The sequence below is a fragment of the Gopherus flavomarginatus genome, chromosome 1 (genome assembly GCF_025201925.1).
Source record: "Gopherus flavomarginatus isolate rGopFla2 chromosome 1, rGopFla2.mat.asm, whole genome shotgun sequence".
In the NCBI taxonomy this organism is placed as follows: domain Eukaryota; kingdom Metazoa; phylum Chordata; order Testudines; family Testudinidae; genus Gopherus; species Gopherus flavomarginatus.
Window position 1 is genome coordinate 144,072,959 of NC_066617.1, and position 133,067 is coordinate 144,206,025.

At 48.1% G+C, this 133,067-nt stretch overlaps 1 protein-coding gene across 1 annotated transcript; it reads left to right on the forward strand.

The window, feature by feature from the left end:
• The first annotated feature begins 33,640 nt into the window (after positions 1–33,640).
• Positions 33,641–88,852, forward strand: LOC127046277 (alpha-2-macroglobulin-like protein 1). The gene is made up of 37 exons (XM_050943117.1): positions 33,641–33,708; positions 36,406–36,589; positions 37,905–37,946; positions 38,403–38,547; positions 39,259–39,311; positions 41,114–41,134; positions 41,729–41,897; positions 49,739–49,823; positions 50,864–50,987; positions 52,120–52,234; positions 53,613–53,722; positions 54,737–54,901; positions 56,661–56,894; positions 57,412–57,475; positions 59,342–59,487; positions 59,719–59,865; positions 60,944–61,132; positions 65,180–65,294; positions 69,124–69,244; positions 69,866–70,091; positions 70,781–70,907; positions 71,045–71,166; positions 71,478–71,529; positions 71,919–72,002; positions 73,267–73,443; positions 74,235–74,316; positions 74,440–74,596; positions 78,124–78,198; positions 80,029–80,191; positions 82,466–82,668; positions 83,070–83,285; positions 85,066–85,190; positions 86,148–86,238; positions 87,072–87,140; positions 87,346–87,448; positions 88,105–88,146; positions 88,818–88,852. Exons 1-37 carry the CDS (start codon positions 33,641–33,643, stop codon positions 88,841–88,843), a joined length of 4,437 nt encoding a protein of 1,478 aa, XP_050799074.1. The 3' UTR covers positions 88,844–88,852.
• Positions 88,853–133,067: the final 44,215 nt, after the last annotated feature.

The window sequence follows — 133,067 nt, forward strand, 5'->3', positions numbered from 1 at the left end:
CAAAGGACCCCAGACTCCCACCAAATGCTGATCTTTCCTTATACTGTTTTCTAGACAGAGGATCCTGACCATTCCCACCTCCCAGTCGTTTAACCAAACCCTTCCCTTTTCTGCCACTTCTCTCAGACTCTCCTCCCTTGGTCATGCACTCACCAGGTGATCCTCCTCCTTGCTGCTGGAGCCCTGCCCTGGTTCCCCAGGCATATGTATCCCAGACCATCCACTTCCACACCACCAGAAGCTTACCCTGCCCCTCCTCAGCTGCATGCATCCCATGAAACCCACCTGTCCATTTCTGGAAGCCCTCTCCAATACTCTGGACATGGTCCCATGTGACCAACATCTTAAGCCTCTTTCATACTCTCCCTTTCCTTGGGCTATCCAGCAGCTCATTATTATCAAAGACAATAGTGATAAAACAAGACGTACTCATGAGGACTCCATGGTAAGTGGTCCCAGTGCGGCACTCAGTGGGAGACTTGATTTTAAGGTTGGTTAAGAGTTTCAGCCCTGTGTTCTGGGTGTAAAGGAGGAGAAGGGAAATGCCAGGGGGTGGGAGGGGTGGACGGCCAGTTTTCCTGGGGCACAAACCTGCTTGGTTTGTCTTGTAACAGAGCCACATCTGTCTGGAAGCAGGGCCTACACCAGTGCCAGTGCCTAGGGAACCAAACAAGCACAGCTGGCTCATAGCAGGCTGCCTGATGGGTGGGAAGGGTCAGCTTTCAGCAGACCAGCTCTTGAGTCTAGCAGCAACAGCTGCTCAGGAGTAGCTCAAGCCAATTGCCCATGGTTGTGATGGTGCCTGCTTGTTTCTAGCCTTTTCCCCAACCTTGCTCCTACTCTTTCTCACTTCCAGTAACCCAGGTCTGACCCTTGGCTCTGATTCTTGATCTCTGATTTTGACCCTGACCTTGACTGGGCTCTGATTCCTGCCTACTGACTCCTGCTGTAACCACTAGATGTGACTGCCCACATCCCAGTCAGTGATAATGACTTCTTAGGATGTCATGGCTGTCCCTCTGCTGCACTCCAGGGCCACTCAGAGCTTTACAGCAACATATAGGCAAGAACTCAGAGCCTTCTGCACCAAAAGCCCAGGCCTTGACCTCTCAAAATGGAGAATCCCCATCAGTTGACAGCTGTATAGTGCCTATGATACACATATGAATAGTTCTCATTGCAGTCAACAGAGTGCAGTGGCTCACACATAAACCCATATATGTTCATCACAGTAGCCTGACCTTTGTAATCTGTTTCCCATATGACCTCTCAGACTTGTGCTCTCTCACTTGATTCATCCTTCAATTATTACTCTCCTTTATCTGTTTCATTTACCTCCATCCCATCTTCCTATTACTCCCTCTCACCTCTCTTCTTCCCCTCTCTTTCCTCTTCTTCTCACCCTCCTTTCCCCAACCTTCTTTCTTTCTTTCTTTCTTTCTTTCTTATTCTTCCACATCCCAGCCTTCCCTGCTTCCCTCCCTCCTGTCCAGAAGTCTGAAGGTCTGGCACTTTGAGTTCTGGTGGCCTAGGAAATTGAGATAAAGGGGAACTGAGAGCAGGGAAATATAAGGTTCAAGAGGTCTGTAGGACAATAGGTCTGGAGTTCTGGGGTATTAGGGAGCTGAGAGCTTGGGGCTCCAGTGATCTTAGTCCAGGACCTTGGGATCCAGGGTACTGGGAATTTGGGAATTTGAAGTTCTAAATACTTGGGAGGCAAGTGATCAGAGAATTTAAAACTGGATATCTGGGGGATGGGAAGGGCCACAATCCGGGAGTCTGGAGTTTGAGATTCTGGGGTCCTAGGACACCAGTTGAGGGTTGGGAAGAGACTTTACCTTCAAAAGTTCATACAGATCAGGTAGGGATACAGCATAAGAATAGGTGTGGTAATATTCATGCATGAAGGCTGGAGTAATAGTTGTAGGAGTCTCAGTCATCCCATAAGGAGAACTAGAGGTCCCTGGAGAAGCAGAAGCCTCAGGACTCCTCCTGCAATGCCTGTGGCCATCACAAGGGTCATTGTAAGTGTCTCTGATGATGTAGGGGTATTCCTTGGTATAGCTGAACATATTGTATACCTGGAGACAGGGATGGACACACACAGAGGAAGGTGGAAACAGACAATATTAGGGTGAAGAGGCACTCTCTAAGGATAGGATAGGAGAGTCCGTCTGGGACTAGGCTATGGTAATAATGACCACACCAAGTTCATAGGTCAAAGCTGAGACCTTAATGCAAACCGAGAGAAGCTGATCTTTCCTATGGCCATAGCATGAACTCGGACTCCATAGAAGGCATTCAAATTTAACTGACAACTCATCCAGAATCCCTAAAGCCAAGACCAGGGGATGGCCTGGCTCTGGGAGATCAGAGAATAGGATACATAGCTGTCACCACTAGATCTGACCCAGTCTTGTGTCAAAGGGAGAATATACAAACCCTTTCACTGGGAGGGCCCCAATTCTAATCCAGGCTCAGGGTGAAGGGAGATTGAATGGCTCAGGAGAGCTGGAGACTGGTGTTTGAGACCTTTCCTGTTTAAGGTATTGTTTCCAATCCAGCCCAGGCTGGGGGCACCTGAATGGAACAGGATACAGAGTTTTCCACCTTTAGGGTCCCACTCTGGCTGTGCTCTAATGACCAGGTCCTACAGCATTTAATAAGAATGAAACAAAATAGGGATCAGTCTCTCTGCTAAAGACCTACAGAACATAACAGAGGATGACAGCCTCTCTGTAGAATGCTGGATTAAATCCCATAGAATGGTTCTTTTGTAAGATCTCTCCATAGGAGTAGGCTGGGGTGTTGGATTTGGATTGAAGGTTGATCTTAGCTTTTTTTTCAGTCAGATCAGGCTGTACCATGTCCCTAGTCACATGCCTAGTGACGTATATGGCCCCAGAATCCTCAGCGCCTACAGCCAGAGTTGTCACTGAAATATTTCTAACTTTGGTGCGGTTCAGCTTTCCCAGCATTGGAGTGACTCACACTGGCCCTGGACAACGCTGCCACTGCCCCCATTAGAAAGACACTCTGGTCCACGGCACGGACGCTGCACAGGGAGTCCGGGGTGGCCTTCACTTGGAGGCGGACAGCTGATCCCGGGAGAACCATCTTCTCTGAAAAGCATAGCTTCACCTAGAATGGCACAAGGGGCAGGCACTCAGCAAATGGAGAGAGAAAGACCAGGGAAGAGAGAGGCTGTTTGGATCGTCCCAGTGGTGACCGTCTTTCCTAGGCAGGTGACAGGCAATGAATTGTCCATTCCATGTGCTTCCATTCCCCATGTTGCACTCCCAACTTACCTTGTTCCCGAAGCACTTGGAGATCTTCACATTGGTGCTGTCGGCAGCCACCCGGCCTTAGTGGAAAACAGAGTAAACAAGTATGGTAGCTGAGGACCAGATGGCATTGACAGGAAGGCTGATGGTGAAGGTCCCTTTATTTTGAGCTGCATGGAGGAGGAGATCCAAAAGAGAGAGGAAAGTTTAAAGAAACCATTATCAAGCTGGGAAGTCAGTTATGGCTCCGACATTGGTTGTAGCTCAGCCCTCAGCACATAGCTAGTGCAAATGGTCAGAACACCCCTGGACTTGGTCCATGGAATCTTCAGCCTTATATGCTGCTAACTTGAATGCCTAAATATACACAGGCAGAAAACTGTGTTGCGGGACCATTAAGTTTACACGAGTGTGCAAAAGTCAGGAACCACCAGCACTACAGTTGTATGCAGAGTTCAAGTTCAGAAGGGACCATGAGATCATCCAGTCTGCCCTCCTGTATGCCACAGGCCACTACACACCAGCCAGCACCCACACACCAAGCCCAACAATTGCAATTAAACCAAAGTGCCACAGCCCTCAGGAGACTTACTATTGTGTCACAGTCAAAGAATACAAGGGGCTTAGGCACACTAGTGCCCAAGGCACCTGCAGTGGTTGGGGAAAGGATTTAATGAGACATATGCAGATGAGCCTGGCGAGTGACCTGTGCCCACATGCTGCAGAGGAAGGTGAAAACAACCCCCATAGTCACTGCCAAGCTGAGCTGGGGGACAATTCCTTCCGAACCCCACGCATGGCCGTCAGTATGGCCCTCAGCATGTGGGCAAGAACCAGCCAAGCACCTGTGAGTGAGAGAATGCTCAGTGCCACTCCGAGCACCAGCCCACCTATCCAGTGTCCCACCTCCAGTTGTGAGCATTTTTGATTCTTCAGAGGAAGGAGAAGGACCCTCCCCCAGAACACATGGAGAAGAAAAGTTCAAAATCAGAGCTATTTTGATTGGACACATAAGTTACATGGTACATTTCTGTTGCTTGACTGTGTGAGCGTAACTCTGCTGGGGCACAAATGCCTCTCCCAACCCCCCTCCCCATACACTAGTTCCATTCACTGGTTGCCGAGTCACCCAGTTCTGAGAGATCCTTTTGTAGCTCTTTGCACTCTGCTGGGGCGCAAATGACTGAAATGATAAATTTTGTTGCATTTGTTTAAAATTTGCTTTTGAAACTCATTTGCTGGGTCATTCATGGGAACTGAACACAAACCGTGGCACTTGAACAGCTGAAACTAATTCATTAAAAACCCCTAGTGAATACTCCTAGAACATTTTTGTAATAGTCATCACAGTCCTGTATAACTTTAGTGCCCTATGCTTTTTAATGGCAAATTCTTTCCTCTCTAAGGTTTACTATTAATAATTTTCTTATAATCATGTAGACTACATAGAACAGGGTATATTCCCTTTGCTCACGCTGGCCAATGCTTTTTTATTGTAGTATCTCACAAGATGTTTCCTCAAAGAATACATGGAGAGAGTTGGACTAGCAGTATATACACAGAGCCGGCTTTAGCCAGTGTGGGCCCGATTCGTGGGGCATGTACTCTCCGGGCGGCACTTCGAATTTCTGCACTCTGGAGGTGGTAGCGGGGCCGTGTGGCCGCGGGGTTGCGGGGCTCTGGCCGCAGGAACTGGGCAGCTGCACTTGCCACTCTTGGGCCAGGGGACCGGAGTCACAGGGTTGCGGGGCTCTGGCCAGGGGAGCAGGACAGCGGGGTTGCGGGGTTCTGGCCGGGGTAGCGGGGCCGCAGGGCTTGCTGCGCTTGGCAGGGAGAGTGGGACTACGGGGTTGCGGTGCTCTGACCAGGGTAGCGGAACTGCAGGGTTGCAGGGATCCAGCCAGGAGAGTGGGGCTGTGGGTTTGCGGGGCTCTAGATGGGATAAGGGGACTGCGGGATTGCAGGGATCCGGCCAGGTGAGCGAGACCACAGGGTTGCGGGGCTCCAGCCGGGGCAGCGGGACCGTGGGGTTTTGGGGCTCTGGTCAGGGTAGCAGGGCTGTAGGATTTGCCGCGCTCAGCCAGGGGAGCCCGACCGCGGGGATGCTGGGCTCTGGCCGGGTGAGTGGCGCTGCGGAGTTGCGGAGCTCTGATGACCTGGGTAGCGGGGCCATGGGACTTGCCACGTGTGACCTGGGGAGCGGGACCGCGGGGCTGCGGGGCTCCGGCTGGGAGAGCGGGGCTCTGGGGTTGCAGAGCTCCAGCAGGGGGAGCGGGACTGCGGGGTTGCGGGTCTCTGGCTGGGGTAGCGGGGCAGCGGGAGTTGCTGCTCTTGGCCGAGGGAGTGCGACCGTGGGCTTGCGGGGCTTTGGCCGGGAGAGCGGGGCTATGGGGTTGATGGGCTCTGGCCGGGGTAGTGGGACTGCGGGGTTGCGGGGCTCCGGCCCTGATAGCGGGGCTCCGGGGCTCCGGCCAGGGTAGCAGATCCACAGGAGTTGCCACGCTCGGCCAGGGGAGCCCAACCGCAGGGATCTGGCCAGGGTAGCGGGGCCGTGGGGCTCCTGCAGGGACAGCGGGGCTGTGGGGTTCTGGCCGTGGTAGCAGGGCCCTGGGACTTGCCGCACTCAGGCAGCGGAGCGTGACCGCGGGGTTGCAGGGCTCCGGCCGGCGGAGCGGGATTGAGGGGTTGCGAAGATCCGGCCGGGAGAGCGGGGCTACGGGGTTGCAGGGCTCTGGCTGGGGCAGCGGGACCACGGGGTTTCAGGGCTCCAGCCAGGAGAGTGGGACTGCTGGGTTGCAAGTCTCTGGCCGGGGGAGCTGGATCACGGGGTTGCAGGGGTCTGGCTGGGAGAGCTGCGCTGCGGGGTTGTGGAGCTCTGGCCTGTGTAGTGGGGCCGCGGGACTTGCCGCGCTCGACCTGGGGAGTGGGACCTCGGGGTTGCGGGGCTCTGGCTGGGGTACTGGGGCGGCAGGGTTGCGGGGCTCCGGCGAGGAAAGTGAGGCTGCGGGGCTCTGGCTGGGGTAGCTGGGCCAGGGGCTCTGGCTGGGAGAGTGGGGCCGCGGGGCTTTCCAGGCTGCGACCGGGGCAGCGGGACCATGGGGTTCCGGGGCTCTGGCCAGGAGATCGGGGCTACGAGGTTGCGGAGTTTCGGGTTTCCATCTGGGAGAGCGGGGCTGCGGGGTTGCGGGGTTCCGGCCGGGAGAGCGGGGCTGCTGGGGTTGCAGGGCTCTGGCTGGGGCAGCGGGGCCGCGGGACTTTCCGGGCTGCGACTGAGGCAGCTGGCCGCGGGGGTTGCGGGGATCCAGCCGGGGGAACAGGGCCAAAAGGCAAAAGCTGACATTAACATTGTTTCAGTCGGTGTGTTACTTGACATCTGTGCATTCATTGTTACCATAGATGGGAAGGGCTCTGCATAGACTGAAATTTGCCTGGGCATCAGTAGAAAATGTTAAGTAACATTTGCTTTAAAAATTTAACCTGGCTCGTTGTCATCTTGTGCCATCATTTTTATTTCTTAGCTTTCAGCGATTTAAGTGAACTCTAAAACTTTCATACTGACTGTTCACTATCTGCCATTGTATCTCTCTAATCTCATTCATAACCATCATTGACTTTTTTCCATTTTAATACTATCCCATAGTATCAGAGACAGTGAGAATAATAGAAAGATAGTCATGTACCTTTATTTGCTATCTCTATAGAGAATGATAGTTATATATGCATCTGTCTCACATAGAGAGATGTGATGTATTCCCATACACGTTAGGACCAATTTCATGACTTTGGAGGGACTGACTCATGATTGTTTAACTTTTGAGAGTGGCAACAATGAAGGCTGTTGGGAAAATTGTAGGTTACTCTATATTTGTAACTTGAAAAATAGTACATGATGTATTTGTGTACAACATGATGAAGACTGTATCGTAATGCAGATGAATAGGGGGCAGATTTAAATATATGTGAACAATGTTAACTTCCATCCCTGCTGACTTTTGAGTGCTACCCTTTGCGATCTTAGTGTTTCTTAACATTAGTTTTTGCATGTAATTTCCTATGTATTTTAAAAAGAAAAAGAATAAGCAGGTGAAGAAACTTCAGTAATCATAGAGGTAGTTTGGAAGCTCTGCTGGCTTGCAATAAATGGCAAACAACATACAAATTTATTAATCTCAGCAGTAGTGGCACCCCATGGAAGTGATGTTGCCAATCAGGGCACAAGAGAACATCTGCCTGCTCTGTGAAGGGAATCATAGGATATCAGGGTTGGAAGGGACCTCAGGAGGTCATCTAGTCCCAGCCCCTGCTCAAAGCAGGACTAATCCCCAGAGAGATTTTTACCCCAGTTCCCTAACTGGCCCCCTCAAGCATTAAACTCACAACCCTGGGTTTAGCAGGCCAATGCTCAAATCACTGAGTTATCCCTCCCCCTACTCATATAGAGTTCCTATGATCTGCAGTAGTGAAGCTCCTCAGCTGTTCTGCTCTTGGTTGGTTTAGTATGTGGACAGCCGCTTGCTTGCATAATAGAGTCCTGTAGTAGTAGAGGGAAGCTGTCCTCCCATTTGCAGCAGTTTGCCTGCAAACTTGAGTTCCGCAAAGTGTCCTAGTTCCACAGGATGGGTGTTATGCCCCCCACCCTGCTTTGGAACAGCCTTCAGTATGCCAGACCCCCTAGGGGAATCCACTGCCTCCTTATGCGGGATCTCTGGTCCCTCAGCACTCCTGATCTCTGTTCAGCGAGTCCAGCTGAGACAGATCCCTCAAGGAGACTTGTACAATCTTAGGGAGCAATGCACCTCTTCTGTCAGCAATGTGAGTGGCCCTCAGCCAGTGTTGTAAAACAGATGAGTTTATTAGTAGCTGGCCCTTCTAGCTACCAGCTATAGGAACATTTCCCCAAGCAAAGGGAGTGTTTTTAGGTGAAGAAAATTGCAGGAGGAGGATCCCTGTTGTCCTGCCAGGTTGGGGCAATTCAGGGAGTAAGTTGTTCACTATACAGCTCCGATATCTGAATGCAAATGCACACTGGAGTCTTCCTTAAGTGTGAACCTAACTAGGTTAGCAAAAACATCTGCTGTGCATATATGATATGCAATTTTCAAATGCTAATGACTCAGCCAAACCTAATTCAATTTCTTCCTGTACAAGACTGTGCAGAGCTATTGTGATGCCAAACAACAAACCATGTTTAGGCATTGGAGTCAATACTGACTCAGAGGGAAGAGCTTCCCCCACCCTGCAGCACAGCATCCCCTAATGCCACATTGAGGCATTGGGGTCAGCACAGACTTGATAGGAGAGTGGTCCCTAATGAGTCAGCCCACGAGTTTCTACAGAACCCTGGTGTTCCCCTTCGAGGGCTCTCAGACAAGAACTGACCCAGGCCACGGCTGCTTTGAATGTGAGATCTAACAGGATCAGAGTCCCCCAAGCTGGTCAGAGGGGAAGGGGGGAGAAGAAGAGAATAAAAGGAAACAAGACAAACAGGATATTTCTGCTGCAATATGGCACTGCAGGCACCTGTAACTCGCTGTTCACTCCTGTATGTCTATGCCCTCCCTGCTCTCTTTTGTTGCCTCAGGCTCTCTGATCTCTGCCCTCTCCTTCCAAATAACTAAGAGGGCACAGATGGAGGGTTATTTTCTATAAGCTCCCTATTCTGTCACCCAGAAAGTAGCTGGGAGCTTACCTAGCTGGGCATCAAGAGGAACTGTACTCTGGCTGTGAAGAACAAGGGATCCTCTGGCCAAGACCTGAGAAGAAACATACACAGACGTGGGCTGAGGGTTTCTCGTCTCTATGGTTTGCTGAGGCAGTAGCTGGGCAACCTCAGGGGAGGGATGTGCACCCACCAGGTGGTAGAACTGCACCTAGGCAGCCCCCTCTTCCAGCTTCTTTGCCAGGATTTGATAGAAAATTGCAACCTGTTGCATGCCCTGTGTGGGGTGAATCTTCACTGAGCTGTTGCTGGAGAAATAGGAGGGCCTCAGTGAGCAGAAGGCCATGCCGTAAGATGGGACCACTTTCGTAAAGCTGTGCTGTGGGATCTTGTCACAGACTCACAGATCGTGCCCACTCTTGGCCCTGTGTGGTCCGTGGGGGGTGCCCCTTTCAGTGTGACAGCCCTTCTCGGGAGTCCTCTCTCTTGGGGTCAGGCCCCTCCACCTCCTGGAGCTGCACATCAGCCTTAGCATGTCTGTCTCTTGCCATGGGCCCCCTCAGGGAGTCCATGAGCTCTGGAGCCCCTGGGCCATCTCACCCCTGAAGGGGTTGATGCAGCCCTGCTCTCTAGACCAGAGTGACTCTCAGCCAGCATGAAACAGGAGGTTTTATTGAGAGTTGAACACAGCACAGGAAACTTAGGGCCTCAGGCCTGGCCTCTCTCAGCACAGCATATCCCAGTCCCCCTACATCCAGGTGGGCTCTGTCTGCTTCCTGTCTCCAGCCCCAAGCCACCCTGCTTCCCAGCTGGGACTCTGATATTCCCGGCGTCAAGCCCTACCTCTGTCCATTGTCTTCTCTCCAGGTAAAGAGGGTCATAAACAGGAAGGCCTGGGTCTCCTCTCCTCTCAGCCCTCCTCTGGCTGGAACCAGCTGGTCAGGTCACCGGGGTCGTCTATCTCCAGCCCATTGTCCTCCTACTGGCCAGAACTGGCTGTGTCTCCTGAGCTGGGTCTCTGGGTCACCAGGTCAACAGTCACTGGGGTCTCCATCCTCCAGGCTATTGGCCAGGGTCCTGAGTCCCTCTCTGGTCCTTTGTAACAAACTCCCTCTCCCTTCACCTCATTAAACCAGTAACACCTGGGGACACTGAGTCCCACTCCCTGTGCATGCAAACAACTGGAAAAACACAGAACTCCTCAAGAAAACCCCCCCACTTCATCACAGATCTCCAGCATGGACTTCGCCTGGGACAGAGAAAGGGCAGTGGTGTGCTTTGAAGGTACCTCCCAGTTCTTACCCAGCCTGGACTGATGCTGTCCATAGGGTGGACTCTGCACTGTCTCAAATATCAGGGCTAGATGTCCGCCTGACAAGGCTGGAAGAAGAGCTGTGGGTCTATTGTCACCCTTCTGCATAGGGCTGGCATTTCCCACACAACCCTGTTCAACAAGACATGAGCTGATGCACATCTGGCTGGTATCTAGCCTACTGTCACAATGGGCTGTACCATGGCAGTGTCCCTCCTCCCACTGGAACAGATCAGACCACCGGACTCTGGTATCCTGCCTCCTGAGTTACTGGATGAGACCTCTGGTCCTTCTATGCCTGTCTTGTATATAGAGGCCAAGGCTGGATGCTTATGGGGAAGGTATAAGCCACCTGTAATGCATGTTTTCGTGCAATGCTCTCTCACCCGGAGAAATGCTGACCTCAGCAATCCTGCAGCATCAGCTGGTGATCACTTCACAAACTAAAGCATGAGGAGTGACAGCCCCGGTAGCCTTTGTCCTGGTGTCAGCTCTTCAGATGTTCTTACTTGCTGGAGACTTTATTAATGTTTGTATTACACTAACACCTAGCAGAGCCCCAACCCAAGAGCTAGGCACCATTGTGCTGGGCACTGGGCATACATAGAATAAGACAGCCTCTGCCTTTGACAGCCTATTGTCAAAACAGCCAATAGATGGGAGAAAGGAAGTATTATTACCACCTTTTTACAGCTGGGGAAGCAAGGCACAGAGCAGTTAAGGACCAGATCCACTGAAGATCCTTAGGTGCTTAACTCCCATGGCAATCAGTGGGAGTTAGGCTCAGATTCTTGAAAGCATTTAGATGCCTTAGTGCCTTCCCCAAGGCCACAGAGGAAGTCTGCAACAGAGTCAGAACTGCAGCCTCCTCTCCTGAGTCCTGAAATAGAACTTACCCCCGAGGCCACCTTTCCTCTCCTTCACTGATGGCTTCAGAGCTCTTTATCTCAGGTCTACTGTGCAGCAGCAGGTTCCACAGTCTGACCAGACTTTCCAAGAAAAGCTTTGCCTCTGATGTGTTCTACACCTTCTGCTTCTTACATCGTAAGTGCCTCCTTGTTCTGCGGTTACAAGGATGGCATAGACTGTACCACCGGTGGGCATCCTCTACCCTGTTCATCATTTCACACACTTCTTCCTAGTTCAGCTCCCTCTAATCTCTCCAGCTGGCCAAACCTACAGAGTCCTTCCATGCTAGCCCCGGAGGAGTCAGCACCTGGATGCCCTCAAATCACTGACTTGCAGGAGCAGATGTGGTGTGTCCCCCCAAACCCCCCCATGGCACATTACCCCAAACCCTAGTTTTAGCAATGCCTTCCCATTTAGAGACAGCTTGGCGTATGGCACTGCACATGGAACTAGGGGCCAGGAATTGCTCAGTGCTAATGCTGGCTCTGCCATGGACTTCCTCTATAGCCTCCAGCAAGTCACTTTACAGCTCTGCCCCTCAGTTTTGTCCTCTGTATAATGGACCTAATGACACTGGCCTGCCTCACTGTGGGGATCACCAATTAATGCTTGTACAGCCCCATATAAATGCAAAACATTCTTCAGAAGTTGGGCTTCACCTATGAAGGAACCTTGTCACTGTCCCTCCACAGTGAAGTGTCCAAGGTGAAAGAGGCCACCCCAGTGTGGTCCATGAGGTAGGTCTCAGTCTGCATTTTGCCCCTGTAGTATACAGCAAGAAAAAACCTGTGTGTTCAAGGGCATCCCACTGGCACAGTTGAGCTTCAGCTGCAAGAAGAGAGAAAGGAGGCAGGGCATATAAAGGTGTAGACTTGACCAGCCACCCCCTCCCAGCTCACAAATCACCCTGCAACAAGCCTCATAACCCTCCCCAACAGCTGATCTCTCCCTCTCCCCCCAATCCCCCACCCAGGCTGACAAGCCCATGAACAAATCCCTAACCCACCCCCACCAGTTCTGAATAATGTGACCAGTCTTAACATCCTCACTGAGGGAGAGAGTAAGAGATAAAGAGAGAGGCTACACACAAGGGGGCTGTGGCAGCTCAGAGCAAAAGGTGACTCACTTTAAGGACTTCATGACAATGGCATTCCCTTAGCCCCTGAGGTTGGACTTTCCTCTTCCTTTCCTAGTATCTTTCTAGCTCACTTACCCTCCCATGGTATGGTTCTCCTGGCTGGTAGTAGATATTATCCAAAAACTGGAACATAGTGACAGGTGAAGTTACCCTGCAGGTCTGAGTGGCATTGAACTCCAACCCTATGAGAACAGAGAATGTGACTGAGAGAAGGCAGTCAGATTAGATGCAGCCGGTATCATGGTTTATGAGATTGTCTGGGGGCTTCTCCATTCACACCTGAGAATCTTTTTCACAAGGCAGCAGAGATAGAGCCTGCTCTATGTAGAGCAGGGACAGTGACATGGATCTGTAGAGAATAAGGCTTGAGAAGAAAGGGAAGTTCATTATTAGGGCTCAAAGCAGGGGAGTTAGATGGAATGGGATGAAACTGAGCAAGTAGGGAAGATTCTAGGCTGGCTAATCAGGAAACATTTTCGACCAGGGAGGGAGTTTATGAGATGGAGAAAGAGCCTCCCCAAGGGAAGGGGTGGGTGCCCCATTGCTAGGGACATTTAGAATTAGCACAAAGTCCCAGAGAACACCTGTAGGCAACAATCCTGCATTATTTGTGTTTGGGTAGGGGAGGGAGGGATAGGCAAAATGCAAGCTCCCAAATAACACACGTCCAATGTCTGAGGAGTTTGTGGGACTGCTGAAAATATCATGGGTCTCCTGACCCATTCCCTCCCCATCCCATGCAGAAACACCTTTCCCAGATTAAAATAAAGAACAAGTATCAGAGGGGTAGCCGTATTAGTCTGGATCTGTAAAAGCAGCAAAGATGCATCCGACAAAGTGGATATTCACCCATGAAAGATCATGCTCCAATACGGTTGTTAGTCTACAATGTGCCATACGACTCTTTGCTGCTAATAAAGGACAAAAGAATCCAGCTGGGTCTGACCTAGCTTCCTGCACATTTATAATGCATCCAAAGTAAAAGAACCAACACCTCTGTATGAGCAGAAACATCCTCTCCATTTTGCAGGCTTTGATCCAGTCCCACTCCCCAGGGAGTCAATGGCGAAACTCCCATTGGCTTTAACGGGAACAAGCTTGATTCCCTCGGGAGCCTTGTGGGAGAATATGCAGGGTGAGGAAAAACATCAGTGGAGAATCAGAGCCCTTCCTCCAAGTCTGGAATCCTCGTACCTGTTCCACTTTCTTCCAGGGAAGCCACAGCATCTAGACTGAGCTGGTAACTGTTCTGAAGAGTCAGGTTATAGACCTTAGAGTCTGCTACCGCAGCGAGGCAGCCCTCCCCATTCGTCTGGGAGATGGGAGAGTGCCCTAATGAACCAACTATGAGTGCAACAATCCCAGCACAACTCACCAGCGGGGATTGAATCTAGGGGCGAGAAAACCAAAAGCCCAAGCCCTAGGCCCAGGCACTTCAGTGATTGCAGAGACACCTTCATTTTGTGAAAACAAGCAGCTCTTATAAGAACGGCCATACTGGGTCATACCATACCCAGTGTCCTGTAAGACAGTGGCCAGTGCCAAGTGTTTCAGAAGGAATGAACAGAACAGGCACTCATCAAGTGAGCCATTCCCTGTCGCTCATTCCCAGCTTCTTGCAAACAGAGGCTAGGGACACCCTCCCTGCCCATCCTGGCTAATAGCCACTAATGGACCTGTTCTCCATGAATTGATCTAGTTCTGTTTTTAACCCTGTTATAGTCTTGGCCAGGGGTGGCCAACCTGTGGCTCCGGAGCTGCATGAGGCTCTTCAGAGGTTAATATGTGGCTCCTTACCTAGGCACTGATTCTGGGGCTGGAGCGATAGATGCTAACTTTCCAATGTGCTGAGGGGTGCTCACTGTTCAACTCCCTGTTCTGCACCAATTCCTGCCCCACTCCACACCTTCCAAGGCCCCTGCCCCTTCCCCTGAGCCTGCCATGCCCTCGCTCCTCCCCCCATCGCCTTCTGCACATGTGAAACAGCAGATTGCAGGGGGAGAGGGAAGTAGGTGCTGATTAGTGGGGGCTGCTGGCAGGCAGGAGGCACTGGGGCTGGGGAGTGGGTGGGGGCTAGTGACGTATTACTGTGGCTCTTCGGCAAAGTACATTGGGAAATTCTGGCTCCTTCTCAGGCTCAGGTTGGCCACCCCTGGTCTTGGCCTTCACAACATCCTCTGGCAAGGAGTTCCACAGGTTGACTGTGTGTTGTGTGAAAATATACTTCCTTTGGTTTATTTTAAAACTGCTGCCTATTAATTTCATTTGGAAACCCCTAGTTACTGTGTTATGAGATGGAGTAAGTAACGCTTCCTTATTTACTTTCTCCACACCACTCATGATTTTATAGACCTCTATCATATCACCCCTTAGTTGTCTTTTTCAGGCTGAAAAGTCCCAGTCTTGTTAACCTCTCCTCATATGGCAGCCATTCCATAGCCTTAATTTTGTTGCCCTTTTCTGAACCTTTCCCAATTCCAATATATTTTTAAGATGGGACGACCACATCTTGACGCAATATTGAAGATGTGGGAATACCACAGATTTATATAGCGGTAAATATGATATTTTCTGTCTTATTATCTATCCCTTTCTTAAGGATTCCCAACAGTCTGTTTGCTTTTTTGACTGCCACTAAACATTGTGTCCAGTTCTCTGAAAACATCCACTCAATGACACCAAGATCTTTCTTGAGTGGTAACAGCTAAATTAGACCCCATCATTTTATACGTATAGTTGGGATTATGCTTTCCAATGTGCATTACTTTGCATTTATCAACATTGAATTTCATCTACCATTTTGTTGCCTAGTCACTCAGTTTTGTGAGATCCTTTTGTAGCTCTTTGCACTCTGCCTGGGACTTATCTTGAGTAGTTTTGTATCATCTGCAAATTTTGCCACCTTATTATTTACCCCTTTTTCCAGATCATTTATGAATGTTAAATAGGACTGGGCCCAGTACAGACCCCTGGGGGAAACCACTATTTATCTCTCTCCATTCTGAGAATGGACCATTTATTCCTACCCTTTGTTTCCTATCTTTTAGCCAGTTACCAGTCCATGAGAGGACCTTCCCTCTTATCTCATGACAGCTTACTTTGCTTAATAGCCTTTGGTGAGTGACCTTGTCAAAGGCTTTCTGAAAATCTAAATACACTATCTCCACTGGATCCCCCTTGTCCACATGCTCTGTCTGGTCCAGTCACTAGCAGGAGACAATCCCATATGCTTAGCTCATGTCTTACATGTTCACTGAGATGCCATTAGCCAGACATTGGGCACCATCCCTCTGAGTGCATCATTCCTTTCCCTGGGTCAGGACTGGTCTTTAAGATGTTTGCTGGATATGTTTAAAAATGTATAAATCAATCATTTTGCTCACCCTAGAAGGCAAAGTTTGTGATGAGTCACAGCTGGCAGCGGTTGAGGCCCTCAGGAGTGAGAAGTAAATGAGTAATAGAGACTGAAGATTAAGCTCCCCTCAGGACATGTGGTCAGGTCCTCTGCTGATGTGAATCAGCATATATCAATTGACACCAGCTGGGGCCTGACCCATGGATTCTCCAGGTCAAGGTGGAGGCATGGATGTGGGCAGTGGGTGGGTGGGTAGAGCTTGCATTGGCACAGGCCACTCTTGTCTGTTTTGTTAACTCTCTCAGATGAACTCTGCTGGTCCTGGATGATCAGCAGTGACGGCTCCAGGCACCAGCGCTCCAAGCACATGCATGGGGTGGCAAGCCATGGGGGGCACCTTACTGGTCCTTATGAGAGCGGCGGTCAGGCAGCCTTCGATGGTGCACCTGTGGGAGGTCCACTGGTCCCATGGATTCGGTGGCGTGCCGCCAAATCTGCAGGACTGAGGACCTCCAGCAGGCATGCCACTGAAGACCGCCTGCCCACCGTGGTTGGGGTGGCAAAAAAGCTAGAGACTCCCCTGATGATCAAGTCCCTCTTCTGGGCTATAAACAATGGTCAGTGGGGCTACTCATGAGTTCAGGGATTTCTCTTGAAATCCCACCAGGTTGAGAGTGTCACAGATTAATAGATTTTGTTCCATCACCGCATTAACTAGTTCTCTCCCTCCCCAATGACACATCCCCCTTCTCTGTTCCTCTCTTTCTTTGAGAAAGGCACAGTGTTTGCACCACTACTACCTGTGCTCACCTGGCCAGAATGTTCCTGACAAATATCCTGGTTTGTTTTGAAGACACTCCAACTATAGCGTATTGGCTTGTGCACACCTTGGCCCGCACTTTGCCCTGGACTGGCTTCCCATATGTGTACCTGGTTTAGAAGAGAGAGAACAGCAAGACTTATTGACACAGATAATCTCAAATCAACAGCCCTGCTGGGCAAATAAGCATCAGTCAATGGCCCTGGCCAACAGCCATGCACTCATCATATCTCAAAGGTAAGCAAGGTCAGAGGAAGGCAATGAGGCAACAGCTGCATGAAAAAAAGCTAGCAGATGGTGGCCAAGGTCACTCAATAGCAGGTGCTCTCCCCTCTCAGTCAGCACTGACCCTGATGCCCCAGCGTGGTGCTACGCTGCAGGGAGTGAGCTGGGTGACTGGGTGGGAGATGCTCTTCCACCTGCATCAGTACTGACTCCAGGGGGTACAATGCTGCAAGGAATGTCCCTCAGTGGGGGATGCACCTCTGTATTTTAAGGCTTACATGGATTTAGGAACCACAGACAAAGAACTGCATGGCAGAATGGCTGGATGCTGCAGTGGGAGGGTGCTGCAGGGACTATTCTAGCCTTCAGTTTTGATGGGTGCTGGTGTTCCAAGCCTTTCATTGGACAGCTTTAGCCAAAGGAAAAATGTTAACTTCAGCTCACCTGCCACTGACTTGCAAATGGAATTTCTCCTCCAAGATGCTGATTGCAGGAGGCATCTGAATCACCACACTGAATTTGGGCAGCACTGCAAGAAGTAAGAGGAGCAGAGTGAAATGGCCAGTGGGTTTGACTCAGAGAGCTTCCCCTCCCACTCCAGCCTCAAGGATCCTGGAGAACAAGTTCCTTTTTCACCTCTCTACCCAGCAAGGCCCAACAAGATCCCACAGCAATACGTGCCCAAGCAGGAAAGAGATGGGCAGACGTGATGGGAAAGACGTCCCATCTTTTCTCAGGCCCAGCATGCAGGTCTCAGGAGGGGAAGCAGAGCAAGTGCCTGTCTGTGTGAGAAAGGGCAGGAGGAGGGAGTGAATGGATCAGTGAATGAGCCAGATCTTCCTTCTCACTCCCAGGAGAGATAGGTCTTCTCCAGGATACAACTGCAGACCCCAGTAGTGGGAGAATGAAGACACAGGATTGACTGAAGGGTGAGAACTAATGCTGGGTTCAGCGTGGCTGCTTGTACATTGCTAGCCACTAGTGCACCCAAATAGCTACCTGCCCACATCTGGAAGGTCTCACCCCTCTGACATGGGGTGGAGCGGTCTGTAAGAAACACTCATTCCCTACTCCCTTCAAATCCCTGCCACAATGGCCGTTACCATATTCCTCTACACTGAAGGTGTTCTTGAGGCCAGGCATATTGATGGTGTATTTTCCTAAAGGTGCTTCTGCAGCCAATGGGAAGAATAGATCCACAATGCCTTGATATGGGGTCATGTTTAACCATTGACCATGCAATTCCCTTTGGAGTCCTGCAGAGATGGGAATAAGGGATGGTTATTGCCAATAACAGTCATTGTTATAATGTACACCAGGGCCCTTGGAACTTCACAGGAGCATCAGGGATAGAAATCATATCCTCCTGCTCCAATCTGAGCTAAAGGAAAATCTCCATTAGCTGCTAGCAGTGCAGAGCCTATACCACAAATGAGTTCTGGTTCCATCCAACAGAGGGTAGGATTCTCTCTCTCCAGCTCCCTCCCACACACATACATAGAGCCAGTCTATTACACCATTGTTCTCTTCACTATATGCTTTGTGCAATACTGTAGTCCAGGAACTAAGGGGGAACCAGGTTCTGATTTGGAAGCACATGGACTAAACTGGAATAAACAGAAGCAGCTGTGTTCCTGTTGCTGGGACTTTCCCACAGTTACTGAAAGGGCAAAGTTAGTTACAACTCCATGTCTGCAGACATTGCTCTAAAATGTTCAAACAGGTTTCAGAAGCAACTGTTTCTGTAGCGTAATAAACTGTAGTGGGTGCCGGAATGGGTGTAATATGCAAAGTGTGTACACTCTACGACCCTTAACTGGCTGGAGTTAGAACTGCTCTAAATTGGCATCATGAGCCTTTTGTTGCTAACAGCAATTCTCCTTTAGCTCAAGTGACCAGGTGCCATACTTTGTCCATACTATGAAAAAAACAGATAAGGAGAAGAGCTGGGAGCTTCTATTGTTTGTCTTATTGAAGTATTAATCTCAAACTCTTTAACTGTTTCTAGGTTAAATAAAGTTCACCATTTTCTTAAGGAAACTCAAGTGGGGGAGGGGTTCCTGAGTCTCCACAACATTCAAGGATAAAAATGTACATGGTACTCTTGAAATGTTTGCCAACCAATTGGCTGTCATGCAGTGACATTCACGAGTCATTGATGTGGTTCAAGAAGAGATGCCTGAATGCAGGGAGGGTCTGATATTCAGACATCTGTCAAAGTTGTGGGTGATGAGGGGAGGAACTGAAAGAAATCAGGGGCTGTTACTGTGCATCTTGGCATAAGTGGCTGCCCCATATAACTCCTTCTGTTCTGATCATTAAAATCTTTCAGAATGGCATCACTTACCTGCAGCTCCACCAGGTGGTGCTATTGAAAGGAAAGAATGAAGCAATTGATCAGTTGCTTCTGAAATAAAATTTGGAGATGGGAATTTTAGATCTACTGAACATCCATAAGTCTCCCTTGAAATCTTTCTGGTTCTGAGTGACTCAGCTTCATGGCTGAGTTGGACATGCCTGATGAGGGGTTGGAATCACTGAACTATGAGCAAGGGACTGGAGCTACAAATTAGCTCAGCTCTCCTAGAAGCGCAGAACACTAACCCCTGGGGTCCTGGACCTGGCCTCCAGTCAGTTTCATGCTTAAAGATTCTTTCCTCCTTCATTGCTGGCAATAAAGTTCTGATCCAAGGTTACAATTTGTGCCTTGACTGCAAATCAAAAGAAAGAGGGACTGGGTGAAATTTAATCAAGCAAATTAATAGTCTTTAAGGACTAATAAAGCAGGATCCTGATCATCAAAAGGCATGCATGGCTTATCGAGGAGGGAGTGGCAGAGCTAAGACCCATCTCACTTGCTCTCTGGCCTGCATGCAGCTAACCTGACAGGTGATAGAGCCAGTGCTCTGAACTGTCCAAGCTGCTCTGGCAGGAGTATTTGCATCTGCTAGGCCACCACTTGCTGTTCATGCTGGCACTGCAATAGTGTAGTGTAACACAATAGTTAGTTTGCTCAGAGTAAAGGCAATCCCAATATTGGGGTGACCAACTTTGCCCCATTGACAGCAGTTGTGGGTGGGACTGTGGGATGGGCTGAGATTGTGGGATAAAAGTGTGCTAAGAGCTGTGATGATGGGGGTTGCAATGCCATAATTCTCTGATGCAGAGAGTCATTTGGATCTTGCCACCACTGAGGGCCTTAGGGAAATCTTGTGCTGTGGCTTGAGCCCTGTTGCAGCTCTGCCAGTGCTAGCAATTATGCAGCTCTAGTATAGATAGACCACTAACATTGCTATCACCCTGTCATCTTTCCTGAGACATTCAGTAGAGACACCCAAGCCCTGTCCACAGTAGCACTCATCATTGCTAGCAGTGATGGAGCTGAACAAGTGCTACAGCCACAGCGGGGGTGGGGAGCAGAGAGGGTTCCCAGAGATCCTCAGAGCAGATATGACATTGGAGGACCTGAGGGAGACATCTCTATTGTGGCCTGTGCTGACAGCACATCAGCCTCACCTGTGACCCAGGCCCTGCTTAGCTGCATGTCAAGGGAGATGGTGGATATGCCATGATGGTAGGGTGAATTTCCTGCTTTCTTGCCCAGGCTCCTGGCCACACCTGTCCTTGCCTATGTGTTCATGTTTGTACCCAGGTTTGTCTATCTGTACGAAGGCCATCTTCATCACAGGCTTGATCAGGATTTTGTCTCTCCTGAAACCCTGAGCCAGCCCCAAAGCCTGTGACCTCAACAAAGGCCACTTCCTTCTCCTGTGGGTAGTTCAGAGGGACTCGCAAACAGAGTCAAACCAACCATAGCTAATAGGCAGAACTCTAGAGGTTTCGATAATACAAATAATGAGGAGGACTTTTTTGCTCCAGCTGGTCTCATCCTGGAGCTCACTCTTTATAAAGTCTTTAATTAAGAAGTGAAGAAAATAAGGAAGTGCGTGTAGGGAGACAGTGTAGCATCCCTCTGACCCAGAGGAGGAGGGGCTACCCCTTGTGCCCAGGTGGCCAGACTCGTCCCTTCTACCGGAAGTGGGAATGCAGGACAGACAGTATAAAAGGCAAAGCCTCCACCTCTGTTGCGTCGAGACAGTGAGAGAGACAGACGCATCCTGCTCACTGCAGGCTGCTTACTTCACTGCTGAGCCAAGGGACACCCTGCTCCTAGAGGAGCCTGCATTCCCAAGTGAGCTGTTGGGACTGTTGTTTCCTACCTACTCAGAGGACATCCACAGAGCTGAGGTACCGAATGCAGGGGTAGTAGGAAGTAGCCCAGGGACAGCTGGCTAGTCTGGCTGCATTGCTGCCTGAATCCAAGTTAGCACATTGTGGCTAGATTCCCTGCTGACCCAGTGGCAGAACACTCCACCACTGTCAGGTGGAGTTAGAGGGGCAGGTCCCCCTACACTGCTGCTGCCGCCAACCCCACCCCTAGGGGAGCAGCCACCCCACAATAGGCCAAAGGCCTGCATTTCTCTGCTGTGCACCAGAGCTAGAATGACAAACTATGTGGTCCTCTGCCCTGCTTGAGAGCCTGAGCCCATAGACCACTTACTAGCTCTGCCTGAGGGCCTGATCTTATAGACTGTTTGAGGTTCTATCCCATTAGAATGGTTGGGATGTTAACATCTGGTCTTCTAATTTCCCTTATACTAGGCAGTGATCCCAGTATCACGTTAGGTGGCATGGCCTCCCTCCTACCCAGAGCAGGACCACAACAGTGCTTCAGAGCAGAATCAAGGGGTGTTGGAAATGGTGTGTCAGGAGCTCAGGACTTCAATAGCAGGGGACTGCAGTGCAGGACTGATGTGCATTGGTACAGCTGTCAGGAGGAGCAGAGAGGCTCAGTACTTGAAAAGCAGGAGTGCATGGGGAAGGCTGAGATATCCACATACACAATCCTTGCCTACCTCCTCCAGGAATAGAAGGACCTAGCTGGTGTTCTCCCAACCCCATGTTACTGTGGTTGTAGCTTCAGTGCATGGTCTCTGTTGCTCACCTGGAAGCTGGTGCAGTCAAAGAAGCTGGACTGGTAGACAGATCATGTGATCAGTGTCTGATTCCTGGTTTTGATTTGTAGAGTTACAGTCACCTGGACTGGGACCCCTTGACCTCTGCTGACCTCTGCTGTCTCTGTGGAGGGGTAGAAGAGTTGACCTGGTATTGCCACTGCATAGTTTCTATAAGAGAGAAAGGCCCTAGCTGTGATTAGCTTTCATAAGAACAGCCATAATGGGTCAGATCAAAGGTCCAACTAACCTAGCATCCTGTCTTCTGACAGTGATCAATGCCAGGTGTCCCAGAAGGAATGAACAGAACAGGCAATCATTAAGCGATCCATCCCCTGTTGCCCATTCCCAGCTTTTGGCAAAGAGGCTAGAGACACCATCCCTGCCCATCCTGGCTAAAAGCAATTGATGGACCTATCCTCCATGAACTTATCTAGTTATTTATTGAATCATGTTATAGTTTTGGCCTTCACAACATCCTCTGGCAAGGAGGTCCACCAGTTGACTGTACGTTGTGCGAAAAGAATACTTCCTTTTGTTTGTTTTGAACCTGCTGCCCATTAATTTCATTTGGGGACCTCTAGTTATTGTGTTATGAGATGGAGTAAATAACACTTCCTTATTTACTTTCTCCACACCACTCATGATTTTATAGACCTCTATCACATCCCCCCTTATTCATCTCTTTTACAAGCTGAAAAGTCCCAGTCTTATTAATGTCTCCTCATATGGCAGCCATTCCATAGCCCTAATAATTTTTGTTGTCCTTTGCTGAACCTTTTCCAACTGCAATATAACTTTGAGATAGGATTACCACATATGCATGAAGTATTCAAGATGTGGGCCTACCATGGATTTATACAGAGGCAACCTGATATTTTCTGTCTTATCTATCACTTTCTTAATGACAGGTTTCAGAGTAGCAGCCATGTTAGTCTATCAGCAAAAAGAACAGGAGTACTTGTGGCACCTTAGAGACTAACAAATGTATTTGAGCATAAGCTTTTTGGGGCATTCTGTTTGCTTTTTTGACTGCTGCTGCACATTGAGTGGATGTTTTCAGAAAACTATCCACAATGACACCAAGATCTTTCTTGAGTGGTAACAGCTAATTTAGACCCCATCATTTTACATGTATAGTTGGGATTATGCTTTCCACTGTGCATTACTTTGCATTTATCAACATTGAATTTCATCTACCATTTTGCTGCCCAGTCACCCAGTTTTGAGAGAGATCCTTTTGCAGCTCTTTGCACTCTGCCTGGGACTTAACTATCTTAAATAGTTTTGTATCATCTGCAAATTTTGCCACCTCACTGTTTAATTCTTTTTCCATATCATTTATGAACATATTGAATAAGACTCGGCCCAGTTCAGACCCGTGGGAGAAACCACTATTTACCTCTTCATTCTGAGAACTGACCATTTATTCCTACCTTTGTGTCAGTTACCAATCCATGAGAGGACCTTCCCTCTTATCCCATGATAGTTTACTTTGCTTAATAACCCTTGGCAAGGTCCTCACCAAAGGCTTCTGAAAATCTAAGTACACTATTTCCATTGGATTTCCCTTGTCCACATGCTTGTTGACCCCCTCAGAGAATTCTAGTAGACTAGTGATGCATGATTTCCCTTTACAAAAAACATGTTGACTCTTCCAACAAATTATATTCATCTATATGTCTGGCAATTTTGTTTCCTACTGTCTGTTTCAACCAGTTAGCCTGGTACTGAAGGCACGCTTACCAGCTTATAAGTGGTGGGATCATTTCTGGAGCCCTTTTTAAAAATTGGCATCACATTAGCTATCCTCCAGTCATTAGGTACAGAAGCTGATTTAAATGATGGGTTACAAACTACAGAAAAGGATAAATGGACACAAATCAGATATTAGGAATGGCAATATACAAAAACTTGTAGGAGAACACTTCAGTCTCCCTGGTCACACTATAGCAGATCTTAAGGTGGCCATCCTGCAGCAAAAAAACTTCAGGACCAGACTTCAAAGAGAAACTTTTGAGCTTCAGTTCATCTGCAAATTTGACACCATCAGCTCAGGATTAAACAAAGACTGTGAATGGCTTGCCAACTACAAAACCAGTTTCTCCTCCCTTGGTTTTCACACTTCAACTGCTAGAACAGGGTCTCATCTTCTCTGACTGAACTAACCTCGTTATCTCTAGCTTGCTTGCATATATACCTGCCCCTGGAAATTTCCACTACATGCATCCGACGAAGTGGGTATTCACCCATGAAAGCTCATGCTCCAAAACGTCTGTTAGTCTATAAGGTGCCACAGGATTCTTTGCTGCTTTTACAGATCCAGACTAACACAGCTACCCCTCTGATACATAAACTACAGTTAGTAGCTCTGTAATTTCACAGTTGAGTTCTTTCAGAACTCTTGAGTGAATACCATCTGGACCTGGTGACTTATTACTGTTTAGTTTATCAATTTGTTCCAAAACCTCCTCTAATGACACCTCAGTCTGGGAAAGTTCCTCAGATTTGTCACCGCAAAAGAATGGTTCAGGTTTGGGAATCTCCCTCACATCCTCTGCCATGAAGACTGATGCAAAGACTTAGTTTAGTTTCTCTGCAATGGCCTTATTGTCCTTGACTGCTCCTTTAGCATCTCAATCATCCAGTGGCCCCACTGGTTGCTTAGCAGGCTTCCTGCTTCTGATAAATTTTAAAACAAAATTACTTTGAGTCTTTTTTGTTCTTCAAATTCTTTTTTTGGCCTTCCTAATTATATTTTTACACTTCATTTACCAGTGTTTATGCTCCTTTCTATTTTCCTCACTAGGATTTAATTTCCACTTTAAATGATGCCTTTTTGCTTCTCACTGCTTCTTTTACTTTGTTTAGCCAGGGTGGCACTATGATTCTCTTACAATTTTTTTTTAATTTGGGGGTACATATTTAAGTTGAGCCTCTATTATGGTGTCTTTAAAAAGTTTCCACGCAGCTTGCAGGGATTTCACTTTTAGCACTGTACCTTTTAATTTCTAATTAACTAATTTCCTCATTTGTGTACTTCCCTTTCTGAAATTAAATGCTACAGCATTGGGCTGCTGTGGTGTTTTTCCTGCCACAGGGATGTTAAATTTAATTATAGTATGGTCACTATTACCAAGCAGTCCAGCTATAATCACTTCTTGGATCAGATCCTGTGCTCCACTTAGGACTAAATCAAGAATTGCCTCTCCTCTGGTGGGTTCCAGGACTAGCTGCTCCAAGAAGCAGTCATTTAAGGTGTCAAGAAATTTTATCTCTGCATCCTGTCCTGAGGTGAGATGTACCCAGTCAATATGGGGATCGTTGAAATCCCCCATTATTTTTGAGTTTTTGTATAGCCTCTTTAATTCGAGAATTTCACAGTCACTATCACCATCCTGGTCAGGTGATCGGTAACATATCCCTACTGTTATATTCTTATTATTAGAGCATGGAATTATTAGCCACAGAGATTCTATGGTACTGTTTGGTTCATTTAATATTTTTACTTAATTTGATTCTATGCTTTTTCATATATAGTGCCATTCCCCTACCAGCATGACCTGTTCTGTCCTTCTGATATATTTTGTACCTTGGTATTACTGTGCCCCATTGACTATCCTCATTCCAACAAGTTTCTGTGATGCCTATTATAACAATATCCTCATTTAATATGAGGCACTCTAGTTCACCCATCTTATTATTTACACTTCCAGCATTTGTATATAAGCACTTTAAAAATTTGTCACTTTTTAGCTTTCTGCCATTACATGATGTAATTAAATGGGACTTTTCCTTTGACTATTTCTCATCAGATCCTATCTGTATTTTATCATCTTCCATCTTCTTCTCCTTACTAGGGCAGAGAATCTCCATTAATAGATCCTCCCCTAAGGGATGTCTCTATCCAAACTACATGCTTCTCTGCACCTGTCAGCTTTCGCCCCAGCCCTTAGTTTAAAAACTGCTCTACGATCTTTTTAATTTTAAGTGCCAGCAATCTGGTTCCATTTTGGTTTAGTGGAGCCCATCCTTCCTGTATAGGCTCCCACTTTCCCAAAAGTTTCCCCTAGCATCTAATAAATCTAAACCGCTCCTCCTAATTATGTATAGTACAGTAGCGCCTAGAAGCCCCCAGTTCGTGGGGGGCATTGTGCTAGGTACTGCACAAACTTATAGTAAGAGACAATCCCTACCCCATAGAACTTACCATCTGAACAGACAAGACAGCCATAGGGTGGGAGGGCAAACAGAAGCTGACTGAGGATAAGGGACTTGCCCAAGGTCACACAGCAAGTCGGCTGCAAAGCTTGGAATACAACACAGGTCTACAGAGTCCCAGTCCAGTGCCTTATCCTCTGGACCACTCTTACCAAACCAAACAAGCCAGTGATGAAAGGCATCTGGCTTCCTGTCATACTGGATCTTACTGTTGTTCTATGTAGCCCAAAATCCTGCCACTTGATGTATGGGAACCTCTGTCACAGTGTCAGGGTAATTGTACCTGTATTCCCACTCCAGGGTACCATAAGGGCACACACTCAAGGTTTTCAACTCCCAACCATTACCCCTCTTGGGTGGAGACCCACATCTGCCTCCTTTCTCACTGGGGGAGTTAAGGCTGCCCAGCTCCCTAATCTGCCCTGTGATATCCCCAGAAGCCAGTGTGCCTACAGGCTAGTGCCAGCTCTATGTTTTCTCCCCAAGGGCTATGACTAATGTATTGCCAGCAGTTACAAGTTACCACCTTGCTCTTTCTAAGCAAGCACCTTTATTCTTAAGGACAAAGCATTTTAGAGAAAACATAAAAACAATCAAAGTCCCTATAGACATTCTAACAGCTCATCAGAGGTCACCTATCAGCCATATGGGGCTATAGTAGACTGCAGTCTTTCCAACCCTTCCTCGTGGACAGAAGGCCCTGTTTGCTGGACCAGAAAGAAGGTTCTGAGTCAGTTCAAGCTCATTCTCTTATACCAAAAGGTCCTTCTTTGTCTCCTAGTCTCTGGAAAACACAGCCTGAACCAGTCAAAGCAAGCCACTCCAGGGAGTGGCAACTCTCTTGCAGTGAATTGCCTTAATCACTCCCACTGTTTTTAATTCCTGGAGGAGCTGTGGTAACCCTTCCCACAGAGTAGGACACAATCATACATAAATCATTCACAGGTTTAATACAACTGATATTGCATGCCATTGTTACATGTCATACCTAAAACTGGGCCACATCTCACAGAAAGAATCTCACAGACACCTAATCTCCATTTCACCAATGGATGGGAACCAGCTGGCCTCTCCTTCACCGTCATGCCAGCCACCTCCTCCTCAAGTCAGACCCCAGAACACCTCAGTTGCAACTACAGCCATTGTGTACCTGGGTAGCACTAGAGAAGTATTCAGTGTGTTTACACTGTGGCAGAGCTCTGACCATGCCCCCATGGGTCCTGCACTTCTCAGTGGTTTATGCTAGCCTCAGTGGCTCACTGTGACCCTCCACATAGCCCTTCTCTCTCTAGGGCCAGGGTTACAGTCTACTGAGCCCTTTTAATCATAGACCAGTAAGGAGGTTGGTGAGAGAACTCCCATAGTCTCTGTTGTCCCTGGGGGCTTATTTCAAAACAGTTTAGCCTCCTGTCCTGACAGGGGCCTGACTTCCCCTCCCAGGAGATGTTCCTGTAGTGGTGGGTTTGAGGGGGAACCCAGGTCCACCCTCTACTCCAGGTTCCAGCCCAGGGACCCTAATGGTAGCAGCTGTTGGCAGCCAACCTTGCACTGCCAGAGTTGCTACATTTCTCTGGGCCACTTCCCTGCAGCTCTCCTGTTTCTCCCTTCTTCCCCTTACCTTAGGGCACCCTTAACAATGGTTTGAGAGTATCTTCATTAACCAGCCCTTCAGCCACACTTGCTCCCCACTGGCTCTCCTCTGCCTGACTGGAGTGAGCCCTTTTTATTAGTATCAGCTGGGCCTTAATTAGAGTCAGGTGGTCACATTAACTTAATGGCCTCACCTGACTCTTTGAGGCTAATCAGTCAGGTGTTCTCATTAGCCTGGAGCAACCCCTGCTCTGGTCACTCAGGGAACAGAAAACTGTTAATCCAGTAGCCAGTATATCTGCCTTCTGCTATACCCAACTGGCCTGGGTCTATCACAACACTAAGACTTTTAATGCAATTTAGCAGCAGGGAAGAAGGAGGAGCCAGCACTGTTTGAGCAGTCAGCTCTCCACATATTGCCAAAAAGTGCTTGATGGACCATAATTTGGGAACTTCTGAACTATCTACCCCAGTATCCTGCCAACTATTGTACCGGCTGTGGCCACAGGTACATCTGCTCATGTCACCTGTCTCTGACAATTGCTGGTACTTGATGTTTCAAGAGAAGACATGTAACACTTGGGCAGAACACACATGATTAATTGAGCACTGCTATATAATGGATTAGTTTTATTTCTGACACACAGGCTTACATCGAAGCATCAGATTTGATGACACTTCTCTTAGCCTTAATACCTCCCAGTTACATCTACCAGACTAGATGGGCCAATAGATAGATCTGGGGTAGTAGGAGGGATACTGGCCTAAGCTAGTACTATAGGAGGCCAGGTATATAAGCAGCTGGACCATTGGTCAGTTTGAGTATGACAGCTTTTACATTGTGGCTTAATACCCAGGCAGGAGTGAGCTGGTACCCTGTGTGGCATCAGCCTCAGGAACTGGCATCCAGTTGTTGCCAGTATCTACAGAGCTGAACTGAGAATGGCTTTCTCTGTTTGTGCCAGGTTTTTTTGTTCTGCTACACTGGTGGCATTCATGGCCCTCTTCTCTCTGGGCTGTGAGAAGCAAATGTGCAAACAGGAGCTGTTGCATTGATTTGCTGGCTCACATAATTCCTTTGTGACTTCCATTTATTTGGAATCTCTCTTCCCTTCCTCCATCATTATTGAGTCAGTTCTTAGCATGAGATATAAAACCAAGGTCCTACTCTTGGCTACCTATGCCATTCAAAGATCTCATGGCATTTTTCCCAAGAGAATTATAAATCCATGGTACACTCACATCTTGACTACTGCATGCAGAAGTGGTTGCCCCATCTCAAAAAAGATATGCTGGAATTGGAAAAGTTTCAGAAAAGGGCAACAAAAATTATTAGGACTATGGAATGGCTGCCATATGAGGAGAGATTAATAAGACTGAGACTTTTCAGCTTGGAAAAGAGACGAATGAGGGGCAATGTGATAGAGGTCTATAAAATCATGAGTGGTGTGGAGAAAGTAAATAAGGAAGTGTTATTTACCTCTTCATATAACACATGAACTAAGGGTTACCAAATGAAATTAATAAGCAGCAGGTTTTAAACAAATAAAAGGAAGTATTTCTTCACACAATGCAGAGTTAACCTGTGGAACTCTTTGCCAGAGGATGTTGCCAAGACTATAACAGGGTTCAAAAAAAACTAGATAAGTTCACAGAGGATAGGTCTATCAATGGCCATTAGCCAGGATGGGCAGGAATGATGTCTCTAGCCTCTATTTGCCAGAAGCTGGGAATGGGCGACAGGGGATGGTCCACTTGATGATTACTGTTCATTCCTTCTGGAGCACCTGGTATTGGCCACTGTCAGAAGACAGGATAGTGGGCTAAATCAACCCTTGGTCTGACCCAGTGTGGCCATTCTTATGTTCTTAATAAGCATGTTTCATCTGTCAGTCTGAATCTTGCTTTGATGAAGCGAGCATTAGCACTCATAAGGGACAGCTGGCAACTTGTCAAAGCTAGGAGTATTATAACATGCAAGACTCTATTAAAGTAGCTTTTAGACTGAACATCAGCAGAATCTTATCGAACAGTGAGATACAGCAGGTTGTGTCATAGTCTCCCAGGGGAAAGGGTAGCAGCGCTTGGAACATTTAATATTAGACTGGCCAATATGCCAGATGACACACAGTAGAAAATGATCCTGCACTGGCTGAGACCCAGTGTAGGTTTTTCTTCTATAATGCAAGCAGAGCTGTATTTCTGTTCAGAATTACACAAAAGTCTGCCTCTAAGGGCTCTCCAGAGGGCACCCACAACTACACAAAGCCAATAAATTATAGCAGGACCATGAAAAGTAGGCGGAACTAAAATTTGTGTTTCCACTAAAGTTGGCTAAGAGTCTTGCTGAGCTGCAGCATCTAAGTGTCCTGGTTGAAGATTTAAACGGTGACTTGTGGCTCTCGGAGGAAAGGAATAGCCCAAAATAGAATGTTTCCTGGACAATAATAAAGTATGTGGAACATTGGCAGGTACAAGTGAAACACACAGACACACTTAGCAGGATATGTGAGGTTCCTAGGACGCAGGAAGCCAAAGGAACTCCAGTGAGCCAGAGCAATGCAGCAAACGGAGACCCAGGACTGAATGAAATGGTAGATCAAACACCCTATGGAAATATCCCTTTGGTCCCAGGAATCCCATAACAGGCATCTGCCACTATAGAATTCCCCCGCTCTGACACATTCCCCACTAATCAGCGTATAGACATGAAATAACCAGGGCTCTTACGTCATTGCGGCAGTTCCAGCTGTGAGAGGCAGAAGGAGGACGCAGCTCCACAGGAAAGCCGTGCTCTTCATAGCTGCGTTCCAGCGGGCTCAGACTACCGGGATGTGTTCCTGCTCTACACCTCTCCTTCTCTGGCTCTTCTACTTCCCTTGCTCTCAGTTTATGCTGAAGCACCACCTATGTCCCTCACTGTTATGGTATCTGTATCTGGCTCTTTGCTTTTAATCCAAAGGGTAGAAATCAGGCAGCATATGACTGCCACTGGGAAGTGGGCAGGTGGACACTGCTAGAACAGAATTTACAAACCAACTTCCTAGGCTCACTCGCTTCAAGATTTCTGTTGGGTTTGCTAGTGCTTCTGTGGGAAGATGTCTGCTCTGTTCTTTACTTCCTTGCATCACCACTCAAGGCCACAGGAGACACAGTGGGAGCTGCATTAGTGTTATGAAAGGGTGTATTTATTAAAAGAACAGTGGGGAAAATTCATCCTTCATGAATTTTATGGACTGTACTCCAGAGCTGAATTTGTTCAGTCCTACTTTTCTTTCTAAAGAAAATTAACACCAGTGAAAATTCAGACAAATGGAAATAAACGGGTAAAGTTTTTATGTCTTAATGAAACACCAATCTTTTCTCTTTCCTCCTCCCACTCAGGTCAGAGGCTCATAGCAGAGTGACTAACCAGAGAAAGAGAGCCAGGGGGAAGGTTTCTGCAGCAGGTCAAGTGCTGATGGCTGTCCACCCTATCCCACCAGTTCAGCCACTCATTGAGTGAAGTCTAGAATTATCTGAGTCTGCATAAAATGATGCCAGAATATTGATGTGCCTCAGGGTCACGGACGTACAGAGTTGTGAGCCCATATATTGATCTGCCCTTCTGAACTAGTTTAAATGTCCGTTTGGGTCTGCTATATCAGGCTATGGGTACAGAGAGTGATTTCACTCACTCACTCTCTCTCTCTCTCTCACTCACTCACTCACTCACACACACACACACACACACACACACACACACACACACACACACACACACACACACACACACACACACACAAGTAACCCCACTCCCAGCCTCACTGGTCTTTGGCACCCCTATCCCCTTCTTAGCAAGTGAGGTTTAATGTAAGATGACCCCCTCCCATCCATGCATGCTAAGTATAGTTCTGCTGTCCTTTACTCATACAATAAGGATAACAACATTTAATTACCCCTGCATTCAAAGCTACTGTGATTTATAACCCACAACCAGCCAAAATTGATCACATTGGCAAAGCAGCTCCATCTGCTGCACATCTAGACCGAGTAAGTGTGTATATGCAAATACAGTCTGCTCTTGAAGTCTTTTCCCTTAGCTCATCATGAGATGTCAGGGGAGAGCTCACCTAGACTCTGGTTACATGTTTGACACTAGGGGCCATTTGTATCTGTGACAGATGGCAGAACTCCATTTTGGATGTGTGGTTCTTTACCCTCTCTGTTGCCTCTTCATCTCCACGTTGGACTGATGTCCCAACAGGGCAGTGGCACAGGGCTGAGAAAAGAGGATCATTAAGTCCGTTGAAATAAAACATGCCAGATAATGGACTCACTCTCTTCATGGGGAGAGGTCACCTAGTAACAAAACTACTGGTAGGACACCTGTTGAGGCTGATCAGGAAGTGACCTGACAGAGGAGACTGGAAGGTTATAAAGGCCTGCAGCAGCTTGTGCATGGGGCATGGAGACAATCTGGCCATTTCCCACTAGTTTAAGTTGAGGGTAGCTGGTGCAGGAACCAGATGAGGCCAGGGGATACCCCGCCTACTTGACTACAGAGAGTTCTCTAAGGACTCCCCAGGGAAGGGTGAGATAAAGAGGGACATTGTCTTCAATGTGTATGTGTTGTTTTCTAAATGATCTCTACTCTCGTGCTTTATTGCAGAAGTGAAGAACAATGGTGTTAGAACCCGATGCAGTGTCTGTGCGCTATGTGCCACACCTGTGCCATGCTCCCTGAAGAGGTAACACACAAGGCTCACACCTTTGGGCAAGATACTGAATGAGGATATGTTTAGCTATGGGGAGTCTGAGGAGGCAGCACTGAACTCAGGGACAGCAGCTGGGCCATATGTTCCTAGCTCTCAGGATGGGTTGCCAGACAGAGGGCTACTGAGTCACAGAGCTTAAGGCCAGAAGAGACCATTAGATCACCGAGTCTGACCTCCTGTACCACACAGGCTGCCGACATCCCCCAGCTCCCACACACTAAGCCCAAAAACTGAAATGAGACCCACAGGAGACTAGACTATTATGTGCCACAGGCAGAGAACAGGAGGGATTAAGGCAGTGGCAGGGAAATGATTCAGTGAGATATACCCAAATAATCCTGGCAAGTGACCTGCACCCACATCCTGCAAAGGAAGGCAAACCCCCTTCCCTCCAAGGTCCCCACTAATCTGGCCTGGGGGGAAATTCCTTCCCAACTGAACACGTGGTGAGTGGTTAGACCCTGAGCATGTGAGCAAGACCCAGCCAGCCCAGCCCCTGAGAGAGAGAATGCTCGGTGCCGCCTCAGAGACTCTGGCCCACCCTGACCAGTGTCCCATCTCCAGCCATGGCTAGATGTTTCAGAGGCAGGAGATAAAAAACCTTCCAGAATACATTGCAGGAAGGGGAATCCCTTGCTGAGAGTGTGCCTAGAGACCCAAAACTGCAATAGTGCCTGGGCTTCTGTTATGCCTCTGGGAGATTAAAACACCCAGGGATGCAGCCACTGTCTCCTCACAGCAATCTGGTGGGCCGCCAGCAGGGGCAGCCTGACCAGATCTATGACAGAGGGGAGTGGTGAGATAGATGACACCCTGCAGCGGATCTAAAGGTGCCATATCCCTGAGGTGAGCATGAGGTGGGTGAAGGGTGGATCGCTGTGAAGGTGAATGGACAGTGGTAGCGTTCAAGATGCCTTCCCCCTGCTGAGGAGCTGAGAACAGGGGATAAAGACTGGTGCATGACCTTAACTTTCATTGCATGCTATAGTCACATACCATGCCAGACACATGTGAAGATTCTCACTCTCATGATACCTACTCAGTCTGTATTACAGCTCACCAGATCCATAACTCACTATCAAAGTCTTTTTACACACTTGGTCACAGACACATTCCAGAATGGGGTGGGAGGAGGTCTGGGACTATGTGGCTTTTGCCAAGTTCCTAGTGGAGGTGGGTAAATATTGTCAATGTCATTAGCCCAGGGGAGATGAGATACTTACACCGCATGGGTCAAGCACCCCTTGGACTTAGGAGTCTCTGGGGGGATATTTAGGACTCAACTCCTGGAGCTGATAGCCAGCTGCTCTAGACTTCAGTGTGGATCTCACCAGCGGGCCGTCCCAGCCCAAGCAATGCAGGGAGTATTGCTCCTCTGGGCCCTGGCTCTGCTCCCAGTTGCAGCTCCAGCAACTCTGAATCCGTAAGGTTTTCCACTTTTGTTTGCTGGGGCTCAGTAGACAGGAATGTCTTTGCAGGGAGAGGAGGGGAGGTGGCTGAATTGGCTAGAATCCCAGTGCTGAGCTTTTGGGAGCCTTATCTTCAGGGGTGCCAAGCACCTGCAGCTCCCAGTGACTTTAATGGGAGTTATGGCACCTATGAAAATGAGCACAGCTGTAACTAGGCATTTTAGCATCCGGGACAAGCAAGCATATTTGTGCCACCTATTGGGGTGGGACTCATTTTTCTGCCCCCACAGCTTTATACTCTGGGCGGATGCCCCACTTGCCTAACCTTGGTCACAGCCCTGAAAATTAGATCTTTGGTGTTGGTCTTGTTCTCTTTTTTCACACCATTCATGATTTTATAGACCTTTATCATATCCTCCTTTAGCTGTCTCTTTTCTAAACTGAAGAGTCCCAGTCTTATTAATACTTCCTCACATTGAATCAGTTCCATTCCCTTTATCATTTTCATTGTCCTTCTTTGCACCTTTCCAATTCTAGTATATCTTTATTGAGATGGGGCAACCAGATCTGCATGCAGTATTCAAGATGTGGGTGTACCATGGATTTATATAAAGGCATTATGATATTTTCTGTTTTATTATCTATCCCTTTCCTAATGGTTCTTAACATACTGTTAGCTTTTTTTGAGTGCTGCTGCACACTGAGCAGATGTTTTCAGGGAGCTAACCACAACGATACCAATATCTCTTTCTTGACTGGTAACAGCTAATTTAGACTCCATCATTTTGGATGTATAGTTGGGATTATTTTTCCAATGTGCATTACTTTACATTTATCAATATTGAATTTCATCTGCCATTTTGTCACTTTATCACCCAGTTTACAGTCAGCTTTGAACTTAACAATCTTGAGTAATTTATTATTGTCTGAAAATGTTGCCACCTCACGGTTCACCCCCTTTTCCAGATCATTTATAAATATGTTGAACAGCACATGTCCCAGTACAGATCTCTGGAGGACCCAGCTCCATTCCTCTCTCCCTTCTGAAAACTGAACAGTTATTCCTACCTTTTGTTTCCTATCTTTTAACCAGTTACTGATCCATGAAAGGACCTTCTGGTTTATCCCATGACAACTTACTTTGCTTAAGAACCTTTGGTGAGGGACCTTGTCAAAGGCTTTCTGAAAATCTAAGTACACAATATCCACTGGATCTCCCTTGTCCACATGCTTGTTAACCCCTCAAAGCATTCTAAGAGATTGATGGGGCATGATTTCCCTTTACAAAAGCCATATTGACTCTATCCCAACATATTGTGTTCATCTATGTGTCTGATAACTCTATTCTTTACTATAATTTTAGCCAATTTACCTGATACTGAAGTTAGGCTTACCAGTCTGGAATTGCCCGGATCACTTCTGGAGCCTTCTTTACAAATAAGTGTTATATTAGCAATCCTCCAGTCATTTGGTACAGAGGCTGATTTAAGGAATAGGTTACATACCACAATTAGTAGTTCTGCAATTTCACATTAGAGTTCCTTCAGAACTCTTAGGTGAATATCATCTGGTTCTGGTGACTCATTACTGTTTGATTTACACATTTGTTTCAAAACCTCCTCTGCTGGCACCTCAATCTGGGACAGGTTCCTCAGATTTGTCACCTAAAAAGAATGGCTCAGGTGTGAGAATCTCCCTCACATCCTCTGCTGAAAGACTGATGCAAAAAACTGTGTTTAGCTTCTCCACAACGGCCTTGTCTTCCTTGAGTGCTTCTTTAGCACTGTGATCATCCAGTGGCCCCCAGGATTCCTGCTTCTGATGTACTGGAAAATTGTTTTGCTGTTAGATTTTGTGTTCTTAGCTAATTGTTCTTCAATTTCATTCTTGGCTGATCTAATTATACTTTTGCACTTGTCTTGCCACAGTTTAAGTTCCCTTCTATTTTCCTCATTAGGATTTGACTTCCAATTTTTCAATGATGCCTTTTTGCCTCTAATCCCCTCTTTAACTCTGCTGCTTAGCCATGGTGGCATTTTTTGGTCCTCTTACTGTTTTTTTTTGTGTGTGTGAGGACCTGAGGAATGAACTAGAGCAGTGATGTGTAAACTGGGGGGGGGGAGTGGGAGGAAGTTCTTGGGGGTGGGAGGAGGAAGAAACTGGGATCCCGTGCTTCCTACAGGACCCAGTGCCATAATAGCAGGAGCAGGATAAAATTAGAGTGGGTATTGCAAGGACAGGATTGGGATTAAAACAATAGTTCTCCCATGCTGCAAACAACATGAATGCCCTGGCCAGCAGCTGCTGCTCTCTGGCCACCCATATCTGAAGGCAGCGCCGCCACCAGCAGCAGCACAGAAATAAGGAATTAATTTAGATTACAAGTAATGGGGGGGCATGACAAATTCTGTGAATGGTAAGGGGGATGCAACTGGAAAAGTTTGCACACACTGGACTAGATTACTCCTGCCCTGAATCAGACACTCATCTTCTAGGTATGATAGATCTATGCCAGTGTATTGTGCCATGTTCTGATTCCATACTGGGCACGCTGCCTCCTCCTGGGATGGGAAGGAAATTGCACCACAAATTCCCCCACTGATCCATGGTGTCTTCCTTAATTGGAGCAGTAGACAGTCCTCCCTTGGCTTGTCCAACTGAAACAATGAATTACCCATCCCCCATTTCCCTCATCTCCTCCTCTCTCCTAGTTACTATGTGGTAGTAATCCCAGCCATCATTCACCATCCTGGCCATGAGAAGGTCTGCATCCACCTCAGCTCCCTCCCTGAGACTGTCCACCTGGCTGTCACCTTGGAGATGCAAACCCAGAATCACACCCTAGTGGAGAAGGATGTGGAGAAGCCAGGAATCTTTGAGTGCATCAGCTTCAAGGTGAGCTTAGGTGCTGCTCCTAATTCTATAGGGGGCTCTCTCACCTCCAAGTCAGAAAAGAGCCCTGTGCCCCTAGTGTACACTATGCTACACCCCACTGCTGTGTGTGATGCTACCCTGAGTTCTCTAACCAAGCAAGTTCAGTCCATCCCCACCATCCGTGGGCAGAGCACCCAACAGTCTAACAGACTAGAAAAGATTTCCATTATTTAAACCAAAATTTACTACTTTGTCAGTTTCATGCCATTTAATCCTAGTTAAACCCTGCAGGAAAACCAGCCCTCTTCTTTCTTGGTGTTTACACTGTTCAAGTATTTGTAATTCATTAATCAAACTAATGTATATGGACTAAGTTCTTTTCATCTTTCCTCATAAATCAGTCACTCTAGTTTGTTAAGAGTGTGGTTCTGCCCTAAAATGTGAGTAGGTAAAACTGTTCCCTTCATAAGCAGTTAACACACAAGCTTCTATGTGCATTCAGGTTCATGGTTCCAGACTCTCTTGACACACTGGTTTTGCTCCCTTTCACTTCTGTTCTCCCCACAGGGTCAGCCCAGCCCAGTGAGAGGGAGCTGGAGTCTGGTCTGGGTGTCAACAAAAGAGTTACTAAGTTCTCATTGCAGAACCTTTATTTCAGGTGATGATGTGGGTGAAGGAAAGAGCCCAGTGTGACTCTCAGAGCCCAGGGGGAGTATGCAGTTAGTAAAGATCTTTCTACTTGGAAACTAAGTCCCTTCGATCTAGCCTGAGAGACGATAAACATGGAGCCCAACACAGCCATTCTTACAGCATCACTTTTCAGAGTAGAACTGCTCTCTATTTATTTGTGGTGCTCCGCACTGGATGTCCCCAGACTTTATTGACATCACCCTTGTACTGAGGTGCACTGAACTGTGCACAGTATAATAGTCGTACCAGTGCTGTGTTAGTTGGCTCTCCATCAGACAACACATGGCCTCTCTTAGTCCAAGAATACTGTCTCCAGGGTCCCGCTTACAGGTTGGTCTTCAAGTGGTGCAACCCTACAAAAATAAATCAAGAATGATCACTGCAGGTGGGTGAGTGCCCCACCTCCCACCATGCCCCCTCCTGCTCCTTATCCTTCCAAATGTTTCTTGTAGGATCAGGTTGGCTAGAAATGGGTTCCAGCCACAGAATTTGGAGCCAGATCTCCAATGTCCTGGAGTTTTGGGGTTGTTTAGCTCTGAAGCCAATTACTATCCTGGTGTGTGAGAAATAAAATCTCACTGACGTATTTGTTTTCTTTTTTCCTCTTGCTTCAACTCACCCCTTTCCCCTCCCCTGCATTCTGCAGGTCCCAGCCTTCGTTCCTATGGAAAAACAGTTTAATGAACCAGTAAGTCTCATATCTTCCAACCCCCTTTGTTCCCACAAGCCCGAGGGCTCCATTCCGCCCCCCTCCCAGGGACTAGCACAGGTAAATGAAGAGAGGAGGAGAAGATATGGAGGCTGGGATGAGACAGCGGAAAAGGAGGAGGAGGGAAAATGGAGACTTACACAATAGGAGGAGGATGGGCAGAAGAGAGGGTAGGGGGAACAAAGGGAGCCCAAGAATGGGTATGGGAGGGAGAAGAGAAGGAAGAAAAAGCCTATTGAGGGTGAGGATAGAGAGAGATAAGAGGAATGGGGATTTTTTTTAATCCATCATCTCCTGGGAACACAGGAGATGGCAGATAAAGGCCTGTCTCCTAGGACCTACCCTGGGTGGGTTGGCAGAGTAGCTTCCCCACACAAAGTGGCATCCGGTTCTCAGTCCTGCCACTGAGGCACCAGTTTCCTTTGCATCTCTCAGGCAGAAGAAGTGGCCTCTGTGCATGCAGTGATCCACAGGGGGGAGAGGGTGAGCTACGAGGCCCGCAAGAAGGTGCTGGTAAGAAGACAGACGCCAAGGATTGTCATCGACACAGACAAGCCCTTCTATAAACCTGGAGAGACAGGTACGAATGGCAAGAGGCACATGGAGCTTGGGGGTGGAGACTCAGTGGCTGTCCACAGCAGGGGATGGTGATCTCCTCAGATATAACCAGCTATGCAGTACAGGGCCTGAGGGAAAACAGGTGCTGTAGGGAGTGGGGTGGGTGTGTCACTACAAGGTGTTCTCCCCTCTGAGTCAGCACTGATCCCAGGGGCACCATGGTGGTGGAAGTACTGTCTCTCAGGTGGGACCTGAAAGCAAGGCCATGGCTACTCAGGTCATGGGACATCCCCTGGAGCTTTTGCCAGGGTATTATGGTCTGTATTAGCGCAGCACCTAGAAACACCACACCAGATGTCCATTGTATTAGCTGCTGGGGAAACACACAATGAGAGACAGTCTCTGCCCGCAAAAGTTTACAGTTCAAATAGACCAGACAGACAACAGGTGGGAAGGGCCAAGAAGAACTGCTGTTTTATAATAATAAATAAAATAAATAAATAAAATTAAATTTTTATTATTATTCCAGGACAAATGTAATGAGTTTGCCGGGCCTCATCTGTATGAACCATCATAGGCAGGTGTGTGTTATTGCAGGGGCTCTTCAGGAAAGGGTCAGCAGCTCTGAAGATAAGAACAGGGAGAGGATATCTGAGAATAGGAAGAGAGGTATAGAGCTATCCAGGGTCTGTTGCACACTGAGTAACTTGCTGTGCTTTCTATATTTCTTCAGTGAAGTTTCGGATTGTGACCCTTGATCAGGATTTTAAAGCCATTGATGAAGTGGTGAGTATCCCTCTGACTTTCCAGGAAGTAGGGGCCATCAGTGTGCTGAGTTTGCCAAGTTTCAGCAGATAAACAGAGTTATACCCACAGAAATGACACTTGTGAGAGACACCTAACCTGCCCCATGTGCCCCTTATTAACAGAGAACAGGGCTGCGATAGCTCCTGTTGTTTTAATTTAACAGGAATAACGGGCCCAGAGAGCCGAAGATGTTAGCATCAACAGTGTCAAACAAGGTTCAGGATTTGGCATACAGGCACCTCATCTTGCTTATTACCAAGGCAAACACACCATTAAACATCCTGCTAACCTTTCATTAAAGATCCAGAAAAGAAGGCAAGACATTAACTTTGAGATGTAAAGTATTAAGTAAGGCTTTCATTTAAATAAAATCCCTTATTCCTTTTCCCTTCAGCTGTAGAGAGTTTTTAGAAGGAAACCTCCCTTCTGACAAGTTTTTAGGTAGCATCAAAGATGGTAATAGCTGTTCTTTTGGGGTGAAAAAGAAGTTAGTTGAAATGGGCTGGAGCTGTTGCTGCTGCTGTTGTTAAGAAGACAAAACAAGACAAACACACATAGGAAGGGAAGAGAAAAGACCAGCAAAGACAGAAAATGCAGCTTCTGTCTCTGAGGTTGACTTTCACTTGCAGCCTCACTGCTGGAAAAGCACGGGAGCGGCTGACAAACTCATGTGCCATACCTAAGACCTGGCAAACTTTTATCAACATCGGACTGGTTAGGGCATTGCTTTAAGTTGCCTCTTTCTGGTCATAGACTTACAGCAGTGCTGTAAAAGATAGTCTTGGCCAGTTAAGCCAGACTCTGAGAGTGTGTCTATGCTGCAATAAAAGACCCATGAAACAGCCATAGCTGGCCCAGGTCAGCTGATTTGAGCTCACAGAGCTTGGCCTGTGGGGTTATAAAACTACAATGCAGATATTCAGGATTGGGCTGGAGCCTAGGCTTTGAGACCCTGCGAGAGGGTGAGGGTCAGAGCCTGGGCTATAGCCTGAGCCAAATGTATACATTGCTATTGTTAGCCCATGAGCCTGAGCCCGAGTCAGCTGACCTGTTCTCTGTGACTCCGTGCCATGGGGAGAGGGGTAGGAAAGAGAAGAAATGAGGTGGGGAAGGAGAAGAGCACACAAAGGGGGTGGCGCACTGGGGGCAGGGGTTGTGTGGTCTCACATGCTAGGTGGTTTTTGGGATTCAACTGAAGCTGGTAGGGGTAACAGTGTCATCTGGCTTCCCTTTCTGTCCCAGTCTGGTTAGGACGTCTCTCAGGACTAGAATAAAGAAGGTCCAGGGTTCCAGGGGACAGTGAGGATGGCACCCATGATGGTGAAGCTCGCTCCAGTCACCAATTTTTCTCTCCAAAAAGGAACGAGGGGTGGAGTAGCCTGTCCCCTGTTATTCTGTCCACCAGTTAGGCTGAATTTCCAACATACCAACTTTGGTTCATTGATTTTCAGTCTCACTGTCTTGTTTACCAAGCATGATCTTAACACAGTGCCTGAAACACTTTACAGTTGAGCTCACAATTAGGGTACATTTGTAGGCGCAATGACCACAACAGGGCCTGAGACTCCATGGGAAACACACCTCTGGGGTCACCTCCCCAGTCCCCTCCATTCCCATGGCAAAGGGAGCAGAGACCTTGGTGTGAAATGGGGACTGTTTGGGTCTGAGTTTAGGTAGGCTCTCCTGAGGTGGGGCTGGTGTCTGGGTGTTAATGATGCTGGGGCACGTGAACATTGTTGCTCTCTACATAAGTGATGTTGTTTCTCCCTTGTGTTTTGCAGCATCCCCTGGTGCTGATTCAGGTGAGTGACCAGGAGCTGACCTCCGGGAGCTTTCTCTTCTGCTCTATCATGCCATTTGTGCTCCAAGGGGGCGCCATGCCCTAAATTGCTACCTCAGAGATAAGATACCTGCATCTTGGCTGTACCCTGCCCCAACACCCTGCCCCTGCCCTGTTATCAGTGGTTAATGACCCAGGGCGAAAGTAGAGGCAGGACTTGAAGCAACAGTAAATGAGGGGAATATCCAGCTATCCAAAAAAAACCCCAGAAAACAAAGAGGATGAGGCGACTCAGGATGGACTGTGACACCTCAGACAGCCTGTGCATTGAGGCAATGCATGGGGCTGTGACCCCCCTCAGATGGCCTGTCCATTGGGGCAATGCATGGGGCTGTGACCCCTCAGACAGGTTGTCCATCAGGGCAATGCATGGGGCTGTGACTCCTCAGACTGCCTATCCATCAGGGCAATGCATGGGGCTGTGATCCCTGGTACTGTCCTCACTCGTGTGTGTGTGTGTATGACTGTGCTTCTGAGAGGCTGTGCATGCATACATGACTGTTCGTAGCAGTGCACATTTGAACACATGTGGTTATGCATGTGTGTTCCGGCACAGGATCCCAATAGGAACCGGATTAGCCAGTGGGTGGACGTGAAGCCAAGACAAGGCATTGTGGATCTGTCCTTCCCCTTGGCCTCTGAAGCAGCCCTGGGGAAATACCAGATCAAAGTGGGCAAGAATATGCCTAAAGAGCTTGAGGCAACCTTCATGGTGGAGGAATATGGTAAGTCTCGGAAGGAAGTGTGAGACAGCATTAGGAGCTGGGGAATGGAGCCTGTAATAGAAGCCTCCCTGTTAGAGTCCATGTTTCTATTCATTAGATTTCTCCGCTTAGGTAAACTGCAGTTCTAGGGTACAGAGTCCCCTCCCCCCATCCAGTCCCCAGTGCTTTCCATCCTGTGCTTCATTCACGCTGCCACACACTGCTTCCCTGGTGGCATCCCAGTCCCACTCTGGAGGGAGAGAGTGGAATTCACTCCAACGTGCATTCAGCCCTGAATTCCAACTACTTATAGGTACCAGTGCACAGACCTCCACAATGGGGCCTGTTAAGGTCTTATTCCCACTTTGAACTTTGGTGTCCAGAAAGTGGGGACCTGCATGTACACCTCTAAACCTAATTCCTAGCTTAGATCTGATAATGCTGCCACCAACAAAAATATAGTGTTTGGTACACTTTTTGTCCCCCAAAAACCTTCCCTGGGGAACCCAAGACCCAAATTCCATGGGTCTTACAACAAAGAGGAATAAACCATTCCCCCTCCTTCCCCCTCCCAGATTTTCCCCTCCCTGGGTTACCCTGAGATATAGTGTGATTTAAACTCCTTGAATTTTAACACAGAGAGGAATTCATCTTTCTCCCTTCTCCTTTCCCCCCACCTAGCCCTGGTGAGTTTACTGTGATTCAAAACTTTTTGAATCTTAAAACAGAGAGGAATTCACCTTCCCCCTCCTCCTTTCCCCCACCAATCCCTGGTGAGTTTAGACCCAGTCCTCTTGAGTCTTACACAAGGAAAAAATTAATCAGGTTCTTAAAAAGAAAAGTTTTTAATTAAAGAAAGAAAAAAGTAAAAATTATTTCTGTAAAATCAAGACGGAAAATGTTTACAGGGTTTCAGCTTTACATAGATCAGAGGGACTCCCTCCCCCCTAGCCTAAGTATAAGTTACAGCAAATACAGGTAAAATATCCTTCCAGCAAAATACACACTTGCAAATAAAGAAAACAAACAAAAAGACTATTCTGCCTTCTAGCTATTACTTACTACTTTGAATATGAGAGACTGTTTTAGAAAGATTGGAGAAAACTGGTTGTACGTCTGGCTCCTCTTAATCCCAAGAGAGAACAAAGAACAACCCAAAAAGCCCAAACAAAGACTTCCCTCCACTAAGATTTGAAAGTATCTTGTCCCACGATTGGTCCTCTGGTCAGGTGTCAGCCAGGTTCACTGAGATTGTTAACCCTTTACAGGTAAAAGAGACATTAACCCTTAACTATTTGTTTATGACAACCCCCACCAAATCTTAGTGTGGAACCACACTGGTGGTGATTTTTTTCTAGAACTTTAGAATAAACAGATTAATAAAACACATGCACCTTTACATGTACTACTAATTATGTAAACTATGACACTTTTTTTATTTTAAGGACTATTTTTTTAACCAGTTGATTTTGGGAAACTTTCATGGGAGAGTGCATTAGCTACTTTGTTAGAAGCTCCTGAAATGTGTTGAATTTCAAAATCAAAATTTTGGAGAGCTAAACTTCATTGAAGAAGTTTTTGGTTGTTTCCCTTGGCAGTATGAAGCCATTTTAGCGCAGTATGGTCAGTTTGTAGCTGGAACCACCGTTACCAAACGTATGGGAATAGCTTTTCCAGGGCATATACAATGGCATCAGCATTTTTTTTTTACTGATTGACCAGTGGCTTTTCCTTTTAGACAGTTCTTTACTGAGAAACATGACAGGATGGAAGTTTTGATTCAGTCCTTTCTGCATTAAAACTGCTTCTACACCATGCTTAGAGGCATCCGTGGTTACTAGGAATGGTTTGTCAAAGTTTGGGGCCCTTAGCACAGGGTCAGACATGAGCATCGCCTTAAGCTGGGGGAAGGCCTTTTGACACTTATCAGTTTACTTACTGCATTTGGCTGGGTCTTTTTGGTAAGGTCTGTTAGTGGGGCAGCGATTTGGCTGTAATGTGGTACAAATCACCTGTAATACCCGGCCAAGCCTAAGAAGGACTGGACCTGTTTCTTTGACCTTGGGACAGGCCAGTTTTGGATAGCATCCACCTTGGCCTGTAAGGGGTTTATGGTTTCTTGACCCATCTGGTGTTCCAGGTAAGTTACTCTGTTTTGGCCTATTTGACACTTTTTAGCCTTAACAGTTAGTCCTGCCTGCCTGATGCACTCAAAGACTTTTTTCAGGTGTTCTAGGTGTTCGGGCCATGAATTAGAAAAAATAGCCACATCATCGAGGTAGGCAACTGCATATTTTCCCAATTCTGCTAGGAGACCATCTATAAGTATTTGGAAGGTGGCGGGTGCGTTTTGCAGCCCGAAAGGAAGCACATTAAATTTATACACCCCTGCATGGGTAATGAAGGCTGACTTTTCTTTGGCAGGTTTATTTAGCGGTACTTGCCAGTACCCCTTGGTTAAGTTTATTGTAGAGATGAACTGGGCATGTCCCAACTTCTCCAATAGCTCATCGGTGCATGGCATTGGATAGTTGTCGGGGCAAGTTATCGCATTTAGCTTATGGTAATCCACGCAAAAGCGTATTTCCCCATCTGGTTTGGGTACCAGAACCACTGGAGATGCCCATGCACTGTTAGAGGAGAGGATTATACCCATCTGTAGCATGTTTTGGATTTCCCATTCTATAGCAGCTTGGGCATGAGGAGACACCCAGTAGGGTGGGGTTCTAATTGGGTGAGCATTACTTGTGTCAATGGAGTGGTATGCCCGTTCAGTCCGTCCTGGGGTGGCTGAGAACAATGGGCCAAAGCTAGTGCACAGCTCCTTGATCTGTTGCCGCTGCAGCTGTTTTAAGGTGGTGGACAGGGTCACCTCTTCCACGCCACCGTTACTTTTTTTTTTGTAGTAGACACCTTTAGGCCACTTAGCGTCATCTTTTTTCTGGGTTTTAAGCTGACATACCATCAAGTCTTTGGAATAAAAGGGCTTGAGAGAATTAACATGGTACACTTTAGGCTTTAGGGAGGAATTGGGAAATGCTATGAGGTAGTTAACAGCTCCTAGGCGCTCTTGGACCATGAAGGGCCCTTTCCATGATGCTTTCATTTTATGGGCCTATTGCGCCTTCAAGACCATAACCTGGTTTTCTACCTTGAAGGAACGCTTTTTGGTATGTCTATCATACCAGGTCTTTTGCTCTTTTTGAGCATCCTTTAGGTTTTCTTTAGCAAGGGCTAAAGAGTGTCGGAGGGTGCTTTGTATGTTGCTTACAAAGTTTAGAATGTTAGTTTCTGGAGAAGGCGTAAACCCCTCCCATTGCTGCTTCACCAACTGTAATGGCCCCTTAACCTCGTGACCATACACAAGTTCAAACGGTGAAAACCCTAAACTGGGATGTGGTACAGCCCTGTAGGCAAAAACCAACTGCTGTAACACTAGGTCCCAATCATTGGAGTGTTCATTTATGAATTTACGTATCATGGCCCCCAAAGTTTCATTAAACCTCTCCACCAGGCCATTGGTTTGACGGTGGTAAGGGGGGCAACCAAGTGATTCACCCCATGAGCTTTCACATATCTTTTATGGTCCCTGCCAGGAAATTAGTTCCTGAATCTGTAAGGATGTCGGAGGGCCAACCTACCCTGGCAAAAATGTCTGCTAAGGCCTGGCACACAGTTTTAGCCCTGGTGCTGCTTAGAGCTACTGCTTCCGGCCATTGGGCAGCAAAGTCCACGAAAGTCAGTATGTATTGCTTTCCTCTGGGGGTCTTTTTTGGGAAAGGACCCAGAATATCCACAGCTACTTGCTGAAATGGGACCTTAATTATGGGGAGTGGCTGGAGAGGGTCCTTGACCTGGTCTTGGGGCTTTCCCACTCTTTGGCACACCTCACAAGACAGGACATAATTGGTAACGTCCTTGCCCATTCCCTCCCAGTGGAAGGACTTCCCCAACCTGTCTTTGGTTCTGTTCACCCCAGCATGGCCACTGGGATGATCAGGGCTAAGCTTAAGAGCTTCCCCTGGTACTTAGTTGGAACCGCCAACTGTTTTTGCGGCTGCCATTCTTCCCGGTGTCCACCAGAAAGAATCTCCTTGTATAGAAGTCCTTGTTCTACAACAAACCGGGATCGGTTAGAAGAGCTGAGAGGCGGTGGGGTGCTCTGTGCTGCCGCCCAAGCTTTTTGAAGGCTGTTATTTGCTTCCTGCTCAGTCTGGAACTGTTCCATTGAGGTTGGAGATACCAGTTCCTCCTTAGACTGTGGACGTGGGCTTGGTCCCTTTGGAAGCAATGTAGGTGATGGGGTTGTTTTCGTTGCTGGTGAACCGCTCCCCGCTGGTGCACCAGGGGGTATTTCAGGCTCTGGCTGAGCCTCTTGGGTATGGTTGTCTGCTGCTTCTGCCAGTTCAGGCCCACTGGCGCCCTCGGGCGTTGGGGTTGTAGATGGGTTTGCAAGCGCTGGCATCAGAGCTGGCAACGGTTCTGGTGCTGGCTGTGTTTCCAGGTCCGAGTCTGGGACTCGAGGCACTGTGGCTGTTGCCATTGTTGGCAGGGGATCCGAGTCCACCACCTCTGTCTGGGTCTCTGGTAAAACAGACGGAGCCCTTGTGGATGGCTCAGGAACAGGAATGGATCTGGAAGCTTGCCTGGCTTGGCTGCATGTAACCATTTTTACTCTCTTTGCCCGCTTCACCTGGTTGGCCAAGTCTTTCCCGAGTAGCATGGGGACGGGATAATTGTCATAGACTGCAAAAGTTCACATTCCTGACCAGCCTTTGTACTGGACAGGTAGTTCAGCTATAGGCAAGTCTACAGCTTGTGACATGAAGGGGTAAATTGTCACTTGAGCATCTGGGTTGATGAATTTGGGGTCCACTAAGTGTTGGTGGATAGCTGACACTTGTGCCCCCGTGTCTGTTCACGCACTAACCTTTTTTCCGCCCACTCTCAAAGTTTTCCTTCGCTCCGAGGGTATTTGAGAGGCATCTGGGCCTGGGGATTTTTGATGTGATGGTGGTGTAATGAACTGCACTCGGTTGGGGTTCTGGGGCAGTTGGCCTTTATATGTCCCAGTTCATTACACTTGAAGCATCGCCCAGCTGACTGGTCACTGGGCCAAGGTGGGTTGCTGGAGACTGGTGAGGTGGGAGAATAGGGAGTCTGCGGCTTTCCTTGGGTTGTAGGTGGGGTCTTGGGTTGCCCTTGGGGATAAGGTTTATCGTCTGTGTGCCCCTTGTGATATTCGTTCCCCTTGCTAGTAGCTTTTTTTTTTGCTACTTTTACCCATTTAGCTTTAATTTTCCCCGCCTCGGTTACCATTTTGGGCTTTCCATCTAGGATGTACCTTTTTATTTTTTTAGGAACACCCTTTAAGAACTGCTTTAGTTGTATCAGAAGGTGCAGCTCGTCCAGAGATTTAACATTTGCTCCTGATATTCAGGCATTTTAATTCTCTTCAATCTGGTAGGTGTGTCGGATGAATGACACATCTGGTTTCCATTTTAGGGCTCTGAACCGCCGACGGGCATGCTCAGGGGTTAGCCCCATTCCGATTCTGGCCTAGGTTTGAAAAAGTTTATAGTTGTTCATGTTCTCCTTAGGCATTTCAGCTGCCACCTCTGCTAAGGGTCCACTGAGCTGTGGCCTCAGCTCTATCATGTACTGGTCTTCAGAGATGTTGTACCCATGGCAGGTTCTTTTAAAATTTTTTAAGAAGGCCTCAGTGTCATCACCTGCCTTGTAGGTGGGAAATTTTCTGGGATGTGACACAATAACTGGAGAAGGGTTGTTAGGATTGGCTGTGTCCTTTTGCTTAGCCTTTTCTAATTCCAGGGCCTGCTGGTGGGCCTCCCTCTGGAGTTTCAGCTTTTTTTGTTGCCTCTCTATTTCTTTTCTGTGGGCAGCCTCTTTGGCTTTTTGTGTTTTTTTTTGTCGGCTGCCTCTGTGGCTTTTTTTTTTTTTAGCTCTATCTTTTTTGTTTTTATTTTTAGCTTTTTTTGTTTTTTTTATGTTTTTTTGTGGGCAGCTTTTTTGGCTTGGTTTTTTGCATTCAGTCTTGCCCGTTCCTTGGAACTCATTGTTTCTGCTTTATTGTGCTGGCTGCGCCCTCTGCAGCTTATTGCCTGGAATGCTGCAGCCCAGGGTTGCTTGGTTACAGAAACTTCCTAACTATTTATGCCCGGAGAGATAGAAAGAAAAAAAAACAATTTATTTGCAAATGTCTTTTGCTGGTTGTCTGCTGCTCACAGCTTGAGCCTCCTTTTCAACAAAGACCTTTGTTAAAGAACTTAACACCTATTCCTCCAGGCTGCCTTCCTCAGCCAGAAAGGAGAGAAAAAAAATTCCCTGGCTGTGGTTTTAAAACCCACTCCCCTCAGCTTGCTTTTAAGCAGCTAGCAAAGAACGAAAAGAAAAAAAATATATTCCACTGGCTTTTGCTTTGAAACCCAATCCTTTCAGGCTGCATTCAAGCAGTTAGAAAGGAGAGAGAAAAAAATTCACTGGCTTTTGGGTCCTAGACATCCCACTGCTACCACCATGTCAAGGTCTTATTCCCACTTTGAACTTTAGTGTCCAGAAAGTGGGGACCTGCATGTACACCTCTAAACCTAATTCCTAGCTTAGATCTGATAACACTGCCACCAACCAAAATATAGTGTTTGGTACACTTTCTGTCCCCCAAAAACCTTCCCTGGGGAACCCAAGACCCAAATTCCATGGGTCTTAAAACAAAGAGGAGTAAACCATTCCCCCTCCTTCCTCCTCCCAGATTTTCCCCTCCATGGATTACCCTGAGAGATAGTGTGATTCAAATTCCTTGAATTTTAACACAGAGAGGAATTCCCCTTCCCCTTCCTCCTTCCCCCCCCTCCCCCCAGCCCTGGTGAGTTTACTGTGATTCAAAACTTTTTGAATCTTAAAACAGAGAGGAATTCACCTTCCCCCTCCTCCTTTCCCCCACCAATCCCTGGTGAGTTTAGACCCAGTCCTCTTGAGTCTTACACAAGGAAAAAATTAATCAGGTTCTTAAAAAGAAACGTTTTTAATTAAAGAAAGAAAAAAGTAAAAATTATTTCTGTAAAATCAAGACGGAAAATGTTTACAGGGTTTCAGCTTTACATAGATCAGAGGGACTCCCTCCCCCCTAGCCTAAGTATAAGTTACAGCAAACAGAGGTAAAATATTCTTCCAGCAAAATGCACATTTGCAAATAAAGAAAACAAACAAAAAGACTATTCTGCCTTCTAGCTATTACTTACTACTTTGAACATGAGAGACTGTTTTAGAAAGATTGGAGAAAACTGGTTGTACGTCTGGCTCCTCTTAATCCCAAGAGAGAACAAAGAACAACCCAAAAAGCCCAAACAAAGACTTCCCTCCACTAAGATTTGAAAGTATCTTGTCCCACGATTGGTCCTCTGGTCAAGTGTCAGCCAGGTTCACTGAGCTTGTTAACCCTTTACAGGTAAAAGAGACATTAACTCTTAACTATCTGTTTATGACAGGGCCCTAGCCCTGTGCTGACAGCTCCTCCAGCAATTTAGTTTCCATGTTCATTCAGGCCAGGACTTCACTTTCACACAATCGGTGCTCCCCTAGTCTGGAGGTATCCCAGTCTCCTGTGAGTGAGGAGGAATTCACTCCCCATGTTAACTCAGTCCTGACTTCCTGCTCTCTTCCACCCTTCAACTGCTCTCTCCCTGGGACCCCTGGCCTGATAGTACCTATTCCCTCCTAAGGGTGAGTTACACTCCATATCCATCTAGTGCTGGGTCAGTGTTTCAGAGATTCTGCTGTGGATGCAGTGGGTGAGTTCCCCTATTTGGATTATGCCCTCAAGCTGCCTCAACTCTCTTCTGCAGAGCTGCCCAAGTTTGAGCTGGTGTTTAATGTTCCACCACTGGTCACCACTTCAGAAGAAGAATTTCACTTCACGGTTTGTGGCAGGTGAGTGGCACTGCTCTGTCACTGTCCCATCCCCCACATCGGAGAGTGACCTCTTTCTGCCAATGTACTGGCAGAAGCATAAGGACTTCCAGTGGCGTCTTCTCTCTCCTAGTGCTAGGGGCCCAAATCACTGCAAGGAAAAGATTCCTCCAACACCCAATCATTAGACATGTCTGAAGAGCCACAAGGTAGAGGTGTTCGGAACCTGGAATTCCTGTTCTGTGAGAAATTCCTGAATAAAAAAAAAAAAAAAAAAAAACCATTGTTCCAAAACAGAACAAAAACAATCTGAATTTACCACAGGACCGCAGCTCCCAAATTTGGTTTTGACCATTTTGAAAAGTTTCCAAGACTCCCCACCCTGCCCTGAGCCCTGACAACCTGCCAGGTAGGGAGCCAGACAGCTTAGAAATGTTGGGAGCTTGGAAATGGGGCTCCCAGGACTTCTGGGCTGCTGATGAGCCAGAAGCTTGGAAACCCCAGTAACCCCAGGTCTGCAGCACTCCACCTAGCAGGTGTCTCTGGAGCTGGGGAGCTGGAGCCTAGAAGCCTGCCCTTGGCAGCTTGCCAGGTGAGCTGCAAAGAAGTGCGGGAGCCAAAATGCTGGGAATGACTTTCCAGTGGAAAATCAAAATTTTCCTGACAAAATTGAAATTTTTCCACAGAAAATGCCTTTATTTGTAGAAAGTGAATTTTCCATCAGCAAAACATTCTGACAGAACTGCCGACTAGCTCTGCCATAGGGCTATGTGGGGAAAGCCCAGAGCTCAGTGGAGATACTGATTGCGGAGGATCCTTTTATACAAACCCTATTCCTCATTTAAAGAGGATACAGTGCAAGTGAGATGACTTCCAGGAGTGTATATCCTGCAGACATCTCAGGCCCTCTTCCTTATTTCAAAGGGGGTGCAGTGGCTCGAAAGATAGACATTCTTAATATTCATCTTCTCCCTCAGAAGGGTTTGCTGGTGCCCTTCATTCTAATCTTTTTGCTGAAGTATCTGATCCATCTGTCAGTGTTTTCTATCCTTCTGATCCAGGTACACCTATGGGAAACCTGTTCAGGGGATGATACAGGTCGCTTTGGTTCGGGGAATGATCCCTCTCCATGAAAAAGAAGAAAACATGACATGGTCTGTGAAAAGTGTGAAGCATAAGAACCAGGTGAGCAGATGAGGAAGGGGAGATGACAGTCATCTGCAAGAACAGAATGTCAGTTCATCTAATGTATCTAGGCATTTCTAACATGCCCAGGTCCAGCTAGTCTGATTATTATTTCTCCTGCCTCACCCAAGCAGATCATAAGTTGATCTACCCTGTTATCTTGCCACCTGACTTACTACATTAAAGCATTGGTCTTGCTCCTCCTGTCTCCCATATCTGACAGAAGCCAATGCTGAATGGTTGGGGTGGGGGGTTGTGGGGAGGAGTATTGTGGGGCTGGCTTGACCTAAGTAACTGGAGATGGGTGAAGTCTCATTTCTTGGGAAACAGGATTAGGGAAATAATGGATCAACAGCCTGGAAACAGAATGTCTGTGTTAGCTAAGCCCTCTAGAATGTGCAACACTATTCCACAGGAGGAATTTCTTCTTCCAGTACCCTCTGCCATATCACATGGAATCAGATCACTGGTCTCTTGCAGCTCACCTCTCATTAAACCAGATCAGACCACCAATTGTTCTATCTATTCCAGTGGTCTGTTTCCTCCCATAATCAAACAGATTACTGATCCATCTCGGCTGTCTGGTATCCTGGTTCTGACAGGGGCCAGCACTGGATGCTTCATAGCTAACTCCCATACACAATGCACCTAAATATGCAATTTGTTCTATATACTTCTCCTAATGACTCCAGGTTCTCCTCACTCAATCTACAAGTCAAACCAGGATTTTCTAAATGTCGGCACTCAAAGCTGAGACCTGAAAATCCAGCTGGGTCTTTGCAGTGCTAACAACTCAACCAACAGTAAAGGCTGAACACGGCCTAACTCAAGTTGTCAAAGCCTGTGTTTTTACAGCTAAGGGCATGGGATCTGGTCCCTGTTCTCTCTAGGAATGTGTGTGATTTCTCTAATAAATGTACCTTTTGTCTGCAGCCATGGATATATCATTAATCGGTGCCTCTCTAATCAGTGTCATTTGTCCTCTCCCTAAGTGATAAGATGTACATGAGTTTGAACTTCTAAGCAGTCATGGGACAGAGGGGAGGATTTTTAAGACTACTCAACTTCTATAAACCACAGCCTCACTAACGTGTCTCTTTCTCTTTTTCTCCATCCATCTCTGTGTCCCCAGACGAACAAGCAAGGCTGTGCCATTTTTACAGCAGATTTGGCTGAGCTAGAACTAAACAGCACTGCCTACAGGGAAAATTTTTTTATTCAAGCAGAACTGGAAGAAGAAGGAACAGGTGCGGGGGAGGGGGGGAACGGCAGGAGGGGAAGAGGAGAGGGGAGTGCTACCCATCGGCCTGTGCTACCCTTTTTATGTGAAACCTCTGACTAACTGTAATTGTGTTTGGTTGCCTCCACACTTCTCCATTTCCAGTACAGGTTGTTTTTTAACCTCGGATCTTTGAGCCAAGCCTCAGCCATCTCCAGTTTCTGGTATCTTCAGGGGGACTGAATTCCACTGTGTCTTGGTTATGGGGTCTATTAGGAGTCAATAGTCTTCTGCTACACCAGTGATTAGAATTCCTTTTTTTAGTGTCCCTGCTGACTAGATTTCCTAGTTCCCCAAAGAGTGTCTAACAACACTCACCAGCCAGTCACTAAAGTAAGCTCCAGCTCCACAAAACGTGACTCTCAATCAGCCACAGAACCATAGCTAGCCATAGGCTAAGCAGCATCTTATTCTTGTGTCCCCGGTCAGTCATAAGAGTCTTTCCCCCACAGTTAGTCCCTCACCACAGTCTCTTTGATAAGTTCCTATGCTAAGGATTAGGTAGTCTTGTTCACATATTCCTGTCCTGCTTCTGCTCTCTGGCATCCCCAATATCAACACTGCTTTCTTCTAATCTGCCCCAAATGCCTCCTCATCCATCAGACCATAGCATGCCATCCTCCAAACCCCTACCAGCTGCCCCTTTGCTCACTGTATCGAGCTCTAGCTTTTCTCTCCTGCCTTCAGGGTTTGACACAGCTCCACCCCAGCCTATGTCACCTCCTATTGTGTCCTTCTTTGTTCTGTCTCAGCCCTCCATGTCCCAACTCTTCCATCTCCATGTCTTTCTCTGTGCTGTCCCCTGTGCTTGGAATAACGTCCCAATCCCAGTCTGGTTGCCTCCCAACCCTCTCCTCAGTCAGGTCCCTCCTGAAGACTTGCTTCTTCTGCGTGGTCTGCAAACACTAATCTTCATCGGTCATAAGTCCTCTCCAGGCCAAACGCACATGGGAGGGAAGACATGGGAGAGTAAACGGAGCTTGACATGTTTTACTAAAGTAACACAGTCCCTTGGCTCTCCCAATGCATCTTATCAGCCAGTAATCAACTGCCTTAGTTGATGTGACAAAGTCTCCCCATAGTGGCTGGCTGCAGTGACCAGAGCAGCCTCCTACCTACCCCAAAGTAATGGAGTTGCTCCTTTGGCTCTAGTAATAGTGGCTGGTGTTGAAAGTTGTGGGTTCAAGTCTCAATGTCCAGATGGTTGTGGCTCAGGCTTGTTATGTAGTTGACATTTAGACTGTAAGCTTCATGCAGAGGACACTTGCCTTATTTTTTGTCTCCTCTAGTGTTGAGTGCTTAACAAATGAGTCAGCTTTTAACAGACGTCTCCTCTCTCCACCCAGGAGCCACGAATGCAGGAGCAGTCAGAGTTGCTACCGTTACCAAGATAGTGGAGGTGAACTTTGTCAATCTCAACCCCTTTTACAAACTTGGATTTCCATACACGGGAAAGGTAACGCACCAAGGCAGTGACCTCTCTTCATACTTGGGAGGCAGGCATGGGGGAGAGGAGAGAATAATATTGCTGGTAATAAACTATGTGGAAAATATTTAGCTGGTGTAAATTGGTGTAGCTTCATTGAAGTCAATGGTGCTATGCTGATTTATGCCAGGTGAGGATTGACTCCTCTGTGTCCACCTTTATGAGAAATTCTGACACCCCGCCCTCATTCCCTCCTCCCTCCCAGCCTAGTCACCAAGTATGGGGAGTTAACTGTTTGCAAGATGGATTCTGTGGTCTCTGGAGGGCTTGTAGGCACATTTCTCAATGTTCTCCAACAGTGATGTACTCTTCTGCTCTTAAAAATCTGTCTCTGTAAGGACATACATGCAGGGGATGGTGTTACCTTTGGAAAGGTCTCTGCACATTCACTTCAGGCCTAGCATAGGCTACTGTGTAGTGATTTGACAGCAATCACTTCTGACCCCAACGCCCTAGTGTGGTGCTAGAGAGCATGGTACTGCAATGAGCAGTGTCCTGGCTCAATAGGGGATGCTTTCCCCTCTGGGTCAGTATTGACCTAATGCCCCAATGTGGGCTAGGAAGAATTATGCTGCTGGAGTTTCTGATGAGATTTAAAACTGAAGTCTGAACCGTTTCTAATCTTTAAGGACTAACACTGTACTATTATGGAAAGGAAAAGATGTGTTAAACTCAGTAGCCAAGATAATTATTTTTCTTGTCCTTAAAATCCCTTCAGTAGTCTCTCCTTTTCCTTCTTGTGCTAAATTCTTGCATATTGTTTCTCTGGCACAGCTGCTGATGTTGTTTCAGCAATGGATATTAGGACCCCTATATGCTGCCTGTAACTTGTCAAGCACTTTATGATCCTTTACATGGAAAGGGTTGGTATTAAGTGCCAGAACTCATCTGATTTCCAGCATGTAGAGGGTATCACATCTCTCAAACCCCTAAGCACAGCGATTATTGGAACAGGAGGTGTTTATTTCCCTTTCTTCTCTGCAGATGAGCTTTACCGTCAATAATGTTCCCATCAAAAACCACACTGTCTACCTGACTGTGGATGTCAATGATGTGGAGACACACCTGCCATATGTCACAGATGAGAAGGGCGAAGTCCACTTCTCACTAGATACTGCGAAATGGAACAATACCCTGGTTTCTTTGAGGGTGAGTCACACAGGTGGACAAGCAGGGCCAGCTCTAGGCACCAGCAAAGCAAGCAAGTGCTTGGGTGGCACATCTGCAGGGGCAGCAGGGATGCACCATGGGAGATGCGAACCAACAGGGGGTCCTGGGAGCTGTAGTTCCTTGGTTAGCTCCCTTCTTATAGAGCCAGCCCTGGAGCAGGGAAAGAACTACATTTCCCAGCATTCCCTTGGCAGCACTCAATGGGAAAGGGAGTGGGAGGGAGTGAGGTAGCTGAGACCTCATGCTGCAACTTACTGTGAATGGAGAGCTCACTGCTAGAGCGTGGTGGCACTGTAAATGGGGAACTAGTGTGCCCAAGGAGTAGAAGGCTTTGGCCCAGATATCCCCTTCAGAAGACATCCCCAGACTGGATTAGGGATACTAGTGTGACATCACCTTGCAGCCCCAAAGAAAGAATAGGATGGACTAAATGGACAGTGCCTCTCTCTATCTGAAGCCTAGCAAGTGAGGTACGTGGATCCCACTAGAATTTTAAATAGAAAGAAAGGGAAGGGAGGCTATGCTAGAGGAGCTGGGCAGCTTTAGATACAGTACCAGGCATGTAGGAGGATTTCCACTTCTGAGCCATGGAAGCAGAAATTGACTTTTCCTTTCCAGATTTGGCTAATATTCAGAAAGGGAATCTAGCACCTGCCTTCCGGATTTGAACACCTCAAAATTCAGGAGCACTCAAGCTCAATTTGGGCAGCTGTTACTTCACTTCTCCCAAATCAAATATACTGATCCACTGTAACTTGCTGTAGAAAAAGTAGGATAAAATTGAGCAAGAAATGCTTCCCAGTGGTTGTTAGGACTGGAATTCCTATTTTCAACAGCCATTGCCTTTTTTTTTTTAAGTTTTATTTGTTTAAAAGGAAGACAGTGATACTGCATTGGCATAGAAACAAAGAGTGGAACAAAAGAATAATAAAGGCACCTCATTTATTTCTTCATTTATGTCTTATAAAATGCATCCAGATATCCTTCAGTCACACAAGCTGAAAAGTAAAGTTCCACTTTACTGCAGTTCTGTAACCATATGGGAACCAATCCTGTCTGTGTTCTGTGCACATCCAAAATTCCTGCTGAATGACCCGCCCTGGGAGCGAGTAACCAGTGACCCAGGGCTGGGGCAGCTGTGGAGTGCAGATGGGGGGAGGCAGAACTGGAGCGGTAGGGGGTGGGGGAGAGGGAGAGCCCAGGGCTGGGGCAGCAAGGGGGTGTGGGAGGGAGCCCAGGGCTGGGGTGGGGGGCAGTTGAACAGGGGATTACTGGGACTTTTGGCACCTGGCAAGGTGGAGAAGGTAGGCTGGGATTCTGGGACAAGTACATTAGCTGGATATTTCTGCAGCAAAATAGTTAACAACGTTGCCATGTAATGTGCCATGTATCTGTAGGTTTCCAAGTTAACACATTATTGCAATGAATGGCCAGTTCATACCTTTCTGGCTGTCTGAAAACTGAAGCAGGCATTACTGACTGCATGTAGTTCAACTTTTTAAAGTTTTATCTGAAATCACAAGTGTTCAAAACAATGTTGAAAAGAAGAAAACTCATATTCTGGAGTTCAAGTCTGCAGCTGGGGCTAGATTCTGCTGTAATTTCTGCCTCTGTGGATTACATGGGGTTCTGGACATATAATTCTGGTGATCGCACTGAGTATTTCCAGCAGGTACCCCATTTGTAGGCTCCTTCATTGGTTAATTCTGACTGCTTGCCATGCATTTTTGCTCTGAAGGGCAGATACTCCATTGTGAACATAACTGAGGAGGGTCTCTACGCCATTTTAGTAGCACGAAAGGAGGCTTACAACTGGCTGAAACCCTTCTACTCTGAGAGCAACAGCTTCCTAGAGATCCAGCAGGTGGAGGAGGAGCTACCCTGTGACCAGGAACAGGAAGTGCGGGTGGATTATATCCTGGACCGGAATGAGCTGGGCCCTGGGGCAGATCACGTGGATTTCTATTATTTGGTGAGCACCCAGGGCAGTTGGATCACATGATATTTATACAACACTGGCACCTACAGACCCGTGCACGAGGGGTAACTATTCATGGGTCTATAGACCAATTTGTGGGTTCCATTTTACACTTCTCTTTGTAGATGTCTTGGTACCTGGAATGCATGTCTCTGAAATCTCCCCCGACAGCCTCCCAGCCCCACAGCATTTGACAGCCACCCCAGCTAGCTCATCCAGCTAGGAATGTCTTGAGCCTTGGGGGACAGGCTATTTTCCCCTGTTGCCAGTCTGGCCTGACTCTGTGGGTGGTATCAGAAGGCATGGCTGCCTGGGGAGCACCTTGGCAGGCTGGCCTTGGATTTCCTACAGGTCCCATTGTTCAGAGGAAGTCTCTGAGGCAGCTGGGCCCTTGTCCATTTGGAGTTTAAAGATAAAGCACCTCTGAATGTCTCTGCCAGACTCTCCCTGCTCTGCATTTTCTCTCCTCAGAACCCTGGTCCCCTGACAGGCTGTTCTATCTCCTCCGCAGGTTGTCTCAAAAGGCAGGATTGTTCTCAATGGACAGACTCAGGTGCCAGTTGGTCAGGATGAGAGTAAGTGGGAAAACCTAAGATGCACCTGAAATAAACTCCATGGAAATCATCACAATGGATCAGGCTATTGGGATATCTTAGTATGGTAGGCAGGCTCCTGCCATTCCAGGCTATAGACAATCTAGTCCAGTGTCCCACCTCCTGCCTTGGTCTATCTAATCCAGTATCCTCCCCATCACTGGAGGTTTTTAAGAACAGGTTGGACAAACACCTGTCAGGGATGGTCTAGGTTTAGTTGGTCCTGCCTTGATGCAGGGGGATGGACTAAATGACCTTTTGATATCCCTTCCATCTTACATTTGTATGATTCCTTGACTGGCCCAGGGCAGATGCTTCATAGGGAGGCATAAAACGCACACACCACACCTGTTCAATAGTCTTCCATGAGGGAGGAAGGTTTATTGACCCTGAGACAATGAGGGGTAAGTATATCCTGGGGGGTCAATTTTATCCTAGTGAATATCTCTGTTCTTATCCACATGTCACACTGTCTAGTGTGGCTCACAACCATGAGTGCCAACCGCAGGGCAGACTGCCAAAAAGCAGGGCAAACAAACCAAAACGATAATATGTTCTGTGATTCGATTTCACCAAGCTAGGGCTGACCCATGCCAAGCAGCATGGGGATCTCTTGCTTACATTTAGGAATCTTTGCTTCTCTCAATCCAGAGAGCATAAAAAGACGGGTTTCTCCTTGTCAGGGATTTTTATCCCCTTCTTTCCAGAATCCAAGCTGATGAGATGAGTTCATGCACAGGTTTCCTCTTCCTGGAGGAAGTAAGGAATGGAATCAACAAGGTCTCTGTCCTTTGGCTCTACACAATCCCTCATTTGCCTTCAGTGGGCCATTCGGTGTGCAGGACAGGCAGTTTACCTTAATTAGTGCTTCTTTTCCTGTTTGGTGAGTGTGACGGAGTGCGACTCACCACTGCAGTGCCTCCTGCTGGCTGTCTGGTGAATTAGCACTGCACCTTCTGCTGGTAGTGTCTCGCCCACTGTCACCTCTGTTCCTGGACCCATGTCACTCCCAGGACCACGGCGTCCTCTTCATGACACTGCCCTCCAGCTGTGTCATACTCCATGTTCCCCCCCTTCCGGGGGACCTGCAGTCCACTGTCCAACCATTTCCTTCAGTGGCCCCAGCACCCTCCTTGCTCTTGCATCAGGGCCTCAGTCTGCAGATCTGTGAATCCTGCTAGGAGCTGCCTTTAGCTTCCTGGGTCTCTGCCTACAATACTGCTTTGCCCAGGGTACTTGCTACCTTCTGCCTAAAAGGCAGTCAGTCCTCTTCCCTTTTCAAGCTCTAGGGAGTGACTGACCCAGCTCTGTTCTTCAGCCCTTCTTATACAGGCCTGCCCGTCCCTGATTGGCTACTCTTATAAGCCCTTCTATGATTGGCTATCTCCTGCACGGCGTCCCTAGGGCTGCTTTTAACCCCCTTTCTGCCAGTGTGGGGCAGATGCCCCATCATAGTGAGTTACACAATTAGAGAGGTTTACAATGCAAACACTCAATATAACTGTATACCATGGAATACAGAAATTTTAAGTAGGATTAATACATGCAGCGTTCTACAAGCATTCCATAAAATCTAAACACGAAGCCCATTCTTATAACCCTAGCATCTATTTTAACGATATGAACCCACAGGTAAGCCGGACTAGTTTCCAGCTGTGCATTTGTCAGTGTTCAGTGAGACCCATGGCCTTGGCATGAGTTGGAACTGGTCTGCCAGTGTCACACCAGATGCAGGAACTATGAAATCCTCTGCCTCAATAACATCCAGCAACAGTAAGTTCCACAGGTTTTTTCTGTTTCACTTGGATCTAAATAACCATTTTCTTCACTTCCTGCTCCTGCATACAGCACTGAAGGGCTCCTTCTCATTGACTCTGCCCATCAGCTCTGAACTTGCACCCTCTGCCATGCTTTTGCTTTACGCCATATTCGTTGATGGAGAGGTGGCAGCCGATGTGGATGTGTTCACAGTCAGCAAATGCTTCAAACACAAGGTGAGGGTCCCACAGGAGGAAATGGGATGTGTGGCAGAGGGGTGATCTGGCTGGGATGACATACACTCGACAATCCCTGTGCCCTTCTGTCTGTGTTCCTAGCAGGCTCTCTCTCCCACTCTCCCTCCCTCTCCCAGTCTCTCTCTCCCTCTCTGTCGTTTGTGGCTCATACACTCCCATTGTCTTGTGCCCTTCTTCCATTTGATAAACACATCCCGTCTCCTCCTATAGGTGGCACTGGGCTTCTCGGCAGAGGAGGACCTCCCAGGATCGAAGGTCAATCTGCACCTGAAGGCCGACCCTGGCTCCCTGTGCTCCGTCCGCACTGTGGACAAGAGCGTCCTGCTGAAGGATGATAAAGTCATGACACCAGAGAGTGTGAGTAAACCTGCTGTGTCCCAGCCACACCCTGGCCAAACTAACCCTGCAGGAGGTACCAGGCGAGAGAAGCACTCTGATGTATTGGAACAGGGCTGTCACACAAGGTGGGTGAACCCAACCACCACCAGCTTCTCTGACCCCTTACATTATGCACAGGGCCGGCTCCAGGCACCAGTGGAGGAAGCACGTGCCTGGGGCAGCACATGCTAAGGTGTGGCATTCCGTCCATTCTTGGGGCGGCACAGTCCGGGTGGCTTTTTTTTTGCTTAGGGCGGCAAAAATGATAGAGCTGTCCCTAATTATGTACTGGTTGCCAGCAAACCTTTACCTCAGTCTGTCCTCTTGCCAGGTAGGTGGCTGATTCCTCCTTGTTCCTACAATGGCTGCTCCAGGGGCTACCTTTGGAATGAAGGCCATGGGGGCGGAAGGCAGAGAGATGGAAGGGGCAGTTTCACAGGAGCAGTGGGAGCTCCCTCCAGGGAAGGTGTGGTTTGGCAGTAGGTTCGCTGCTGGCCCTCTGCTTGCCCTCCTGGTACCTCCTGCTATTTCACCTATGCCACTTTTCTGTACCCATCTGGGCTAATGGTTCAGTCAGGGTGCTAGAAGCCAAGACTCTTGGGTTCTAGTCCAAGTTCTGCCACTGATTTGCAGGGTGTCCTTGGGTCACTGGACCTCTCTTTGCCTCAGTTTCTCTTTCATCTGGCATGCAGGTTGTGAGACTTAATTCACTGATGTTCATATGCTTCTGTGAGACCCTTGTGTGAACAGCTTTGGAGATAGGCAAAGTATTATTATAGAATAACAAAACTGTGCTACTTAGGATTTTATTTGGCATTATGCTGCAGACTGTGGCTCCTCAAAACTTCATGCTGATAGCAGGGATAGAATTTAGATCTGCTCCAAAAGGTCTTGAGCGAAAGGAGAATCGCCATGAGCTTTTAGCAGTATGGGGCCTATAATGCAAAACTTCAACTATCCTGCTCCTTGCCGGTAGAGGGCTGTGGTTCACATACACACACTGTCTCTCTCTCTCTGTAACCAGTTCAGTACAGTAACCTCTGTTTTCCCATTCCAGGTGTACGACCTGGGATCTGAAGGCAATTATATGATTGGCGGCCGAGGATTTGTTTATCGCTTGGAAGACTTTGAGCCATATCCTTGTCTGCCCCCTGTCCTTCCCTTCCTCCCCACTCCCCGGAACAGACGCTCCTTGATGGGAGCTCCCTGGTATCAAAGTGAGGCTGATGTCTATAGTCTGTTTAAGGTGGGTATCTTCTTTGCTCCTGCACCAAACTTCTCCTAAGCCTGTATTGATCACTGGTATGGCATATTGTACATACATCGGAGTTTGTAAGGAAAACCAGAATTGTGAGATTTGCTAACAATCCCCTGTGCTTAATTGTTCCCAAGACCAAATTAAGTTTGATGGGGGTGTTATAGTTTGGGGGTCCTTGTCTGCATATTCAGTTCCTTACCTTTGCTGTTTTACCACCTCTCAAAGCCAAATACTGTATTTTTAAATTATTGTGGTTATTTCAGTTCTGGTTTTGAAATGTGGTATACCAATTGTAAAGCTGAATGAAAATTAAAACAAACGAAACCATTTTAATTCCAGCACCTGTTGATAGTAATATGCATCGTAATGTATGGTGTTAATTTGCGAATTTCCGTATAGCAGTGCTTTCATGTACTTTTTCTGTAAGGCTGGATAAGGCTGTGTCCAAATCTTGGTGATAAAAGGGTGCTCTCTAGGGCCAAAGGGCTCATCAGGTGTTTGCTTTTTAGTGAGCCTGCCACCAGACAGGGATTGCAACCTTCCAAGAGTGGTGTGCCAGATTGTATTTATTAATCACAGAATAAAAGGTTAAGAGTGCTTTTAGAAAATATTCCAACAACATATGGCAAACAAATAGCTATACAAATACACTGTTGTGCTATTAAAACAGCATGCTATTAATATGAATTCTCTTGAAACAATGACATTAAAATTAGAAGTTAAACTCTAAAGGAATGAACAGCCATCTAATTTCCCTTTCTCATTGCCTGAATTTTAACTGACGCTCACACCATCTTTTTTTCCTGGAAAAGTACAGTACCACACTCAGTCAAGTTAACCAATGAAAGCACATCAATCACTGATCACTTTATGTTGCATAAGGATCTGATTAAATGTCTGATTAGAAGTGTACCACTTTAAATCAAAATGTATCAACCCAGTTTAACTCCAGTGTGTTTAAATGTAAATGAAAAGTTTCTGAGCTAAATATATGGCACAACAGTAAACAGAGGGAAAATAAACTGAAGTGCATCTGCCCAGCCCCCATCAATTCAGTCCCCCAGTCCTCATCAGTTCTGCCCTGTAGCCCCCGCATTGACTCAGCCCCCACATCAGTTTTGCCTCTTGCTTTCTCATTTGCCCAGCTCCTATCAGCTGTGCCTCCCCCAGCCTCCCTCTGCTGCTTATGGGGTTCTTCACTCCTGCTATCCCAGGTTGGGTTGTGGGGGCTGAAGCAGGGTCCCCCTCTTACTCTTCCAAGTGGTGAGGACAGCTACAGTGGATCACAAACTGAATATGAGTCAATGATTTGAAGCAGTTGTTAAAAAGGCTAATATCATTCTGGGGTGTATTAACAGCAGTGTTGTATGTGTCACGGCTGATCCCCACTCTGGCACTTCGAGTGCAGAAGGTGGGGGCCCACAAGGATTAAAAAAATTAATACTGGCCACCCCAGGCTTGTATTAAATTCCCAAGGTTAAAGCTTTTCTTTGACCTTGGCTTGGTAAACACTGCCACAACTCAAATGCAAAAAAAAACCCCTCACCCTTGGACCCTGTAAGGATCACTTGGGCATTCCTCCCTGTGGGGAACCCTCAAGCCCTTTCACACCCCCTTCTGGGGAATAGCTGAGAAAGAAAACAAAGGAAATTAGGTGTGGCCACCAGCTAATCAAACAACATGCACAAACCTCTTAGGACACCAAAAATCCAATCCTGTTCTTAAAAAAGGTAATTTTTATTCAAAGCAAAAAAGAAAGAAAATACATCTGGAACTTAGGCTGTTGCTAGATTTTAAAGAGCAATTCCAAAAAATAATCACCCAAAGTAGCTTCTTGGGGGTTCAGCTTAAAGATTACAAGCATACAAAAGCATCTGGGGTTAGCACAGAGGAGTCCATTAGCCATAAGAAATAAATAGAAATAACCCTAGTCGTGTCTTTCTAAACATTCCTCATCTACTTGCACATTTGGAGTTCCAGATAAGTAGTTCCAGGTATGATCTGATGATTTATGATCATACCTGACTTAAAGCTGCTTACAGCATTGCTGCTCTGTGTCTCTGCTCTCCGGAGAACAACCACAGACACAAAGGGAAAGCTTCTTTCCCAATTTTAAAAAGTTCTAGCCTTCCCATTGGCTCTTTTGGTCAGGTGCCCTTTTCTTTACCTGGGGGACTTTGTTAACCCTTTACAGGTAAAGCAAGCAGAAAACAGCCACCAACAAGGTCTTTATAGCTCAGTGGCTGGCTGAGTGTCTATAAAAGGGAGCTCCCGCATCCCTTCATTTATCACAGTATGTAAGACACAAGAGGCAGTTGTGCCATTCTACTCAGCACTGATGAGGCCTCAGCTGGAGTACTGTGTTCGATTCTGGGCACCAAACTTTAGGAAAGATATGGGCAAACTGGAGGGAGCCCAGAGGAGAGCAACAAAAATGATAAAAGGTTTAGAAAGCCTGACCTGTGAGAAAAGGTTGAAAGACTTGGGCATGTTTAGTCTAGGGATGAGAAGACTGAGGGAGGAACTGATCACCATCTTTGAATATGTTAAGGGCTGTCACAAAGAAAATGGTGATCAGTTGTTCTCCATGCCCACTTAAGGTAGGAAAAGTAGTAATGGGCTTTCTGCAGCAAGGGAGAAAAACTTCCGAACTGTAAAGATAGTTAAGCCCTGGAATAGGCTTCCAAGGGAGGTTGTGCGTTGTGGTATTCCCATCATTGGACTTTTTTTAAGAATGGGTTAGACCAACACCTGTCAGGGATGATCTAGGTTTACTTGGGCCTGCCTCAGCACAGGGTGTTGGACTAGATGACCTTTCGAGGTCCCTTCCAGTCCTATTTTCTATGATTCTATGACTTCTGCAGCCTACGCCGCTGGGAGAGGTGAGGTTCTGAAGACGAGGAGAGAATTATGGGAATTATGGTTTCGTTGCAAGCAATTCTCCTCCCAAATTGTGCTATATTTTTCCAGTGAGGTGTGAATGGTCTTTTACAAAGGCAAAATGCCCATTGCAGTAAATGAGTTTTGCAGGTGACTTCAGCAAAAGCAGAATCCCACTCATGACACTAACTTATGTCAAGGGCTTCACAGGACAGTCTAAGCTTTATAATACAGGAAATGCCTCTGGACTACGCTACCCAGAATCCTCGATAGCAAGAAAAAAACAAACAACCCAAGAATAATGACCTTTGGGGGAATTGTAGGGAAATGACCTTTCAAATCAAGGATTTTTTCTCTGTATACAGGGACCCATAATGAATGACTGTGTACCAAATGTCAAGACTCTAACTTGTCAGGAACGTGTATACTCTACAAATGCTTATACCTTACATGAATAGTTATGGCACTTTTCAAAAGGTTATTACATAACTAGAGGAGTTGTGCACTAACTAGCCAGTTTTGTCATGTATAAAAGCGACTGTTACACATAAAGATTGAAATTTATCCCTCTTGAACAGTGTGCATTCAGCACAACATTTCATCCCCTCCTAGGGTCAAACCCTGGAGTCTTTATTCAAACCAATGGGCCACATGCTTAATTAAGACCCTATTCAGATAAGCTGCCAGTAACTTGCATGGGAGCTTTCCATGAGTTAGGACTGAGTAATAAATTGCATAAGAATGCTAGGGTCTGGCCTGGTGTTCCGATACTGCATGGTCCAACTTTTGAACAGATTTGTAACATAGTAAAGTTGGTTTTGTTCATGAATTGTGTTTGAATAGATTTAGTGGAGCTGATTCTGAGCTCATTGTTATCAGGGTAAAACCTGGGTAATTCCATTGATTTAGGTAGAGCTGAACTTGATTTACTCCCATGAGAGAGAAGAATCAGCTCCAATATTTATCACAAATTTGTCTGCATTTTGTCACACATTTTCGTGGGCTTGATGGTATGAAATTTGGATTCTATATGAACATACATAATTTTGCCACACTTTGGCTGCCACTGTCTCACTAATTAGAACATGTTGTGATGGCTTTTCTTTCATTGTTCCCCCTTCCCTCCTATTTTTTCATTCTCTCCATTTTTTACAGAAATTGAGAATGAAAATTTTAACCAACACCAAAGTGAAGAAGCCCATTTCCTGTGAACGGCCAACCTTCGAGAGAAGAATCTTGCATGCTAACAGAATCCAGGACAGTGAGAATGGTGAGAACTGAATAATCTTCTGCTGACTCCCTGCCAGAATGTGTCTGACTGAGGGAGGCTAATCCTCACCTGACACTCCCCTTTCTCCTCTCTGAAATTGCTGCCATCCTCTCTCCTGTTGCATCTTTTGTTCTATACGCAAAAAACATAATATGAAGGACCCATGGGGCAAAGAGGGGTCCAGCTAACTAAGTTTATTAACTATGTACAACATGCAAGGCCAGCTACATATACACATTGCTGGTCTGTGTGGGTTCTTGTGGCTCCTGAATCATACAACACAGTGAACACTACCAGAAGTCTAACAAACTCCATCCAACACAAACAAGTGGAACCAATTATAGCTACTCCACAGCACACAGAACACCACCTCTCGGAGAACCATGGCACCAGTACCCACTACGTGAACTCTACCAGAACATCATCAATTTATCAAGACTGCCCTAAACTAGAGCTGAATTGCTTGTTCTCCCTAAGGGACTGAACTTCTGCACTATCACAAAACCTGATACCATACTAACGTGGAGAATTAGAAGAATTCTTCTGCCAACTCCACCTCAAAGAATTCCTTCATAACAATAATGACACCACTCACAATTACCATGTCCCTTCCGACAACCATCAGAAAAAAAGAATCATCTGACTGGACACCACAGAGCAGAAAAAAACCATACTCTTGATCATGGCATTGATTGCTCCAGGAAAAAAATGACTGTGAAGTACTTAGCAAACATCACATCCACCACAATGTCTCCACCATCAAGAGGACAGCTATACAGTATCAAGAGGACAGCTATACAGTATCTGAAATCTAACCACCAGATAGTGGCTGAACAGGCAGACAAAGAGGAAGCCATCATAGTCCTTAACCATGTTGGTTATTAGGGCCCTATCAAATTCATGGTCCATTTTGGTCAATTTCAGTCACAGGATTTTAAAAATAATAAATTCCATGGTTTCAGATATTTAAATCTGACATTTCATGGTGGTGTAATTCTAGGGGTCCAGACCCAAAAAGGAGTTGGGGGGGGTCACAAGGTTATTGTGGGAAGGGGTTGCAGTACTGCTACCTTTACCTCTGCACTGCTGCGAGTGGCAATGCTGCCTTCAGAGCTGGGCAGCTGGAGAGCGGCAGTTGCCGGCCAAGATCCCAGCTCTGAAGGCAGAGCTGTCACTAGCACAGCGCAGAAGTAAGGGAGGTATGGTGTGGTATTGCCACCCTCACTTCTGTGCTGCTACTGATGGGATGCCGCCTTCAGAGCTGGATGTCTGGAGAGGCGTGGCTGATGGCTGGACGCTCAGCTCTGAACGTGGTGCCCCACCAGCAGTAGTACAGAAGTAAGGGTGGCAATACTGCCGTCCCTCTAAAATAACCTTCTGAGCCTTCCTGCAATTCCTCTTTGGGTCAGGAACTCCAATTTGAGAATTGCTGGTCTCTCCCATGAAATCTGTATAGTATAGGGTAAAAGCACACAAAATACCAGATTTCACTGTGGGAGACCAGATTTAATGGTCTGTAATGCGTTTTTCATGTCTGTGAATTTGGTGGGGCCCTATTGATTATGTTAACAAGGCCAACCAAGAACTCTCTGACACTATCTACTATTATGAACTCAAAGAAGACCTCACACCACAATTTACCCATGAATTTAAGGGTATCATTAAATCCTTCCCCAGACAACTCCAAGAGAAACTCTACAGACTCATCTCCCCACGAACCTCCTGCAGGGATGTTCTACATGCTTCCAAAGGTACACAAACAAGGGAACTGAGGCAGACCCATTATATGTGGCCACGGCACTCTTACTGATGGAATATTTAGACTCATAGAAACCACCCTCAAACCAGTGAAAAGGCCACCTTCCTCCAGGACATAACCAACGTCCTCCAGAAACTCTGCAACATTAACAACATCCCTCAAAACACCATCCTTGCCACCACGGATGTCACCTCCCTACACATACCAGCATTCCTCACAATGACAGCATAACAGACAACCTCAAATATTTACAGACAGTGGACACTGCTCAGATATCCACCCCAAACACATCTCCAAACTCATCCATTTCATCCTCACCCATTACAATTTTACATCCAACAACAAACATTTTGTCCAAACCGTGCAAACAGCTGTGGGTACTAGAATGGCGCCCCAATATGCCAACTTCCTTGTAAACGACCTTGAAGAATAATTTTTGACAAATGCACTATGATATACCTGAGAAACATTGATGATATTTTCATCCTCTGGACAGGCAACTTAAACTGTCTCATAGATGTCCCCCAAAACTTCAACAACCACCACCTGTCCATTAAACGCCCTCTGAAACATTCCCATACCAGCAGCAACTTCCTGGACACCACGATCAGTTGCAACAATGGAATCCTACAGACAACTATATATTAAAAACCCATGGATCACCACATCTACCTTCATAAATCCAGAAGCCACCCCAAATACACCAAGAAATCTGTTATCTGCAGCCACTACTCAGATACCACAGAATATGCTCCAAGGAAAAAGTTCAGGATATACACGTTAGCTTAGCACAATCAAAATCACCTTCACCAAACAAAAACACTCCATCAGAGAAGTAGATTGCATCATGGAATTGGTCAACCAAATACCCCAGGAGAACCTGCATCAATACAGAATTAAAGCTCCCTCTGACTACACAGCACACACCATAATTATCACCTACCATCTCACACTGGAACCCATATGGGCTATCATCAAATTACAACCTATACTCAGTGAGGACTCCATGCTGAAAGAAATCTTTCATGAACCCTCTCTTCTGGCCTTCAAACAACCCTCCAGCTTCTCCAAGCTCATCATCAGAAGCAAACTCCCCAAAGACCAGGACACAACAACTCAAAGCAAAACCAGACCCTGCCAGAACAACAGATGCAACACCTACAGTATTGGTGCACTGCAACAATGATCAATACTCCCCACATCACCTTTCAAGATCCATAGGTCCTACACATACCTATCACAACATATGGTGTACCTCCTCCAGTGCACTAAATGCCCCAATAACAACAATGTGGATGAAACCAGACAATCACTAGGCTCTCGAATGAACTCACACAAGAAAATGATAAAAGACAAAAACACAAAGCGATCACTCCATATCTGACCTCTCACTCCTTGTCCTCAAAGGAAACCTGCACAGCACTTTCTGAAGATGAGTCTGGGAGCTTAAATTCATAACTTTGCTAGACAATAAAAATTATAGTCTTATTAAAGACACTGGATTTTTGGCTCATTACAGCAATCTGTAACTCACTAGCCCCCCTTTTTTGTCCTATGACTAGAGGGGTGTTAACAGGCCCTTCACGTTGAATGTTCCCTTAGAATATGTGCTGACTACTCCTGGTAAACTCTCTGTTCAGCCCTATATGTAGCTGTGACATTGAGTACCTTTCCCAGACCTGAAGAAGAGCTCTGTGTAAGCTAGTCTCTCCCCAACAGAAGCTGGTCCAATGAACGATATCACCTCACCCACCTTGTCTCTCTAAATTCTGTAAAGGAATACTCTATTCCTATTTGCTACACCCTCGACACCCATCCTCAGCCTGCTAGCTCCATGCCAGATTATGTGCTCCTGAGGGCTGATCTCCCACTGGTGCCTTCTTTCTCTCCCTGAAGTCATTGTCCTGGTATTAGACTGTCCAACTGAGGGGTTGATGCCCTCACACACCCCTCTTCTCTGTCAGAACTTGATGGGCTGGGCTGTCTGTGACTGAGGGGCTAATCTCCCCCTGAAACACTAAACACAGTAGCCCGTACATCTTTACTGATCTGCCCCTTTACTCCTGACAGTCATTCCCTTACCTGTTCATCAACCGTCTGATGGTGTGGCGCCAAGCCCCGAGAAGGAAGAGAAGACAAAACCACGGACACATTTTCCAGAGACCTGGATCTGGGATCTGGTCCCTGTTGGGTGAGTGACCCCCCTACAGATCCAACTAGGAAGAAAATCACTGGGCATGAAACCCTGTGCCATCTCCAGTGGGTGCTGCGCCTCACTTCACAGTGCCTCATGATGGGATTCAAATACTCCTCCAGCATAGGGGCTGAGAAGAGCCTTTGCTAGAAAATCCCTATCTTTGTGATTTGGGCGGTCCCACTGTAGGGAGTGGGACCTTCTGTCTATACCCAGTGGGCCTCTCATGTTTCCCAAGCAATATATCATAGTCACACGTACACAACAGGCACCCAAAATTTGACTGAAACATTTAGTCCCCTCTGTGAGTCTGCAAAATTGGGGAAACAATTCATTTCCTCCCCCCTGCCCAGTCTCTGCTCCCGGTCTTTTATTTGGGGGGTTATGAAAAGAGCTATATGAAATAATTTTCATTAAAGAAACTGGTGCCGGAGAGATGAAAGGTTTTGTATCCAATTGCCCTATCTCCCTGAGTCAGCCAATACCCCAGAGCTGGCACTGGATGGAAACCAGTGCCCTAGAGGTGAGAGGCTCCATGCCCCATTCCCCAGTGCACTGGCCTCCCCAGTCTGGTTTGTGGTGGTGCTGAAGGATCTACTGTCTCTATCCATTCTGCAGTGAGGAGGGGCAGGCATCTCTTCAGGCCACTGCTCCTGACACCATCACAGAGTGGCAAGCCAACATGTTCTGCGTTGCAGATAGTGGCTTTGGACTTTCACAGCCGGCCAAGTTCAGGGTCTTCCGACCCTTCTTTGTGGATGTGACACTGCCATACTCTGTGGTCCGGGAAGAGACCTTCACCCTGAATGCCAACATCTTCAACTACCTGAAGGACTGTATCCAGGTGAGTTCTCTCTACCCCACCCCACCCCACGTGCCCTAGCAAGGACATACCCACAGCTCTTGGTCCAGAGACTGAGTACACTAGACTCTGAAGTGCCCCGGTCATGCACATCTGGTTCACACCATGTAGACTGATGCCTCATAGTACCAGAGTTCCTTCTTCCTTGGATAGCTGCCAGGTGCCCACAGTGGCGCTGGAACACTTTTTGGAGTGAGGGTGTGGAGCTGCACCCCTCTTATCCCTGTCTGCACTTTCACCACCCTCTAGAGGTGGGGCCAGGAGCAGAGACAGGGATAAGGCGGCCAGGATTCCACATGTAGGGCCAGTGGCCGGGACACCATTGCTGAGCAGGACCCTGGGCCAACAGCGAGTCCCAGGCGTGGGGCTGGCGGTTGAGTGGGACCAGTGGCTAAGCAGGACCCAGGACTGGAAGTGAGCCACCAGGCAGTAGCGGGGCCAGCAGACGGGAACCTGGGCAGCAGGGGTGCGGGGCTGGTGGTCGGGACCCTGGGCAGCAGGGGTGCGGGGTTGGTGGCCGGGACCCTGGGCAGCAGGGTTGTGAGGCTGGCGGCTGGGATCCCAGGAGCAAAACTTGCGGTGCTGCAGCCCCCCCCCACACCCCTACTTCCCACACCTATGGGTGCCCAGTACTAACATGCTGCCCCTGCGTTTGTTCCCCTCATGCTCAGGTGCACACCAGCCTGGCAAAGTCTCCAGAGTTCCAGGTGGAGTCTTGTTCAGACTGCCAATACACCAGCTGCCTCTGTGCCAATGAAGCCAAGACCTTCTCCTGGAACGTGACAGCCACCAAACTGGGTAAGGCAGTTGAGAGGGCAGTGGGGGCAGGCGGAAATTTGAATGTCTATCTGTCTGCCCATATATTTCTCTTGCCCCCTCCCCTTTGCCAGTCTTGGCTCTGAGCCCTCAGTGATGCTCTCCTGTCGCCTCCCCAGGCAAGGTGAATGTCACCGTGAGCGCTGAGGCACAGGAGTCACATGATCTGTGCAGCAATGTGATTGCCGTGACGCCCCCACAGGGACGTACCGACACGGTGGTACGATCCCTGCTTGTCAAGGTCAGTCAGACTTGAAAGGCAACAGGAGGGTCCAGCCCTGGGATAGCAGGGTCAGAGAGGGAAGTGGAGCTGCAGGGGGACAGCCCCTCAAGCACAGATAGACCAGCACCAGGACAGCAGGGCCAGGTGGTGGGGCGAGATTAGTTCTCCTTGGGCACAGATACAGTGGCACTCAGGCAGTGGGGTTACGGAGGGGAAATGAGATATCAGGGGGTGAGTAGCCCCCTTCAGGCACAGACAGGCTGGCACTGGGACAGCGGTTTGCCTTTCTGTCATCTCCTTTCAGACTCACACTCCTTTTCCTTCCATAGCCTGGTGGTGTCCTCGAAGAGAAGACTCACAATGTCTTCCTGTGTGCTACAGGTATGGATGAACTAGTCCCCTGATTGCTTTGGCTTGTAATGGAGGCTTCTATGTTATTTCTGGGCCCCAAATAGTGGAGGCAAATGTTCAGAAAGTAAGCACCACGAGCACCAGTCCCTTCCGAGAGACAGGCGCTGTCAGGCATGAGTACCATGCCCATGCCGCAGTTACACTCCACTCTGATTCCGTGCTGTGAGGAGCAGCTCCCCAAGGTGAGAAGTGCATGCTGTTTGTATGTGCAGGGCATGTTGCCAGGACCTTCACTTTCTTATTTGGGGTCTTCCTTCTTCACACTCTCTGAGTGGTGCCTCCTCCTGCTGCCTTGGGCCCATGATTCCCACTTTCCCCAATCTCCCACATTATTAATTCTTGGGTTTTGTCTCTCTCAGAGAATCCAGTTACTGATGAAGTTTCCCTGAAGCTGCCAGAAGGAGTCTTGGAAGGATCAGGCCGAGCCACTGTCTCTGTCATTGGTGAAGACCCATTCCCTATTCCTTTGGGGAAGATACCGTGCAGCACCTGGCACTAATGCTGCACCAACACCAGTCCTCCATCAGACACGGCTGAAACTTATAGCTCCTGAAAGCTATATAAAAAACCAGAATCCTTTTCTGGAGCCACTGCCCTCCCGGAAGAACTATCCAGAACGAAAAGGACCCCAAACAGTTAGACTGGGAAAGGCAGACTTTTGGGGAGACCATGCCACAGATCTCAACATTAGGAAAGATTTCTTGAAACTGAGGCTGAGAATTCCACCCTTTGCTCAAATTTCATCCCAGTTTCAGTCTCTGGCAATCTCTGCCACAAATAAATCCCCTCTCTCCTCGGCATTGCCACTCTGCAGATAACTGTAGAGGGTTTTCATCTCCCCACTCCCCTGAGTTATTGCTTAGCCAAAGGAAACAGACTTAGTTCTATTAGTATCTCCTTATACATAATCCCTCAAACCCCGTAATCAGTGTATTTCTTTCTCCGGGGGCTGCTCTAATGTGGGTTCATGAGTTCCACTGCACCCACAGAAATTATGAAAACCAGGGTGGGAAAACAGGCAAACATACACTTCTCCTGGCCTGGTCTGGAGTAGGGGTCCTGGAGTGTGGTGTGGTTTTGAGAGCCACACTCACCCGGCAGTGGTAGCTCCTGTCCCACTAAGCTTGGCCCACTCCCAGGTCACGATGGCCTGGGCAGAGAGCTGGGCAAAGCCCCACGGAACAGGAGTTGCTACTGTGAGAGGAGTGCAGAGCTGACTCATGCTCCAGCCCTGCTCCCTCCAGGGGCTTTCCCTCTGCACCAGACTGGGATTAGGATTGGGGTGCCAGGGTGGCATATGCTGCTGCAGGTGCTCAGTGCCCCACAGCAGTTTAGTATAGTGCATCCCCTGAATCAGGAGGCTACATCCACCCCTGCTTTTCACTGAATTCCCTGCAGTGTATTGGTGTATTACTAGTGCTGTGGGCTCAGATCCTCGAAGGTATTTAGGCCCCTAACTTGCTTCAAAATCAGTGGAAGTTGGGAGAACCAAATACCTCTGAGGACCTAGGCAGTGGTGTCCAGAGCTGAACTCAGTATATCAGGGAAGAGCCACACCAGGTCCATAGAGAGAGCGATTATCAACTCTCTGTTCCGTGATGTGATGTCAGGGCATATCCAAATTCCCTTCATGGTTTAGAAGCGTTAGGACCAACACTGGATGATAGAGCTGATCTCATGTGTTTTCTCTCCATCCTTAACCTCCAGGGGATATCATGGGCGCAGCCATACAGAACTTACACCAGCTACTTCATTTGCCCATTGGCTGCGGTGAACAGAACATGGTCTTGTTTGCTCCAAACATCTTTGTACTCCAATACTTGGAGAAGACAAAACAGGATACCCCAGAGATCAGAAACAAGGCACTGGAATACATGAAGACCGGTAAGCAGTGCCCTTCTCGCTCCTCCTCTGGTATAAGGAAGATGCTCTACATCTTGGCTGAGGGGCATTGGCAGAGCTGTGTGGGGAGCCCAGGACTGGAATAGCACGGAGCTGCAAGGCAGGTTTAAGGGGCATTGGGAGAACTGTGGGGATCTGTTCCATAACAAGATGCCACAAGGAATAAGCCTCATGGAAGGAAAGACAATACTTTTTAACAAACAGCACTTACACTGAATGATAACTCCTGTATAGTTAAAATTAAGATCAGCTTTCTGCTTAAAACTTGACTGTTCTAAGTGCTCTAAAATGCATGCAGTTAGGCAGATTGCCTTGAAAACTGGTGTACTTCATGGGGATTTGGTGTAAGGTCAGTGATCCAAATTTGGGGCCATTTGACGAAGGGGTTCCTGAGATACAGCTACCAGAGTAAAACCAGCTCTTCTGAAAATTCACATGTTCTGGCAACATTTTTTTGCTCACAGCTAGAGCTCAAACCAGGGCTTAGATCGCTGCACCAGGGTCTCCCACACGCGAGGGTTATCCCAGCAGTGCATGGTACCTACCAGCCCTTTGGGGTAAATCAGATTTAAATGCGTTTTGAACAAGAATTTGCTTCTCCAGTGGATGTGCTAAGGCTCAGGCACCTGTTCAAGCTGCCAGGATCTGATAGGGAACGAGATGCTCTCTGTAGGTGTGGGGCAATCCTGTGGAATTCACCTCCTGGCTATAATTCAGGGGGTGCTGCAAGTCCTCAGGATTGAGAGACCATCAAATTCCTCCTGTTTCCCCAGGTTACCAGCGCCAGCTGCTCTACAAACATGACAACGGCTCCTACAGTGCCTTTGGGAAGCATGATGCCGAAGGCAACACCTGGTGAGTGAGCAGAACTGGGGCCATCCAGCCATGCCTATGGCTGGGAGTATGAATGGTCTGAGCCTTCCTGCTTCTGAGGCCAATAGATACAAAGATCCTTTCTCCTCTGCTCTCTGTTTGCAGGCTGACGGCTTTTGTGGCCCGGTCCTTTGGCCAGGCCAGCTCCTACCTGTACATCAATGAGCAGCACATACAGGATGCTGTCCGCTGGCTGGGACAGAACCAGCTGCCCAACGGCTGCTTCCAGAGTGTGGGGAAGCTCTTCAACAATGCCCTGAAGGTATGGACAGTGAAGGAGTGGGAGAAACCCTAGTAGTGAGGAGGAGAGCTGGGTGCCCGGCAGCTCACACAGAACAGCTCTCTGCTCCCACTCACCACAGGGAAGCACTCTCCCACCACACTGCTAGCTAGAATGAACTGTAATTGAAACTAGTGTCTTATAACATCAGTGTCCTCTCTCTTACTGATTTGATCTCCTCTGGATCGCCTCAAGGGATTGCCTCTGAATCTGAAAAGTGACTATCAGAACAGCACCCTGGGATGCCATGTTCATTGTCTCTGGAAGAATCCACATCAAATGGGCTCTCTTTACAAAATGCAGATACTTTTTTCTAACTAATGCCCCAGAAAGCCCACTCTAGGCTCAAAGAGTCAGTTTGGGCTCTTTTCTTCTCTCACATCATCACCTGCCATAAAGGTTCTGCAGAGCACATTACATTCTCATTGATACCTGTGCAAGCCCTTTTCATTAAGTTTGCATGGCTGTAAATGATAGAGACTCAGAAAACCATTCTGCTGATGACACACAGGCAGGAATAGAGCCCAGCTCTCTCTCTGGGCTATGCTAGCTCTGCAGGGCTAGCGGAAGAAGGCATCAAAACCAGCAGTTCTGACTGAGGACACGCAGAAAGCTGGTCAAAGAAAGGGCCATTTTTATATAGTCACTTTTCAGAATAGAACAGCACTTGTAGTGAAACAACTGATTGCAGATTGGTGGAGGGAAGCAGCAAATAAGCCTTGTGCAAAGTGAGACTTACCTCCCTGAGGCTGTATTTCCTGAGCCATAAACCTGGGTTTTACTCTCCATTACTCCCGGGTGAGTGTGGAGCGCTGCACTGATGTTAGTGGAGTGAGTTACTGCAGATTTGTGCCAGTCTCAGTGATCGGAGAATCCCTTGCTGTGCGCAGCTTGTAACAAAAGATATGAAAGTTTTTTCTAATCAGCTAGAGTTCCCTGAGTCTGTCAAAGAGAAAAGGCCCAGCTCAGGCTCCAAGCCAGCTTTCTATCAATGAGATGGGGAGCTCCACTCTCTCTCTCCCTCTCTGAGTACTGTGGAGCTGTCACATTCCCTGGCTCTCCTCTGAATGCCAGATTGGCCCTGCAGGCTCAGCCCTGCCTTGTTCCTTTACCCTTGGAGAGACCTGAGCGAGAAGTTCCCTGTCTGCTGTCTGGTAGTTCAGGTAGGGTGGCTGCACCCAGCCACAAAGAGATATAAATCTCCAATCTCCTTTCTCCATACGTCCCCAAGAGGAAGCAGAAACTCCTGTAAAGCATAGATTGCTGTGACGCTTCCTGGAGTATACAGAGTTGTGAAGCATCTCCCTACTAACTTCCCTTAGCATGAGGAAGCCTTGTCTGTGCCTGCCATGGGTCAGCTCCCAACTCCACTAGCAACACAAGAATTCCCCTTTAGACTTCACAAGGTTCACTGTCACTCTGCAGGTTAGCGTTAGGCACACAACAGCCCACTGAGCATCCCCCTGGAGTGTCCAGCCCCTGGTCCACTGGGCACACAGAATTCACAGAATTCACAGATACATTACTTCCAAAGAAGCTGTATGCCCCAGCTTACCAGTTCCACCTCAGATCTCCGCTCCACTTAACACACAGCACTTAGATATGTTTACAGTGAAAACGAGGGAAAGTTTATTTAATGAAGAGAAAAGACTGGCTTGACAGCAAGCAAGAGTACTGGAAACACAAGGTTATATCTAAAATAAAATCATAACACTCATTTGAGAATCTAGGCTTGACTAACAACTCTTACAGAGCAACGCTCAACCCCAAAGTCCTTCCAGCATTTTTCAGCCAGGCTTGGCTGGGATCTTCCATTCATGAGACAAGTCATGCTACCGGTTTGCCTCCTAGGTGAAAGATGCCAGGTATACCTCTGCACTCCCAGTTATCCTCAAGGAATTCATTGCCTTTACTGATGAACATGATGCTCCCCACCCCCCCAAACTGGTTGTTTTTTCCTGTATGTTCCTTTCTTGTTGATTGCACAATCTATTGATTAGCATTTGGCTCGGTCTGTAGATTTGCCTCAACTGTGAAGCGGACAATACATTCTATACATATATTTTGACAGAGAGATAAGCGTCCTTTACCTCCTGCCTAACAGGAACCTGTCTATTACTTTCTGCTGACCAGCCCTGAGTCACAGACTTTAAAAACATAATTTTCAGTGTACATACACATAACTCCTTAAGTATTATCCATCCATACATTTTATAACGATTATGTCAACCAGTGGGTTACTGACTTTTAGAAGAGCATGCACCCCCTTATCTGCACAGTGAGACAAGTCATGCTGTTCACTGTGAGAAAGATGACCACTGGTTTGCTGGCTTTCAGCAGGAACCTTACATATTACCATTGTTGAACTATTGGGTAGATGTCAGACCCACGGGATCCCTGTAACTCTTATGCACCCCTTATGCCCTCTGCCAGTTGGCACCAAGGGGTCCTTGGGTCACCTAGGCTCAATTCACCTGGGATGACATCTCTGAGCTGGAGGTCAATGAGGAAGGACTGGTGACTGAGGCTAAAGTATCTGTTTTTGCCTCCCCTGCTAGTCACCTCTTCATCCTCTCACCCACATGAATAGTGCTTCAAGCTACGAGGGCATCTTTAGCTCAAGTACTGGCCACTTCTGTATCATGAGGACAGCAGAAGGCTCACCCCCAGTAGAAATACATATAGATGCCATTAGAAAACTTCCACTGGTCTCTGCTGGTATCTTCTGGTTTCTTCTGGAGGACCAGTAGTCCAAGAAACCTCCATGGCTCGATTCTGAAACTTAGTTTACCAAATGGAACAAATAAAAGCCGGATGGAGATTTTTCACTAGAATTTTGACTTGGGAGATGTCCTGTGATAAGGCCAAATAGTCCTGATCAGCCAGGCTCTACCAGGAGTTATGGTTGCAGCCTGCCCTGGACTGTCAGTAGTAAGGAAGTCAGGCCAACTCCTTCAAGCCCCTCAACAGAGCTCTGGCTTCTTCTTTACTCATCCTAGGTGGCATAGACAGCCCCAGGCACATATAGAGGAGGAAATTCTTTCAGATCTGCTTCACAGGAGAGGGAGTTGAGGAGGCTCAGGTAGATGGAGAAAGAAGGTTTAAGGCTCAGCTGTATTGTTTATGAGCCTAGCAAATCTCCAAGCTGCAATGGATGGAGCCTTGTGTGAATCTTTGGAGCCAAATCCTTTCTGGGATCCCATAAACCAAGAGAATCCAAAGGGCTCATGATCTGGGGAGATCAGAACCTGGTATTGAGACAGGGTCTCTGCACCTCCTCTCATTAACCTCTCTGGCTAAAGATTTCTCTAACCCAATTTGCAAAGCATGAAAATTTGGCCACAGTGCAAGTTGCTTCTCACTGCTCCCTCTGTGTCAGCATTAATCTGACAAAGGGATGTCTCTTACTGAGGGATGTCTGGAAGCAGTTTCCACATGGTAAGGAAGTAATGCATGCCCCCTCTGCTCTCGTTTCATCTCTTTCGCCTGCTTCTCTGTGCACCCCACAGGGTGGCGTGGACGATGAGATCTCGCTGACGGCTTACATCACTGCCGCGCTGCTGGAACTCCACCTGGAGAAGAATGTGAGTAGCTCCTGAACGTTCACAGGGGTTTGGGGAACCCTCCACCCATCCTCCTTCCAGAACCGTAGGATACAGGGAATGGTGGATCCAAGTCAGGGAAATCCACTGCCACTTCATTTCTGCTTTGTACATCATGGAGAAAGCAAAGGGCTGGTGATTCAGAAGTGAAGAGCATCTCTTTGAGGAAGAATCTGTCAATCCCCTGCTGGGTGGATGTTGTGCGAAATTCAAAGTCCCAGATTCTTATTTCCTCCCAAAGCTGCTGACTGTCACCATGGGACTGGAGGACCAAGATAATTTGATCTTCTTTTGCCTGGGTCACTTGACTGAAATATCGGGTTATAGTGATAACACATTGTACAGCCCAAACCATGTTCCACCTATGAATCAAGCCTCAGAATCCTCCACTGAGGCAGGCAAGTACAATCTGCTTTTTATAGATGGGAAACTGGCACAGAGAGAAATCATGTGACTTGCCCAAGATTGTACAACAAGTCAGTGGCAGAGTCAGGAAATGAACCCAGTGGCCTTATCTCACAGTCCTGTGCTTGAGCCATAAGAAATACCCCATCCCTAATAAACAGCAGGGTTCTACCTGGAAACCAGGCTCTGTGTGTGAAAGTCAAACTTCCTTGGGAAAAAACATAACATACAAATAGTTTCCACCTACCCAATGCAAGATGCAATATCTGATCCATGCTTCCTAGGGAAATAACTTAATTAAATATGGGAACTGCTAGTATCCTAACATACTTATTCAGTTTGTTTTGCTATTAGGAGACTGGAATTAATAGGCTGTGGGCGAGACTGTCAGCACTGGCCTTCATTCTTGCACCTGTAAATTGTGATGTAAATAATCAGAGGTATAGTTTTGCACCTACAGTTACGTGGGGGCGCATGTTCGGCTATCATTTAAACATTTAGCTACTGGTTTCATGGGTGCTATCAGGTGCTTAGATACCCAACTGGCTTCAAGTGTGCCTGCAAAGCTGCAGATACAAAACCAGAAACTCAGTTAATGCTGACTTGAAAATCTGGCCCTGGGACTCAATATTAAAGAGCCAAGCAGCAGAACTTCCAAACCTGGGTGCTGAACGTTAGGGTCCTTAATAAAAAAAGGCTCAGTTTTCCATGCTGCAGTACTCCCACCACTCCTATTGACTTCAAAGGGAACAGGGAGTGCTCAATGCCTCTGAAAATCAGGTAACTTCTATTTAGGAGCCTCATCTTAGACATGCAGGTTTGAAAATATTTTTCCAGGAACATTACTGGGTACATCCACCTGACATGAATGCTGTACAGAAGTGACCACACATGGCCAGAGTCCTGTCCCAGGTTACAATGCTTCTCATGGAAAATCCAGGATGATTCTTTGTCCGCTGTGTCTCTGGGTATGTCTAGTCTACATGGAGCTGGGGGTGTGATTCCCAACTCAAGCAGACATACCTGGCTGGCTCTGATCAAGCTAGTGTGCTAAAAATAGAAGTGTTGCCATGGTGACAGGGCAGCACTTTGCATATGCTTCACATGTGATCCTGTTTGAAACCCAAGATACAGACTTGGACACCACTTATGCCTCTGTGGCTACACTGCTATTTTTGGTGTGCTCACTCAGTGAGAGCTAGTAAGAGTATATCTACCCAAATAGGAAATTACACCTCCAACTCCAACAGAGATATACTCTACTTCGGTTGTTTCCAAGCTCTACTTGGGGCCATGAGGGGAGATCCTTCCAGGACATGTTCCTTGGATGTATTAGAATGACTGGGGGATTGAGAACCGTTCCTGGAAGCTATATGTGGCCTAACCATCTTCATGTTCCTTTCTAAGGGCACCATGGTGGATGATGCTTTACTTTGCCTCAAGAAGGCATCACACGATGTGAACAGCACCTATGCCCAGGCCTTGATGGCTTATGTCTTCACACTGGCCAAGGACATGGAGACAAGGCAACAGCTCCTGGAGCTGCTAGACCAACAGGCTGACCAACTTGGTATGGTGGCTTCTTTTAGTAGCTACTTGTTCCCAAAGGAAATTACTCTGGCTGTTGGTGACACCTGATCCTGACAAGTTCTGAGCACTGCCAACTTCCTGGGATGTCCATGGGCCAAATCCTGAGGTCCTTATTCAGTTTGTTTTGCTATTAGTCGGGCATCCCCCTGCCCACTGAAGTGAAGTCAGTAGGAGATCTGCCTGAGTATGAACTAAAAACTGGAGAATTTGTTAGACTTCTGTGTTCCTGATTAGGTGCTTCTGAGAATCCCACCCAGTAAGAACTGAACAAAGACCTCAGGATGTGGCACACTGTAAATATACACCATATAGTTAACGAGCGATGGGTTCATTCAGCTTCATTTGCACTGAACTAAATTGGGAGTATCTCCACCAAGAACAATGGAGTTACACCAGAGTCAAACAGATGTGAGAGGAGAAAATCATAGCTCTCTGGCTGTGCATTCTGCCTAGTCTGTCCAAGCATTTTAATGCTCCCTGAGTAATTTTTAGAGACTTTAGACTACATTTGAGGGCTGTATCCATTGCTGTCCTGAAACAGAACTTTTTTTCTCTTCCTCCTTTGGTTTCACTCGCTGGTGGTTTCTGTTCACTTAATGAATATAATTACAATTGGCAGCCAAGTAGTTGAAGCCAGAGCCTCTTATTGAAAGACCTCAGAGATAAACTGTGGGTCAGATGGAGTTGTATTGACTCCAGAAAACCCTCTGCTACTTCTTGGAAAAACTGTTCCACCTGTGTCACCTTGGAAGTAGCTAATCACAAATCTTTCCTGCCAGAACATTATTAGTTGCCATGGTAAATATCTCATATAAATATAATTAAGCAAATTACAGAACCTAGAGTCAGTGGGCCAAACTCTATTGTCTTTACTTGGTTTTTACTTAGTCTATGCACCATCAAATTCTCAGTGAAGCCAGTGGGAGGTTTGTCTGAATGAAAATGTCAGAATTAGAAGGTAGCAATTGGAAGGTAGAGAGGGCCCCCAACTTCTGTCAGCTTTAATGGTGGCCAGAGTTCTCTGCACATTGCAGAATCAGCTCTTTAGGATTTTGTCCTTTCTGTGTGAACAAAGGCCACATGGAAATCATGTTGGGGATGTGTTGCTATATGGACCTACAGGCTTATTAAAATCTCTAGTGGGTTCTGTTAGTTTAAAATCAAATTCTATGTCTTGTCCGAGGTGCGACTACAGTTACTGACCCCAAAGACCTTCCAGTTAACGATGTCCAGATATGTGTTACCAGATTCCATATATTCTTACCTTACTCACATGAAGTTCTTGAAGCGTTTCTTAGAAGTGAGGGGAGAGCTGGTAAGAGGGACTTAGGCTACTAGGCTTTCCTATAAAACAGCCAGCCTGATCTCTGGGACCCCACAAGGTGAGAGGGTCCCAGAGCCTGGGCTCCAGCCCAAGCCCAAACATTTACACCACAGTTTTACAGCTCCACACTCTGAGCCCTTTGAGCTCGAGTCAGCTGACCCAGACAAGCTGCATGTGTTTAACTGTGCTGCAGACGTACCCTGAGACCACAATGTGGCCCAGAGAGCTACCAGCTTCTGCCCTTTCTAGCGCTGTTTTCTAGCCTGTCGTAGAGAGGTCTGCACAGCCTTCACCTAAACGAGTCACTGTAAAAGCTTTTTTCTTGTTTTGTATCTCTTCCTTAAAGTGCATGGCCTGCTCTGAATAATGACTCTACTGTTCGCATAGTAGGTTCCCACGTCTGTCTCTCTGTGATTAAGCATTACATGGGTTTCACTGGAAAGTTTTTGTTTCGACCTGCCAGCCCTGGAAACACTCTCATGGCTCTGAGAGTCAAGTTGGGCCCTTTCCTTCTCTCACATCATCATTTGCTACGAAGATCCAGTGACCTCACTGATGCCAGGGCAGCTCCCTAGTCTTCTGTGGGTTTGTTCTTGTGTCCCTGATAGCACCTTACTGAATAATTCCATGGATGTACAGGAAGGACTGGAATCCTGCTTTCTCTGTCTGAGCCGTGCTGGCTCTGCAGGGCAGATGGGTTTGAAAAACATGTTATTGTTACCACTGAAGTCATGGAGCAAAGCTCCTGAGTGAGAAGAGGCCATTTTCACATAGTCACTGTTCAGAGGAGAACTGCACTTTAAATACAAACAACCCTCCATTGCAAGGCCACTATCATCTGGATTTGGGGGACCCCAGGAGCTCCAGAACATAGTAATCTGCTGTTCTGTCAGACGTATGTTCTCCTCCACTGTTTTCCTCCCACCTCAGGAGAGAACCCACCCCAGGAAAATGATGAGTACTCCTCTGAAGAAGTGGTGAAAGATTCTTCATTAATTGAGACAGTGGCCTACATCCTCCTAGCTTACATTTCCAAGCCAGAGGTGTCAGCTGCAGAAATCGCAGCTTGTTCCCAGATTGTGCGCTGGCTCATCAAACAACAGAACCCCTATGGGGGCTTTGCCTCCACTCAGGTACCACCCGGCTCCCTCAAAAATGGAGTGAGAGAGAGACCCTGCATGCTTGGGGAATCAGGGGCCATGAGCCTAACCTGGCAATGAAACCCTAAAGGGGGGGATACAAGTAACCTGCAGTGCTTGGAGGGTCGGAGTGTCAATCCCCATGCTGGTGACCTGTGCTGAGGATCATGCTGTAATGAGGGCTGGGGGTGGGAATCTGGCAGCTTGTGGCCTGGATGATGTAGATCTTGTTTGTTTGTGAGCTAAGAGTTGGGATCTTGACACTGGAATCAGGGCTGGAGTATGCATGCTGGTGCAAGTGCCCCACAATGCACAGGCCCCATCACGCCAAAGTGTTGACTCTTGATTGCAAAGACGTGACACATACAGTGAGGTGCCTATCTCTCTTTCCCCAGGACACGGTGGTTGCCCTTCAGGCCTTGGCCAGATACGCAGCCCTGACGTATCACGAAGCAGAAGGGGTAACGGTGACGGTGAAATCCAAGGAGGGCTCCCAGCAGGAGTTCCACGTGGATAAGAAGAACCAGCTGGTGCTGCAGCAGGCATCTCTCCATCAAGTCCCAGGGGAGTACGTGGTGCAGGCAGTCGGGAATGGCTGTGTGTACGTGCAGGTGAGTGACGGCCCATTGGAATCACTAGGAGTTTTGCCCTGACTCCCAGGGCAGCAGGATTTGGCCCAACTCTGTATCTGTCGGTCTTTATTCTGTGTCTGGGTCTGCCTTTGACCCTGTCTATACTAAAGGTTGAGTCTCAGAGGACTTTGGCATGGTCACTAGAAGTAGTTACAACAAACGTGGCTTGACTGCCTCCACTCAACAGCATTTCCCTGCAGGAGCACGTCAGCCCTGCTGACCCATCTACAACTACTGTGCTGTGCCCTGGTATGTTCTGGGAGAATACGAGCGGTTCTTTGTTCCTAGATTCTATGCAGCTATGATAAACCTCCTGCAGAACACAGGACATATAATTTCACCCGTGGTTCCTGCATCAAGTCCCAATAATCCTTGTAACAGGGTTGATGGGGTGAGGACTGTGGCTACCTTCCCCATGATGCATGTCCCTTGGGGATGTCATCTCATACAGAGATGGGGAATGGAGGAGAGCTGTCTAACCATGGTCACGCTGAGAGACAAGCTGGGTGAGATAATATCTTTAGTTGTGTAGTACCCCCACAACACACCTTTCAGGACCCCTGGGTCCTACATATGGCTATCACAACATGTGGTGTACCTCATCCAGTGCACTAAACGCCCCATTAACAGCTGTGTGGGTGAGACCAGACAATCACTACACTCTCAAATGAACTCACAAGGAAAATGATAAAAGACAAAAGACCCTAACACCTGTGGGAGAACACTTCTTACAAAGCAATCACTCCGTATCTGACCTCTCAGTCCTTGTCCTCAAAGGAAATCTGCACTTTCTGAAATGAGCCTGGGAGCTTAACCTCATAACTTGGCTTTGCTAGATGCTAAAAAACAAACATGGAATCAAAATACTAGATTTATGCCTTATTACAACAATCTATAACCCCTAATCCCCCGCTTCCTCCCAGCTTTTTTTCCCTTTTCTGCCTATGACTGGAGAGGTGTTAACTGGACTCTTCACCTTGAATGGTCCCTTGAAATATGTGTTAGGTACTTATTTTAAAGGATCTGTTCAACCTTGTATTTAGCTGATACTCTGAGGGCTTGTCTACACTTAAAACACTACAGCTGTGCTGCTGTTGCGTGTCAGTGAAGACGCTACCTATACAGACAGGAAAGGTTCTCCTGTCAGCGTAGGTACTCCTTCTCCCTGAGATGCAGTACCTATGTCAACAGGAGAATTCTTCGATTGATATAGCACTGTCTACACTGGGGCTTAGATCGGTTTACCTGCATCACTCAGGGTTGTGGATTTTTTCACACCCCTGAGCAACCTAATGATACCAACCTAATTTCCTAGTGTAGACCAGGCCTGAATACATTTCCCAGACCTGAAGAAGAGCATTATGTACCTCAAAATCTTGTCTCTCACCAACAGAAATTGGTCCAATAAAAGATATTACCTCACCCACCTTGTCTCTAATATCCGACAACGTCTGATACACTAACACAGTTAGTCCTGCCTATATCCTTAGAACTCAGCTACCATCTAACAGCTGTGCAAAGCCAGGCTCATGAGCAGTTTCACCACAGAGTTATCCTTGGTGTAACCATTAAAGCAGAGGCCTTATGCCAGGGATGCATTTGGCTCCATAGGTTAAGCATGTTGTATTTGGACACAGACGCTTGTGTAGGGTCAGCCAGGTACCAGCTGGTGACAAACTGGTGAGAAGCCTGTGGTGTAGATGGGTCTGTTTACATAGCGAGCCCCCAGGGCACTACATAGACAAATTCTTCCCCCCAGACGACATTGCGCTATAACATCCCACCCCCAGAGAGCAAAGCAACCTTTGTCCTGGATGTGAAGACAGTACCTGAGGAGTGCAACCGTGCTGCCAGGAAACGCTTTGACCTCTACGTGCAAGTCAGGTATGGGATCCCTGCCTGTGCTGCTTCTGTGTTGTGTCTCCCCTGGCTCCCTTTTCTGCAACAGGGCTGGGGCAACATTGGCAACCCCATGAAAAGCTGCCCAATGGAGCTCTGTGGCAGTGAGGACTGAGATGCACTGTCTGACATTCTCTTCCCGTGCTTCTTCCATATTGTGCCAGCCCTTATAATATGTCCAGAAATGGGAGGAAGGCAGGGAGGAGGGGACTAGGAGACAGCAGCTGCAGATTTTCTTTTACTCAGGAGAAGGGGTCAACTTGCATCATGCTCAGGGTCTCAAGTAACCTCCCAGAGATCTCAATCAGCACGAAGCAGCTCATGGAGCCATAAGCAGTGAGCATCACACCCATAATGGGCCTCTAGGAGCAGAAGCTCCCCTGCTGCTGCAGAGTCTATAGGCAAGACATGGCTGTTCAGGACAGTCCTCAGGCAACCCCTCTGCTCTGTGTGAGAATCACGAGAGCATTGTGGAAGAGAGGGAACACATGGAGGGAGGAGAGAGTCCAGTTCCACCCGTGTTCAATCTTCTGGATGGGGAATATCCTGGTCCATACTTTCCATGCTCCTGACACCACAGCTGCTCTGACCTCAAACAGCTTCACCCGTTCTCCCTCCTGAGGCTAAATGGCAGGAGGTGAGAGGCTGGGGACCAGGCCTATCACCAGCTATGGAGCCTAAGATATTTTATCACTTCTTGCTCAGTGACCCCATCCCTGGGAAATGGAGATTGAGACAGGGGAGAGTGAAACATGAACCCTGACTGACCGGTGTTACTTCAAGATGGACATGCTGACAAGGCAGGGTAGAGAGTACGAGGGAGGGGTTTCTCGCTCTCTCTTCGATTGGCTGGAGGGGAGTCAACTTTTCTTCATCACCCACTCCAAGGACTGTTACACTGACCATCCCTCTCATTGCACCTTCTCTCCCATCTTCCTTCAGCTACATCGGAGATCGGGAGAGTAGCAACATGGCCCTGATAGAGGTGACGATGCTCTCAGGGTTCATCCCCGTGAAGAAGTCCTTGAAGAAGGTGAGATATCCCCACCCCAGCTGGCCTTCCCCGATCATACAGGGACCCTATGTACCATGCATGACTCAGTCAGAAACCACCAGCGCTTCAGGACAGTTTATGGAGAGATCTCCACCCATGGTACATACTGTATATTGAGACTCCACTAAATGCAAAGATTGGCCATGTTCTCAGTTACATCACAAGGCAACACTGAATCCAAGGGAGTTGCACCACGACACATCCCAGTATATCTGAAAATAGCATTGCCATGCGGTCTGTCACGATGTCTAGGGATATGTCCTAGGGCAACACTGAGTCCAAGGAAGTCACTATGGGACATGTCACACTATACCAGAAGGAAACCAGGAAGCTCTGTTCAGTGTTCCTGCTGAAGAGATCGAGCTGGCCTCCATTTGTTTATGGGGGTATGTTCTAAACCTGACAGAGGCCCCCACCTTGTATCCTATGTTCTCCCTACAAACCCAGTGCTGTCGTAATCAGGAAAGCCATATTCCGCCTCATGGATGGGGTGGGGGCAGCAAGTTTTGCAGCACTCTCATGTGTTGGAAAACTTGCTGCCCCCTCCCACATCCATGAGGCAGAATTTGTTTATCTAATGGAGCAAAGGGATTTGTGAAATACAGTCAAGGGAGGACGGGGGGTCTGTAGAGTGTGACACCCTCCATAGGCCGGGGCCATGAGACTCATTGGGCCTGGCTGTGATGTCACTCACCACAGTTTTACACGGATGTAACACCACGAACCCCTCACTGACACTGGCATGTATGAGTTCACAGTAAAGTCCAGTGAGCTGATGCTAAACTGTGCTCATCTCTCCTGCTCCCTGGCAGCTGGAGAAGATGCCCCTGGTGAAGAAGACGGAGGTCGAGCCCAGCAAACTCACCATCTACCTGGAGGAGGTGAGTGCAGTGCAGGGCTCTATCCGTTCAACACGGAGTAGGTGGGTGCATGTGAGACAAGCAGGGAGCACAGGGTGGTGGGTACAGCTGGGGCTAAAGATGAGCAGGAGAGAGTGAATGGGAGACCTGACACTGTGGAGACACAGTTGGGATTGGGGTGAGCATGATCATAATCTTCCTCATTCCTTTCACTGTTCTTCCTTAGCTGGACAAGTCGCCAATCAGCTTCAACTTCTCAGTGAAAAAAGAGATCGAAGTGCAGAACCTGAAGCCAGCGACAGTGATGGTCTATGATTATTACCAGCCAGGTACGATCTCACTATCAGAGAGATAAGTCACCAACCTCTCCTCTGTCCACACACACAGCTCTGCCCCTTCCTCTCCGTCGTGCCTTGCGAACCCCGTGTTGTTCCAGTCCTGGGGCTGCCACATACAACCTCCCAGACTTGACTTGCATATTGCCTTGATCATGCCTTGTTCCTCTCTTGAGCACAGGCAGGCTGTCACCATGTTGGTTTTGTGATGTGGAGAAAAGCAAACTCAGTGCAATTGTGGCCTGCTCTGGCTCTTAACTCAGGACTCATAGAAATGGGGCTTTTTTGTTAATCTGCTCTGTCACCTCCAGCTCCTCAAGTCTCCTGGCAATATTAGGCTCTTGTTTAATGAGATAGGAATGGGACTTTACCCTAGCTATACATTTAAAGGGACTTTAACGCTACAAACCCTGACTAATCTGGAGGCAGAATTTAAGTTTATGCATCTCATGAGTATTGTAGTAACCCCAGTGGCCACTGGTCACTCTCCTTTCCCAAGGGATGTTGGGAAGATGCTTGTCCTGCCACGTAGGCACTGAAGAGAATGTGACAGGGAACTGCAGTCACTAGAGATTGCTGTCCTGAAGGGGAGCAAGCTCCGGGTCTTGTGCATTTCTGCATTTCACAGCAAATTCTCCTCTCTTATACAGGTGACAGTGTGATTACAGAATACAACGCCCCCTGCAGCTCAGGTAGGTGTGGCATGAATACACCCTCATAGGGGCAGCATATTGAATGGTTAGAGCAGGGGCCCATAAGTAGAACAGATGTGTACTATTCCTTGCTCTGCCACTGACCTGTTGTGTGACACTGGACACATCACTGCACCTGCTGCTGCTCAGTTTCCCCATGTGATGTTTACCCTAGTGGTACAAAGCTCCACATCTCATTCCTGCACAACTCTAGGCATTCAGTCCTCTCTGATGTAGGACTGAATTTCAACCAGTGATGGAGAGGTTATGGGATCTGTATCCAAGCCCCTGAGACCTGGTTAATGAGCTGGATCTAAACATGCCACCTAGAGATGAAAGACTATGTCTCCCATTTCCAATCCACTTTAACGATGCAGTCCAACACCATCCCAATTTAGCCCAGGACTGGAACTGACCACATGGATATTAGTGAAGACAGAGTATCTCATTCCCTGAGTCCTTTAAATTCATCCAGCATCGTGGATGTTCTTATTATTTTAAAAACAACGAGGAATCCGGTGGCATGCATCTGAAGAAGTGGATTTTTTACCCACAAAAGCTTATGCCCAAATATATCTGTTAGTCTTTAATATGCCACTGGACTCCTTGTTGTTTTTGTGGATACAGACTAACTCAGCTACCCCTCTGATACTTATTCTTTTGTTCTGCAGATGTCAAGGAGGAGGATTCCCAGTAAAGCCCTCTGGCTCTGGGCCCTGAATTCCTCAATCTGGGCATCACTGCTGGTAGAGGAAGAACTTTCCAGCTTTGGCCTCTTTTCTATGAGGCTCATTTCTGTTCCCCTTTGCTTTTTCTCCTTCTTTTGATCTGCACCATCTTCTCATGGGGAAATCTGGCTTGAGATACAATAGTGTGGAACTGGGCTGTAACCAGGAGAGCCAAATTAATGGGTCAGGACATGCAAAAAGGAGAGCAAAGCCATTGGGGGGGGGGGGGTCATATCCAGGTGGGATCTATCTGCTGGAAGCAAGGAGGTAAGAAAGAAGGAGGAAGAGCTGGAGAAAACGGTCCCCTCAGGATGTGCTGGGAGCTCTATGATCTCTTCCTTGCCTTGGTTTCTTTCTTTGCGTGGGATTTTTTTAGGAATCAAGGAAAGGCCTGACCTGAAAAGTTCAGATATGGATCCTGATTCCCCCAGAGCAGCAGGGAGTTTGCTTCCACAGTTTTGGTTTAGTTCCTACTGTATTAAAAGCAAAATGAATAAACTGTACTATGGATGCCTATGTGCTGTGCGCCTATGGAACCCGTGTCTCATGGTCCTTGTCTCGGAATCTCTTCTCTTCCTACAGCAAATTGAAAATCTTTACATCCACGAGGTTCTGGTTTTTGTTTTAAAACATAGCACTGGTAAAAGTTGCCAGATTGACAGCCTGGGGAACTAATGGCTTCTCTTTAACCCCAGACCAGGCAGAGCAAGGACAGTAGCAAGGGCCAGCTTCCTACAGATGCACACCCTGGGTCACCAGCTTGCATCACTCTGTCCTGAGGGAATTCCTCTGGGATGACAGGCAGTTCAGTGGCTGTGGTCTGCCCATCACTGCTGGGATGAGACAGTAAACAAGAAGCTAATATCCTGATGGTGGTTCTAGGGAGCATCTGTCCCATTAGGTACTGGACTGAGACAGGTCATTAGATGCCATCTTCAATTCGAATGACAGTTTTTCCCACAATGCTGGTCCACCCTGACACACTCAGCAAAGAGCAGGAGTTGATGCAGAGCAGAACCGAGGTGCATGGGCAAAGCTGTGAAGAACCCAGCACTGGAATAGCAGGGGGACTCCAGAGCAGGACTGAGGGGTATTGGCAGAGCTGTGTAGGGAGCCCAAGACTGGAATAACAGGAGGGTTGCAGGGAAGGACTGAGGGGCACAGGCAGAGCTCTGTGGGGAGTCCAGCATTGGAATAGAAGGGAGCTGCACATCAGGATTGAGGGGCATTAGTGGTCAGCTCTATCTGGCATCCAGGGACCACCCAGAATGGTCACATCAGCAAGAGCCTCTGCTTGGCCTCCACCCAACAGCAAGGAGATTCTGTTCCAGCACCATTTTACTGCAATGGCCTTTTCCTGCCCATGGCACCATGTCAGAAAGGGAAACACAGCCACATCTAATAATCGTTGGTTGCTATTTTCATGCAGCATGTTTAGCTATTGGTCTGTCTCTCTCTTCTTGAGCCCCATCTCCCTTAGCTCCTATGCAATAGCACTGCTCCCCCCCCCCGCACTTGTATCACTCCAGTCCTGGAGGAAGATGTCTCCTACTCCTCCTGTAGGTGCTGCTGCCCTCAGTCATGACATCCTGGGACCTGTAGCACGGGCTACTGCAGTGCTCCTAGCACAGCAGCCAATTCCTGGGATTTCATGGCCACTGACACAATTTTGGCCCCAGCTGGAACCAGTCTGGGAATGACTCAAGGTTCCAGCTCTCATGCATTTCAGATCCTGCACAGGGGAAATCCCTCTGATTGGCTACCTTCTCCACTTAGAATCATAGAATACCAGGGTTGGAAGGGACCTCACCTCAGGAGGTCATCTAGTCCAACCCCTTGCTCAAAGCAGGACCAATCCCCAGACAGATTTTTAGCCAGATCCCTAAATGGCCCCCTCAAGGATTGAACTCACAACTCTGGGTTTAGCAGGGCAATGCTCAAACCACTGAGCTATTCCCCCCTTCCCTGACCCCCTCCTGGGGAATAGCAGCCAGCCAGGGTTGCTGCAGGTGTCTGTCCCCCCTCCCATCAGGGGCCAGAGCTGTTTTCAAGTAGGGGAGTGGGAGCGGGAGCAGCTGACACCATCCTCACAGAAGCGAGGGGGTGGGAGGTGGAGGCCAGAAAGAGCAGCTCAGGGTGAAACTGCTCCCCATTCTTGTGAACAATGGGTCAACTTGCTCCCTGCTCTTCCCTTCTGCATCCCTGCAGCACTCAATCTGGGAAGGGTCAGAAGGGAATGAAGACCCTGTGATACTGCAGGAGGAAAGAGGTGCACTGAGGGACAATGAGTAGACATGGGGCTGGGCCAGCTGTGGCACTAATTGCTGGGACCTGGGTGGCGGGGGATGGCCAATGTGGGACTGGGACTGAGAGGCAGAACTGATGTGGGGACTAGGGGGTGCAAAATACAATATAATGTTAAAAAATCTCATGAATTTTGAGCCAATGCCATGAGTTTTGATCGGCCTCCTGATTTCTGAACCTTGGGAGTTGGCGAGAGCACAGCCACTGGAGATGGGCTGGTCCCAGAGGGTTTTATCCTGCTCCTGGTGGTGAAGGCAGGTTTGTTTATTCCAGTTTTGAGCAATTCAAACAGAGGGGCTTCTCCCAGCTTCCATGAGGCTGGGCCCTGTGTCCGCGGAAAGCAGGGGTTGTAGGAGTGTTTGCAGAGTTCACCTTTAGGTGACCAGACAGCAAGTGTGAAAAACTGGGACAGGGGGTGGGTGGTAGTAGGAGCCTATATAAGAAAAAGACCCCAAAATCAGGACTGTCCCTATAAAATCGGGACATCTGGTCACCCTATTCACCTTTTACTAAAGGGGCTACTTAAATCTTTCTAGGTGCCTGTGAGGGGGTCTGCTTCCCACAGGTGCCACCTAGTGGTCAGGCAAGGGAGCGGTGGGTGCTCTTCTGTCTTGGCACTCTCTGTTGATAGCCATCCCTGTCCTGCAGTGGGCATTCCCCTTCTGTGACTCGGTCATCCAGCTGGGACACAAATTGTTTCCACCCTTCCAGGTTATCTAAAGAGTCCAACAAAGGCTGGTTCTGCCGTCCAGGCAGGAGCATCAGGCCTCACCCAGCCAAAGACCCAGAGTTGGACTCTCTGGGATATGGGGGCTCCCTAGTGCTGGGTCTCTGGTACCAGGTATAGGCTTTTCACCTCCAGCCCTGGTTAGTAGAGGAACCCAGCCCCACCAGGGCCCAAAATTAGGCAGCTGAGTCCTGCCTCCTGGAGTGCTATGTGCTGCCCCTTGGATCACTTCCTACCAGCCTCCCCACACAAGAGGGAAAAGCAAAAGCCAGTAAATGAAATAAATCAAAGAATAAATCTCCAACATTGCAAATGGCCCGAGTTCTTTTCCCTCCCCAGGTCGGCTAGACCATCAGTAGTCATGACCCCAGGAGCTTGGCCTCCCATCATGCTCCTTTGCAGAACCTGTCCGCTCATCTCCCCTGGCTTCCTGCCAGTGAGCTACTTCGCTTCCTTCCATGCCCACTTTCAGCTCCTCCCGCCAGCCTGGGCATGCACTGCAGGTGGAGCAGGCCCAGAGTTGTTCCTTAACCCCTTCCTCTCCCGCATGGGGTTTTTACTCCCCATCACAGAGCCACGTACAACATAGTCCCAGAAATGATCATTTCCATCTGACTCTCAGCTGCTCAGTGTGGCCCTCCTCTGTTTACAGAGCCTCACCTCTGGGGGAGGGTTCACCCGGCAGGGACTGCTGGAGGAGAAGCCAGGCACAAAACCAAACACCCCTGACCCGCCCCTTCTCTGAGGCCCCTCCCATGCCCCACGCCTTCTACCCACTTGCTCCATTCCCCCTGCTCTCCCTCGCTCACTCTTCTCCACCCTTATTCACTTTCACTGGGCTGGGGTGAGGGTTGGGGTGCAGGACAGGGTATGGGCTCTGGGCCAGTGGCGTAGCCAGGTTTTCAGTGTAGGGGGAGCAAAAAACATAAAAAAGGTGCCCCCCTTTGGCTCCCCCTCTGGCCATGCCCCCTTGACTCCTCCTCTGGCCATGCCCCCAGACCAGATCTCCCCCCCGCTGCTCACCTTCCCTCCTGCACTGCCGCCTGTCCCCAGCTCCTGTCCCAGCGCTTGGCTGTGCCTGCACTGGCCAGCAGGCGCAGCTTCCGTGCCCGCCTGCTGCCCTGGGGCTCCTCTGGCCATGTGGTGGGCAGTGCCAGCTGGCAGGCGCCACTTCTGCATCTGCCAACCTGAGTGGAAGTGGCTGCTTCCACTGAACCCCGCCAGCTATGCTACTGCTCTGGGCTGGGGGTGTAGGCTCTGGGGTGGGACCAGGGATGAGGGGTTTGGGATGTGGGAGGGGACTCCAGGCTGGGGCAAGGGATTAGGGGGTGAGGGCTCCAGCTAGGGGGTGGAGCCAGAGATGAGGGCTTTGGAGTGCAGGAAGGGCTCCAGGCTCGGCCAGGGGATTGCAATGTGTGTGTGTGGGAGGGGAGGGGAGGGCTCCAGCTGGCAGTGGGGCTAAGGATGAGGGGTTTGTGGTGTGGGAAGGGACTCCGGGCTGGACCAAGGGTTGGTGTTGGAGTGCAGGGGGGATGAGGGCTCTGGCTGAGAGTGAGGCTGGGTATGAACAGTTTGGAGTGCAGGAGGGGGATCTGAGCTAGGCAGGGGGTTGGGGTGCTGGGTCCTGGCGGTGCTTACCACTGCTCCTAGGAAGCAGCCGCCAGGTCCCTGCAGCCTCTAGGTGCATGGGCAGCAAAGTGGCTCTGCGCAGTGCACACTGCCTTCACACCCGCAGGCACCCCCCGCACCCGCACAGCTCCCATTAGTAGAAGTTCACAGCCAATGGGAGCTGTGGAGCTGGCACTTGGAGTGTGGGCAGCATGCGGAGCTTCCCAGTCCCTGGCTGCCCCAGTGTCTAGGGACTGCAGGGACCTGGTGGCCACTTCTAGGAGCAGCACAGAACCAGGGCAGGTAGAGAGCCTGCCTTAGCCCTGGGTCCCCACAGCGCTGCCGACTGGCTTGTTAACGGCCCAGTCAGCAGTACCGCCAGGGTCCCTTTTCAACTGGGCATTCTGGTAATAAACCGGATGTCTGGCAACCTTAGCGATCGTGTTAGCTGCAAAAGGATTTAAGCACAGCCAGGAGGCAGCTGTCATCCAGAGCTCCTGAGCCTCCTAGGAGCAGGCCTCACTGGGGCAAGAGCTCTGCATGAACGGGCCTCTTGGGTCCCCTTGGAGCAGAACTCAGGAATGGAGATGAGAACTGAAAAGGGGCCTGACGCTGTCTGTGGGCACTGCACTGGTCACTGCCCAGTATGGGCCCTGCCCTTGCCTAGTGGCAGTGTAATCAGGCATCAGATGGTGTCAGAGTGAGCAACAAAGCCCTGGAGGATCAACAGCCAAGAGGGGCAAGAAGCAGGAGGACTCCAGGACAGCTGGGAAGAGCTGGAGGGCGGGAATCTAGGTGTAGTTGGTGGGGAGGGGGCCCTCTGAGGAGGGACTAAGGACTGTGTTGGCCTGAGTGTGAGGATGTGCAAGCCTGGGGAAAGAGCTGTGATGGATGCTGCCAGACTGGGGCTGCGGACCGGAAGTGAACCCCTCGGACACAGATTTGTGTGTGCCCCAAGGGCAGGCAAAGGCCAGGGAGCAACATACCCCACCAACCCAGAGTTCTGACTGAGCAGCCAGCAAGCTGCTACCTTGCCAGGCAAGCGCATCCAGCTTTATGTGGGATTAGAGGCCCTGGGTTGTGTGTGTGTGAAAGTTTTGGGCACTTCCAGAGGTGGGAGAGGGATTGGGCTATTGTTTCACTGTTGCTGCGAATTCCCCCTCCCCTGTGGGCTGGTTGGTATGTTCCCATCCCCCTGCCTAATATTTTGTTAGAGCAATGGTCTCAGAAGGCCACTAGGTCTTTGTGTGAGGAGTTTCCAGACCCACGTAAGCAAAGGGGGTCTCTGCCTGACCTAAAGAAGAATGGCTGCAGCAACCTCGCCACCTTTGGGCAGCTACCAGCCCCTACACTGCGTACAGCCCAGCAAAGGAGGAGAGGGTTGGAACGGTACTTTCTCTCTGCTGGCAAGGGGCTGGGCAGTTGCAAGGGATTCTGGGGACACATTGCTGAGTTCTCCAGGGCAGTGGCTCTCAACTAGGGGTACACGTTCCCTTGGGGTATGCAGAGGTCTTCCAGGGAGTACATCAACTCATCTAGATATTTGCCTAGTTTTACAACAGGCTACATGAAAAGCACTAGCATATGAACGAAAATTTCATACAGACTGTGACTAATTTATACTGCTCTGCATACTATACGCTGAAATGTAAGTGCAATATCTATATTCCAATTGATGTATTTTATAATTATATGGTAAAAAATGAAACTCTAAGCCATTTTTCAGTAATAGTGTGCTGTGACACGTCTGAACTTTTATGTCTGATTTTGTAAGCAAGTGAGGTGAAACTTGGGGGTACACAAGACAAACCAGACTCCTGAAAGGGGTACGGTAGTCTGGAAAGGTTGAGAACCAGTGCCATAGGGTGTCCAGGGGTTGAAAAGCCAGCTCCAATCAGGAGGTGATTCAAGGAGATTCCTTGGAGCCTGTCAATTTGAGGGAGAGCTGGGGAGAAGGGCCAAAGGAGAATAGTATCTGGTCAGAGGAAGCACTATTGGGGCTGCAGTATGACCCCTCTCCTCCTACTGGGAGAGAACTGAGTTGCTGGCTGTTGTTATGTATTGGAATTGTTTGCGGCGTGCATAGTATGATTTCACTCTCTACGCAGTGGGATCTTCGCAGTATCTAGTGGTTGGATTGGGGTCCTAAATGGTCTCCACAGTGTAGGACAGCATGAAGGAATCTCCCCCCAGTTGCTGCTCCAAACACAGTGCTGAGCTCTGCTTTCACATTACAGGCCAGGGAGAGGGATTACTTTGAGATTTGATTCTTATTGCTTCTTAATGTCCCTGCACCCCACCACAATCTTTTTCTTTCTTCAACAGCTCTTTGGGGATGTGGCTTATCCCTGCTTTCATGTCAGGGTTTCCCACGTGGTGGTGCGGCCCTGTTGTTCCCATTTTACAGGTCGCACAGTAGAGTATGTTGTGCTAGTGAATAGCCAGTACACATCCAACTGCTTTATGTGACACATGTAATCTAGAATATGAATCAGTCTTCACATCCCTCTGATCCACCCAGACTCCCTTGGGAAAGCCCATCCCCCTTGGCATTACCTGCCTCACCACTTGATCTCAATCTATCTCCAAAATCCAAGGAGAGGGCCCACCTCACACATGCTTAGACACTCTCATAAGCACCCTCCTTTTCCCCCTACACTCCAGAGGGAGACAACACTAAGAAATGCAGTGACATGCATCTGAAGAAGTGGGTATTCACCCACGAAAGCTCATGCTCCAAAACGTCTGTTAGTCTATAAGGTGCCACAGGATTCTTTGCTGCTAACACTAAGAAAGCAGCCCTGATTTCTGTATGTAAAACTGGTTATTACTGTTTGCATCGCAGGTGGGCTATGACATCACAGAACCCTTTCCATGTCCATGCCACCTCTAACAGCACATGCTCTCCTGTAGCCTTTAACCCCCTTTCTCATGTTTGTGGAGCCCGGGGTTGCATTTGCAGTTGACTCTTCTCCGTGTCTGTTTACTCTGCACTTTTGACCTTTGTATCTGCCCTGGGGCTTGGCAGCAGACCAGGTGCAACTGGCAACTCCCTTGGGAATTTAACAGACTCTTTTCTAGCCTTTCTGTCCTTTGATAAATTATCACTGACATCAATGCCAGAGCAAGGGCTTCCTCACACTCTCTGATAGGGGGATGAGCACAAGCTGGGCCTGGGGCCTCTCTGCCTTTTAGGGCATCTGGCATGTGCAGCCTCCTGACCCAAGCACAGTGGGAATTTGTAATAGCTCATTGCACTGTTACAGAACCTGAGCTGGAGACATCATATCAATGCCTTTAGTGGTGGACAGGGGTGCACCAGAATTTTACTAAGGATGAGGCCAAGAGCTCTCCCTCCTCTACCCTGCATCCAGTCCCACATACTCCCAGCTGCTGTTCCTGCAATCAGCCCTGCACTCTCCTCTCTGCACAGACCTCTACACACATTCCCCTCCTGCTGCAGGGAATACATCACATCTCTCTAGGTGAGACAGATGCATGTATATCTATCATTCTCTATAGAGATAGAAAGATAGTCATGTACTTTTATTTGCTATTATTCTCACTGTCTCTGATACTATGGGATAGTATTAAAATGGAAAAAAGTCAATGATGGTTATGAAGGAGATTAGAGAGATACAATGGCAGATAGTGAATAGTCAGTATGAAAGTTTTACAGTTCATTTAAATAGCTGAAAGCTAAGAAATAAAATGATGACACAAGATGACAAAGCGCCAGGTTTAATTCTTGAAGCAAATTTTACTTAACATTTTCTACTGATGCCCAGGCAAATTTCTGTCTCTGCAGAGCCCTTCCCTTCTATGGTGACACTGAATGTAGGATGTCAAGTAACACAGAGACTGAAACAACGTTAATGTCAGCTTTACCCCTTTGGCTTGGCTCCCCAGCCGGAGCTCCGCAACCCCGCCGCCCCTCTTCCGCGGCCTGAGTCCGGCAACCCCGTGGTCCTGATACCCTGGTCGCAGCACGGCAGATCCCGCAGCCCCTCTACCCCGGCCAGAGTCCCGCAATCCCGTAGCCCCGTTCTCCCTGCGGAGCCCTGCAACCCCACGATCTCCTGCTACTCTGGTCACAGCGCAGCAAGTCCCACGGCCCCGCTACTCTGGCCAGAGCCCCCCAACCGTGGAGACCCGCTCTCCCTGCCGCAACCCCGCAACCACGTAGCCTCGCTCTCCTGGCCAAAGCCCCGCAACCCCGCTCTCCCAGCCAGAGTCATGAGCCTCGCAATCCTGTAACCCAGCTTTCCCGGCCCGAAACCCAGAACCCCACAGCCCCACTCTCCTGGTAGGATCCCCGCGGTCCCGCTCCCCCGGCTAGCACCTCGCAACCGCGCAGCCCCGCTGCCCCGTCCAGAGTCCCGCAACCCTGTAGCCCTGTTCTCCCGGCCGGAGCCACGCAACCCCGCGGTCCTGCTAGCCTGGCAGAAGCCACGTGGCCCGCTATCCTGGTCTGAGCCCTGCAACCCTGCTCTCCCAGCCGGAGCCGCGCAACCGCGCTGTCCCGTTACTCCAGTCGCAGTGCTGCAACTCCCGCTGCCCCGCTACCCTGGACAGAGCCCCCCAACCCCGGAGACCGGCTCTCCCAGCCGGATCCCCGCAACACTGAAGCCCCACTCTCCCGGCCAGAGCCCTGCAACCCTGAAGTCCCACTCTCCCGGCCAGAAATACGCAACCCCGTAGCCCTGCTCTCTCGACCGGAACCCTGCAACCCCAAAGCCCGCTCTCCTGGCCAGAACCACGCAACCCTGAAGCCCCGCTCTCCCAGCAGAAACCCCGCAACCCCAAGGTCCCGCTACTCAGGTCGCAGTGTGGCAAGTCCCGCGGCCCCGCTACCCCAGATAGAACTCCGCAACCCCGAAGCCCGGTGCTTCCGGCCGGAGACCTTCAGCCTCGTAGCTCCGCTCTCCCAGCCGGAGTCACGCGGCGACTCTACACCGGCTAGAACCTCGCAACCCCGAAGCCCCACTCTCCTGGCAGTAACCCCACAGCCACGCTGTCCAGGCAGGATCCCCACAAATTATCAGTCCCGCTCCCCCGGCCGGAGTCCCGCAACCCCAAGGTCCCGCTACTCAGGTCGCAGTGCGGCAAGTCCCACGGCCCCGCTATCCCGGACAGAGACCCCTAACCCCACAGCACCGCTCTCCCAGCCAGAGCTCCGCAACCCCGCAGCCCTGCTCCCCCGGCCAGATCTCCGCAACCCCGCAGCCCCGCTCTCCCGGCCGGAGCCCCACAACCCCGAAGCTCCGCTCTCCCAGCTAGAACCCCAAAACCCCATAGCCCCGCTCTCCCGGCCAGAGCCCCGCAACCTCGCAGTCCCACTCTCCCGGCCAGAGCCCCGCAACCTCACAGCCCCGCTCTCCTGGCCAGAGCCCCACAACCCCTCAGCCCCGCTTTCCCGGCCAGAGCTCCACAACCCCGTGGTCCCGCTCCCGCGACCGGAGCCCCGCACCCCGCAGCCCCGCTCTCCCGGCCTGAACCCCACAACCCTGCAGCCCCGCTACACCAGGCGCAGCACGACATATCCCGTGGCCCGTTACCCTGGACAGAGTCCCCCAACCCCGGAGCCCCGCTCTCCCGGCCAGAACCCCGCAACACGCAGCCCAGCTCTCCCTGCCAGAGACCTTCAACATTGCAGCCCCGCTCTCCTGGCCGGAATCACAAGGCCCCTCTACCCCGGCTATAGCCTCGCAACCCCGAAGCCCCACTCTCCCAGCCGCAACCCCACAACCTCATAGAACCTCTCTTCCGGCCAGAGCCTCTGTCATAAACGGATAGTTAAGAGTTAATGGAACAGGAGTACTTCATATCTCTTTTGCCTGTAAAGGGTTAACAAGTTCAGTGAGCCTGGCTGTCACCTGACCAGAGGACCAATCAGGGGACAGGATACTTTCAAATCTTGAGGGAGGGAAGTTTTTGTGTGTGCTGTTAGAATTTGGTTGTTGTTCACTCTGAGTTCTGAGAGCGACCAGACGTGCAACCAGGTTTCTCTCCAATCTCTCTGATACGGTATCTTATATGTCCAGAATAGTAAGTACTAGGGAGATAAGGCGAGTTAGGCTTATGTTTGTTTTCTTTAGTTGCAAATGTGTATTTGGCTGGGAGGAGTTCAAATTTGTATTTTGCTGAAAGGATTTTAATTTGTACTTGTATACTTAGGCTGGGAGGGTATTCCCAGTGTCTATAGCTGAAAGACCCTGTAACATATTCCATCTTAAATTTACAAAGATAATTTTTACTGTTTTTCCTTCTTTAATTAAAAGCTTTTCTTGTTTAAGAACCTGGTTATTGTTTTATTCTGGTGAGACCCCAGGGGACTGGGTCTGGATCCACCAGGGAATTAGTGGGGACAAAGGAGGGAGGGTGGAGAGAAAGGTTATTTTCTCTCTGTGTTAAGATTACTTTCTCTCTCAGGGAGAGTCTGGGAGGGGGAGAGAGAAGGAGGGGGGAAGGTGGATTTTCCTCTCTGTTTCAGGATTCAAGGAGTTTGAATCACAGTGATCTTCCAGGGTAACCCAGGGAGGGGAAGCCTGGGAGAGTCAACGGTGGGGAACGGGTTTATTTTCCTTGTGTTAAGATCCAGAGGGACTGGGTCTTGGGGGTCCCTGGGCAAGGTTTTGGGGGGACCAGAGTGTACCAGGCACTGGAATTCCTGGTTGGTGGCAGCGCTACAAGTACTAAGCTGGTAATTGAGCTTAGAGGAATTCATGCTGGTACCCCATCTTTTGGACGCTAAGGTTCAGAGTAGGGAATTATACCATGGCAGCCTCGCAACCCCACTATCCCGGCCGGAGTCCCGCAACCCCGCGGTCCTGCTACTCCCGTCACAGCGCTGCAAGTCCCATGGCCCCACTACCCATGATAGAGCCCCCCAACCCCGCAGCCCCGCTCTCCCAGCCAGAGCCTCGTAACCTCGTAGCCCCATGTGACGACGTGGTTCTGGCAGGACCCAACTGAGAGCGCCAATTCAGGACCAATTGCTCAAACAGGGCAGTCACAGCCCAAGGCTGGGGTTTTTCCACCTCTAAGGCAAACCAAAAGAGCCAGACAAAAATGACTTCGGTTTCACCCCACTGGCTAACCACAAGTCACACAAGCAATTTCCTTAGACACTCTAGTCTCCTAGTATCACCACCAGTGCCACCCGTCCTGGGGATGAATGGTTATGAAAACCAACACCCCAGTAAAAGAAAAAGGTTCTCTTGATCCCAAAGGACCAAGCCCCAGACCCAGGTTAATATACACATGTCATAAACAGATAGTTAAGGGTTAATGTCTCTTTTACCTGTAAAGGTTTAACAAACAGGGAACCAAAAAAACACCTGACCAGAGGACCAATCAGGAAACAAGATACTTTCAAATCTAGGTGGAGGGAAGCCTTTGTTTGTGGGTTTTGGGTTTGTGCGTTGTTCTCTCTGCGTCCTGGACGGGACTAAAGGTGCAACCAGGTTTCTGCCAATCTCCCTGCTACAGTCTCTTATCTATTCAGAATAGTGAGTAAGAAAAAAAGGCAGTTATAGTCTTTTAATTTGTTTTTCTTATTTGCAAATGTGTACTTGCTGGAAGTAGCTTAAATTGTGTTTCTGCTGAAGAAAGCTTCTTTCTATTGTCTGTAAGCTATAAAAACCCTGTATATTTACCATCTTGATTACAGAGACAAGTTTTATGTTTTTTCTTCTTTTATTAAAGTTTTCCTCTTTTTTTAAAATCTAATTAATTTTTTGGTTATCTTTTGTAAAACTCCAGGGAAGGGAGTCTGCACTCACCAGGGAATTGGTGGGAGAAAGGAAAGGGAGGAGGGAAGAAAAACCTGCTCTCTGCGTTTATCTCTGTATCTCTCTCCGGGGAAGAAGGGAGGGGGAAGGGGTGATTCAAGGAGTTGAATCACGGTGGTCTCCTAGTGTACCCAGGGCAGGAAAGAGCTGGGAGGAAGAAAGGAGGGGGGAAGGGAAATGGTTTATTCCCCTTTGTTGTGAGACTCAGGGACTCTGGGTCTTGGGGGTCCCCAGGGAAGGGTTTGGGGAGACCAGAGTCCATCAGGCGCTCTACCTAGGTCCTGATTGGTGGCAGCCTACCAGATCTAAGCTGGTAATTAAGCTTAGAAAAATTCATGCTAGTACCCATATTTTGGACGCTAAGGTTCAGATTTGGGAATTATACTATGACAACACATCAGATCTTACCCACAAATCATGCTGGTGCCAGTCCTTTAGAATCTAAAATCTAAAGGTTTATTCATAAAGGGAAAAAGATAGAAATGAGAGCTAGAATTAGTTAAATGGAATCAATTACATACAGTAAAGGCAAAGTTCTTAGTTCAGGCTTGTAGCAGTGATGGAGTAAACTGCAGGTTCAAATCAAGTCTCTGGAGAACATCCCCTGCTGGGATGGGTCATCAGTCCTTTGTGTAGAGCCTCAGTTTGTAGCAAAGTCCCTCCAGAGATAAGAAGCAGGATTGAAGACAAGATGGAGATGAGGCATCAGCCTTATATAGGCTCTTCCCGGTGTAAGAACACTTCTTTGTTCTTACTGTGGAAAATTACAGCAAAATGGAGTTTGCAGTCACATGGGCCAGTTTCTGCACACCCTGCTGAGTCACAAGGCGTATCTGCCTCCTCTCAATGGGTCAGTTGTGTAGCTGATGGTCCTTAATGGGCCATCAAGCAGGCTAAGCAGAGCTAACACCCACTTGTCTGGGATCTTGCACAAGTTTGAAATATAGACAGTATAGAGCCAATACTTATAACTTTAACTACATAATGATACAGACATACAGATCGCATAATCATAATCAGAAACCTGTAACCTGGTCTTAGACACCTTATATGAGCCCCTTTACATAAGATCTGGTGCCACTACAGGCCCTTGGTTGCAACCCATGTTCTATATGGTCCCAGTTTATATCAATAACGTCACACCCCGCTCTTCCGGCCGGAGCCCCACAATCCCGCGGGCCTGCTCTCCCGGCGGGAGCACTGCAAATCCGCAGCCCCGCTCTCCTGGCCAGAGCCCCGCAACCCCGTAGCCCCTCTCTCCCAGCCGCAGCCCTGCAATACCGAAGCTCCACTCTCCCGGCCAGAACCCCACAACCCCTCAGCACCGCTCTCCTGGCCGGAGCCCCGCAATCCTGCGGTCCTGCTACTCTGGTCGCAAGGCGGCAGGTCCCGCGGCCCCGCTACCCGGCCAGAGCTCCGCAACCCCAAAGCTCCGCTCTCTTGGCCGGAGCCCTGCAACCCCCCAGCCCCGCTCTCCCGGCCGGAGTCAAGCGGCCCCTCTACCCTGGCCAGAGACCCGCAACCCCATAGCCCCGCTCTCCCAGCCAGAGCCCCGCAACCTCGTGGTCCCTCTCTCCTGGCTGGAACCCTGGAATCCCGCGGTCCCGCTCCCAGGGCTGGAGCCCCGCAACCCCGTAGCCCCATTCTCCCAGCCGGAGCCGCGCAACCCCGCAGTCCCGCTCTCTCGGCCGAAGCCACGCAACCCCGTAGTCCCGCTATCCCGGCCGGAACCCCGGAACCTCGCAGCCCCACTCTCCCGGCAGGATCCATAAGGTCCCACAGTCCCGCTTCCCCAGCCGGAGCCCCGCTCTCCCGGCTGGAGGCCCGCAACCCCGCAGTCCCACTACACTGGGCGCAGCGAGGCATATCCCGCGACCCGTTACCCTAGACAGAGCCCCCCAACCCTGAAGCCCCGCTCTCCCGGCTGGATCCCCGCAATCTCGCGGTCCCGCTCCCCCAGCTGGATCCCCAGCGGTCCAGCTACCCCGGCCGGAGATCCGCAACCCCGCAGACCCACTCTCCTGGTCGGATCCCCGCAACCCTGCGTTCCCACTTCCCCGGCCAGAGCCCCGCAACCTCGCAGACCTGCTCTCCCGGTTGGATCCCCGCAACCTCGCGTTCCCGCTTCCCCGGCCGGAGCCCTGCAACCCCGCATTCCCGGTCCCCCGGCCTGAGAGTGGTAAGTGAGGCTTCCCCCGCTCCCGCGACCGGAGCCCCGCAACCCCGTGGCTCCGCTACCACAGCCGGAGTGCGGAAATGCGAAGTGCCGCCTGGAGAGTACATTTCCCACGAATCGGGCCTGGCACTGGCTAAAGCCAGCCCTGCTGCTACCCCACACCCAGCCCTGTACTCTTCCCCCTCTGCAAGTTGTCTGCACCCCTGCTCCAAGCTCTCCCCACTGCACCCATCCCCTTCCTCCTCCCGCAGTCTCCCTGCCCCACACTCATCCCCGCGTTCTTTCCAAGAGAGGTGGTCAAGCTGAAAAGCATCATCCCCACCATGGGTCAGGCAATTCTAGGAGCACAGACTGCATCCTCCTCCTGGATCTCCACTTCCACAGAAAGCACTAATAGCCAGGATTCAACCATCTCTGCCCTGGGGGTACTGGTGTTCCTCACCCCAGCTCTCGCCAGGGGAGGGGAATGCCCAGTGCCCATGAGCACTGGAAGGACTGCCAAGGTCGGGTGGCCAAGCAGGTACACAATATTGCAGAGCCACTAAAACTTGCTTGGCTGCTCTCTGTCCTGGTGGAAGGGCATCTGGGCCACATTTACAGCTCTGTCCAGTGGTCACGCTCCCCCTGAAACACATCCTGGTCATCCCTGGTAGCTGTGGAGAGTCAGGAGCTCTATCACCCCTTCACAATACTTTTGGAAATCTGCCTCCTAGTGATTTCTTTGCAGTTCCGACGTTGGCCACTAGATGCCACTGTAATCTCATATGAACAGAGCTGCCAATAGTCGCACTGGCTAAGAATGTGATGTCTCTTGGTGCCATCAGGTGGCCATTTCTGCAGGTTCTGGGACGGCAGGTGTTAATTTCCCATTTCCATGTTTAAAACTTCAGGATGATTGTATGGTGATACAGGTGGAAACTAAGAACAAACCATCTCCTCTTCTTTGTGGGCAACATAAATCCAAGGACAGGGTGTGTTTTAGGTTTTTTTTCTTGATTTGGTACATTTAAATTTTTTTTTTCCTGAAGATCAAAAATCCAAATAAAGCAACCTTAAAGCAACTAGATTAGTGAACTGACACTCGCTGGGTGGATTGTGTCATGCAAGGTGGGAGCGCCATGTGTTTGGAATCCACCACTGTGGGTCTTTGGTGGAGAGAAATTGATATTAAAGGAAAATATAACACCTTCCTCTGTCCTGTCATTTCCAGGACTCACAAAAGAAAATCTTTCTCAGGGAGGCTTCAGGTTCTCAAAGGTATTTGTGTGTTGGGAATATTCTGCAACGAGGCAGAATATATTTATGTGGTAGATACAGCAATGGTTTGACAGAATGTGATGTTTGGGTTTCTTCTTTTGCAGAAGAGCATGTCTTGCTGAGTACAATACCGCCTGTGGTCAGATTTCCTCCCCAAAACCTGCTACAAGTCTCCAGGTGGAGTTAATTGTGAGTGATACTCTGTATAAGCAGGAGAATGGTACTGCGCTTGTGGGGAACTTTCCTAGTTTATAGACTACCCCGGTGGAATTAGCTAGTGAAACAATCTGAGGCCTTGCTCTCACTTCCTTTACCCAGAGGCCTGCCTAACCTCAAGGACTCCCCTTCCACTCTCCTGTGTGGCAGAGTCTTTGTAACTCTGACAAGGCTGGGCCCAGGATTCCTGGGGGCTCGACCCCCAACCTTGTGGTCAGTGAGGACACAGACTAGGGTGTCCCCACTCCGGGGTGCTTTCTCCAGTCTGGACACTTCCCTGACCCACTGATCATTAGATATAAGCAAATATGATTTACTAAACAGCAACTAATTAAAAAAATAAGGAAAAATGGGAAAGGCTAAAGAAAAACAAGTAAACTCACTCTGTAGGCACAGGAAAACCACAAACAGCATCTCTGGAATAAAAGTGAAGTTCACAGTCTGTTCCTCACACATCCCAGGCCTCTTGCCCAGGTCCTGGCTCTGCTGTTGGTCAGACACTTACTCTAGTGGTAGCCACATGCCCTCACGCTCTAGGTGGCAGGGCCTTTCTCCTCAGCATCAGCCCCGCCCCCACCCCATCAGGGTCACAGTCTCCTTCCCATCCAGCCTGCAAGGCCTCTTGGCTGGTGGCGTCTCCCTGTGGTGGACCCTTTGCCCAGGGCCCGTTCGGTCTCCCCAGCAGCTCTCCTCTGGCTGCCGCTGCTGTGCTCAGCTCAGGCTGCTTCTCTGGTTCTCTCTGGCTGGTGTGGCTCTGCTTCCCAGGCTCCTGCTCTCCCTTTAGCTCAGCCCCACTCTGGCCCAGGCAGCTCCCACTAACATGGAGGACAGGACCCCCTGGCCTCCTGACTCCCTCATTGCCCTGCCTGCCCTATCAATCAGGCTTACTCTGGGGCATTTGCCTCTCACTACCGGCCTTGGGGACTGTCATTGTCTCTTCCCCTTTGTTTTGGTACTGGGAGAGGGCAACCAAAAAACCCCACTAAGTTTCAGTAAGGGGCCAAGAGTCCCCTTATATTTCCCCTTGCTAAAATTTTGCCAAAAGCCAGAATGTTCACACCAGGAGATCCAGTTCCATATTAACAACATTTACCAGCATCATGTTTTAGATAGATAGATATTAACAATTAACGAAAGACCAATTAACATATTTCACAGTCCATGCCCACTTCTTTATACTATACATGATAATATTCATTGACACAATGCATAGAACCAATAACGTAAGCATCTCTAAGTTTAACAGGTGTACAGTCATTAATTCTCAGGGATCTTCGTAAGACTGATAGTTCATTACTCATATTTTCTATTCCCCTGTCCCCAGGTAACACCAGATCAATTTGAGGGATTTGGTCATTTTCATCAGAGTCTGGATTTGCTTCATTGGTTTCAGTCTCCTTGGGACAGGCTCCTCTATGCCTTCTATGAGCCCTTGTCGGACTAAAAGTCCAACATTTTATCTGGTCCCTATGTGCTACTCTCTCAGAACCTCTTTGTTCAGGCTGGATAGTGTAAACTAGCAGCTTGGAATTGTTGTGAGTGACCACAATGTGGGGATTTGGCTCTCACTTGTTCTGTATTTTATGATGTCCGCAGTGTCTATGGTTACCAACTGGTACACAGTCACCAGGTCTGATGAGAGCCCCAGTGGACTTGTGATCATAAGTCCTTTTTCTACTTTGGGATGTGTATTAGTTGTACTGAAAGCAACTTTGCTGCCTGTCTTTGGCCTGTCATGGACACCTTTGACTCAGTCATCAAAAGTGGTCACCTCATCCTAAGAAAAGACATCTTGATGCTTCTCTGGCAAAGCCCTTAAGTTAGCCACGTCTGCAGGAATCAGCCCTTGAAGCACCACTTGAACTGGAACTGGCAGTCTCCCACCATGTCTTTCTCGAGGAAAGGTATCCTGTTCTCCTTTCTCCCTCCTTGTCACCTGCAGCTCATCTCCACCCTCTTCAAATGTCACCTTCACCTGAGGAACCACCTCCTCAGGCTAGTGTACCTCTGCAGTTCTGTTTTGAAGCTGCAACTCCACAGGCTTCACACTTGAATTTAGAAGACTCATTGGTACACTTCCTCAGATAGCATTAGTCAGTACTTTAGCTAGCCAGAGCCCATTAGGTAGGCTTGCCACCTGATGTAGGCTCTCAAGCCCTCGAGATCCATTGGCATTTCCTGGTACCCAGGAGCATTCATCAAGGATCTTGCTGCTCCAGGGAGGAATAACTGCCTTCTGTCTCCAACCCTGTCATAAACAGATAGTTAAGGGTTAATGTCTCTTTTACCTGTAAAAGGTTAACAAGCAGTGAACCTGGACCACCTGACCAGAGGACCAATCAGAAGACAAGATACTTTCAAATCTCGGTGGAGGGAAGTCTTTGTTTTGTGTTGTTTGTTTGTCTGTTGTTCTCTCTGGATTCTGAGAGGGACCAGACATGTAAGCAGATTCCTCCAATCTTTCTGAAAAAAATCTCTTCTGTTCTAATTTTAGTAAGTACCAGGAAAAAGGCGAGATTAGTCTTTTGATTGTTTTCTGTATTTGCAAATGTGTATTTTGCTGGAAGTATTTTAAATTGTATTTTTTTGCTGGGGGGAGGCTTCTCTCTAGTGTCTATAAGCAGAAAGACCCTGTAACTTTTACCATCTAAATTACAGTGACAACTTTTACTTTTTTTTCTTTCTTTTTATTAAAAGTTTTGCTTTTTAAAACCTGATTGATTTTTTCCCTTTGTTGAGGCTCAAGGAAATTGAGTCTGTACTCACCAGGGAATTGGTGGGAGAAGGGAAGGAGGAGTGGGGGAGGAAAGGTGAATTTCCTCTGTGTTTTAGATTCTTTGAGCTTGAATCTGTCTATCTCTCCAGGATAGCCCAGGGAGGGAAAGCCTGGGAGTGGGAGAGAAGGGGAGAAAAAACCTGATTTCTCTGTGTTGTGATTCAAGGAGTTGAATCACGGTGATCTCCCAGTGTACCCAGGGCAGGAAAGATCTGGAAGGAAGAAAGGAGGGGGAGGGGAAATGGTTTATTCCCCTTTGTTGTGAGACTCAAGGAATTTGGGTCTTGGGGTCCCCAGGGAAGGTTTTTGAGGGGGAACAGAGTGCCCCAAAACACTAAATTTTTGGGTGGTGGCAGCACTACAAGATCTAAGATGGTAATTAAGCTTAGGGGGATTCATGCTGGTACCCCATCTTTTGGACTCTAAGGTTCAGATTGGGGAATTATACCCACTTTAACATTTCCAGTCTGCCCCCTAGGGCTCAGGGAATGGCTCTGTCTCTCCACTTGAGCCAGTACTTCACTCAGCACAACATTCTTCTTAGAGTGCCCATGATGGTTCATCCTCCTGGTTCCTTCTCCTGGCAACAGTAGCTCCTTCAGCTCACTCATAATGTTCATTCCTAGAATCTCTGGGACTCCTTCTCCTATGTGACTCTCTTGAGAGACTTTGTCGTTCAGGATAAAGGTGCATTTTCTTGGCATTGTCTAGCCCGTGTACTCTATGTCTGCTTTGAGCTATCCCACCAATGGGATTGCCAGTCCATTACCTGCTGCTAGATGTGCAAACCATGTGCTGTGTATAGTCAGCTCCTTATCCTTCAAATATTTTTGAAAATGCGACTCAGTAATGGTGGTGACTTCTGAGCCAGTATCTAACAAACAGCTGCTCTTCACCGCTGCTATACATACTTCAGCAGTTAGACAGTCTCCAAATGCTCGCTTACAGAAGTCACTAGATATGCTGGGCCCTCTGCCCAGGGCCCGTTCGCTCTCCCCAGCTGCTCATCTCACTTGGCTCCAGACTGCTCCAGCACCAGCTCCACTCTGCCTCAGCACTGCTGCTGCTCTGCCTTCAGCACAGCTCCCTGGGTCTTAGGCGCCAACTCTGTGGGTGTTCTGGGGCTGGAGCACCCATGGGGAAAAATTGATGGGTGCTCTGCACCCACCAGCAGCTCCTTGTCTCACCCTCCAACCCCAGCTCACCTCCGCCTCCTCACCTGAGCACACTGGGCTCCAATTCTCCCCCTAGCTCCCAGCGCTTACACCACGGCAAGCGCTGGGAGGAAAGGGGGAATGCAGCACGCTCAGGGAACGACACTGTATGCAGAGTGATTGTCCAACAAGGACAGGCCTAGGAATCCTTCTGCCACTGCTTGGCCTTCTACTGTAGGTGGGCCACTCACTCCTGGTGCCCCTTTGGTTCCGAGTGCTGGGACTCTGTTCTCCTACTCAATAGACATTCTCAGCTAGTATGCCCTGGAGTTTCACAAGTGGAACAAATGTACCTTCCCAGCTCATCTTTCAGTGGGGCTCTTCGGGATCCCGATGCCCTTGGATACTTGGGCATACTAATGAGGATTTCTTTCTTTTATCTCCTTAGTCACCTCTTTCAGTATCTCCTCCTAGTGGCCTGCCAGTTTTTGGACAGCTTCATTTAAACTTTCCAATGTTAACTGTGTTTGAGGCGGGGTCTTTCCCCCAGCAAGTGCATTCACTAGGTCTCCACTTCATGTACCAAAGTTAGGCTTGGCCATCTCTTCCACAGGAACTTCCTCTTCTTTGGATCACATAATGGCAGCCTGCATGAATTCATGGAACTTCTTACTGGGCTCTTCCTTAAACCTCCTTTTCATTTCACGGCAGAGGGAATCAGTCCAGAGCTCTCAGCACCAACTGCTCTTTCAGAACCGTATCTGGGTCTGGAACTCATTGAGGGTCTCGCCGCTCCACTTTGCTCATTCTCTCCTGGAGGTCATACACGTATGCCCAGACAGTTTCACCAGGCTCCTGCTTTCTCTCAAAGAACTCATGTAGTCAGGTTCCAATAAGTACCTTGTCTCCATACACTTCTAGGAGGAGTTCAAATACCTTTTCCACATCTTTCTTGTCGCCAATGCCAGGAATTTTACTGTGATCTTGGCCTGGCCCTTGAGGTATTCCCTATGAAGTCCACACGATCGTCTTCAGGTACTCTTACCAGACGCAGAGCCTCCTTCACAGATTTGACCCACTTCTCTACTGTAATGTCTCCTTGTCTAGTTGCGAAACCACTGAACTCTGTGACCTTCTTCTCCCTTGGGAAATAAATAGTAGGGAGTTTCTTAGCTTCTGCTGCCTGTTGGTCTATTACTGCCTTAGCAAGTGAGAAGGCTTCTCTCTGTTCAGTTCTAGCTTGTTGTAATACCTCAGCCTGCTCTGATAATTTGTGCTGAAGTTCAGCAAACTGGGCCTGTAGTTTTTCAATTCCAACCATGGTAGGGTTCTTAACCAGATCTGGACAGTACTACCCGAACTCAACCAGTAAACCGAAGGGGTGGATCCTATGAATAAGATCTTGTTCGTGACACCAATTATGTAAGCAGGGGAAAGGTTCTGCTATTGTGGGGAACTTTCCTGGCTTATACACTATCCCGGTGGCACTGGCTAGCAAAAGGATCTGAGTCCTCGCTCCCACTTCCTTTACCCAGAGGCCTGCCTGACCTCAAAGACTCCCCTTCCACTCTCATGACCCTGACAAGGCTGGGGGCTTAAGCCCCAATCTTCTTGTGTTCAGTTAGGACATGGATCAGGGTGTCCCCACTCTGGGGTGCTCTCTCCACTGTGGATGCTTCCTTGAGCCACTGATCATTAGATATACTTAAAAGCAAATATGTTTTATTAAACAGCAACTAATTAAAAAAATAAATGTAAGCAGAGTCAGGATGAGCTCTACCCTGACATCTGGTGGCGAATTATGGGAAGTGCGGAAAGAATGTCAGGAGATGTGAAATCTCAAATATTTGCATGGGCACACCCAGCAAGGCAGCCTGGCATGGTTATTTTGACAGCTGGGATCCCCAATTTCTTTGTTTTGGGGCAGGAGGAAAAGAACAGTGCTGTCAACCTAATTATGTGAATGAGGAACTATTAGACTGCTTTATGACAGAAATGACTCAACCTAAATTAAGTAGTACTTGCTAGACAAGGGACATGGGTTCCAAAACCCAGTGAACTGAGAGAAGTTGGGGACTGGTGTGTGTACCTGATGGTATTACACACACCCCCACCCCCCCCTTTGAGGGCTTGGAACATGAATTGCACATCCTCCTCTCTCCACTGTTAAAGAGTAGAGCTAGTTTTGATTCCATTGGGGTCCATCTGGAGACTGCTGAGCTGAATTCATGTTGGGCCAATGGTGCACCAGCACCAAGGCTCCCCTACTAAGAACTGAAATCACTGAAAGAGCTGAGCTGAGAATCAATGAGTGCTGTGTTAACCTGTGGGGGAGCCTGAAGACCTACCATTAAGCGGCTGGCAGAGTGGAGCAGTTTGCAGTGTGTTGGAGCAGCCCATGGAACAGTGAGCAGAATAAAGTGGTTTGCAGGGACAGCTGGAGGAGCGGCACAGCTGATCGTGGTGAAGGCTGCAGCAGAACTCCACGGAGAGGCAGAGCAGTTGGCCCTAGCCCACGTAAGGTGCCCCTTAACATCCTGTGTGGACTCTCCCCCCCTCCCAGTTCAACTCAGGCTGGGGTGGGGGGAAAACTCTGCAGATAAACTCTTGAATTCTGAGGTGGCACTGACCAGAGACTTTGTATTGTTGGACTTTAGGGTGATTGGACTTAAGACCTAAGGGGGAAAGGACATTGCCAAACGTACTTGGAGGTGGGTTTTTGTTTACGGTTTGTGTATAATCCTGTTTGTGGTGTTTCTCCAATGGGATGCCGCATTGTTTCCTTCCTTTATTAAAAGGATTTTGCTACACTCAGACTCCGTGCTTGCGAGAGGGGAAGTATTGCCTCCTAGAGGCGCCCGGGGGGTGTTATGTAAGTGTCCCAGGTCACTGGCTGGGGGCTTGAGCCGGTTATGCATTGTGTTATTGAAACGGAACCACTGGATACTGAACCCGGCCCTTGTTGCTGCCAATTCAGAGGGGCAGAAGGGTTACATTTTTGGGGGCTCGTCCAGTATCTCTGGGTGAGTACCCCTCGCAAGCACCTGTTGAGTGTTCCACTGTATTGGGAAATAATTGTGTTTATATTTTGAGGAAATTACTGTTTGTATAATGCCTAATATGTCGGGTTTGTTGGGCCACAGTCCTGCAGCCTCTAGCTCAGGTGCGGCAGACGCAGCCTATGATTGGGCAAAAGCACTGGGGCATATATTGGAAAAGATTGTGTTGGCCTATGCTACGTCAAACTCTTGTCGTAAGTTAAGGTTATTTGCTGGAGAAGAGGAGTTGAACCCTGGTTGGAGCATACCAATGAAATGCTGTGGAAGTGGGCCGTACCCGATGTAGAAAAGCGACGATGTCTAATAGAGAGCCTTAGTGGCCCAGCATTAGATGTAATTCGCACCCTAAAGCTCATTGACCCTGGGGTCAGCATGAAGGACTGCTTAGAGGCCCTTGATAATACCTTTGGGAGTGTAGAGGGCCCTGAGGACAGTTACTGTAAATTCCTTAATTCCCAACAGCAAAGGGGTGAGAAAATTTCAGTCTATATACAGAGGCTGGAGAGATTGCTTCAGAGAGGTGTTATGAGGGGAGCAGTGACTGCTGAGCAGATGGATCAGCCCAGACTGGCTCAAGTTGTAAGAGGGACTCAGTATCAGAACCTGATCCTACTTCATCTCCGACTAAAAGAACGGCAGGAACATCCCCCAAGTTACTCCCAGCTGATAAAGGAGGTCAGGGAAGAGGAAGAAAGGCAGGCGGCCAGCGAGTGTTGGGAAGCCCAAATTTTGGAATCAGCCAGCACAACGCCACTGCCAATGGCCAGTGTACTGATGGTGAGCACCACAGAGGAACTTGCCCAACAAATGCAGGTCCTGACAGAACGGATAGCTGAGCTGCAAAGCATCATTGACCAAGCTAAGATTTCCAGGAATAAGGAGCCTCAGACTGTGATGAGGGAGAAGTCAGTATCTAGAGCCACCATCCCACCTCGGTGAAGGGGGAAAGGACAATTCTTTTGCTACCGGTGTGGTCAGGATGGGCACAGTGCTGCTAACTGCCATAAGGAAGAGAACCCCTCCTTAGTGTATGAAAAGCTGAGGATCAGTTGGGAGAGTTCTAGTAGCTGCCAGAAGGTCTGTGGACGGAGACCACCTAGGCCTACAGGATTTGAAGATTCCCGCAGAAGAGACCGTCCAGCTGGGATCCCTGCAGGACTGATAGGGCCTCAAGCAGAGGTCATGGTGAGGATTGAAGGGGTAGAATGTAAAGCCGTGCTTGACACTGAATGTCAAGTGACTATTATATTTCAGTCATTCTACCAACAGATGCTTAGGCACCTGCCTATACAGTCACTGACTGTCATTGGTCTGTGTGGCCTCAGCATGGATGAATACCCCTATCAAGGGTATGTCATAGTGCACCTGGAATTCCCAGAGGAGGTTGCTGGGGTAAGGGAAGAGATAGACACAGCTGCCTTAATATGCCCTGACCCTAAAGGGACCTCTGTGTCTGTGCTGATAGGGACCAACTCCAGTCTCTTCAAGATGCTCGCGGATTACTGCAGACGATGGGCTGGGGACCGGTACCTGAGTACCCTGATAATCCATACGCTTTGTGCTGAAGCCTATAGGAAGATTGAGAGCGCTAAAAAGGAGACATCTGAGCTACCGATTGGGGCACTGACGTACATGGGTAGAACCCCCTTAGTAGTGCCTGCAAGGATGGAGCAAGAAGTGCTTGTCATGAGTACCAGGCTGAAAGGCAGTAAAGGGGCATTAGCAATGACAGAGCAGCTGGCTGAAGGAGAGCTCCCGGAAGGAGTGCTGGTCCCCAGTGGAGTCATAACCCTACCTGCTGAAGCCCAGGAACAGGTGACTATACTGATTGCTAATGAAACAATTAGAGATGTTGTTGTGAGGCAAGGACAAAAGATAGCAGACCTCTTTGAGCCTGAATCAATTGTAAAACCCCAGTGTGAGACTCAAGTGCCAACAATAGACCCAGCAAAGTTTGACTTTGGAGATTCACCATTGTCCGAGGAGTGGAAAGATCGCTTAAGAAGGAAACTTTGTGAAAGATCCAAGGTGTTCTCATTGCATGAGTGGGATGTGGGATGTGCAAAAGGAGTAGAGCACAACATCAAACTACATGACTCTCGACCTTTCAGAGAGAGATCTAGGAGGCTTGCTCTCTCCGAGATGGAAGATGTGTGACAACATCTTCAAGAGCTGGCTGCAAATGGCATCATTACAGAGTCCTGCAGCTCATACACCTCCCCCATTGTGGTGGTCCATAAAAAGAATGGGAAAATCCGGATGTGTATTGACTACTGCACCCTAAACCACCGTACTGTGGTTGACCAGTACACAATGCTTCGAGTCCAAGATGCCTTAGACTGTTTGCTGTTCTCTGTGTTGGATCTTCGGAGTGGATACTACCAGATCCCTCTGGGTGAAGAAGATAAGGAGAAGACAGCCTTCATCTGCCCATTAGGGTTTTATCAGTTCAAACGCATGTCCCAAGGGATTTCTGGAGCACCTGCCACATTTCAACGTCTTATGGAGAAAGCTGTGGGAGACATGAATTTACTGCAAGTGTTAGTTTATTTGGATGACCTGATTGTGTTTGGAAGAACTTTGGAGGAGCATGAAGAAAGACTTCTTAAAGTTCTTGATAGGTTGGAGGATTATGGTTTGAAGCTTTCAATTGACAAATGCCAGTTCTGCAGGACCTCAGTAAAGTATGTGGGTCACATCGTGTCCCAAGAGGGTGTGAGTACTGATCCTGATAAAATAGAAGCCCTCACTACATGGCCATGTCCAAGCAACTACAGAGGACTCAAGACCTTCTTTGGGTTTAGTGGCTACTACCGCAGGTTTGTGAAAAACTATGCTACAATTGTAAAACCCATCAATGATCTTACCAGGGGATATCTGTTCAGCAAGAACAAATCTAAGACCAAAAATAAAGGGCCTTCCGTGCAGAGACACTATGGCCCCTTTGAACCCTTTGGGTCACGGTGGGATGAGAGATGTGAAAGGGCATTTCGAGAAATCATTACTTGTCTAACTCATGCCCCAGTCCTAGTCTTTGCTGACCCAATCAAGCCATTTATCCTGCATACTGATGCCACTTTGGAGAGTCTGGGGCAGTACTGTACCAGGAGGTGGAAGGCAAGTGTAAACCTGTAGCCTTTGCCAGCCGAGGACTGTCTGATAGTGAAACCCGCTATCCCACCCAAAAGCTGGAGTTCTTGGCCTTGAAATGGGCCATCACTGAGAAATTTTGAGACTACTTGTATGGGGCTCAGTTCCAGGTGTGGACAGACAACAACCCACTGACTTATGTGTTAACAAGTGCTAAACTGGATGCTACAGGGCAAAGATGGGTGGCTGCTTTCGCTAGCTATGACTTCAGCATTCAATACCGATCAGGGAGAAACAATGTAGATGCAGATGCATTGTCCAGGCGTACACAGGCACCAAGAGTTGCTGTGATACCCACGGATGGCGTGAGAGCTATTTGCAGTGTAAGTCACCGAGAGCCGGAGGCTCATGAGAGCCTTTATGGATGTGTTGCTGAAACTTTGGGCCTGCCCCCTGAATGTGTGCCTTCTGCTTCAGTGAACTATATTGCTTTGGACCAATCTCCCTTGCCCATGCTCAATGTGGCTGACTAGCAGGAAGCCCAGCTGTGAGATATTGACATTCGTGATACACTACTTGCCAAAGGGGAGGGGCGAGGCCCAGCTGCGGTTGTCCCACCTACCCCAGAGGGTAAACTACTATTGAGAGAATGGACCAGACTAAAACTGATTCAGGGAGTGCTACACCGCACGACCACTGATTCTCTACAAAAGCAATGGAATCAACTAGTGCTGCCGAAAGAGTACAGAGCTCTGGCCATGAGGGCCCTGCATGATGACTTTGGACATTTAGGGATGGAGAGGACCTTGGAACTTATCTGTAGTAGATATATAGCCCCAGGAGGATTGCAAGGGTGAATAGGAATCGAGAGGACTTGCAGCCAGTGGGTGCAGGGGATAGACCGGAGAATCGCACCGTCACCAGGAAAAGGCAGGTCTACGTGATTGGAGACTCCTTACTGAGAAGAATAGACAGGCCTGTAACTAGAGCTGATTGGGAGAACAGAAGGGGTTGCTGTCTGCCAGGCGCTAAGATACAGGATGTGGACCTGAGGCTGAAAAGGATCCTAGCGGGAGTGGGAAAGAATCCGTTGATTGTCCTTCATGTGGGAACGAATGATACAGCTAGATTCTCGCTGGAACGTATCAAGGGAGATTATGCCAGACTGGGGAAGATGCTTAAGGAAATCAAGGCTCAGGTGATCTTCAGTGGGATTCTGCTGGTTCCTAGAGAAGGGCAATAAAGGTGTGACAAGATTATGGCGGTCAACAGATGGCTCAGGCGGTGGTGCTATAAGGAGGGCTTTGGGATGTACGGCCATTGGGAAGCATTTACGGACAGAGGACTGTTCTCTCGGGATGGACTTCACCTGAGTAAGGAGGGAAATAGACTTCTAGGATGGAGGCTCGCCGACCTGATTAAGAGAGCTTTAAACTAGGAATTTGGGGGAGATGTTTGAGAGATGTCCAGGAGATCTACACGCCAGAATTTAACCTTGAGAGGGAAGTAAACAAAGTAAGAGGGACACAGCCATGGACGGAAGAATTGACATAAGGAGGAAGGGTAGTGTAGATACCAGACTAACAGGTGATGCTGGTGGTAGAATATCTGTGCCTAACAGGGTAAAGAATGTCAGTGAAGCCAAACGGCAAAAATTAAGGTGTCTGTACACTAATGCGAGGAGCCTAGGTAACAAAATGGAGGAACTAGAACTACTGGTGCAGGAAGTGAAACCGGATATTATAGGGATAACAGAAACATGGTGGAATAGTAGTCATGACTGGAGTACAGGTATTGAAGGCTATGTGCTGTTTAGGAAAGACAGAAATAAAGGCAAAGGTGGTGGAGTAGCATTGTACATCAATGATGAGGTTAACTGTAAAGAAATAAGAAGCAATGGAATGGACAAGACAGAGTCTGTCTGGGCAAAAATCACACTGTGAAAGAAAGCTACTAGAGCCTCCCCTGAGATAGTGCCTGGGATGTGCTACAGACCACCAGGATCTGATTTGGAGATGGATAGAGACCTCTTTAATGTTTTTAATGAAGTAAACACTAATGGGAAATGTGTGATCATGGGAGACTTTAACTTCCCAGATATAGACTGGAGGACAAGTGCTAGCAAGAATAATAGGGCTCAGATTTTTCTGGATGTGATAGCAGGTGGATTTCTTCACCAAGTAGTTGAAGAACCAACAAGAGGGGATGCCATTTTAGATTTGATTTTGGTTAGTAGTGAGGATCTCATAGAAGAAATGGTTGTAGGGGACAACCTTGGATTGAGTGATCATGAGCTAATTCAGTTCAAACTAGATGGAAGGATAAACAAAAATAGATCTGGGACTAGGGTTTTTGACTTCTCAAGGGCTAACTTTAAAGAATTAAGGAAATTAGTTAGGGAAGTGGAAGTGGATAGGACTGAAGAACTTGTGGATCTAAATGCGGAGGAGGCCTGTAATTACTTTAAGTCGCAGCTGCAGAAACTATCAGAAGCCTGCATCCCAAGAAAGGGGGAAAAAACATGGCAGGAGTTGTAGACCAAGCTGGATGAGCAAGCATCTCAGAGAGGTGATTAATAAAAAGCAGAAAGCCTACAAGGAGTGGAAGAAGGGTGGGATTAGCAAGGAAAGCTACCTTAGTGAGGTCAGAACATGTAGGGATAAAGTGAGAAAGGCTAAAAGCCCTGTAGAGTTGGACCTTGCAAAGGGAATTAAAACCAATAGTAAAAAGTTCTATAGCCATATAAATAAGAAGAAAACAAAGAAAGAAGAAGTGGGACCGCTAAACACTGAGGATGGGATGGAGGTTAAGGATAACCTAGGCATGGCGCAATATCTAAATAAGTACTTTGCCTCAGTCTTTAATAAGGCTAATGAGGAGCTTAGGGATAATGGAAGGATGACAAACGGGAATGAGGATATGGAGGTGGATATTACCACATCTGAGGTAGAAGCCAAACTTGAACAGCTTAATGGGACAAAATCGGAGGGCCCAGACAATCTTCATCCAAGAATATTAAAGGAACTGGCGCATGAAATTGCAAGCCCATTAGCAAGAATTTTTAATGAATTGGTAAACTCAGGGGTTGTACCGTATGACCGGAGAATTGCTAACATATTTCCTATCTTTAAGAAAGGGAAAAAAAGTGATCCGAGTAACTATAGGCCTGTTAGTTTGACATCTGTAGTATGTAAGGTCTTGGAAAAAATTTTGAAGGAGAAAGTAGTTAAGGACATTGAAGTCAATGGTAATTGGGACAAATTACAACATGGTTTTACTAAAGGTAGATCGTGCCAAACCAACCTGATCTCCTTCTTTGAGAAGGTGACAGACTATTTAGACAAAGGAAATGCAGTAGATCTAATTTACCTCGATTTCAGTAAGGCATTTGACACGGTTCCACATGGGGAATTATTACTTAAATTGGAAAAGATGGGTATCAATATGAAAATTGAAAGGTGGATAAGGAACTGGTTAAAGAGGAGACTCCAACGGGTTGTACTGAAGGGTGAACTGTCAGGCTGGAAGGAGGTTACTAGTGGAGTTCCTCAAGGATCAGTTTTGGGACCAATCTTATTTAACCTTTTTATTACTGACCTTGGCACACAAAGTGGGAATGTGCTAATAAAGTTTGCGGATGACACAAAGCTGGGGGGTATTGCTAACACAGAGAAGGACCGGGATATCATACAGGAAGATCTGGATGACCTTGTAAACTGGAGTAATAGTAATAGGATGAAATTTAATAGTGAAAAGTGCAAGGTCATGCATTTAGGGATTAATAATAAGAATTTTAGATATACATTGGGGACACATCAATTGGAAGCAACAGAGGAGGAGAAGGACCTTGGAGTATTGGTTGATCACAGGATGACTATGAGCCGCCAATGTGATATGGCCGTTAAAAAAGCTAATGTGGTTTTAGGATGCATCAGGCGAGTTATTTCCAGCAAAGATAAGGAGGTGTTAGTACCGTTATATAAGGCACTGGTGAGACCTCATCTGGAATACTGTGTGCAGTTCTGGTCTCCCATGTTTAAGAAGGATGAATTCAAACTGGAACAGGTTCAGAGAGGGGCTACTAGGATGATCCGAGGAATGGAAAACCTGCCTTATGAAAGGAGACTCAAAGAGCTTGGCTTATTTAGCCTAGCCAAAAGAAGGCTATGAGGGGATATGCTTGCTCTTTATAAATATATCAGAGGGATTAATATTAGGGAGGGAGAGGAATTATTTAAGCTTAGTACCAATGTAGACACAAGAACAAATGGGTATAAACTGGACACTAGGAAGTTTAGACTTGAAATTAGACGAAGGTTTCTAACCATTAGAGGAGTGAAGCTCTGGAACAGCTTTCCAAGGGGAGTAGTGGGGGCAAAAGACATATCTGGCTTTAAGACTAAGCTTGATAAGTTTATGGAAGGGATGGTATGATGGGATAGCTTAATTTTGGCAATTGATCTTTGATTATCAGCAGATAAGTATGCCCAGTGGTCTGTGATGGGATGTTGGATGGGATGAGATCTGAGTTACTGCAGAGAATTCTTTCTTGAGTGCTGGCTGGTGAGTCTTGCCCACATGCTCAGGGTTTAGCTGATTGCCATATTTGGGGTCGGGAAGGAATTTTCCTTCAAGGCAGATTGGCATAGGCCCTGGAGGTTTTTCGCCTTCCTCTGCAGCGTTGGGCATGGGTCACTTGCTGGTGGATTCTCTGCAGCTTGAGGTCTTCAAACCACAATTTGAAGACTTCAATAACTTGGACATAGGTTAGGAGTTTGTTATAGAAGTGGATGGGTAGGGTTCTGTGGCCTGCTTTGTGCAGAAGGTCAGACTAGATGATCATATTGGTCCCTTCTGACCCTAAAGTCTATGAGTCTATTGGCCCCGGATGGCTGAAGATGTTCGCAGGAAATGTGAGACCTGCGCTCGATGTATTCAAAGGAAAACTCTGCCCACGAGGGCTGCATATCTGAAGAACATCACCAGCAACAAACCTTTGGAGCTGGTTTGCATTGATTTCTTGTCTTTAGAAATGGACAAGAGGAATATTGGGAACATTCTAATAATGACCGACCATTATACACGATATGCGCAGGCATATCCCACACGTGATCAGAGGGCCACCACTGTCGCTCGAGTACTGTGGGAAAAATATTTCTCAGTTTATGGATTCCCAGCCCAGATACTCTTGGATCAGGGATGAGACTTTGAGAGTCACCTTCTGAATGAGGTGCTGAAGATAGCAGGAATTAAAAAGTCGAGGACAACGCCTTATCACCCGCAAGGTGACCCTCAGCCAGAGAGGTTCAACCGAACCCTATTAGATATGTTAGGGACTTTGCGGCCAGAGCAGAAGGCAACCTGGAGCCAACATGTTGCATTTCTGGTGCACGCTTACAACGCCACAAAGAACGATGCTACGGGAGTCACCCCATATCTCTTGATGTTTGGGCGAGAACCAAGATTACCCATAGATCTGTGCTTTGGTGTATCAGAGGATGGCGATAGCTATGAAACCCATTAGCAATATGTATCCTGACTACGAGAAAAGCTGCAAGATGCTTATCACTTAATTACGTTTGCAGCTCGGAAGAACGCAGACCGCAACAAACATCGATATGATGCTAGGGTACGTCTGCAAGAGCTCCAGCCAGGGGACAGAGTCCTGCTGCAGAATTTGGGTATTGATGGCAAACACAAGATAGCTGACAGATGGAAGGCAATACCTTACTTGGGGATGGAAAAGCTAGGAGACCTGCCGGTCTACAAGATCAAACCTGAAGAGGGTCCAGGGCAGACCAAAACTGTGCATAGAAACCTTTTGCTCCCTGTGGGGGAATTGATAGGCATCCCTTATGAGATGGTCCACAGCAGAGCAACTGGGCAGAATGAAGGTGCTGTACCAAAGCCGCTTCCAATGTGGACAGCCGGCCTCCTGCAGCTAACCTACCCCTACTCGGCACATCTGAAAGTGAGTCTGAGGAGGAAGACACAACCATGGTGTATCCTAGGATGAAGACAAGATTTCAGTCTCGATCAGCTCAATCAAAAGAGAGTACCTCCTCTTCCACCCTAAACCCTATGGCAGAAGTATTTAGGCCCATTCCTGACACTCTTGAGCCACTGGTGGAACCCCCGTGTGATGACATACACAGGTTATTGGACAATGGTGACATACAGATGGAGGATGTCCTGAGCACCTTCGACCCTCCACTGTTAGAACTAGAAATGCAGAGGCCTATGCCAGTATCCGAGGAGAACTCACAGGAAACCTCTCCATCCATCACTCAAGAGGATGTTCCCCTACCACAGCAACAGAGATTCTCAATAGGCGAGACAGGGTAATAAGACCAGTGAAACGGTTAACTTACAATGCACCTGGGGTAACTAGTGAGGAGCCAATACATTTAGCACACAGGTTTGTGAAAGCTAAAGTGGGTTATCTGAGGCCCTTTGGAGGAGATCAATGAGTTGGTATAGTAGGGAATGTGATTTGTCAGGACGACAAATTCTTGGCTGGAGGGAGGATGTAAGAAGAGTTAGGAGGGAGGATGTAAGCAGAGTTAGGATGAGCTCTACCCTGACATCTGGTGGTGAATTATGGGAAGTGTGAAAAGAATGTCAGGAAATGTGAAATCTCAAATATTTGCATGGGCACACCCAGCAAGGCAGCCTGGCATGGTTATTTTGACAGCTGGGATCCCCAATTTCTTTGTTTTGGGGCAGGAGGAAAAGAAAAGTGCTGTCACCCTAATTATGTGAATGAGGAACTATTAGACTGCTTTATGACAGAAATGACTCAACCTAAATTAAGTAGTACTTGCTAGACAAGGGACATGGGTTCCAAAACCCAGTGAATTGAAAGAGGTTGTGGACTGGTGTGTGTATCTGATGTTATGGGCCCCTTTTGAGGGCTTGGAACATGAATTGCACATCTTCCTCTCTCCACTGTTAAAGAGTAGAGCTAGTTTTGATTCCATTAGGAGTCCATCTAGAGACTGCTGAGCTGAGTTCATGTTGGGCCAATGGTGCACTAGCACCAGAGCTCCCCTACTAAGAGCTGAAATCACTGAAAGAGCTGAGCTGAGAATCACTGAGTGCTGTGGGGGAGCCTGAAGACCTACCGTTAAGCGGCTGGCAGAGTGGAGCAGTTTGCAGTGTGTTGGAGCAGCCCATGGAACAGTGAGCAGAGTGAAGTGGTTTGCAGGGACAGCTGGAGGAGCAGCACAGCTGGTTGTGGTGAAGGCTGCATATAAACTCTTGAATTCTAGGGTGGCACTGACCAGAGACTTTGTGTTGTTGGACTTTGCGGTGATTGGACTTAAGACCCTAAGGGGGAAAGGACATTGCCAAACATACTTGGAGGCGGGTTTTTGTTTATGGTTTGTGTATAGTCCTCTTTGTGGTGTTTCTCCAATGGGATGCTGCATTGTTTCCTTCCTTTATTAAAAGGATTTTGCTACACTCAGACTCCGTGCTTGCGAGAGGGGAAGTATTGCCTCCTAGAGGCGCCCGGGGGGGTGGTATGTAAGTGTCCCAGGTCACTGAGTGGGGGCTTGAGCCGGTTTTGCATTGTGTTATTGAAACGGAACCCCTGGATACTGAACCTGGCCCTTGTTGCTGCCAACTCAGAGGAGCAGAAGGGTTACATAAGGAAAAAATGGGAATGGTTAAAGAAAAACACATCACACCACTCTATGGGCAGGAGGGAACCACAAACAGCCGTCTCTGGAATATAAGTGAAGTTCACAGTCCGTTCCTCACACGTCCCAGGCCTCCTGCCACAGACCCTCATGCTCTAGCTGGCAGGACCCTTATTCCCAGAGTAGGCCCCCCTGGGGCTTACGGTCGCCCACCCAGTCATGATCTCTGCAAACCCTCTTGGCTGGTGGTGTCTCCCTGTGGTGGGCCCTCTCCCCAGGGCCCATTCACTCTCCCCAGCTGCTCACCTCACTTGGCTCCAGACTGCTCCAGCGCCAGCTCCACTCTGCCTCAGCACTGCTGCTGCTCTGCCTTCAGCGCACCTCCCTGGGTCTTAGGCGCCAACTCTGTGGGTGCTCCGGGGCTGGAGCACCCATGGGGAAAAATTGATGGGTGCTCTGCACCCACCAGAAGCTCCCTGCCCTGCCCCCCAACCCCAGCTCACCTCCGCCTCCTCACCTGAGCACGCTGGGCTCCACTTCTCCCCCTAGCTCCCAGCGCTTACACCACGGCAAGCGCTCGGAGGGAAGCGGGAACGCAGCACGCTCAGGGAACAGGTGGGGCCTGGGTGGGGATTTGGGGGAAGGGGTCCAATGGGGCAGGGAGGGGGTGGAGTTGGGGCGGGGACTTTGGGAAAGAGGTTGGAATGGGGGCGGGGCAGGGCAGGGGTGGAGTTGCAGGGGGAACATAGAGCAGGCGCAAGCTCCCACCAATGCACGGGAAAGTTGGCGCCTATGCCCTGGGCTGCTCCTCTGGCCCCTCTAACTGCTGCTGCTGTGCTCAGGCTGCTTCTCTGATTCTCTCTGGCTCTGGTCAGTGCAGCTCTGCTCCCCAGCTCAGCTCCAGCTCCTGCTCTCCCCTTAGTTTGGCCTGCTCTGGCCCAGGCAGCTCCCACTCACACAGAGAATGGGACCCCTGGCTTCTTGACTCCTTCGTTAGGCTGCCTGCCCTATTAATCAGGCTGACCTGGAGTGCGGGCTTCTCCCTATTGGTCTTGGGGACTGTCAGTCTCAGGGTCTTGATTTCTCATCAGCCCTTCCCCTTTCTTTCAGTACTGGGAGCTAGCCAACCGAAAAAACCCACTAAGTTTCAATAAGGTCCCAACAGTCCCCTTACATCTACACAGAAAATGATAGAAAGGGGAGAGGATGAGTTGTGGGAAGGAGAGACTGAGCTGAATATGTAGAGCTGTAAGACGTAATACAAATGAACAGATGAGCCATTCAAAATCTGTGGGCTCTGAGTAATTTTCTGACAAATTTGAAAAAGGGCCAATTTCACTGGAAAACTATAGATGATTTTGTACATATTGAGTTTTGAAATGGATGCCTTTACAGAGAAAATGAGTCACTTTCTGAGCAGGAAATGGGCCCATCAGGTGGAGTTTCCCAAAACAAATAAATGACTTAGGAGCACAAGTGCTATTGCAAGTTAGTAGAACGTGTGCTCCTGAGACACTTTTGAAAATCTCATTTGCAGCCAAAGTTGACTCTGGAATCGGAACTCTTGCACATCCAGGATGCACGTGGTGCTGATGCCGTAACAGCCATTACAGGGTGTTTAGTGGAAAAGTGAATTTATGGGGTGTGAAAGTGCCTAAAACATTATGAATATTTTTGTGCTTAATTCTGCAGTTACACTTTCAGCTGTTTCGTGCAGCTGCCATGGTTTGTAGAGCAGGAGAAGAGCAGAAGAATGGGTAAGTGTGAATGTTGAGTTCCTGGCGCAACCAAAATTCCCATTAAAGCCAATAAGCCAAATGTTGATCTCCCTCACTGCAATGTAAATCAAGAGCAACTCCCTTGAAGTCAATAGAGTTATAGCAGTGAAGACATGGGTGGAGATGTAGGATTGCTTCTCACGGGGCCAAACAGGCTGATACATAGGTGCTGAGTTTTATTTTTCCCTGAGGGTGCTCCATCCCCGCTTCTCCCCAGAGGCCCTGCCCCCACTCTGCTCCTTCTCCCGTGGCCCCCCCACTCTTTCTTCCCACTGTGCTTCAACCCCTCCCCCAAGGCCCCACCTGCCACTCTCCTCCCTCCCCTAAGTGCCTCCGCCAGCTGCCAAACAGCTCACAAGAAACCCCTTTCAAGACTAGTCTGTTGTCATTCCGTACAACTAATCATATTCTGGGGAGAAAATTGGGCTCTGCAAAAAAGGAAAAGAATCCCTATTTTCATCATTTGCATGTTTTTCATCTGTGTTTTTCCTCATTTTCCCTTACAGGACAACCCCAGCCTGAGAAAAGAAGCCAGAGACAGTTTTTTCCCCTCTGTAGTCCCTCCCACTCTAGCCTGTTTGTAAATGTTACACTTACAACCTGACTGAATGCACGTTGTGACTGTGCAATAGTTAACTTGCTAGATTCAGCCCTGGTGTGTAGGTCCCCTCCACAAATTAACTCCAGATCTACAAGACCACACACTACCCTGGTTCCACACTCAGACTGAATACAGTAGTTGGTCAAAGCATGTAAATAATAATAATAATAATAATAATAAATAATCTCCTCAACTTCCAAGTGCCTGGGTCCTAGTTACCGACACACTTTTGCAACTGAAGCACATTTATCACTAGTTGGCTAAGCAAAGTGGGGCCTTACACTCAACTCAATGGCACTTCCCTTTTTGTCTGTAACATAACTTTTGAACACTGCAGCTGATCAATTCCAAAACTTCTGGAACTGTTCAAGGCCATAGGCATCGACTCCGTGGGTGCCCGTGATTGGAGCACCCACGGGGAAAAATTAGACAAGCTCCCCAACCCACCTCATCTCCTCCTCTGCTTCCTTTCGTGAACGCGCCATATCCCTGCTCCTCTGCCTAACTCCCAGCATTTGCTGCCACCAAACAGCTGTAGCAAGCTCCGGGAGGGAGGCGGGGGGAGTGGGAACATGGCACGCTCAGGGGAGGAGGTGGGGAAGAGGTGGAGCAGGGGTGGAGATTTGGGGAAGGGGTTGGAATGGGAGTGGGAGAGGACAGAAAAGGGGTGGAGTTGGGGCAGGGACAGGGGCAGAGAGGGGTTGAGCCCCCACCAGTGCCATTAGAAGTCAGTGCCTATGTTCAAGGCATCAACGGGAAGAGAGCTATTAATTTTGGTGATATTCAGAAAACCAGAAAATTCTGATTTTCACCAGTGTATGGGAAAAAGCAGGCCAGCAGCATGCCCCTTTGGTGCTGCAGGCAGCGGAATCTCTGTGGCGCCTCCTGCTGCTGCACACTCAACCCACAGCAGAGCCAGCAGCTTAATGAGCTGCTCATAAACTGTCTGCTTACAGTGACATGTAGAGTACAGGCACTGCAAGGGTAGCTGTGATGCTTGTGTGGTGTGGCGCTCTGTTCCCTTTAGTGGAAGCTAGACCACTAGAGATAGATGAGCCTGCTACAGCCTTGGCTAAGAGAGAGCTGCCTTTCAGTTCAGCCATAGAACCTCATGCATTAAGCTCCAGGAGTCACAGGTTTGATCCCAGCCAGCGATGGCTGGAGTCTCATGGCATTACATAGCTATACACTGCAGTGAAAGGCTCAGGGAAGCAGCAGGACACTATACTACTAAAAATAGCAGTGTAGACACAGGAGGCACAGCTTGGGTGTGTAGAGATCTGTGTGGGTTATACACCTTGCGGGTTCAGGTATGTAGAGCACTCTACCCGTCCAAGCCGTGCCTCACTGTGTCTGCTGCTGTTTATACTCATGTTAGCATGGTGTGCACTGTCTGTACTCTACACGCTGCTGCAAGTGTAGCCATATCTTCAATGGGTGTACAGCTCTGCCTACAAATGCAACAAAGTGTGCGACTTCTAGTTAGTGCTACAGGTCATCTCAAAGAGACAGTAACCCAGGCAGTAACAAAAGGGCAGAGGAGTTGCCCAAGGTTCTTGGGCTGACAGCAATACTGCTGACAGGCTGAAGTGCAAAAACCTGCTAAATGTACCTGAATCCTGACACGTATTCCCCTACTCCTCTGCTATTTTGGTCCTTCCTAGGGCCGGCTCCAGGGTTTTTGCCACCCTAAGCGGCAAAAAAAAAAGAAAAAAAAAAGCCGCGATTGGTGGCAGCTCCACCGTGCCGCTTTCTTCTTCAGTGGCAATTCGGCGGCAGGTCCTTTCCTCCGAGAGGGACCGAGGGACCCTCTGCCAAATTGTCGCCGAAGAGCCCAACTTGCCGCCCCTTCCCCTTGGCCACCCCAAGCACCTGCTTGCTGAGCTGGTGCCTGGAGCTGGCCCTGGTCCTTCCCACACAGCCCTGCCAATGCCCCTCAGTCCTGCCCTGCAACCCCCTGCTAGTCTAGTGCTGGGCTCCCTACACAATTCTGCCAATGGCCCTCAGTCCTGCCCTGCAGCCCCCTGCTATTCCAGTGCTGGACTCTCCACCCAACTCTGCCAATGCCCCTCGGTCCTGCCCTGCAGCCCCTGCTAGTGCCAAAATGAGACACTGAGATGTGGGTTTTTACAAGTAAAGAACAGCTGATTTTTTGAGGTTACAGAGAGGCAGGACAAGACTCATAGGACTATAGAATCCTTCCATGAATTAAATCCACTACAGCCCACGTCCAAAGAACCTTTTCCTTTCCTCTTGCCCCTGAAGTCTCTCTAAAGATCATCGCTGTCCCTCTTCCACACACTCAGGAGTTAATCCGGCTTTCCTTCTCAATGGTGTAACTGAGCCAGAGCTCTACATGCTACAGGCATGGGGGAGAGGCTAACAGGAACCACACTGGCCCTTGCGATCTCAGTGTCTGCACGGGGAAGAGTAACAGTAGATCATAAATCTACTTCTGAGCTTCCTGTCCATTAACCTCACTGCATCACTGAAGGGGACTCTTCTCAGCATGGCAAACCCCCAGCAGTAACCAAAATTCGGGTCCAAATTCTAATAATGGCTGTAACTACTCTTATTAATACCTTGGTTTGGGCCGTAGGCTTGCACCATGGAGCCCATCCCAGTGTCGTGCAGGATGGAATGTGCTGAGAAGCACACAGTGAGGGACTGGAGTTCTGCGTGGGCCTCTCTTCCTCCCAATGTGGGCACCAGAATGAAAGGGCTGCAGAACCCCCTGGCATAATGTCTGGCCCCAGGGAAGCTGGTGCAAAGACAACCTGCATGTCCTTGCTGAGTCTCCTGGTTGTTTACTTCATGTCCCTCCTGTTAGAACAGAGTCAGGTAATATGGGCCAGGGCCTTGCAGCAAGTCAATACCTCAGCTGTAAATATGCAGCTGGCTGCTCAGTTCCTTGGCTCAAATACATTGTGCTCCCCATGGCCTCTGTTGTAACAAAGCCAAGTCATTAAGTGATGAACCAGCAAATTCTGTCCTGTCCCACTTTCAAATCCTCTGTTATCTGCTCACTGCTTTCCTGTCTTCCCCTCAACTCCCGTGCCGTCAATGTGCTCAGCTGGACCAGACAGCAATTGGCTAGAGCTGGAGAAAATCTCCAATGGAACATTTCTCTTGTGATGGACCTGCTAAGCAAGGGACTGTGACTCATATCAGCCACCTCCACACTGCACTTCCCCTTCCTCCCAGCCAGGTGCAGGAAAGGACCAGGATCTGTCTGGGAAGTGGTGGCTGCTTGACTAGCCAGGAGCCACAAGGAAGCTGGATGCAGAGGCAATCTCCAGGAACAGATGCAGAACTGCATATGGAACTGTCTGTGATTGCTGGAGGTTACAGCTGGGTGCAAGACTGTGTGCGGCTTATGGGGGAGTAGCAGTAGCTGGGCAGAGAGCCAGTGCAGAGTGGCCCCAATGAGAGACACTAAGTGAACTGGCCTGGAAAGCTGCTAGGCTTGCCAATCTTCTGATTGCACAAAACCAAACACCCTTGCCCCGCTCCTTCTCCAAGGCCCCACCTTGCTCCCTCCATCGCTTGCCCTCCCCCACTCACTCACTCGCTCATGTTCTTGACTAGAAAATGGACTGAAGAGGGCACCCCAGACACTAGGCCTGAAAAGTCCTGACTCTCAACTGGCCAGCCCCAGAGACTCAAATATTTATTACTATTGCTCACTGGAAGCTGTAACTGTTTAACTTTCCCCTTTCCTGCCAGCCCTAGTAAAATACCCTTTCCCTTAGCCATGTGTCTGAGTTAATGGGAGCCACCAGGGCTAGCATGCAAAGGCCTAGCTGCTGAAACACCTACATGGGTGGTCTCTGAGTTGGGATACTATTGGCACCCTAGGAGTTTGGTGTACTCAGGGATGGGTTAAGGAATTTTGGGGCCCTGTACACCATGGAAATTAGTTCACCATGTGAACTAATATCTGTAAATATGAGATCACCTTCATTCATTATTATTATTTCCAGATCTTTCTCAGCAGAAAACACAGAAGCACCACTGGTAGTTAAAAGAGGTTGTTCCTAAGCTAACTTCAGCAGTACTGTATTTTGAGTATTAGAAAGAATACAAACAGAATTAGAATATATATAAGAATAAAAGATGTATACAGCCTCACTGAGCACAAGCATTACAGTGTGTAAAGCTGCACATTTCATGAACCAGAAGAAAACACATATGATTAATATATTTTAAAATGTCTTGTTTGTTTGGGTTTTTTTGTTAACATTATAACCACAATATAGTTCACTTTGTTACATTTTTTCAACAAATAGCTATTTTTATAGGACTCATAGCTTCAGAACATAACATGCACCTAGTGTACTTCATTACATTGGTTTATTACAGAGGTTCTCAAACGTCATTGCACCGTGATCCCCTTCTGACAACAGCAAGTATTACACGACCTCAAGAAGGGGGACTGAAGCCTGAACCCAGCTGCCCTGGGTGGCAAGGGCACAGCCCAAGCCCCACTGTCCCAGGTGGCCTGTAATCTGAGCCCCGCCACCCAGGGCTGAAGCCCTTGGGCTTTGGCATCAGTCGCAGGTGGTGGGGCTCAGGCTTTGGGTTTGGCCCTGGTCCCAGGCACCAACAATTCTGAGCTAGCCCTATTGACCCCATTAAAATGAGGTCCCAACCCACAGTTTAAGAACCATTGGTTTATTGAATTCTTAGATCATTAAATCCAAACAACCCAAATCGCCTATATAAATGCCCAACAAAAACATGGCCTTAACTACAGTACTGCGGGGGCTTCTTCCAAGATCACTGGCCAGCAAAATTTTTGATTATGTTACTATAATCCAGGGTACATGTCACATTACTCTTCACGGACATTAAGGCCAGGGTGTTCTTTCTGGCCAGCCCCATTGTTGAGTGGTCTGAGGTTTTAATTCTGCTCATCCTGGAGAATGGCTATTCTGTTTCAGCATTTGTAACCAGCAATATAAGGTAAATACGAAGAGTGATGCCCACATTTGGGAAAGTGGATCCAGGTGGGGAGCTTTCAGCTGCTCTAGTAGTTAGCTGGTGAGTAACCATCTTCATTTTTTGAAAAACAACAAAACTGTTCAAACTCATCTTAGGAAGTTGCTTTGGGATCAGAATGCATATTTTGCAACCAAAGCTGCAGTTGCAAAAGAAATCTCAGTGTGTGGCATATTGTTGAAGTTGTTTAGGAAGTCAAAATCCTTAAATAAATGAATATATATGTGGCATTGAACCCCATATTCATCACAGAAATATTATAATATGGTTATGGCATAATTAAGATGCTTTTTGTACAAGATAAGTCAAGTGAGGTGTCATTGGAGAAGTTATGATTTGCTGAATATGATTATCCTATTTGTATGCAAATATCACTTTCGCATCTGAAGTTAAAAAATACTATGTATCGATACTTCAATTGTAGTTACACCTCGGTAACACCCACTAGACAAGATGCTTTCAGTCTAGACAGCTGGTTGGGAAGCGCCTATTCAGGTCAATGAGCCATTATGGAAAACAAAAGGCCTGAGGAGAAGCTTATTTCTTACCTGGTGAGCCTTCCTGAGAACACTCCAGGCAGTCTGTAAGTAAAGCCTGCTATGACTCTACAAGGACATGTGACCAGGTCACATGATTCTGGACTCCATCTAGGGATGTCAGTATTTTTCCACAAACTGGTCTGGGAACCAAGTTTTGAAACAAAGGGTTCCCACCATATGCTAAAGCTGTATAAGGCAGGAAGTGACATCACAGTAAGCTTCCAGACAACTTTGCAGGGGCACTTTCAATCTGTCAGGGTCAATTATGAAGTTAAAAGTTTCTACTCCACATTTTTGTGGCCCATGCAGTTCTGCAGTTGGTGTGTTGGATTCATATTCCTGCTGCTTATGTTCTGGGACTCAAGGAGCACAAGTGCTTCCATTTCATCTCATGTCATCACTCAGGTGCCATAAAAAAATCACCCAATGACTTCGAAAGTTGGAGAGTGGAAGCAAGGTCGATCTCACAAAAACTGACAGCTGGGGAATTAAAAAAATCTCCTTTGAGAGTAAATAGGAAGGGGATTATGCAGCAGGGTATTAACCCACTGTTGACAGGGCACTCTGAGTCCATGCCCCAAGGACTATTCAAGTGCTAACTCTTCATATGTTTTCACTTCCTGCTCCTTGGCCAGTACCACAGAGAAGTGAAGGCTGGGTTACCACCCACAGCCAATTGAATAACTTTTCCAACTGTTTGTACGGGAAGTGACTGGAGCTGGGCCCTTGTAGGCTGGGGATTACAGCAGAGTGACATTGTTTACACAAAACTCCTTCTGTGTGAAAAATGCAGATTGGGCAACAGAAAAACTTTAGCAAATTATTTTGGTTAAAAAAAAACCTTTAACCAAATTCCAAAAAAAACCCCAGAACATTTGTTCTGACATTTTCAGATAATATGTTTTGATTTTTTTGGTTCAAAATTGCTTTTCCTTTCAATAGTTTCTTTTAATTTTATTTAAAAAATAATCAAATATGTTAAAAAAGACTCAAAATCAAAATGAATTGTTTTCTTTCAGACTGAATTAAATGTTTCAATTGACCCAAAATATTTTTTTTCAACCTTTTGATTCACTAAATGTTTAGAAAACTTTTGGTTTTGGTTCAATCCAAATCAATTTTTTAAAAAAATTCACAGTTATCAGCAAATCAAAAAATCACTTATTTTCCCAGGTATATTGGGGATCTAAATAGGATCCATCCTTCCCCTTACTAAGGCTTCCCTCATATTTCACAGCAACATTTGGTGGTTAAGTCATGGCAAGGTTTTGATGTGCTTTGTAAATTGTTTTGATGCAATCAAGGCCTTTTTGTCGGAAAAGAGGACAAAACTATCCTGAACTGGATGATGACAAATGTATGTGTAAGCGCATGTTTCTAACTGATATCACCACTCACCTAAACGAACTCAACTTCTGTCTCCAGGGTGCAGGGTGCAGGGCAAATGGTTCTGGATCTTTATGACACCTGGAAGGCATTTGTTGTAAAAGTAGCAATTTTTTCTCGGGATATTTGAACTTAGACTTTCTGCTACTTCCAGCACATAAAAGAGCTATCAACACATTGCATTGTCAGGTCAATGAGACTGGAATGTACATGCAAGAACTGGAATCAGAATTTTCTGACAGATTTCAAGATTTTCAGCAATTTGGCCCAATGCTTTCTTTTCTAATTAAACCTGAAAAGTTCAGTGAAAGCCACTTGGATTTGTCTGTATTTCAGTGAATGGGTGTTAAAGATTTCAAATTGCAGCTCATTCAGTTAAAAAACTCAGAATTGTGGGCATCAAAGTTTGGAGATCTACGAAGTGCACTTGAAGCTACCGAGAGAGATCATGGGGCCACTCTTCTGACCTGCTGGACGTCCTTGCCAGTGAAATTTAACTGTTTGAAGAAAATTGCATTTGCAGTGCTTCAGTATTTGGATCCACAAACCTGTGTGAACAGGTATTTTCACACATGAAATCTGTCCTCTGTCCCTCTCGGAGCTGGTCAACAACTGATCACTTAGAAGCCTGTTTGTAGCTTAAAGTATCCAAATACGTGCCAGACATTGGAAAACTCAGCAAGAAAAAGCAAGGGCAAGGATCACACTAAACTGATAAGATCTGCATTTTAATTTAATTTTAAATGAAGCTTCTTAAATATTTAAAAAACCTTATTTACTTTACATACAACAATAGTTTAGTTATATATTATAGAATTACAGAAAGAGACCTTCTAAAAATGTTAAAATGTATTACTGGCACGCAGAACCTTAAATTAGAGTGAATAAATGAAGACTTGGCACACCACTTCTGAAAGGTTGACAACCTCTGGACTAGAGGCAGGAAAAGGGAGACATTTGTACGGGGGCCTCAAGCTCAGGGGTCCCCAAAACTTCTGTAATATTTGAATAAATAAAGTAAATGGGAGGAGGTGGGGTCCCTGCAAACATGATGTCCCAGCAGGAGCGGCGCCAGGGTTTTTGGC

Coding starts and splice junctions, on each gene's coding strand:
- LOC127046277 (XM_050943117.1), top strand. CDS start 33,641: ATGCAGGGAGTATTGCTCCTCTGGGCCCTGGCTCTGCTCCCAGTTGCA. Junction 82,669..83,069: donor GGGGCTTTGCCTCCACTCAG/GTACCACCCGGC, acceptor CTCTTTCCCCAG/GACACGGTGGTTGCCCTTCA. Junction 87,141..87,345: donor TCACCATCTACCTGGAGGAG/GTGAGTGCAGTG, acceptor GTTCTTCCTTAG/CTGGACAAGTCGCCAATCAG.